Raw genomic sequence first — 144,179 nt, 5'->3', positions numbered from 1 at the left:
AGTCAACTCAGACTGGTCTGTGCTCTTGGTTATAACAGATGATATGATACATTGTATCAACATAAAGTCAACTCAGACTGGCCTGTGCTCTTGGTTATAACAGATGAAATGATACATTGTATCAACATAAAGTCAACTCAGACTGGCCTGTGCTCTTGGTTATAACAGATGATACATTGTATCAACATAAAGTCAACTCAGACTGGTCTGTGCTCTTGGTTATAACAGATGATTACATTGTATCAACATAAGTCAACTCAGACTGGTCTGTGCTCTTGGTTATAACAGATGATACATTGTATCAACATAAGTCAACTCAGACTGGTCTGTGCTCTTGGTTATAACAGATGAAATGATACATTGTATCAACATAAGTCAACTCAGACTGGTCTGTGCTCTTGGTTATAACAGATGAAATGATACATTGTATCAACAATGGAGCAGTGCAGGCAAAGTAAACAATGTACCAGAAGTAACAGAAGACTCATCAGGGTCTGCATCCCCGCTCGCCATCACGGCTGCATTATCATATAAAACAGAGAGGAATAGATGGGCATCAACTATTGCTATCATGATCATTCCTCTGGTGAATGACTGCCACAGTACTGTCATTCCTCTGGTGAAATGACTGCCACATTATGTCATTCCTCTGGTGAAATGACTGCCACATTACTGTCATTCCTCTGGTGAAATGACTGCCACATTACTGTCATTCCTCTGGTGAAATGACTGCCACAGTACTGTCATTCCTCTGGTGAAATGACTGCCACATTACTGTCATTCCTCTGGTGAAATGACTGCCACAGTACTGTCATTCCTCTGGTGAAATGACTGCCACATTACTGTCTTTATCATTTCCTCTGGTGAAATGACTGCCACATTACTGTCTTTATCATTCCTCTGGTGAAATGACTGCCACATTACTGTCTTTATCATTCCTCTGGTGAAATGACTGCCACATACTGTCATTCCTCTGGTGAAATGACTGCCACATTACTGTCATTCCTCTGGTGAAATGACTGCCACAGTACTGTCATTCCTCTGGTGAAATGACTGCCACAGTACTGTCATTCCTCTGGTGAAATGACTGCCACATTACTGTCATTCCTCTGGTGAAATGACTGCCACAGTACTGTCATTCCTCTGGTGAAATGACTGCCACAGTACTGTCATTCCTCTGGTGAAATGACTGCCACATTACTGTCATTCCTCTGGTGAAATGACTGCCACATTACTGTCATTCCTCTGGTGAAATGACTGCCACATACTGTCATCTACTGTCATTTATCCTCTGGTGAAATGACTGCCACATTACTGTCATTCCTCTGGTGAAATGACTGCCACATTACCGTCATTCCTCTGGTGAAATGACTGCCACATTACCGTCATTCCTCTGGTGAAATGACTGCCACATTACCGTCATTCCTCTGGTGAAATGACTGCCACATTACAGTCATTCCTCTGGTGAAATGACTGCCACATTACCGTCATTCCTCTGGTGAAATGACTACCACATTACTGTCTTTCTACCATTCCTCTGGTGAATGACTGCCACATTAGTATGTGTAGTTTTGTTAAACTTACGCAGGATGACCATGAAGCTCTCCTTGTCCAGAAGGACCCACAGTCCGAACCCCATGATGAGGGCGCCAAACAGCTGCAGAGAAGGGGGGGGGGTGAGAGAGAGAGAGAGACAGAGAGTCAATACACAATGGTAAATAAGACTAAACTCCTCTACATCAGTCCTGTTAGTAGTGATGTTCCTCTACATCAGTCCTGTTCCATTCTAGTTTCTCTACATCAGTCCTGTTCCATTCTAGTTCCTCTACATCAGTCCTGTTCCATTCTAGTTCCTCTACATCAGTCCTGTTCCATTCTAGTTTCTCTACATCAGTTCTGTTCCTTCTAGTTTCTCTACATCAGTTCTGTTCCATTCTAGTTTCTCTACATCAGTCCTGTTCCATTCTAGTTCCTCTACATCAGTCCTGTTCCATTCTAGTTTCTCTACATCAGTCCTGTTCATTCTAGTTCTCTACATCAGTCCTGTTCCATTCTAGTTTCTCTACATCAGTCCTGTTCCATTCTAGTTCTCTACATGTCTCTACATGTTAATAGTGAGATCACACCATACATTCACAGTGTAACTTAAAAGCCTTAAGCTCTGGATCACACTTAATTTACTCTGTTCAGAGATGGGAATGATGGATGGTAGAGAGAGGGGGGGGGGCTGTGGGAGCCAGGGACTGAGCGGATGAGTATCTCCGTGGTAACCAGGCCACAATCACTTAATCTGCTCTCTAATGAAGAAACCAGGAGAGAGGGGGCATGAGAGAGAGCGAGGGCATGAGAGAGAGCGAGGGCATGAGAGAGAGAGAGCGAGTGCATGAGAGAGAGCGAGCATGAGAGAGAGCGAGCATGAGAGAGAGCGAGCATGAGAGAGAGAGAGCATGAGAGAGAGAGAGCATGAGAGAGAGAGAGCATGAGAGAGAGAGAGCATGAGAGAGAGAGAGCATGAGAGAGAGAGAGCATGAGAGAGAGAGAGAGCATGAGAGAGAGAGAGCATGAGAGAGAGCTAAGGGCGAGCGAGAGTGAATGATGTCAGAGAATGAGAGAATGAATGATGTCAGAGAATGAGAGAGTGAAACAGAGGACAAAGGATGACAGAGTAGTTGGTGTGTGTTGATGAGTTCACATTCCCTCCCACCGACTCGACCTCAAACCGGTCCAACAGGGCAATAGAGCCGTGGCGGTCATGTCATATCGATCAGACGGTTATTGTCACGGTTTCATCCACTCAGAGGAGAGGCTGAGGTCCTGCACTGTATAGGCATGTGATCTGTGTCTGGGAAATAAGATACTTACGAAGAAGAGGACATTGAAGAGGAACAGGAAGTACTTGATTGCCTTCATGCAGCCTTTCCCCATTGTGATCGCTCTGTGAACAACAGAATACAAAATATTTAGTCATACTTTATTTGAAGAGTACTTAAGCATGAATATGATACGATCATGAAGATAAAAATCACAGGTCGGGTCAGACATCCCTGTGGTCGACTGAAGAGTTTAACACGATGCCATCAAAGTACAGAGGGGACATGATCCACATAGTGTGTGTGTGTGTGTCTGGATTTGCTGGTGTGAGAGGCCTACAGTATAAGTGGGTGACAGACGCCTGGAACCCCCTGACCTGCTGGCTAAGCTGCTGAGATGATAGAGACCTGGATCTATAGGAGACAGACGCCTGACCTGACCTGCTGGCTAAGCTGCTGAGATGATAGAGACCTGGATGTATAGGAGACAGATGCCTGAAACCCCCTGACCTGCTGGCTAAGCTGCTGAGATGATAGAGACCTGGATCTATAGGAGACAGATGCCTGACCTGACCTGCTGGCTAAGCTGCTGAGATGATAGGGACCTGGATCTATAGGAGACAGATGCCTGACCTGACCTGCTGGCTAAGCTGCTGAGATGATAGGGACCTGGATCTATAGGAGACAGATGCCTGACCTGACCTGCTGGCTAAGCTGCTGAGATGATAGAGACCTGGATCTCTAGGAGACAGATGCCTGACCTGACCTGCTGGCTAAGCTGCTGAGATGATAGAGACCTGGATCTATAGGAGACCGAAGCCTGACCTGACCTGCTGGCTAAGCTGCTGAGATGATAGGGACCTGGATCTATAGGAGACCGAAGCCTGACCTGACCTGCTGGCTAAGCTGCTGAGATGATAGGGACCTGGATCTATAGGAGACAGATGCCTGGAACCCCCTGACCTGCTGGCTAAGCTGCTGAGATGATAGAGACCTGGATCTATAGGAGACAGATGCCTGACCTGACAGCTAAGCTGCTGAGATGATAGAGACCTGGATCTATAGGATTACCGATAGACAACCATCCAGTGGTGGAAAAAGTACCCAAGTATCATACTTGAGTAAAAGATACCTTAATAGTAAATGTAAAAGTCACCCAGTAAAATACTACTTGAGTAAAAGTCTGAAAAGTATTTGGTTTTAAATATACTTAAGTATAAATCATTTCAAATTCCTCTACATTAAGCAAACCAGGCGGTATGTTGTTGTAGTAAAAACAGTAGGGATGTTCTCTGTTTAGTGAGTCCACCAGATCAGAGGCAGTAGGGATGTTCTCTGTTTAGTGAGTCCACCAGATCAGAGGCAGTAGGGATGTTCTCTGTTTAGTGAGTCCACCAGATCAGAGGCAGTAGGGATGTTCTCTGTTTAGTGAGTCCACCAGATCAGAGGCAGTAGGGATGACCAGGGATGTTCTCTGTTTAGTGAGTCCTCCAGATCAGAGGCAGTAGGGATGACCAGGGATGTTCTCTGTTTAGTGAGTCCACCAGATCAGAGGCAGTAGGGATGACCAGGGATGTTCTCTTGATAAGCACCATCAGACTGTACAACCAGCAACACAACCTGTATCAGACTGTACAACCAGCAACACAACCTCCATCAGACTGTGCAACCAGCAACACAACCTGTATCAGACTGTACAACCAGCAACACAACCTGTATCACACTGTGCAACCAGCAACACAACCTCCATCACACTGTACAACCAGCAACACAACCTGCATCACACTGTACAACCAGCAACACAACCTTCATCACACTGTACAACCAGCAACACAACCACCATCAGACTGTGCAACCAGCAACAGAACCTTCATCACACTGTACAACCAGCAACACAACACCATCAGACTGTGCAACCAGCAACACAACCTTCATCACACTGTACAACCAGCAACATAACCTGCATCACACTGTACAACCAGCAACACAACCTGCATCACACTGTACAACCAGCAACACAACCTGTATCACACTGTACAACCAGCAACACAACCTGCATCACACTGTACAACCAGCAACACAACCTCCATCACACTGTACAACCAGCAACAACTCCAACAACCAGCAACACAATCTCCATCGGACTGTACAGCCAGCAACACAACCTGTATCACACTGTACAACCAGCAACCAGCAACACAACCTCCATCACACTGTACAACCAGCAACACAACCTCCAGACTGTACAACCACCAACACAACCTGTATCACACTGTACAACCACCAACACAACCTGTATCACACTGTACAACCACCAACACAACCTGTATCACAACCACCATCAGACTGTACAACCAGCAACACACAACCTCCAGACTGTACAACCAGCAACCTCCAGACTGTACAAACCAGCAACACAACAACCTCCAGACTGTACAACCAGCAACACACAACCTCCAGACTGTACAACCAGCAACACACAACCTCCAGACTGTACAACCAGCAACACAATCTCCATCAGACTGTACAACCAGCAACACAATCTCAATCAGACTGTGCAACCAGCAACACACAACCTCCAGACTGTACAACCAGCAACACAGAGCAAAGTGAACAGCGAGCACAACAATCAATCTACCACAGCAACACAGCATGAAGCGGCGAACACTGGTCAAACATCGGACTTAAAACGGTCCCACAGCCATAAAACGGTGTACAACCAGCAACACAACCTCCAGACTGTACAACCACCAACACAACCTGTATCACACTGTACAACCACCAACACAACCTGTATCACACTGTACAACCACCAACACAACCTTCATCACACTGTACAACCACCAACACAACCTTCATCACACTGTACAACCACCAACACGACCTCCATCAGACTGTACAACCAGCAACACACAACCTCCAGACTGTACAACCTCCAGACTTGGGTTGTGCCGTGGCGGAGATCTTTGTGGGCTATACTCAGCCTTGTCTCAGGATGGTAAGTTGGTGGTTGAAGATATCCCTCTAGTGGTGTGGGGGCTGTGCTTTGGCAAAGTGGGTGGGGTTATATCCTTCCTGTTTGGCCCTGTCCGGGGGTGTCCTCGGATGGGGCCACAGTGTCTCCTGACCCCTCCTGTCTCAGCCTCCAGTATTTATGCTGCAGTAGTTTATGTGTCGGGGGGCTGGGGTCAGTTGTTATATCTGGAGTACTTCTCCTGTCCTATTCGGTGTCCTGTGTGAATCTAAGTGTGTGTTCTCTAATTCTCTCCTTCTCTCTTTCTTTCTCTCTCTCGGAGGACCTGAGCCCTAGGACCATGCCCCAGGACTACCTGACATGATGACTCCTTGCTGTCCCCAGTCCACCTGGCCATGCTGCTGTTCCAGTTTCAACTGACCTGAGCCCTAGGACCATGCCCCAGGACTACCTGACATGATGACTCCTTGCTGTCCCCAGTCTACCTGGCCATGCTGCTGCTCCAGTTTCAACTTCCACCTGACTGTGCTGCTGCTCTAGTTTCAACTGTTCTGCCTTATTATTATTCGACCATGCTGGTCATTTATGAACATTGAACATCTTGACCATGTTCTGTTATAATCTCCACCCGGCACAGCCAGAAGAGGACTGGCCACCCCACATAGCCTGGTTCCTCTCTAGGTTTCTTCCTAGGTATTGGCCTTTCTAGGGAGTTTTTCCTAGCCACCGTGCTTCTCCACCTGCATTGCTTGCTGTTTGGGGTTTTAGGCTGGGTTTCTGTACAGCACTTTGAGATATCAGCTGATGTACGAAGGGCTATATAAATAAATTTGATTTGATTTGTACAACCAGCAACACAACAACCTCCAGACTGTACAACCAGCAACACACAACCTCCAGACTGTACAACCAGCAACACAATCTCAATCAGACTGTGCAACCAGCAACACACAACCTCCAGACTGTACAACCAGCAACACAGAGCAAAGTGAACAGCGAGCACAACAATCAATCTACCACAGCAACACAGCATGAAGCGGCGAACACTGGTCAAACATCGGACTTAAAACGGTCCCACAGCCAAGAGGCCCGAACGTGAATATATATTGAAACAAGGCTGTTCCAGTATGTTAACTAGTCAACAGAAGACCAGTTTACTGCCATGTTAACGATGTGTTCAAAGAGCCCCTTCAGCCACAAGACAGGCCAGTCGTTGGTCTGTGAGGCAGACAGTTAAACCAGGCTAAACGGTCTCAACATACTGTTTAAAAACACAGGGACACACAGTGGAAAACATGACAGGGCTGTAATATAGAAGAAGTGGACACCAACTTGCACACCAAGGATGCATCCTAAATCCCACCCTATCCCCTATATAGTGCACTACTGTTGACCTTGGCCCTATATAGCGCACTACTGTTGACCAGGGCCCTATATAGTGCACTACTGTTGACCAGGGCCCTATATAGTGCTGGATTGGAGAACACATTGGGAGAGATGTTCAACCATTCCTCAAAACAGAATCTGTCCAGAACCTTGATCTCCTTCGTCTGAGTTTACGAACGTGTCCTTGTTCAATTCAAACCGCAGGTTTTCAAATGTGTCTCAAGGTCTGGAGACTGAGACGGCCATTGGAAAAATGTTGATTGTGTGGTTTCATTTCTATGTGGATTTTAAATGTGTTGCTTGGGGTTATTGTCTTGCTGGGAGATCCACTTGTGGCCAACTGTCATTCTCCTGGCAGAGGAAACCAGTTTTTTGGCAAAAATGTCCTGGTACTGGGTACAGTTCATGATGCTGTTGACCTTAACAACGGCCTCAGGACCAATGGAAGAAATATATCCCCAAAACATCAAAGATCCACCACTATATTTTTTACAGTAGGTTCGGGGTTCATTCTCATTTCGACAACCAAACCCACCATTTGGCCAAAGAGCTACATTTCCATCTCATTGGACTAAAGCACCAGTTCCAAATCCCGAGCCAATACCGTTTAGTAAACTCCAGGCGTTTACATTTGTTGGATGACAAGAAAATAGTGCTCTTATATTTAATTTTAGCAAAAATTATTTGCCTTCTTTAAGATGAAGAAATATGACCTAGTATCTTTTGTCATTCTGTTACCAAACCCAACCTGTACTGTTCTTTAAGAGTAAATGTGTTTCTGTAAAAAATGTTCAGTGGAAATAGTTAAAGTAGTCCTCGTGTAAATGTTGTTCGGTTCGTTCAACATTGCAATCAAATAAATAAATAAATAAATAAAATAAAAATGTAAGCTTATACTTCAATTCTGAGTCTAAGCATCATTCTGTTATCGTGGAATTACCCATCATCAATCACAGGTCTATATAAAAGGTAAAGAGCCCCCCGCGAAGACCAAAGACCTAAAACGAGCGAGGGTCCGGGCTATTGCCCCCCGACCACAATATTGGAAGCAAATTGTTACATTTTCTGAAAATTCTCTGTTAAAAACGCCACCGTTCGCCGCCACCCAGCAGGTGAGCGTGAACTCCTCCGTTGCTTGTGGTCATTTGTCTTTGCGGTGTGTCTCTTCTCTTAGCGGGAATGTCTCATATCCAGAAAGGAACAGTGACTAAGATCAAATGAAGTCTCCTAGACTCTAACCTCAAAGCTGCTGTTGATGACATCATGGCAGTGATTTATTTTTTTATCTGCTAAGTGCTGTAACATTATATAATAGAGACGCTCTATAAACACAGTAGAGGGGCTCTATAACACAGTAGAGGGGCTCTATAACACAGTAGAGGGGCTCTATAACACAGTAGAGGGGCTCTATAACACAGTAGAGGGGCTCTATAACACAGTAGAGCCTCTATATAACACAGTAGAGCCTCTATATAACACAGTAGAGGGGCTATATAACACAGTAGAGGGGCTATATAACACAGTAGAGGGGCTATATAACACAGTAGAGGGGCTATATAACACAGTAGAGCCTCTATATAACACAGTAGAGGGGCTATATAACACAGTAGAGAGGCTATATAACACAGTAGAGGGGCTATATAACACAGTAGAGAGGCTATATAACACAGTAGAGGCTCTATAACACAGTAGAGGCTCTATATAACACAGTAGAGGTGCTATATAACACAGTAGAGGCTCTATATAACACAGTAGAGGTGCTATATAACACAGTAGAGGCTCTATATAACACAGTAGAGGGGCTCTATAACACAGTAGAGGGGCTCTATAACACAGTAGAGGCTCTATATAACACAGTAGAGGCTCTATATAACACAGTAGAGAGGCTATATAACACAGTAGAGGGGCTATATAACACAGTAGAGGGGCTATATAACACAGTAGAGAGGCTATATAACACAGTAGAGCCTCTATATAACACAGTAGAGCCTCTATATAACACAGTAGAGCCTCTATATAACACAGTAGAGCCTCTATATAACACAGTAGAGCCTCTATATAACACAGTAGAGCCTCTATATAACACAGTAGAGCCTCTATATAACACAGTAGAGCCTCTATATAACACAGTAGAGCCTCTATATAACACAGTAGAGCCTCTATATAACACAGTAGAGCCTCTATATAACACAGTAGAGCCTCTATATAACACAGTAGAGCCTCTATATAACACAGTAGAGACTCTATAACACAGTAGAGGCTCTATAACACAGTAGAGGCTATATAATACAGTAGAGAGGCTATAATACAGTAGAGAGGCTATATAACAGTAGAGAGGCTATATAACACAGTAGAGAGGCTATATAATACAGTAGAGAGGCTATATAATACAGTAGAGAGGCTATATAATACAGTAGAGAGGCTATATAACACAGTAGAGAGGCTATATAATACAGTAGAGGCTATATAATACAGTAGAGAGGCTATATAACACAGTAGAGGGGCTATATAACACAGTAGAGGGGCTATATAACACAGTAGAGGGGCTATATAACAGTAGAGGCTATATACAGTAGAGGCTATATACAGTAGAGGCTATATACAGTAGAGAGGCTATAATACAGTAGAGAGGCTATAATACAGTAGAGGGGCTATAATACAGTAGAGGGGCTATATAACACAGTAGAGAGGCTATATAACACAGTAGAGAGGCTATATAACACAGTAGAGGCTATATACAGTAGAGGCTATATACAGTAGAGAGGCTATAATACAGTAGAGAGGCTATAATACAGTAGAGAGGCTATAATACAGTAGAGGGGCTATAACACAGTAGAGGCTCTATAACACAGTAGAGGGGCTATATAACACAGTAGAGGGGCTATATAACACAGTAGAGGCTATATAATACAGTAGAGAGGCTATAATACAGTAGAGAGGCTATAACACAGTAGAGAGGCTATATAACACAGTAGAGAGGCTATATAACACAGTAGAGGGGCTATATAACACAGTAGAGGGGCTATATAACACAGTAGAGGGGCTATATAACACAGTAGAGAGGCTATATAACACAGTAGAGAGGCTATAATACAGTAGAGAGGCTATAATACAGTAGAGAGGCTATAATACAGTAGAGGTGCTATATAACACAGTAGAGGTGCTATATAACACAGTAGAGGTGCTATATAACACAGTAGAGAGGCTATAATACAGTAGAGAGGCTATAATACAGTAGAGAGGCTATAATACAGTAGAGAGGCTATAATACAGTAGAGAGGCTATAATACAGTAGAGAGGCTATAATACAGTAGAGGTGCTATATAACACAGTTGAGGGGCTATATTTTTTTTATATATTTTTTTATTTTATTTCACCTTTATTTAACCAGGTAGGCTAGTTGAGAACACCTTTATTTAACCAGGTAGGCTAGTTGAGAACACCTTTATTTAACCAGGTAGGCTAGTTGAGAACACCTTTATTTAACCAGGTAGGCTAGTTGAGAACACCTTTATTTAACCAGGTAGGCTAGTTGAGAACAAGTTCTCATTTGCAACTGCGACCTGGCCAAGATAAAGCATAGCAGTGTGAGCATACAACAAAGAGTTACACATGGAGTAAACAATTAACAAGTCAATAACACAGTAGAAAACAAAGGGGGGGTCTATATACAATGTGTGCAAAAGGCATGAGGAGGTAGGCAAATAATTACAATTTTGCAGATTAACACTGGAGTGATAAAAGATCAGATGGTCATGTACAGGTAGAGATATTGGTGTGCAGAAGAGCAGAAAAGTAAATAAATAAAAACAGTATGGGGATGAGGTAGGTGAAAAGGGTGGGCTATTTACCAATAGACTATGTACAGCTGCAGCGATCGGTTAGCTGCTCAGATAGCTGATGTTTGAAGTTGGTGAGGGAGATGAAAGTCTCCAACTTCAGCGATTTTTGCAATTCGTTCCAGTCACAGGCAGCAGAGTACTGGAACGAAAGGCGGCCAAATGAGGTGTTGGCTTTAGGGATGATCAGTGAGATACACCTGCTGGAGCGCGTGCTACGGATGGGTGTTGCCATCGTGACCAGTGAGCTGAGATAAGGCGGAGCTTTACCTAGCATAGACTTGTAGATGACCTGGAGCCAGTGGGTCTGGCGACGAATATGTAGCGAGGGCCAGCCGACTAGAGCATACAAGTCGCAGTGGTGGGTGGTATAAGGTGCTTTAGTGACAAAACGGATGGCACTGTGATAAACTGCATCCAGTTTGCTGAGTAGAGTGTTGGAAGCCATTTTGTAGATGACATCGCCGAAGTCGAGGATCGGTAGGATAGTCAGTTTTACTAGGGTAAGCTTGGCGGCTTGAGTGAAGGAGGCTTTGTTGCGGAATAGAAAGCCGACTCTTGATTTGATTTTCGATTGGAGATGTTTGATATGAGTCTGGAAGGAGAGTTTGCAGTCTAGCCAGACACCTAGGTACTTATAGACGTCCACATATTCTAGGTCGGAACCATCCAGGGTGGTGATGCTAGTCGGGCATGCAGGTGCAGGCAGCGACCGGTTGAAAAGCATGCATTTGGTTTTACTAGCGTTTAAGAGCAGTTGGAGGCCACGGAAGGAGTGTTGTATGGCATTGAAGCTTGTTTGGAGGTTAGATAGCACAGTGTCCAAAGACGGGCCGAAAGTATATAGAATGGTGTCGTCTGCGTAGAGGTGGATCAGGGAATCGCCCGCAGCAAGAGCAACATCATTGATATACACAGAGAAAAGAGTCGGCCCGAGAATTGAACCCTGTGGCACCCCCATAGAGACTGCCAGAGGACTGGACAGCATGCCCTCCGATTTGACACACTGAACTCTGTCTGCAAAGTAATTGGTGAACCAGGCAAGGCAGTCATCCGAAAAACCGAGGCTACAGAGTCTGCCGATAAGAATATGGTGATTGACAGAGTCGAAAGCCTTGGCAAGGTCGATGAAGACGGCTGCACAGTACTGTCTTTTATCGATGGCGGTTATGATGTCGTTTAGTACCTTGAGTGTGGCTGAGGTGCACCCATGACCGGCTCGGAAACCAGATTGCACAGCGGAGAAGGTACGGTGGGATTCGAGATGGTCAGTGACCTGTTTGTTGACTTGGCTTTCGAAGACCTTAGATAGGCAGGGCAGGATGGATATAGGTCTGTAACAGTTTGGGTCCAGGGTGTCTCCACCTTTGAAGAGGGGGATGACTGCGGCAGCTTTCCAATCCTTGGGGATCTCAGACGAGATGAAAGAGAGGTTGAACAGGCTGGTAATAGGGGTTGCGACAATGGTGGCAGATAGTTTCAGAAATAGAGGGTCCAGATTGTCAAGCCCAGCTGATTTGTACGGGTCCAGGTTTTGCAGCTCTTTCAGAACATCTGCTATCTGGATTTGGGTAAAGGAGAACCTGGAGAGGCTTGGGCGAGGAGCTGCGGGGGGGGCGGAGCTGTTGGCCGAGGTTGAAGTAGCCAGGCGGAAGGCATGGCCAGCCGTTGAGAAATGCTTATTGAAGTTTTCGATAATCATGGATTTATCAGTGGTGACCGTGTTACCTAGCCTCAGTGCAGTGGGCAGCTGGGAGGAGGTGCTCTTGTTCTCCATGGACTTCACAGTGTCCCAGAACTTTTTGGAGTTGGAGCTACAGGATGCAAACTTCTGCCTGAAGAAGCTGGCCTTAGCTTTCCTGACTGACTGCGTGTATTGGTTCCGGACTTCCCTGAACAGTTGCATATCACGGGGACTATTCGATGCTATTGCAGTCCGCCACAGGATGTTTTTGTGCTGGTCGAGGGCAGTCAGGTCTGGGGTGAACCAAGGGCTGTATCTGTTCTTAGTTCTGCATTTTTTGAACGGAGCATGCTTATCTAAAATGGTGAGGAAGTTACTTTTAAAGAATGACCAGGCATCCTCAACTGACGGGATGAGGTCAATGTCCTTCCAGGATACCCGGGCCAGGTCGATTAGAAAGGCCTGCTCACAGAAGTGTTTTAGGGAGCGTTTGACAGTGATGAGGGGTGGTCGTTTGACTGCGGCTCCTTAGCGGATACAGGCAATGAGGCAGTGATCGCTGAGATCCTGGTTGAAGACAGCGGAGGTGTATTTGGAGGGCCAGTTGGTCAGGATGACGTCTATGAGGGTGCCCTTGTTTACAGAGTTAGGGTTGTACCTGGTGGGTTCCTTGATGATTTGTGTGAGATTGAGGGCATCTAGCTTAGATTGTAGGACTGGCGGGGTGTTAAGCATATCCCAGTTTAGGTCACCTAACAGAACAAACTCTGAAGCTAGATGGGGGGCGATCAATTCACAAATGGTGTCCAGGGCACAGCTGGGAGCTGAGGGGGGTCGGTAGCAGGCGGCAACCGTGAGAGACTTATTTCTGGAGAGAGTAATTTTCAAAATTAGTAGTTCGAACTGTTTGGGTATGGACCTGGAAAGTATGACATTACTTTGCAGGCTAACTCCTCCCCCTTTGGCAGTTCTATCTTGACGGAAGATGTTATAGTTGGGTATGGAAATCTCTAAATTTTTGGTGGCCTTCCTGAGCCAGGATTCAGACACAGCAAGGACATCAGGGTTAGCAGAGTGTGCTAAAGCAGTGAGTAAGACAAACTTAGGGAGGAGGCTTCTGATGTTGACATGCATGAAACCAAGGCTTTTTCGAACACAGAAGTCAACAAATGAGGGTGCCTGGGGACATGCAGGGCCTGGGTTTACCTCCACATCACCCGCGGAACAGAGAAGGAGTAGTATGAGGGTGCGGCTAAAGGCTATCAAAACTGGTCGCCTAGAGCGTTGGGGACAGAGAATAAGAGGAGCAGGTTTCTGGGCATGGTAGAATATATTCAGGGCATAATGCGCAGACAGGGGTATGGTGGGGTGCGGGTACAGCGGAGGTAAGCCCAGGCACTGGGTGATGATGAGAGAGGTTGTATCTCTGGACATGCTGGTAGTAATGGGTGAGGTCACCGCATGTGTGGGAGGTGGGACAAAGGAGTTATCAGGGGTATGAAGAGTGGAACTAGGGGCTCCATTGTGAACTAAAACAATGATAACTAACCTGAACAACAGTATACAAGGCATATTGACATTTGAGAGAGACATACAGCGAGGCATACAGTAATCACAGGTGTTGAATTGGGAAAGCTAGCTAAAACAGTAGGTGATACAACAGCTAATCAGCTAGCACAACAACAGCAGGTAAAATGGCGTAGACTAGGCAACGGGGCCAACAGATAAAACAAACAAGCAGAATGGAGTACCGTGATTTATGGACAGTCCAGCGTGCATCAGCTATGTAGCCAAGAGATCAGTGTCCAGGGGGCAGCGGTGGATGGGGAAGGGAAGCTGGACTGGCGAGTGTTATCCAGGTTAAAAAAGACGAACAATGACTAAATAGCTTGTAGCTAGTTAGCTGGTTAGCTTCTGGAGGTTCTTGAGTGTGTTCTAAAAATAAATAAAAAATAATAGCGATTCCGTATCACATTGGGTGAGGCAGGTTTCCGGAAGGTATAAACAAATTAAAAGTCAAAAGAGATAGAAAGTAAATATGGGTCCGGTGGGCGTTTGGGACGCGGCGATTCAGGCGGTTAGCAGGCCTGTGCTAACAAGCTAACAGTTTGTAGGCCCGGGCTAGACAAGGTAGCAGTTAGCGGACCGGAGCTGGACAAGCTAGCAGTTAGCAGGCCGAATTAGCAAGCAGGGAGAGAGCGAGGGCTAGAGAGTTAGCCTTTGGGGGACGTCGCGATGGGGTGAGTCTGTTTATTCCTCTTCATGCGGTGACATCGATAGACCGGTCGTGGGCCCGGGTATTGTAGCTCAGGAGTATGCTACGGTGGTAGCGCAGGCCGGGCTAGCTTCAAGCTAAGTGGGTGGAAACGCTAGCCAGGGGTAATCATCCGGGGTTGCGGTTTAGCTAGATAGCTAGTTGTGAAGATCCAGCGTATTTGGAAGCTTAGGTTTAGCAAAATGTTTTTAAAGGGATAGCTATGTAAAAAACGAAAAATAAACAAAATATAAACAAAATATACAGGGACACGACACGACAGGACGACTTACTGCTACGCCATCTTGGATCACGATTTTTGATAACACAGTAGAGAGGCTATATAACACAGTAGAGGGGCTATATAACACAGTAGAGAGGCTATATAATACAGTAGAGAGGCTATAATACAGTAGAGAGGCTATAATACAGTAGAGAGGCTATATAACACAGTAGAGAGGCTATATAACACAGTAGAGAGGCTATATAACACAGTAGAGGCTATATAACACAGTAGAGAGGCTATATAACACAGTAGAGAGGCTATATAACACAGTAGAGAGGCTATATAACACAGTAGAGAGGCTATATAACACAGTAGAGAGGCTATAATACAGTAGAGAGGCTATAATACAGTAGAGGTGCTATATAACACAGTAGAGGGGCTATATAACACAGTAGAGGGGCTATATAACACAGTAAGGGGCTATATAACACAGTAGAGGGGCTATATAACACAGTAGAGGGGCTATATAACACAGTAGAGGGGCTATATAACACAGTAGAGGGGCTATATAACACAGTAGAGGGGCTATATAACACAGTAGAGGGGCTATATAACACAGTAGAGGGGCTATATAACACAGTAGAGGGGCTATATAACACAGTAGAGGCTATATACAGTCTACTATCTAATACTAACAAGTGAGTGATTCAGACCATTATATTCGGATGAGATCAGGCCTCCGTCTCCAAGACGAAGTGAAAGCAGAGAGAATAAAGGGTCCTCTCTTTACAAAACGTTTCGTCTCCAACCTCATTGGTTAATAAAAAACACACTAGACACTTTCAGCGAGTTCAGTAGCATACAGACTTTACACAGCGTATCAAATCGATGTGTGTGTGTGTGTGTGTGTGTGTGTCAGACATCTGTCGTCATTCAAAGAGACCGTAAACACATTGCTACACACATCTTACAGAAGACCCATCAGTAGTTTAACACACTACCATAGCCGACCAATCACAGACCAGGGCCCGCATTCACAAAGGTTCTCGGAGTGCTGATCTAGGATGAGTTTCTGTCTTTTAGATCAGAATGAACAGGACCATATGGACAGGGGGACCTAGTCTAGGATCAGTTTGTCTTTTAGATCAGAATGAACAGGACCATATGGACAGGGGGACCTAGTCTAGGATCAGTTTGTCTTTTAGATCAGAATGAACAGGACAATATGGACAGGGGGACCTAGTCTAGGATCAGTTTGTCTTTTAGATCAGAATGAACAGGACCATATGGACACACACTCCTCCTCCTCTAACCCCTCCTCCTCCTCTCTCCTAACCCCTCCTCCTCCTCTCTCCTAACCCCTCCTCCTCCTCTCTCCTAACCCCTCCTCCTCCTCTCTCCTAACCCCTCCTCTCTCCTAACCCCTCCTCTCTCCTCACTCCTCCTCTCTCCTCACCCCTCCTCACCTCTCCTCTCTCCTCACCCCTCCTCACCCCTCCTCCTCTTGCCTAACCCCTCCTCCTCTCGCCTAACCCCTCCTCCTCCTCTCTCCTCACTCCTCCTCTCTCCTCACCCCTCCTCACCCCTCCTCTCTCCTCACCCCTCCTCTCTCCTCACCCCTCCTCACCCCTCCTCCTCTTGCCTAACCCCTCCTCCTCTCGCCTAACCCCTCCTCCTCTCGCCTAACCCCTCCTCCTCTCGCCTAACCCCTCCTCCTCTCGCCTAACCCCTCCTCCTCTCGCCTAACCCCTCCTCCTCTCTCCTAACCTACACTAACCCCTCTTCATCTCTTTCCTTCCACCTCATCATGTTTTCCCTTCTCCAAACCGTAAAGTATCCCAGGAGCCTCCAGAGCAGAGGGCTTTAGGATCATATGACAGCCTTTCCAAGTGGCACCCTATTCCCTATGTAGTGCCATACTTTTGACCCAGGCCCAAAGGGCACTACAGTATTTAGGGAATAGGGTGCCTTTTGGGACGCAAGCCTTTTCTTCTGCTTTCACTTCAGGGTGTCAACAAACAGGTCAGTTCAGTCTCTCTTTCTCTCTCTCTGAACTTGCTTTTTCCCCCAGTGGTTGTTCTGCTTCTCCTCCTCCTCCCCTGTTTCTATCTGTACCAGGCACTACTGAGAGAACACATTGGGGTTGGCTGATACAACACTCAGTAAAGTGAGATAAGAGTGTATGAGAGGGAGAGAGAGAGGGGGGGGAGAAGAGAGAGGGAGAGGAGGGAGGAGAGAAAGGGAGAAGGGGAGAGAAAAGAGAGGGAGAGGAGGGGGGAGAGAAAGAGAGAGAGGGAGAAGGGGAGGAGGGGAGAGAGTGAAAGCACTGGGTCAAGATCAGAGTTTGAAGTCAGAGTGAGAGCTTGTATGTCACTTTGCTTCCACTTTCTGTCTACATGTGTTTGCATCAGAGGCGGTTGGTGCCGTTTATGACGAGGGAGGATTCAACTCTTTTTTTATGAGCATTACAGCATATTGGATGACTGTCATTCGTACTCCAGTTCGTACATCGTACTCCAGTTCGTACTTCGTACTCCAGTTCGTACTTCGTACTCCAGTTCGTACTTCGTACTCCAGTTCGTACTTCGTACTCCAGTTCGTACTTCGTACTCCAGTTCGTACTTCGTACTCCAGTTCGTACTTCGTACTCCAGTTCGTACTTCGTACTCCAGTTCGTACTTCATTCACCCAGTTCAATATAACATTGACAGGGTTTAGGCTACTACATGATTCTCAAATTGCCCCTATACCCATCATGAGGTTGCTACAACCAGGCCTAAACCCTATACCCATCATGAGGTTGCTACAACCAGGCCTAAACCCTATACCCATCATGAGGTTGCTACAACCAGGCCTAAACCCTGTACCCATCATGAGGTAGCTACAACCAGGCCTAAACCCTGTACCCATCGTGAGGTAGCTACAACCAGTCCTAAACCCTATACCCATCGTGAGGTAGCTACAACCAGTCCTAAACCCTATACCCATCATGAGGTAGCTACAACCAGTCCTAAACCCTATACCCATCATGAGGTAGCTACAACCAGTCCTAAACCCTATACCCATCATGAGGTAGCTACAACCAGTCCTAAACCCTATACCCATCATGAGGTAGCTACAACCAGGCCTAAACCCTATACCCATCATGAGGTAGCTACAACCAGGCCTAAACCCTATACCCATCATGAGGTAGCTACAACCAGTCCTAAACCCTATACCCATCATGAGGTAGCTACAACCAGGCCTAAACCCTATACCCATCATGAGGTAGCTACAACCAGGCCTAAACCCTATACCCATCATGAGGTAGCTACAACCAGGCCTAAACCCTATACCCATCATGAGGTAGCTACAACCAGGCCTAAACCCTATACCCATCATGAGGTAGCTACAACCAGGCCTAAACCCTATACCCATCATGAGGTAGCTACAACCAGGCCTAAACCCTATACCCATCATGAGGTAGCTACAACCAGTCCTAAACCCTATACCCATCATGAGGTAGCTACAACCAGTCCTAAACCCTATACCCATCATGAGGTAGCTACAACCAGTCCTAAACCCTATACCCATCATGAGGTAGCTACAACCAGTCCTAAACCCTATACCCATCATGAGGTAGCTACAACCAGTCCTAAACCCTATACCCATCATGAGGTAGCTACAACCAGTCCTAAACCCTATACCCATCATGGAGGTAGCTACAACCAGTCTTAAACCCTATACCCATCATGAGGTAGCTACAACCAGGCCTAAACCCTATACCCATCATGAGGTAGCTACAACCAGTCCTAAACCCTATACCCATCATGAGGTAGCTACAACCAGACCTAAACCCTATACCCATCATGAGGTAGCTACAACCAGACCTAAACCCTATACCCATCATGAGGTAGCTACAACCAGGCCTAAACCCTATACCCATCATGAGGTAGCTACAACCAGTCCTAAACCCTACACCCATCATGAGGTAGCTACAACCAGTCCTAAACCCTATACCCATCATGAGGTAGCTACAACCAGGCCTAAACCCTATACCCATCATGAGGTAGCTACAGCCAGGCCTAAACCCTACTGATATGTATAATCAGGTGCAAGTCCTTACTCATTTTTTATATAAATTTGCCACTGCTCAACCAACAGCCTATCGATCCCAACAAATCGACTAAACGGGGTAAAATGGGCCTAGAATAAACTAAAAGGAAAAGTAAGGACATTCTAGACTAGATCTACACTGTTTCTAGACCTGGGATGGGACACTGATGGGGATGGGGGCCACAAGAAAATTAAAAACTCATCAGGCTGCTGTGGTTCGTGGGTCTGCAAACCCACATCCATTTTTTTTTGCATGATATTCCAAATGCCTGTAAATCGCAAGAATCTAGTTGTGTGTTTTTCATGTTTCTGAGCGTTTAGGTGCTTGTTCTCATGTTGTGTTTTTGGTCTCGTCTCCTTGGCTCCTATGTGTATCTTCCCATTTACACCAGAGATCTGGATATAAATGACGAGATGCTCATGTCTCAGCCCTAACAAATGGGAATTGTTGTCCCAAAGGCAGGCGACAAGCTTAGGTCCAAAACAAGCCCATAGAAATGCATTAGGTTGACTGTGGACAGATTTTGGAGGAAAACCTCTTGCTTCGCCTCTTCCTCTTTGATTTACACACACACCAAGCCCCCCCCCCCCCCACCACTCACACCAAGCCCCCCCGCCCCCCCCCATTCACACCAAGCCCCTCCCCCCCACTCACATGCTCGCTACACGTTTAGACTAATGCTCGCTACACGTTTAGACTAATGCTCGCTACACGTTTAGACTAATGCTCACTGCACGACCCCCGACTGAGTTCACCTCCGTGGGCCTACAGTTGCCCATCACTGATTTAGACAGTGTGTTTAAGGGAATAAGAATCTGCTTTTGTTTACAGTATGTGTGTGTGTCAATGCTGTCCGGTCCTCTGGCAGTCTCTATGGGGGTGCCACAGGGTTCAATCCTCGGGCCGACTCTTTTCTCTGTATATATCAATGATGTTGCTCTTGCTGCGGGCGATTCCCTGATCCACCTCTACGCAGACGACACCATTCTATATACTTCCGGCCCGTCCTTGGACACTGTGCCATCTAACCTCCAAACGAGCTTCAATGCCATACAACACTCCTTCCGTGGCCTCCAACTGCTCTTAAACGCTAGTAAAACCAAATGCATGCTTTTCAACCGTTCGCTGCCTGCACCCGCACGCCTGACCAGCATCACCACCCTGGATGGTTCCGACCTTGAATATGTGGACATCTAGAAGTACCTAGGTGTCTGGCTAGACTGTAAACTCTCCTTCCAGACTCATATCAAACATCTCCAATCGAAAATCAAATCAAGAGTCGGCTTTCTATTCCGCAACAAAGCCTCCTTCACTCACGCCGCCAAACTTACCCTAGTAAAACTGACTATCCTACCGATCCTCGACTTCGGCGATGTCATCTACAAAATTGCTTCCAACACTCTACTCAGCAAACTGGATGCAGTTTATCACAGTGCCATCCGTTTTGTCACTAAAGCACCTTATACAACCCACCACTGCGACTTGTATGCTCTAGTCGGCTGGCCCTCGCTACATATTCGTCGCCAGACCCACTAGCTCCAGGTCATCTACAAGTCCATGCTAGGTAAAGCTCCGCCTTATCTCAGTTCACTGGTCACGATGGCAACACCCATCCGTAGCAGGCGCTCCAGCAGGTGTATCTCACTGATCATCCCTAAACCCAACACCTCATTTGGCCGCCTTTCGTTCCAGTTCTCTGCTGCCTGTGACTGGAACGAATTGCAAAAATCGCTGAAGTTGGAGACTTATCTCCCTCACCAACTTCAAACATCAGCTATCGGAGCAGCTAACCGATCGCTGCAGCTGTACATAGTCTATCGGTAAATAGCCCACCCATTTTTACCTACCTCATCCCCATACTGTTTTTATTTATTTACTTTTCTGCTCTTTTGCACACCAATATCTCTACCTGTACATGTCCATCTGATCATTTATCACTCCAGTGTTATTAATCTGCAAAATTGTAATTATTCACCTACCTCCTCATGCCTTTTGCACACAATGTATATAGACTCTCCTTTTTTTCTACAGTGTTATTGACTTGTTAATTGTTTACTCCATGTGTAACTCTGTGTTGTCTGTTCACACTGCTATGCTTTATCTTGGCCAGGTCGCAGTTGTAAATGAGAACTTGTTCTCAACTAGCCTACCTGGTTAAATAAAGGTGTTCTCAACTAGCCCTACCTGGTTAAATAAAGGTGTTCTCAACTAGCCTACCTGGTTAAATAAAGGTGTTCTCAACTAGCCTACCTGGTTAAATAAAGCTGAAGAAAGAAAAAAAAGACACAATACTTCCATTACTGCTGTGCCAGTGGACTCTTCTTCAAAATGTTAGTCTCTCTCTCTCCCCTGGTAACATAGTAACTAAAACTAGGAGGAAGTAAAGGACATTCTATGAGATGTTAGTCTCTCCCCTGGTAACATAGTAACTAAAACTAGGAGGAAGTAAAGGACATTCTATGAGATGTTAGTCTCTCCCCTGGTAACATAGTAACTAAAACTAGGAGGAAGTAAAGGACATTCTATGAGATGTTAGTCTCTCTCCCCTGGTAACATAGTAACTAAAACTAGGAGGAAGTAAAGGACATTCTATGAGATGTTAGTCTCTCTCCCCTGGTAACATAGTAACTAAAACTAGGAGGAAGTAAAGGACATTCTATGAGATGTTAGTGTCTCTCCCCTGGTAACATAGTAACTAAAACTAGGAGGAAGTAAAGGACATTCTATGAGATGTTAGTCTCTCTCCCCTGGTAACATAGTAACTAAAACTAGGAGGAAGTAAAGGACATTCTATGAGATGTTAGTGTCTCTCCCCTGGTAACATAGTAACTAAAACTAGGAGGAAGTAAAGGACATTCTATGAGATGTTAGTCTCTCTCTCTCCCCTGGTAACATAGTAACTAAAACTAGGAGGAAGTAAAGGACATTCTATGAGATGTTAGTCTCTCCCCTGGTAACATAGTAACTAAAACTAGGAGGAAGTAAGGACATTCTATGAGATGTTAGTCTCTCTCTCCCCTGGTAACATAGTAACTAAAACTAGGAGGAAGTAAAGGACATTCTATGAGATGCTGTATCTGGAGTGCCTACAGAGAGATAATCAAAGAATGTGCTTCTGTTTGTTAAAAAGGTGAAATGTACAAAGATAAGACAACTTCTGACATTTGTTGTTCTGTCTGCAGGGTGACATTATCTCTGACACACACACACACACACACGATCCCATGCACAACTTAGACACAGACTCCTTTCACACCCCTGAGCTGGTTAGAGCCGTGCAGGACAAGACAATTTAGTCTAGGGGTTTCTTTGGGAAATACATGCCCTCTCTGGATTGGCTGTATACAGTCGAAGTCGGACGTTTACATACACTCTGTCTGGAGTCACTCTGTCTGTCTGGAGTCACTCTGTCTGTCTGGAGTCACTCTGTCTGTCTGGAGTCACTGTCTGTCTGGAGTCACTGTCTGTCTGGAGTCACTGTCTGTCTGGAGTCACTGTCTGTCTGGAGTCACTCTGTGATGTACCACCGTACATGTTTGGCCTACTTGTTAGATATGTGTGTATACAGTTGAAGTCGAAAGTTTACATACGCCTTAGCCAAATACATTTTAAACCCAGTTTTTCACAATTCCTGACATTTAATCCTAGTAAATATTCACTGTCTTAGATCAGTTATATTCACCACTTTATTTTAAGAATGTGAAATGTCAGAATAATAGTAGAGAGAATGAATTACTTCAGCATTTATTTATTTCATCACATTCCCAGTGGGTCATAAGTTTACATACACTCAATTAGTATTTGGTAGCATTGCCTTTAAATTGGGTCAAACGTTTCAGGTAGCCTTCTACAAGCTTTCCACAATAAGTTGGGTGAATTTTGACCCATTCCTCCTGACAGAGCTGGTGTAACTGAGTCAGGTTTGTAGGCCTCCTTGCTCGCACACGCTTTTTCAGTTCTGCCCACTAATTTTCTATGTGATTGAGGTCAGGGCTTTGTGATGGCCACTCCAAAACCTAGACTTTGTTGTCCTTAAGCCATTTTGCCACAATTTTGGAAGTATGCTTGGGGTCATCCATTTGGAAGACCCATTTGTGACCAAGCTTTAACTTCCTGACTTTCGCACGAAAATATGTTCATCTCTAGGAGACAGAATGCGTCTCCTTCCTGAGTGGTATGACGGCTGCGTGGTCCCAAGGTGTTTGTACAGATGAATGTTCTACCTTCAGGCATTTGAAAATTGCTCCCAAGAATGAACCAGACTTGTGGAGGTCTACAATTTTCTTTCTGAGGTCTTGGCTGATTTCTTTTGATTTTCCCATGATGTCAAGCAAAGAGGCACTGAGTTTGAAAGTTGGCCTTGAAATACATCCACAGGTACACCTCCAATTGACTCAAATTATGTCAATTAGCCTATCAGAAGCTTCTAAAGCCATGACATCATTTTCTGGAATTTTCCAAGCCGTTTAAAAACAGTCAACTTAGTGGATGTAAACTTCTGACCCACTAGAAATGTGATAGAGAATTATACGGTGAAATCATCTGTAAACAATTGTTGGACATATTACTTGTGTCATGCACAAAGTAGATGTCCTAACGAACTTGATAAAACTATAGTTTGTTAACAAGAAATGTGTGGAGTGGTTAAATGTGTAAGTGGATGAAATCTTCTGACTTCAACTGTATATAATGTTGTGTTTATTAGTAGCAAATAAGTAGGTAAAACAAATATGTTTAAATTTGACAAATCAGTGCTGTAGGGTTGTCACTCTTCCAGTATCTTGATACCAGGAAGTAAGAAACACTCCTAGTGTTGGACGAAAAACACTCCTAGTGTTGGACGAAAAACACTCCTAGTGTTGGACGAAAAACACTCCTAGTGTTGGACGAAAAACACTCCTAGTGTTGGACGAAAAACACTCCTAGTGTTGGACGAAAAACACTCCTAGTGTTGGAAGAAATCACAATATTTTACATAAAGTTGTTTTTAAAAAAAAGGACCTAAGTGTTTCATCTGCTTTATGTTTCTTTGGCCAAGGAAAGTCTGGTCCGCGGCAGTACGGTCACACTCTGGTCCGCGGCAGTACGGTCACACTCTGGTCCGCGGCAGTACGGTCACACTCTGGTCCGCGGCAGTACGGTCACACTCTGGTCCGCGGCAGTACGGTCACACTCTGGTCCGCGGCAGTACGGTCACACTCTGGTCCGCGGCAGTACGGTCACACTCTGGTCCGCGGCAGTACGGTCACACTCTGGTCCGCGGCAGTACGGTCACACTCTGGTCCGCGGCAGTACGGTCACACTCTGGTCCGCGGCAGTACGGTCACACTCTGGTCCGCGGCAGTACGGTCACACTCTGGTCCGCGGCAGTACGGTCACACTCTGGTCCGCGGCAGTAGGGTCACGCTCTGGTCCGGTAGTACGGTCATACAGGGATTGTGACAACCCTTCTTCTCTGTGTCCAGTCAAAGAGGATGAGTGTGGATGTGGTTAATACCAGTCTCATTAGTCACTCCCATCCTACAGGCTGTCATCACACATCATCCTAATGGCTTGATAATGAAGCTAGAATACAGGCTTCCCCTGTTAGAGGACAAATCACACACCGTTTTAATGGAGCGGTCGTCCACTTGAACGAGCCTGTTCTCCAAGCAGGGCAAGGTTAAGTTTCATCAGCGTTCAGCTGGTCTAGCCAGTCTCTGGTTAAGACTAAACACATGCGCAAAACACACACTAACTTTTCTCCAAACCCACACAACACGTCCCTTAACACCTGCCCTCCTTAACAAAACCCGTGAACTCACTGGCCCCCCTCTTCTACATCTCTCTCACACACACACACCATAGCCAACATCCTCTAGCAACCATCCTCTAGACAGAGAGACAGACAGGACAGGACAGGACAGGGCAGGGCCCCGCTTTGAGTTGGCCACCAAAACAAAGGCAGCTTTCAGCCACTCTGATCCCTGAACAAAAGGAGAAACTCAACACGGAGAGGAGAGGAGGAGAGAGGACCACTCCACTCCAGCCGTACATTCAAACTGCGTCCCAGATAACACCCTATTCCCTATGTAGCACGTTACTATGGACCGGGGCGCATAGGGCTCTGTTCAAAAGTAGTGCACTACATAGGGAATATGGCGTCAGTTGGGACACAGGCCTCTTCACTACAACAGCAGACCGATATGAAAGATGTCCCTTTCTCACCAGAACAATGGTTAGTTATGACCAAGTGATCGGAGGCTGTTTTTAAAGGGGTTTAACTATCCCTGCCTGGTTGAGGTATCTGGCCTGGGAGGAGTAGAGAAACAAGGGGGTTGAGGTAACTGGCCTGGGAGGAGTAGAGAAACAAGGGGGTTGAGGTAACTGGCCTGGGAGGAGTAGAAAAACAAGGGGGTTGAGGTAACTGGCCTGGGAGGAGTAGAGAAACAAGGGGGTCGAGGTAACGGAGCTGGGAGGACCAGAGAAATGAGGGGGTCGAGGTAACTGAGCTGGGAGGACCAGAGAAACAAGGGGGTCGAGGTAACTGAGCTGGGAGGACCAGAGAAACAAGGGGGTCGAGGTAACTGAGCTGGGAGGACCAGAGAAACGAGGGGGTTGAGGTAACTGGGCTGGGAGGACCAGAGAAACGAGGGGGTTGAGGTAACTGGGTTGGGAGGGTCGGAGAAACAAGGGGGGGGGGGGGGGGGGGGGGTGTAGGGTGAGGATCAGAAAGGGGGTGAGAGGGGGGGGGGGGGGGGGGTTAGAGGTGTCAACAGTGAGGGGTGCTGCCTGGACTTGTCAGCAGCGTGAGCCCCAACAGTCATGAGCATCCTGGCCATAGGGCTCTGGTTAAAAGTAGTGTACTATATAATGACACCCTGGCCATAGGGCTCTGGTTAAAAGTAGTGTACTATAAAGGGAATAGTGTGCTGTTTGGGTTGTACCCCTGGACTCCACTGATGGTAACTGAACCAGTTTGAACCTCCCAGATAACTTCATTAAAAGACTCCTTCTGTGACGTTCCCATGACAACCGACCGGGGGAAAAGAGGGGGGGGGGGGGGTAGGATGATGGGGAGGGGTGTTTGTCTGAATGAGGGAGGCTCCTGCTGAGAAAGAAGTCTCATGCTTGGCCCCCCCCTAAACACCAAAACCCCCCTCCTCTTCTCACATAGTCACCCCCCCAACTACCAGGAACATGTAAACAGAGGAGAAACACATGGTTCAGACTATAGAGTCTAGTAGTTACAGGGGTGCAATGTTCTCTACTGTGGCTGCAAGGATTAGGGACTATTTAGAGTTTTGGGGTCAACGTTTGAGGGCTCCTCGGTTGAATTTGAGGAGTTAATCTGATTCAATGATGTCCTTTTGAATAAAGAAGCAACCTTTTGGGTGGAACCACTACAGACATCGCCCCCACTGGTAGAGCAGCCGGTGATTGGTGGGCCCGCCCCACTGGTAGAGCAGCCGGTAATTGGTGGGCCCGCCCCCACTGGTAGAGCAGCCGGTGATTGGTGGGCCCGCCCCCACTGGTAGAGCAGCCTAGAAAGCAAGTAACCTCGGTCCCAGACTGGGAACCTAGAATACATGAACAACATCTCAGCAGATATTACAGGTTCTATGAACAAAGTCTGACACACGACCTACAGCGTCAGTGTGACACACACACACACACACACACACACACACACACACACACACGGAATGCAGGCAAACTGCAATTCCGTTCATAAGAAACTGTTTGAAATGATTTACTGTGTGAGAGTCTAAAACAACACTTAAACTGTCTGTACTCTGAGCTTTTCCATCAGAAAGGACCCATGAGCACCCAGAAGCCTTATACACAGAGGGCACGTGTCCCCCCCCCCCCCCCCCCCTTCCCTAAGATTTGTCCTCCATTCAGCTTCAACTGAAGCCAACTTCATAAAATTTCTATCAATCAAGTTAGAGTAGTTATCTTGTCTAAACTATCTTAGCTGGGATGCCTGCTGACAAGCTGGGTAGACTTCAGAGAAAAAGCAAGCGATAACTAAAATGTAGTGAATAACACACATTTCGTTCAGTCTTTCACCCAGATTTGAGCAGAGGTGCACAGAAACATATTTATCTTCTTTAAAATAAAAAACCACCAGACAGGAGGATATAGATTAGCTCAAGAGGTGTGCTTAGATATGCACAAAAATAGACATTCAAATCCATAAATTATGCATTTCTGTTCATTACAGATCAGGGACTAATTATGTCATTTTGTTTCCGTAATTCCTGTTAATGGGGGTAAATCCACTTCACGTACATTAGTCCAATAACACCCAAAATAATATATTGATATTTTCAAACTCAAGGCGCCAGGTCATAGCTGACAGACAGTTCTATCTTCAGACATCTTTCAATCTTAATTCAGAGCAGATATTTAAAAAAACAGAGTGTTTGAGAAAAGGTTTGAATCTTAATTCAGAGCAGATATTTAAATGAAACAGGGTGTTTGAGAAAAGGTTTGAATCTTAATTCAGAGCAGATATTTAAATGAAACAGGGTGTTTGAGAAAAGGTTTGAATCTTAATTCAGAGCAGATATTTTAAAAAACAGGGTGTTTGAGAAAAGGTTTGAATCTTAATTCAGAGCAGATATTTTAAAAAACAGGGTGTTTGAGAAAAGGTTTGAATCTTAATTCAGAGCAGATATTTAAAAAAAACAGGGTGTTTGAGAAAAGGTTTGAATCTTAATTCAGAGCAGATATTTAAAAAAAACAGGGTGTTTGAGAAAAGGTTTGAATCTTAATTCAGAGCAGATATTTAAACACAGGGTGTTTGAGAAAAGGTTTGAATCTTAATTCAGAGCAGATATTTAAAAAAACAGAGTGTTTGAGAAAAGGTTTGAATCTTAATTCAGAGCAGATATTTAAACACAGGGTGTTTGAGAAAAGGTTTGAATCTTAATTCAGAGCAGATATTTAAATGAAACAGGGTGTTTGAGAAAAGGTTTGAATCTTAATTCAGAGCAGATATTTAAACACAGGGTGTTTGAGAAAAGGTTTGAATCTTAATTCAGAGCAGATATTTTAAAACACAGGGTGTTTGAGAAAAGGTTTGAATCTTAATTCAGAGCAGATATTTAAACACAGGGTGTTTGAGAAAAGGTTTGAATCTTAATTCAGAGCAGATATTTAAATGAAACAGGGTGTTTGAGAAAAGGTTTCAATCTTAATTCAGAGCAGATATTTAAAAAAAACAGGGTGTTTGAGAAAAGGTTTGAATCTTAATTCAGAGCAGATATTTAAATGAAACAGGGTGTTTGAGAAAAGGTTTGAATCTTAATTCAGAGCAGATATTTAAAAAAAACAGGTAGTTTGAGAAAAGGTTTGAATCTTAATTCAGAGCAGATATTTAAAAAAACAGGGTGTTTGAGAAAAGGTTTGAATCTTAATTCAGAGCAGATATTTAAACACAGGGTGTTTGGGGGAACGTGATCATGAAACCCAGAGGGAGATTTGACTGTACTTCTGTTACCAAAGTCTACATCAGCACAGTTCTGCCACTAAGTTAGTTTTTGCTACATTTACCAGCGACAACTTGTTCAACGTAGTCCTTGTGCAGAGACTTGTGTATGGTTTCAGAAACTTTAAAATAAAGTGTGTGTTTGGCATAGATTTTAAAGTTAAAAAAAAGTCCAAGTGTAATTTGGTTAGCGTGGAATTGCCCACTCGTAGTACAACGATCCCATTCAACACACAAGGGGGGGGGGGGGGGGGGGTTGGGCCAGTAACATCTATGTTGGCCACATCTTTCCTTCCATCTCTAAAACACAGAGGGGGGGTTGGGCCAGTAACATGTATGTTGGCCACATCTTTCCTTCCATCTCTAAAACACAGAGGGGGGGGGGGGTTGGGCTAGTAACATCTATGTTGGCCACATCTTTCCTTCCATCTCTAAAACACAGAGGGGAAAAACCCCACAAAGTCCAGCAAGGCACCTCCACACTGGGGGGTAGGAGGGCAAGGCACATCCATACTGGAAGACTGGCCAACTGATGTCATCGGTGTACTCACCACCCACCCACTAATGTGATACCATTAGGGTGCCCACCAGTCCCACACATACACAGCTAGCTCTGCCCACCAGTCCCACACATACACAGCTAGATCTGCCCACCAGTCCCACACACACAGCTAGCTCTGCCCACCAGTCCCACACACACAGCTAGCTCTGCCCACCAGTCCCCCACACACAGCTAGCTCTGCCCACCAGTCATACAGCTAGCTCTGCCCACCAGTCCCACACACACAGCTAGCTCTGCCCACCAGTCCCACACACACAGCTAGCTCTGCCCACCAGTCCCACACACAGCTAGCTCTGCCCACCAGTCCCACACACACAGCTAGCTCTGCCCACCAGTCATACAGCTAGCTCTACCCACCAGTCCCATACAGCTAGCTCTGCCCACCAGTCCCACACACACAGCTAGCTCTGCCCACCAGTCCCACACACACAGCTAGCTCTACCCACCAGTCCCACACACAGCTAGCTCTGCCCACCAGTCCCACACACACAGCTAGCTCTGCCCACCAGTCATACAGCTAGCTCTACCCACCAGTCCCACAGCTAGCTCTGCCCACCAGTCCCACACACACAGCTAGCTCTGCCCACCAGTCCCACACACACAGCTAGCTCTGCCCACCAGTCACACAGCTAGCTCTGTCCACCAGTCACACAGCTCGCTCTGCCCACCAGTCCCATACAGCTAGCTCTGCCCACCAGTCCCATACAGCTAGCTCTGCCCACCAGTCCCATACAGCTAGCTCTGCCCACCAGTCCCATACAGCTAGCTCTGCCCACCAGTCCCATACAGCTAGCTCTGCCCACCAGTCCCATACAGCTAGCTCTGCCCACCAGACCCATACAGCTAGCTCTGCCCACCAGTCCCATACAGCTAGCTCTGCCCACCAGTCCCATACAGCTAGCTCTGCCCACCAGTCCCATACAGCTAGCTCTGCCCACCAGTCCCATACAGCTAGCTCTGCCCACCAGTCATACACAGCTAGCTCTGCCCACCAGTCATACACAGCTAGCTCTGCCCACCAGTCCCATACAGCTAGCTCTGCCCACCAGTCCCATACAGCTAGCTCTGCCCACCAGTCATACACAGCTAGCTCTGCCCACCAGTCCCATACAGCTAGCTCTGCCCACCAGTCCCATACAGCTAGCTCTGCCCACCAGTCCCATACAGCTAGCTCTGCCCACCAGTCATACACAGCTAGCTCTGCCCACCAGTCATACACAGCTAGCTCTGCCCACCAGTCCCATACAGCTAGCTCTGCCCACCAGTCCCATACAGCTAGCTCTGCCCACCAGTCATACACAGCTAGCTCTGCCCACCAGTCCCATACAGCTAGCTCTGCCCACCAGTCACACACAGCTAGCTCTGCCCACCAGTCACACACAGCTAGCTCTGCCCACCAGTCATACACAGCTAGCTCTGCCCACCAGTCCCATACAGCTAGCTCTGCCCACCAGTCACACACAGCTAGCTCTGCCCACCAGTCCCATACAGCTAGCTCTGCCCACCAGTCCCACACAGCTAGCTCTGCCCACCAGTCCCATACAGCTAGCTCTGCCCACCAGTCCCACACAGCTAGCTCTGCCCACCAGTCCCATACAGCTAGCTCTGCCCACCAGTCCCACACAGCTAGCTCTGCCCACCAGTCCCACACAGCTAGCTCTGCCCACCAGTCCCATACAGCTAGCTCTGCCCACCAGTCCCATACAGCTAGCTCTGCCCACCAGTCCCACACAGCTAGCTCTGCCCACCAGTCCCACACAGCTAGCTCTGCCCACCAGTCACACACAGCTAGCTCTGCCCACCAGTCCCATACAGCTAGCTCTGCCCACCAGTCACACACAGCTAGCTCTGCCCACCAGTCCCATACAGCTAGCTCTGCCCACCAGTCCCATACAGCTAGCTCTGCCCACCAGTCCCATACAGCTAGCTCTGCCCACCAGTCCCATACAGCTAGCTCTGCCCACCAGTCACACACAGCTAGCTCTGCCCAGCAGTCACACACAGCTAGCTCTGCCCACCAGTCACACACAGCTAGCTCTGCCCACCAGTCACACACAGCTAGCTCTGCCCACCAGTCCCACACAGCTAGCTCTGCCCACCAGTCCCATACAGCTAGCTCTGCCCACCAGTCACACACAGCTAGCTCTGCCCACCAGTCCCATACAGCTAGCTCTGCCCACCAGTCCCATACAGCTAGCTCTGCCCACCAGTCACACACAGCTAGCTCTGCCCACCAGTCATACACAGCTAGCTCTGCCCACCAGTCCCATACAGCTAGCTCTGCCCACCAGTCCCATACAGCTAGCTCTGCCCACCAGTCATACACAGCTAGCTCTGCCCACCAGTCACACACAGCTAGCTCTGCCCACCAGTCACACACAGCTAGCTCTGCCCACCAGTCATACACAGCTAGCTCTGCCCACCAGTCCCATACAGCTAGCTCTGCCCACCAGTCCCACACAGCTAGCTCTGCCCACCAGTCCCATACAGCTAGCTCTGCCCACCAGTCACACACAGCTAGCTCTGCCCACCAGTCCCATACAGCTAGCTCTGCCCACCAGTCCCACACAGCTAGCTCTGCCCACCAGTCCCATACAGCTAGCTCTGCCCACCAGTCCCACACAGCTAGCTCTGCCCACCAGTCCCATACAGCTAGCTCTGCCCACCAGTCCCACACAGCTAGCTCTGCCCACCAGTCCCATACAGCTAGCTCTGCCCACCAGTCCCATACAGCTAGCTCTGCCCACCAGTCCCATACAGCTAGCTCTGCCCACCAGTCATACACAGCTAGCTCTGCCCACCAGTCCCATACAGCTAGCTCTGCCCACCAGTCCCACACAGCTAGCTCTGCCCACCAGTCCCATACAGCTAGCTCTGCCCACCAGTCACACACAGCTAGCTCTGCCCACCAGTCCCATACAGCTAGCTCTGCCCACCAGTCACACACAGCTAGCTCTGCCCACCAGTCCCATACAGCTAGCTCTGCCCACCAGTCCCATACAGCTAGCTCTGCCCACCAGTCCCATACAGCTAGCTCTGCCCACCAGTCACACACAGCTAGCTCTGCCCACCAGTCCCACACAGCTAGCTCTGCCCACCAGTCCCACACAGCTAGCTCTGCCCACCAGTCCCATACAGCTAGCTCTGCCCACCAGTCCCATACAGCTAGCTCTGCCCACCAGTCCCATACAGCTAGCTCTGCCCACCAGTCATACACAGCTAGCTCTGCCCACCAGTCCCATACAGCTAGCTCTGCCCACCAGTCCCACACAGCTAGCTCTGCCCACCAGTCCCATACAGCTAGCTCTGCCCACCAGTCACACACAGCTAGCTCTGCCCACCAGTCCCATACAGCTAGCTCTGCCCACCAGTCACACACAGCTAGCTCTGCCCACCAGTCCCATACAGCTAGCTCTGCCCACCAGTCCCATACAGCTAGCTCTGCCCACCCGTCCCATACAGCTAGCTCTGCCCACCAGTCCCATACAGCTAGCTCTGCCCACCAGTCACACACAGCTAGCTCTGCCCACCAGTCACACACAGCTAGCTCTGCCCACCAGTCCCACACAGCTAGCTCTGCCCACCAGTCACACACAGCTAGCTCTGCCCACCAGTCCCATACAGCTAGCTCTGCCCACCAGTCATACACAGCTAGCTCTGCCCACCAGTCCCATACAGCTAGCTCTGCCCACCAGTCCCATACAGCTAGCTCTGCCCACCAGTCATACACAGCTAGCTCTGCCCACCAGTCACACACAGCTAGCTCTGCCCACCAGTCCCACACAGCTAGCTCTGCCCACCAGTCACACACAGCTAGCTCTGCCCACCAGTCCCATACAGCTAGCTCTGCCCACCAGTCACACACAGCTAGCTCTGCCCACCAGTCACACACAGCTAGCTCTGCCCACCAGTCACACACAGCTAGCTCTGCCCACCAGTCACACACAGCTAGCTCTGCCCACCAGTCACACACAGCTAGCTCTGCCCACCAGTCACACACAGCTAGCTCTGCCCACCAGTCCCATACAGCTAGCTCTGCCCACCAGTCCCATACAGCTAGCTCTGCCCACCAGTCCCATACAGCTAGCTCTGCCCATCAGTCCCATACAGCTAGCTCTGCCCACCAGTCACACACAGCTAGCTCTGCCCACCAGTCACACACAGCTAGCTCTGCCCAGCAGTCACACACAGCTAGCTCTGCCCACCAGTCCCATACAGCTAGCTCTGCCCACCAGTCCCATACAGCTAGCTCTGCCCACCAGTCCCATACAGCTAGCTCTGCCCAGCAGTCACATACAGCTAGCTCTGCCCAGCAGTCACACACAGCTAGCTCTGCCCAGCAGTCACACACAGCTAGCTCTGCCCACCAGTCCCATACAGCTAGCTCTGCCCACCAGTCCCATACAGCTAGCTCTGCCCACCAGTCATACACAGCTAGCTCTGCCCACCAGTCATACACAGCTAGCTCTGCCCACCAGTCACACACAGCTAGCTCTGCCCACCAGTCATACACAGCTAGCTCTGCCCACCAGTCACACACAGCTAGCTCTGCCCACCAGTCCCATACAGCTAGCTCTGCCCACCAGTCCCATACAGCTAGCTCTGCCACAGAGTTACATACAACAACTGTAATAAAACAAACATACACTATTGAGTTTAACCAACATCACATGTAAAATGACCCATGTCGACATTGTCCTGTATAACTGCATTTAAATACACAGAGGAGATATGAAACAAGACTGATAGTCTGTTATAGAGAGGAGATATGAAACAAGACTGATAGTCTGTTATAGAGAGGAGATATGAAACAAGACTGATAGTCTGTTATAGAGAGGAGGAGATATGAAACAAGACTGATAGTCTGTTATAGAGAGGAGATATGAAACAAGACTGATAGTCTGTTATGTTGATAGTTACATACAGTGCTACCAGTATGTAGGTTGAGTTTGCCGAGGTTGAGTTTGCCGTGTGTCTGTATCTGTGTGTGTTAGAACAGCTACTGTAAACACACACACACTAGTCTGATGCTGTCCTAAAGGTCTCCTCTGCTTCCCCTGACCTGCTACTAAGTTGAGTCCCAAATGGCAAACTATCCTGTATATAGCACCCTACAGGGCCTGGTCAACAGTAGTGTACTATGTAGGGAATAGGATGCCATATGGGACACAGATAAAACTCTCTCCAGCAGGAAGATGGTTTTGAACACACAGCCTCTGCTTTAGCCATCATTGGTCTGATAGAAACAAGTTCCTAAACGACCTCTGTTCTGGAGCCCGTGTTCAAAACAGGAGCGCTGATCTAGGATCAGGAGCCCTCTCTCTGTCCATGTAATATTATCCATTACAACGATAAGACAAAACAGATGTGAGATCAGCCTTGAGATAATATAATATACATGGCTCCCTGGCCAAAAACGGTGAATGCTGCGTGGAGAAGTACTTGGCAGTATGTTCCATGTGTCGGAAGTATCATCTACACTATAGAAGGTGTGGAGGTCAGTGGATGGAAGGACTCCACACTGTTCAACCCTCCGTTTTAGTTTGAACGTTTAGACACAATATCAAATACAACAGGAAGGAATGGAACTCATACCAACGTGGGAGACCATTCTAGACCCGCTAATGGAAGAAGAAAAACCAGAACAGATGCGTTAGTTTTTTTCTCATAACAATAATATAAACCCTTAGTCCGTCAGAGACGGAAAATGTTTCAGACGTCCATATTAAATTTTATATTTTTTTTATAACACCTCTCAAATATATAGAAATATATAGAAAACACTACAAGAAACGTTTCAATGTTTGAACAACAAAGTGTGTATATTTTTTATCATGATGCATCAACAATGATTCCGCATATAACTTCACTACAAATGTATCCACATCATCAGGAGAACAGACGTTATGGTTGGGAAGTTCCAATGCCTGGGATACGACTGGTCTCAATTACAGACGTTAGTGTTTGAGTCCTGGTGTTCAACCAACAGTTCCACACACGCACACGCCACATCAGCAGTAACTGATGAAAACACAGGACCATTGCTTTTACCTTTCCAACGTTTATATACCCCCCCGAATTCTGTTTAAATTCATCATTCTACATACACTCCCATTCCACTTTTTTTCTCTTCCAAAGGGCTCATCAAAATGTCAAGCGTGTCACCCCCAAAAATAATTGCGCTTCTATCCAAGGAAAAACGTAGGCTAACCATTTGCACAAAAAAAACTACAAATCATATTGTGTAATACCAATGCGCAAAGTTTGCCTGGTATAATTACTTACGGTTTGGCGTAAAGTTTGTAGGGGGGGGAATAAAAGTTGGTGCAACGGAGTGGTCGGTCTCCTTGTCCTGTTGTGTGTGAGCGAGCTGTCTGTTGGACTTTGGACTGGTAATAACAAAGCCAAGAGTGAACAACACGACGCGGAGCGGAGCGCGGACGGGACCGAGAAGAGATCTTAGCTCTAGTGCCGGGCGTTACGTAACCAGCTGTTAACTTTTAGAAAGGCTCAGCGTCAGCAACAAGCATGTTAGTGTAACGGCTCGGAACAGAGCGAGGGAATCCTCTGTAGTCTCCCACCATTTTAGCGAGCCTGCGCGCGATGCCCTTCTTTAACCCCTAAATCCCCGTGAAGCTCGAGCGTAATTATCATGTCTGTATAGAACAAACATCAGATGCATTGATTGGGTAGGCCTACAGACTGAAATTGTATTTCTTTCGTATACCATTGCACGTTGACCTACATTGAGGTATAATAAGTCAACGCGGATGATGTAGTGAAGAGAGATTTGACTTTATAGATGGGTTTTATTGCAGGTTGAAAGTAGGGTGATGCTGTCGGTAGGGGCTATACTGTCATGAAACCATTAAGCTGTGGCCCCAAAGCTGCAGCTACTAATAGCAACAATACCCCGTGGCGTAGAGTCTATTCCGACCATTCCGACCATCTCATTGGACAGATAAAGGCAGAGCCCCCATGATCGGCAGGTAGCCTAGGGCTGAGCTGACAAGGTACAAATCTGTCGTTCTGCCCCTGAACAAGGCAGTTAACCCACTGTTCCCCTGAACAAGGCAGTTAACCCACTGTTCCTGGGCCGTCATTGAACAAAATAAGTATTTGTTCTGAACTGACTTGCCCAGTTAAATAAAAACATATGGTTGGATATATCTCATTGGACAGATAAAGGCCGAACCCCCATGATGATCCACACATATGGTATCATCTCAGAAAGCATGGCCTTTTAACTCTCTCCAATATCCAGTCTGTTTGTGGTAACATTCCACTCCAAACATAGCATGCCAAGGAGTGTAATGACAGTGGAACAGACAGGTACCCAGGCTAGGGTTAATGGTTCTCTAAGGAGTGTAACAGTGGGTTAACTGCCTGTTCAGGGGCAGAATGACAGATTTGTACCTTGTCAGCTCTGGGATTTGAACTTGCAAACTTCCGGTTACTAGTCCAACACTCTAACCACTAGTCTACCTGCCGTCCCTCCACTCTAACCACTAGTCTACCTGCCGCCCCTCCACTCTAACCACTAGTCTACCTGCCACCCCTCCACTCTAACCACTAGGCTACCCTGCCGTCCCTCCACTCTAACCACTAGGCTACCCTGCCGCTTTCCCACGGTCCCACTTGGTTAACTAACGCAGACACAGACATCCTATCAAAAGACACCATTCTGTCGGTCCCCCCCCATGGAAATAGAATGATTCTATTGGTCATCATCATGATCATTGTAATTGTAAGGGCTGCACCATGCGCTAGGCAGTGACACATAGTAGCACTTAGTGACAACAGAGAGAAGCTACACAGGAGAGGCCACTGTACTCAGGCTTACATGCTACCATGCACCAGGCCAGGCGGCTAGCTGACACCATCCACTGTTGATTGACCTGCCTGGGTAGAGTAGTGAGGTCAGGCTCAGACCAGGGCCAGGCCAGGCAGCTAGCCAACACCCTCCACTATTGATTGACCTGCCTGGGGGGGGGGGGGGGGGGGCAGAGTAGTGATGTCAGGCAGGGCATTAAATAACACAATACAATCGTCCATTCACCTCCAACGTACACAGATGGTACATACAGTATGGCGCTATACTTGTGGTTCAATGGGCTGCTGTGTTCTATCACGGTAATGTAGGATTGTATGAAATGGTCCAGGACAGGGCTCTCTGGTCCCTACAATGGAGAACTGTGTCTGTTACATAGGCTCCTGTCTGTCTGTCTGTCTGTCTGTCTATCAATACACACTACTGAACAGGCCTCAGGTTCCTCTAGAGCAGAGTTGTTCATCAGCTGTGTGTCTTACCACCCTTTCAGAGAGCCTAACAGCCACGAGGGTATTTGTAACGAGTCCCTCATCTCATCAGTGACCTCTTCTCTCTCTCTCGCTCCTCTTCTCCCTCTCTCGCTCCTCTTCTCCCTTTCTCGCTCCTCTTCTCCCTCTCTCACTCCTCTTCTCCCTCTCTCGCTCCTCTTCTCCGTCTCTCACTTCTCCTCTCCCTCTCTCGCTCCTCTTCTCCCTCCCTCTCTCGCTCCTCTTCTCCCTTTCTCGCTCCTCTTCTCCCTCTCTCGCTCCTCTTCTCCCTCTCTCGCTCCTCTTCTCCCTCCCTCTCTCGCTCCTCTTCTCCCTCCCTCTCTCACTCCTCTTCTCCCTCTCTCGCTCCTCTTCTCCCTCCCTCTCTCGCTCCTCTTCTCTCTCTCTTGCTCCTCTTCTCCCTCTCTCGCTCCTCTTCTCCCTCTCTCGCTCCTCTTCTCCCTCCCTCTCTCGCTCCTCTTCTCCCTTTCTCGCTCCTCTTCTCCCTCTCTCGTTCCTCTTCTCTCTCTCTCGCTCCTCTTCTCCCTCTCTCGCTCCTCTTTTTCTAGTGCCACTGACCTAAGACGACGTCATACCAGAGCTCAGGGGTCCGTATACACAAAGAATCTCAGAGTAGGAGTGTTGATCTAGGATCTGTTCATATAAATGGTATTCATTATAATCTAAAAGGCAAAACTGATCTTAGATCAGCACTCTTTACTCAGAGATGCTTTGTGGATACGAGCCCTGGTGTCCCCCGGGTTCTGTAGATTCATGTACTTCTAAAGTAGTCTTGTTTCCCCATGAGCCACGTGTCTGAAGACAACACTTGGAGAGGAGAGGAGTGGAGGAGGGAGAGGAGAGGAGAGGAGAGGAGAGGAGAGGAGAGGAGAGGAGAGGAGAGGAGAGGAGAGGAGAGGAGAGGAGAGGAGAGGAGAGGAGAGGAGAGGAGAGGAGAGGAGAGGAGAGGAGAGGAGTGGAGAGGAGAGACTACTTCTAGGAGAGGAGAACATAGGAGCCTGATATGAGAGACTACTTCTAGGAGAGGAGAGGAGTGGAGGAGGGAGAGGAGAGCTTAGGAGCCTGGTATGAGAGACTACTTCTAGGAGAGGAGAACTTAGGAGCCTGGTATGAGAGACTACTTCTAGGAGGGGAGAACGTAGAAGCCTGGTATGAGAGACTACTTCTAGGAGAGGAGAGGAGAACTTAGGAGCCTGATATGAGAGACTACTTCTAGGAGAGGAGAACTTAGATGCCTGGTATGAGAGACTACTTCTAGGAGAGGAGAACTTAGAAGCCTGGTATGAGAGACTACTTCTAAGATAGGAGAGGAGAACTTAGAAGCCTGGTATGAGAGACTACTTCTAGGAGAGGAGAGGAGAACTTAGAAGCCTGGTATGAGAGACTACTTCTAGGTAGTGTCCCAAATTGCGCCCTATTCCCTATAGTGTATAGTTCACTACTTTTGACCAGAGCACTATGGGCCCTGGTCAACACTCGTGCATTAAATAGGGAATAGAATAGGGAATAGGTTCCCATTTGGATGACAAATTTAGTCATTCTTCCCCCATAATGACTTCTATGCCCTCTCTGTCTTGCTCATAGAAACAGAGTTCTACTAACATTCTAGAATTCCATGTGTTACTCATAGAAACAGAGTTCTACTAACATTCTAGAATCCATGTCTTACTCATAGAAACAGAGTTCTACTAACATTCTACAATTCCATGTGTTACTCCTCCTAGTGACAGTGACCTTCGATGGCATCGTACTGGCAGAGATCGTGGTGTATTCAATCCCACTACTCCGGATTCTCCACTTGCACACTTCCTGAGTGAAGAGAGAATCAGGACGCGGCCTTTCTCTCCCTGCTCTCCCACTAGGGAACTTCTGTTGAGACTTAATGAACAGAAACACGACCATACTACCACACAGTCTAGTGTTGTGAATACTTTGGGTGAAGAGAGAATCAGGACGCAGCCTTTCTCTCCCTGCTCTCCCACTAGGGAACTTCTGTTGAGACTTAATGAACAGAAACACGACCATACTACCACACAGTCTAGTGTTGTGATGCCGGGAATAAAAAAAAACATTGTTCTGGGGCCTCCCGAGTGGAGCAGCGGTCTAAGGCACTGCGCTAGAGGCGTCACTACAGACCCGAGTTCGATCCCAGGCTGTATCACAACCGGCCGGTATCGAGTGTCCCAATGGGCAGCACACAATTGGCCCAGCGTCGTCTGGGATAAGGGAAGGGTTTGGCCAAGGGGGGGAGCTTTACTTGGCTTATCGCCCTCTAGCATCTCCTAGTGGCGGGCCGGGCAACTGCAGGCTGACTTCGGTTGTCAGTTGAACAGTGTTTCCTCCGACACATTGGTGCGGCTGGTTTCCGGGTTAAGCGGGCAGGTGTTAAGAAGGTGATTTGGCGGGTCATGTTTCGGAGGACATATGACTTGACCTTCGCCTCCCGAGCTCGTCGGGGAGTTACAACAAGACAATATCATAATTGGGGAGAAAAAGGGAGGTGGTACAAATATATTTTTTTAAAGGTTCCTAATATAAGTACACTGTGACACACAATGACCTCTGAACTGGGGCAGAATGTGTGAAACAATGACCTCTGAACTGGGGCAGAATGTGTGAAACAATGACCTCTGAACTGGGGCAGAATGTGTGAAACAATGACCTCTGAACTGGGGCAGAATGTGTGAAACAATGACCTCTGAACTGGGGCAGAATGTGTGAAACAATGACCTCTGAACTGGGGCAGAATGTGTGTGATGTCATTTGAAGAACCTTGATGGAGACAAGATAACCCTTTCCTCTGACCTCTCATGATCCCGTTTCTATTGGTGACTGTAGGTCCAACAGCAGACACACACACACACACACACACACACACACTCTTAGTTTCATCAGGACACTTTACTTTGCGAGGAAAGAGGCCTTTCCTGTACTGGAAACACAGATAATAATTCATACAGATGAAGGAGTCATTACTGCATTACCCCTGGAGGGAGTCATTACTGCATTACCCCCGGAGGGAGTCATTACTGCATTACCCCTGGAGGGAGTCATTGCTGTATCACCCCTGGAGGGAGTCATTACTGTATTACCCCTGGAGGGAGTCATTACTGCATTACCCCTGGAGGGAGTCATTACTGTATTACCCCTGGAGGGAGTCATTACTGTATCACCCCTGGAGGGAGTCATTACTGTATTACCCCTGGAGGGAGTCATTACTGCATTACCCCCGGAGGGAGTCATTACTGCATTACCCCTGGAGGGAGTCATTACTGTATTACCCCTGGAGGGAGTCATTACTGTATCGCCCCTGGAGGGAGTCATTACTGCATTACCCCTGGAGGGAGTCATTACTGCATTACCCCTGGAGGGAGTCATTACTGCATTACCCCTGGAGGGAGTCATTACTGCATTACCCCTGGAGGGAGTCATTACTACATTACCCCTGGAGGGAGTCATTACTGCATTACCCCTGGGGGGAGTCATTACTGTATTACCCCTGGAGGGAGTCATTACTGTATCACACCTGGAGGGAGTCATTACTGCATTACCCCTGGAGGGAGTCATTACTGCATTACCCCTGGAGGGAGTCATTACTGTATTACCCCTGGAGGGAGTCATTACTGCATTACCCCTAGAGGGAGTCATTACTGTATTACCTCTGGGGGGAGGCATTACTGCATTACCCCTGGAGGGAGTCATTACTGCATTACCCCTGGAGGGAGTCATTACTGTATTACCCCTGGAGGGAGTCATTACTGCATTACCCCTAGAGGGAGTCATTACTGTATTACCCCTGGAGGGAGTCATTACTGCATTACCCCTAGAGGGAGTAATTACTGTATTACCCCTGGAGGGAGTCATTACTGTATTACCCCTGGAGGGAGTCATTACTGTATTACCCCTGGACTACTGCTGGAGGGAGTCATTACTGTATCACCCCTGGGGGGAGTCATTACTGTATTACCCCTGGACTGATGCTGGAGGGAGTCATTACTGTATTACCCCTGGAGGGAGTCATTACTGTATTACCCCTGGAGGGAGTCATTACTGTATTACCCCTGGAGGGAGTCATTACTGTATTATCCCTGGACTGCTGCTGGAGGGAGTCATTACTGTATCACCCCTGGAGGGAGTCATTACTGTATTACCCCTGGACTGATGCTGGAGGGAGTCATTACTCTATTACCCCTGGACTGCTGCTGGAGGGAGTCATTACTGTATTACCCCTGGACTGATGCTGGAGGGAGTCATTACTGTATTACCCCTGGACTGCTGCTGGAGGGAGTCATTACTGTATCACCCCTGGAGGGAGTCATTACTGTATTACCCCTGGACTGATGCTGGAGGGAGTCATTACTGTATTACCCCTGGAGGGAGTCATTACTGTATTACCCCTGGAGGGAGTCATTACTGTATAACCCCTGGAGGGAGTCATTACTCTATTACTCCAGTGTGTTGACCACACAGAGAAGGAGAGGTGAGAGAGAGAGACCCATCCAGACATTAACTCTAAACATAACAACATCACCCTCTGGAGGCGAACTACTGCACAACAGGGCTGTGTTCAGCAGGGCACAACGACGCGGAGTGTTCAGAAAGAAATAGATGACGTTTAAATCAACACAGGAATAACAGACAATAGGAATAACAGACAATAGGAATAACAGACAATAGGAATAACAGACAACAGGAATAACAGACAACAGGAATAACAGACAACAGGAATAACAGACAATAGGAATAACATACAACAGGAATAACAGACAATAGGAATAACATACAATAGGAATAACAGACAACAGGAATAACAGACAATAGGAATAACAGACAATAGGAATAACAGACAATAGGAATAACAGACAATAGGAATAACAGACAATAGGAATAACAGACAACAGGAATAACAGACAACAGGAATAACAGACAACAGGAATAACAGACAACAGGAATAACAGACAATAGGAATAACAGACAACAGGAATAACAGACAATAGGAATAGCTTGGAGATAAGAACTGTTGAGTCTTGAGAAGTTAGAGCATCTCCTGGGCATAAGGAGACCACACAAAGAAAAACATCCGCAGGGCAAGAAAATAGATTTATTTATCGTTGTTCTGTCTATACAAATACAGCACATATCTATATATGGCACAATGTACATTTAAAATAGACCCCACAGTAACACGTAATCACATTTCCTGAAGCATTGATGCCGTTCGTGGTCCCAAACGCACTGAAAGATAAAGACGTGTCTGGATGCAGAGACAGTAAACTTCCTCTATTCTAATAAGAGATATTCACATGGCTTGGTGTTCAGAGAAAGTTCAAATCAGACGTGATACCATACTACCCCCAAAAAACGACATCTCTGTAGAAGTGTCAAAACAACCTTTTTAATGTATTTATTTAGATACAGATCCAACGTGTGACACAAAGTGTCCTAAACCTTCTGTTTTCTGAAGAATGCTTCTAGTATGTTCTCTCTACCTCGATGCAGAAACAACGGCCCAGTTTCCACGACCCAAAAGCTGAAGAATTATTATTATTTTTTTAAATCTTTTTGATGCACTGCTGGAACATAAAATACCTGCTGAGTGGGAGGATTAAACTGAAACATTGTCCTGATTGATTCGTTTCCCTTGTGTCACATTATCCCAGACTGAAGAATTATCCTTCAGTCAGTCCAGCAAAAAAAACATAAACACATGGAAGAATGTTTGAGTCTCACAAAACAAAACCAGTGTTGTGGTCCTTTAATACAACATATATTAGAACAGAACAAAACCAGTGTTATTGTCCTTTAATACAACATATATTAGAACAGAACAAAACCAGTGTTATTGTCCTTTACTACAACATATATTAGAACAGAAAAAAACCAGTGTTATTGTCCTTTACTACAACATATATTACTACAGAACAAAACCAGTGTTATTGTCCTTTAATACAACATATATTAGAACAGAACAAAACCAGTGTTATTGTCCTTTACTACAACATATATTAGAACAAAACCAGTGTTATTGTCCTTTACTACAACATATATTAGAACAGAACAAAACCAGTGTTATTGTCCTTTACTACAACATATATTACTACAGAACAAAACCAGTGTTATTGTCCATTACTACAACATATATTACTACAGAACAAAACCAGTGTTATTGTCCTTTACTACAACATATATTAGAACAAAACCAGTGTTATTGTCCTTTAATACAACATATATTAGAACAGAACAAAACCAGTGTTATTGTCCTTTACTACAACATATATTACTACAGAACAAAACCAGTGTTATTGTACTTTACTACAACATATATTAGAACAGAACAAACCAGTGTTATTGTCCTTTAATACAACATATATTAGAACAGAACAAAACCAGTGTTATTGTCCTTTACTACAACATATATTACTACAGAACAAAACCAGTGTTATTGTCCTTTACTACAACATATATTAGAACAGAACAAAACCAGTGTTATTGTCCTTTGCTACAACATATATTAGAACAGAACCAGCGGTGTGGTCATCAGGGAACGCAACAGGAAAAAACTGACATGAGCGTTTCTTATTGAACAGGTAAGTACCTCACTGTTTCACTCTGGGTTTTTTTCTTCTGTTTTGCACCAATATGAACATGACCCAGAGCAACATGAAACTGAACATTAGACAACACTCTGAGCCAGGCCTACATGAACCAGGACATTAGACAACACTCTCTGACCCAGACCAACATGAAACAGGACATTAGACAACAGTAGTCGTTCTCTGACCCAGACCTACATGAACAGACAAAGCTGTGTGTCTTAAAATATATATCTTGTACTGCCAATTAAAGTATGTTCACTCTCTACACACAAGTTCTGCCCCCAACCCAGGGTTTTCCAAACAGGCTTATACAAGTTCTGCCCCCAACCCGGGGTTTTCCAAACAGGCTTATACAAGTTCTGCCCCCAACCCGGGGTTTTCCAAACAGGCTTATACAAGTTCTGCCCCCAACCCGGGGTTTTCCAAACAGGCTTATACAAGTTCTGCCCCCAACCCGGGGTTTTCCAAACAGGCTTATACAAGTTCTGCCCCCAACCCGGGGTTTTCCAAACAGGCTTATACAAGTTCTGCCCCCAACCCGGGGTTTTCCAAACAGGCTTATACAAGTTCTGCCCCCAACCCAGGGTTTTCCAAACAGGCTTATACAAGTTCTGCCCCCAACCCAGGGTTTTCCAAACAGGCTTATACAAGTTCTGCCCCCAACCCGGGGTTTTCCAAACAGGCTTATACAAGTTCTGCCCCCAACCCGGGGTTTTCCAAACAGGCTTATACAAGTTCTGCCCCCAACCCGGGGTTTTCCAAACAGGCTTATACAAGTTCTGCCCCCAACCCAGGGTTTTCCAAACAGGCTTATACAAGTTCTGCCCCCAACCCGGGGTTTTCCAAACAGGCTTATACAAGTTCTGCCCCCAACCCGGGGTTTTCCAAACAGGCTTTTACAAGTTCTGCCCCCAACCCGGGGTTTTCCAAACAGGCTTATACAAGTTCTGCCCCCAACCCGGGGTTTTCCAAACAGGCTTATACAAGTTCTGCCCCCAACCCAGGGTTTTCCAAACAGGCTTATACAAGTTCTGCCCCCAACCCAGGGTTTTCCAAACAGGCTTATACAAGTTCTGCCCCCAACCCAGGGTTTTCCAAACAGGCTTATACAAGTTCTGCCCCCAACCCGGGGTTTTCCAAACAGGCTTATACAAGTTCTGCCCCCAACCCAGGGTTTTCCAAACAGGCTTATACAAGTTCTGCCCCCAACCCGGGGTTTTCCAAACAGGCTTATACAAGTTCTGCCCCCAACCCAGGGTTTTCCAAACAGGCTTATACAAGTTCTGCCCCCAACCCAGGGTTTTCCAAACAGGCTTATACAAGTTCTGCCCCCAACCCAGGGTTTTCCAAACAGGCTTATACAAGTTCTGCCCCCAACCCGGGGTTTTCCAAACAGGCTTATACAAGTTCTGCCCCCAACCCGGGGTTTTCCAAACAGGCTTATACAAGTTCTGCCCCCAACCCAGGGTTTTCCAAACAGGCTTATACAAGTTCTGCCCCCAACCCGGGGTTTTCCAAACAGGCTTATACAAGTTCTGCCCCAACCCGGGGTTTTCCAAACAGGCTTATACAAGTTCTGCCCCCAACCCGGGGTTTTCCAAACAGGCTTATACAAGTTCTGCCCCCAACCCGGGGTTTTCCAAACAGGCTTATACAAGTTCTGCCCCCAACCCGGGGTTTTCCAAACAGGCTTATACAAGTTCTGCCCCCAACCCGGGGTTTTCCAAACAGGCTTATACAAGTTCTGCCCCCAACCCGGGGTTTTCCAAACAGGCTTTTACAAGTTCTGCCCCCAACCCAGGGTTTTCCAAACAGGCTTATACAAGTTCTGCCCCAACCCGGGGTTTTCCAAACAGGCTTATACAAGTTCTGCCCCAACCCGGGGTTTTCCAAACAGGCTTATACAAGTTCTGCCCCCAACCCGGGGTTTTCCAAACAGGCTTATACAAGTTCTGCCCCCAACCCGGGGTTTTCCAAACAGGCTTATACAAGTTCTGCCCCAACCCGGGGTTTTCCAAACAGGCTTATACAAGTTCTGCCCCCAACCCGGGGTTTTCCAAACAGGCTTATACAAGTTCTGCCCCCAACCCGGGGTTTTCCAAACAGGCTTATACAAGTTCTGCCCCCAACCCGGGGTTTTCCAAACAGGCTTATACAAGTTCTGCCCCCAACCCAGGGTTTTCCAAACAGGCTTATACAAGTTCTGCCCCCAACCCAGGGTTTTCCAAACAGGCTTATACAAGTTCTGCCCCCAACCCAGGGTTTTCCAAACAGGCTTATACAAGTTCTGCCCCCAACCCGGTGTTTTCCAAACAGGCTTATACAAGTTCTGCCCCCAACCCGGGGTTTTCCAAACAGGCTTATACAAGTTCTGCCCCCAACCCAGGGTTTTCCAAACAGGCTTATACAAGTTCTGCCCCCAACCCGGGGTTTTCCAAACAGGCTTATACAAGTTCTGCCCCCAACCCAGGGTTTTCCAAACAGGCTTATACAAGTTCTGCCCCCAACCCAGGGTTTTCCAAACAGGCTTATACAAGTTCTGCCCCCAACCCGGGGTTTTCCAAACAGGCTTATACAAGTTCTGCCCCCAACCCGGGGTTTTCCAAACAGGCTTATACAAGTTCTGCCCCCAACCCAGGGTTTTCCAAACAGGCTTATACAAGTTCTGCCCCCAACCCGGGGTTTTCCAAACAGGCTTATACAAGTTCTGCCCCCAACCCGGGGTTTTCCAAACAGGCTTATACAAGTTCTGCCCCCAACCCGGGGTTTTCCAAACAGGCTTATACAAGTTCTGCCCCCAACCCGGGGTTTTCCAAACAGGCTTATACAAGTTCTGCCCCCAACCCGGGGTTTTCCAAACAGGCTTATACAAGTTCTGCCCCCAACCCGGGGTTTTCCAAACAGGCTTATACAAGTTCTGCCCCCAACCCGGGGTTTTCCAAACAGGCTTATACAAGTTCTGCCCCCAACCCGGGGTTTTCCAAACAGGCTTATACAAGTTCTGCCCCCAACCCAGGGTTTTCCAAACAGGCTTATACAAGTTCTGCCCCCAACCCGGGGTTTTCCAAACAGGCTTATACAAGTTCTGCCCCCAACCCGGGGTTTTCCAAACAGGCTTATACAAGTTCTGCCCCCAACCCAGGGTTTTCCAAACAGGCTTATACAAGTTCTGCCCCCAACCCGGGGTTTTCCAAACAGGCTTATACAAGTTCTGCCCCCAACCCGGGGTTTTCCAAACAGGCTTATACAAGTTCTGCCCCCAACCCGGGGTTTTCCAAACAGGCTTATACAAGTTCTGCCCCCAACCCGGGGTTTTCCAAACAGGCTTATACAAGTTCTGCCCCCAACCCGGGGTTTTCCAAACAGGCTTATACAAGTTCTGCCCCCAACCCGGGGTTTTCCAAACAGGCTTATACAAGTTCTGCCCCCAACCCGGGGTTTTCCAAACAGGCTTTTACAAGTTCTGCCCCCAACCCAGGGTTTTCCAAACAGGCTTATACAAGTTCTGCCCCCAACCCGGGGTTTTCCAAACAGGCTTATACAAGTTCTGCCCCCAACCCGGGGTTTTCCAAACAGGCTTATACAAGTTCTGCCCCCAACCCGGGGTTTTCCAAACAGGCTTATACAAGTTCTGCCCCCAACCCAGGGTTTTCCAAACAGGCTTATACAAGTTCTGCCCCCAACCCGGGGTTTTCCAAACAGGCTTATACAAGTTCTGCCCCCAACCCGGGGTTTTCCAAACAGGCTTATACAAGTTCTGCCCCCAACCCGGGGTTTTCCAAACAGGCTTATACAAGTTCTGCCCCCAACCCGGGGTTTTCCAAACAGGCTTATACAAGTTCTGCCCCCAACCCAGGGTTTTCCAAACAGGCTTATACAAGTTCTGCCCCCAACCCAGGGTTTTCCAAACAGGCTTATACAAGTTCTGCCCCCAACCCAGGGTTTTCCAAACAGGCTTATACAAGTTCTGCCCCCAACCCGGTGTTTTCCAAACAGGCTTATACAAGTTCTGCCCCCAACCCGGGGTTTTCCAAACAGGCTTATACAAGTTCTGCCCCCAACCCAGGGTTTTCCAAACAGGCTTATACAAGTTCTGCCCCCAACCCGGGGTTTTCCAAACAGGCTTATACAAGTTCTGCCCCCAACCCAGGGTTTTCCAAACAGGCTTATACAAGTTCTGCCCCCAACCCAGGGTTTTCCAAACAGGCTTATACAAGTTCTGCCCCCAACCCGGGGTTTTCCAAACAGGCTTATACAAGTTCTGCCCCCAACCCGGGGTTTTCCAAACAGGCTTATACAAGTTCTGCCCCCAACCCAGGGTTTTCCAAACAGGCTTATACAAGTTCTGCCCCCAACCCGGGGTTTTCCAAACAGGCTTATACAAGTTCTGCCCCCAACCCGGGGTTTTCCAAACAGGCTTATACAAGTTCTGCCCCCAACCCGGGGTTTTCCAAACAGGCTTATACAAGTTCTGCCCCCCAACCCGGGGTTTTCCAAACAGGCTTATACAAGTTCTGCCCCCAACCCGGGGTTTTCCAAACAGGCTTATACAAGTTCTGCCCCCAACCCGGGGTTTTCCAAACAGGCTTATACAAGTTCTGCCCCCAACCCGGGGTTTTCCAAACAGGCTTATACAAGTTCTGCCCCCAACCCGGGGTTTTCCAAACAGGCTTATACAAGTTCTGCCCCCAACCCAGGGTTTTCCAAACAGGCTTATACAAGTTCTGCCCCCAACCCGGGGTTTTCCAAACAGGCTTATACAAGTTCTGCCCCCAACCCAGGGTTTTCCAACAGGCTTATACAAGTTCTGCCCCCAACCCAGGGTTTTCCAAACAGGCTTATACAAGTTCTGCCCCCAACCCAGGGTTTTCCAAACAGGCTTATACAAGTTCTGCCCCCAACCCAGGGTTTTCCAAACAGGCTTATACAAGTTCTGCCCCCAACCCGGGGTTTTCCAAACAGGCTATACAAGTTCTGCCCCCAACCCGGGGTTTCCAAAACAGGCTTATACAAGTTCTGCCCCCAACCCAGGGTTTTCCAAACAGGCTTATACAAGTTCTGCCCCCAACCCAGGGTTTTCCAAACAGGCTTATACAAGTTCTGCCCCCAACCCGGGGTTTTCCAAACAGGCTTATACAAGTTCTGCCCCCAACCCAGGGTTTTCCAAACAGGCTTATACAAGTTCTGCCCCCAACCCGGGGTTTTCCAAACAGGCTTATACAAGTTCTGCCCCCAACCCAGGGTTTTCCAAACAGGCTTATACAAGTTCTGCCCCCAACCCAGGGTTTTCCAAACAGGCTTATACAAGTTCTGCCCCCAACCCAGGGTTTTCCAAACAGGCTTATACAAGTTCTGCCCCCAACCCGGGGTTTCCAAACAGGCTTATACAAGTTCTGCCCCCAACCCGGGGTTTTCCAAACAGGCTTATACAAGTTCTGCCCCCAACCCAGGGTTTTCCAAACAGGCTTATACAAGTTCTGCCCCCAACCCGGGGTTTTCCAAACAGGCTTATACAAGTTCTGCCCCCAACCCGGGGTTTTCCAAACAGGCTTATACAAGTTCTGCCCCCAACCCGGGGTTTTCCAAACAGGCTTATACAAGTTCTGCCCCCAACCCGGGGTTTTCCAAACAGGCTTATACAAGTTCTGCCCCCAACCCGGGTTTTCCAAACAGGCTTATACAAGTTCTGCCCCCAACCCGGGGTTTTCCAAACAGGCTTATACAAGTTCTGCCCCCAACCCGGGGTTTTCCAAACAGGCTTATACAAGTTCTGCCCCCAACCCGGGGTTTTCCAAACAGGCTTATACAAGTTCTGCCCCCAACCCAGGGTTTTCCAAACAGGCTTATACAAGTTCTGCCCCCAACCCGGGGTTTTCCAAACAGGCTTATACAAGTTCTGCCCCCAACCCGGGGTTTTCCAAACAGGCTTATACAAGTTCTGCCCCCAACCCGGGTTTTCCAAACAGGCTTATACAAGTTCTGCCCCCAACCCGGGGTTTTCCAAACAGGCTTATACAAGTTCTGCCCCCAACCCGGGGTTTTCCAAACAGGCTTATACAAGTTCTGCCCCAACCGGGTTTTCCAAACAGGCTTATACAAGTTCTGCCCCCAACCCGGGTTTTCCAAACAGGCTTATACAAGTTCTGCCCCCAACCCGGGTTTTCCAAACAGGCTTATACAAGTTCTGCCCCCAACCAGGGTTTTCCAACAGGCTTATACAAGTTCTGCCCCCAACCCAGGGTTTTCCAAAACAGGCTTATACAAGTTCTGCCCCCAACCCGGTGTTTTCCAAACAGGCTTATACAAGTTCTGCCCCCAACCCGGGGTTTTCCAAAACAGGCTTATACAAGTTCTGCCCCCAACCCGGGTTTTCCAAACAGGCTTATACAAGTTCTGCCCCCAACCCGGGGTTTTCCAAACAGGCTTATACAAGTTCTGCCCCCCAACCCAGGGTTTCCAAACAGGCTTATACAAGTTCTGCCCCCAACCCAGGGGTTTATCCAAAACAGGCTTATACAAGTTCTGCCCCCAACCCGGGTTTTCCAAACAGGCTTATACAAGTTCTGCCCCCAACCCGGGGTTTTCCAAACAGGCTTATACAAGTTCTGCCCCAAGCCCAGGGTTTTCCAAACAGGCTTATACAAGTTCTGCCCCCAACCCGGGGTTTTCCAAACAGGCTTATACAAGTTCTGCCCCCAACCCGGGGTTTTCCAAACAGGCTTATACAAGTTCTGCCCCCAACCCGGGGTTTTCCAAACAGGCTTATACAAGTTCTGCCCCCAACCCGGGGTTTTCCAAACAGGCTTATACAAGTTCTGCCCCCAACCCGGGGTTTTCCAAACAGGCTTATACAAGTTCTGCCCCCAACCCGGGTTTTCCAAACAGGCTTATACAAGTTCTGCCCCCAACCCGGGGTTTTCCAAACAGGCTTATACAAGTTCTGCCCCCAACCCGGGGTTTTCCAAACAGGCTTATACAAGTTCTGCCCCCAACCCAGGGTTTTCCAAACAGGCTTATACAAGTTCTGCCCCCAACCCAGGGTTTTCCAAACAGGCTTATACAAGTTCTGCCCCCAACCCAGGGTTTTCCAAACAGGCTTATACAAGTTCTGCCCCCAACCCAGGGTTTTCCAAACAGGCTTATACAAGTTCTGCCCCCAACCCAGGGTTTTCCAAACAGGCTTATACAAGTTCTGCCCCCAACCCAGGGTTTTCCAAACAGGCTTATACAAGTTCTGCCCCCAACCCGGGGTTTTCCAAACAGGCTTATACAAGTTCTGCCCCCAACCCGGGGTTTTCCAAACAGGCTTATACAAGTTCTGCCCCCAACCCAGGGTTTTCCAAACAGGCTTATACAAGTTCTGCCCCCAACCCAGGGTTTTCCAAACAGGCTTATACAAGTTCTGCCCCCAACCCAGGGTTTTCCAAACAGGCTTATACAAGTTCTGCCCCCAACCCAGGGTTTTCCAAACAGGCTTATACAAGTTCTGCCCCCAACCCAGGGTTTTCCAAACAGGCTTATACAAGTTCTGCCCCCAACCCGGGGTTTTCCAAACAGGCTTATACAAGTTCTGCCCCCAACCCGGGGTTTTCCAAACAGGCTTATACAAGTTCTGCCCCCAACCCGGGGTTTTCCAAACTCGGTCCCCAGGTTTTTTTATTTTATTTTTTGCCCCGAGCACTACGCAGCTGACTCAAATGATCAACGCTTGTCCCAACCCATTAAAGTATGTTCACTGTCGACACACAAGTTCTGCCCCTAACCCGGGGTTCCCCAAACAGGCTTATACAAGTTCTACATGACTCATGGGACTTGGTATCTACAGAAGAGACCCACAGTCTGAAAACAACACTGTTCTCTGTCTGCAGGCACATGTTCAGTAACTAGCACATGTGTATTTACGTGTCTTGTAATAAGTGGCATATCGCAAAATACAAATCACATTATTTGGCAATCAGATTTAAAAAGATCCCTTTCCTAAACTAAATTAAACCAGAGCTTTATCTATGAACATAACAGATTTAAGTGGTTGGGGCTGTCTCAATGAAACTGGGATCAAAGTGTGCATGAAAAATGGCACCCTATTATCCCCTATATAGTGGTACTACTATAGACCAGAGCCCTATTCCCTATATAGTGGTACTACTATAGACCAGAGCCCTATTCCCTATATAGTGGTACTACTATAGACCAGGGCCCTATTCCCTATATAGTGGTACTACTATAGACCAGAGCCCTATTCCCTATATAGTGGTACTACTATAGACCAGAGCCCTAATCCCTATATAGTGGTACTACTATAGACCAGAGCCCTATTCCCTATATAGTGGTACTACTATAGACCAGAGCCCTATTCCCTATATAGTGGTACTACTATAGACCAGAGCCCTATTCCCTATATAGTGGTACTACTATAGACCAGAGCCCTATTCCCTATATAGTGGTACTACTATAGACCAGAGCCCTATTCCCTATATAGTGCACTACTTCTGAACAGAGTCCTATGTGGGGTAAGTCTAGGGGGCCATTTGGGCAGTGTATGTGTATGGTTCTGGGTCTAATCAGAACTGCTGTATCTATGGTTCTGGGTCTAATCAGAGATGCTAGATCTATGGTTCTGGGTCGAATCAGAACTGCTATATCTATGGTTCTGAGTCTAATCAGAGCTATATATATGGTTCTGGTTCTAATCAGAGCTATATCTATGGTTCTGGGTCTAATCAGAGCTATATCTATGGTTCTGGGTCTAATTAGAGCTATGTGTATGGTTCTGGGTCTAATCAGAACTGCTATATCTATGGTTCTGGGTCTAATCAGAACTATATCTATGGTTCTGGGTCTAATCAGAGCTATGTATATGGTTCTGGGTCTAATCAGAACTATATCTATGGTTCTGGGTCGAATCAGAACTATATCTATGGTTCTGGGTCGAATCAGAGCTATGTATATGGTTCTGGGTCTAATTAGAGCTATGTGTATGGTTCTGGGTCTAATCAGAACTATATCTATGGTTCTGGGTCGAATCAGAACTATATCTATGGTTCTGGGTCTAATCAGAACTATATCTATGGTTCTGGGTCGAATCAGAACTATATCTATGGTTCTGGGTCTAATCAGAACTATATCTATGGTTCTGGGTCGAATCAGAACTGCTATATCTATGGTTCTGGGTCGAATCAGAACTGCTGTATCTATGGATCTGGGTCGAATCAGAACTAGATCTATGGTTCTGGGTCTACTCAGAGCTATGTGTATGGTTCTGGGTCTAATCAGAGCTTTATCTATGGTTCTGGGTCGAATCAGAACTAGATCTATGGTTCTGGGTCTACTCAGAGCTATGTGTATGGTTCTGGGTCTAATCAGAGCTATATCTATGGTTCTGGATCTAATCAGAGCTTTATCTATGGTTCTGGGTCTAATCAGAGCTATGTATATGGTTCTGGGTCTAATCAGCACTATGTGTATGGTTCTGGGTCTTCTTGGTCCTGCGACCCAGGTGGTAGTAGTAGAGGAGTGTGATGATGAGGAAGAGGACTTCACTGAGGAGGAGGAGGATGGCAGAGTTCGACATCAGACCCAGCTCCACCAGGGTGATGCTGGTCACTGCAACGAGAGAGAGAGAGAGAGACGCCTTCACTATGGTGAATCACTAAAACAATACAGAAATACACTACGGAAAAAGAAGGAACAGCATGTCAGAAATCAGCTCAATGCAATTGAAGAATCCATAGACTCTAACCACTTCTGGGAAAATTGGAAAACACTAAACAAACAACAACACGAAGAATTATCTATCCAAAATGGAGATGTATGGGTAAACCACTTCTCCAATCTTTTTGGCTCTATAACAAAGAATAAAGAGCAAAAACATATACATGATCAAACACAGATCTTAGAATCAACTATTAAAGACTACCAGAACCCACTGGATTCCAGAACCCACTGGATTCCAGAACCCACTGGATTCTCCAATTACATTGAAAGAGTTACAGGACAAAATAAAAACCCTCTAACCCAAAAAGGCCTGTGGTGTTGATGGTATCCTCAATGAAATGATCAAATATACAGACAACAAATTCCAATTGGCTATACTAAAACTCTTTAACATCATACTTAGCTCTGGCATCTTCCCCAATATTTGGAACCAAGGACTGATCACCCCAATATACAAATTTGACCCCAATAACTACCGTGGAATATGTGTCAACAGTAACCTTGGGAAAATCCTCTGCATTATTATTAACAGCAGACTCGTACATTTCCTCAATGAAAACAATGTACTGAGCAAATGTCAAATTGGCTTTTTACCAAATTACCGTACAACAGACCATGTATTCACCCTGCACACCCTAATTGACAACCAAACAAACCAAAACAAAGGCAAAGTCTTCTCATGCTTTGTTGATTTCAAAAAATCCTTCGACTCAATCTGGCATGAGGGTCTGCTATACAAACTGATGGAAAGTGGTGTTGGGGGTAAAACATACGACATTATAAAATCCATGTACACAAACAACAAGTGTGCGGTTAAAATTGGCAAAAAACACACACATTTCTTCACACAGGGTCGTGGGGTTAGACAGGGATGCAGCTTAAGCCCCACCCTCTTCAACATATATATCAACGAATTGGCACAGGCACTAGAAAAGTCTGCAGCACCCGGCCTCCCCCTGCTAGAATCCGAAGTCAAATGTCTGCTGTTTGCTGATGATCTGGTGCTTCTGTCACCAACCAAGGAGGGCCTACAGCAGCACCTAGATCTTATGCACAGATTCTGTCAGACCTGGGCCCTGACAGTAAATCTCAGTAAGACCAAAATAATGGTGTTCCAAAAAAGGTCCAGTCACCAGGACCACAAATACAAATTCCATCTAGACACTGTTGCCCTAGAGCACACAAAAAACTATACATACCTTGGCCTAAACATCAGCACCACAGGTAACTTCCACAAAGCTGTGAACGATCTGAGAGACAAGGCAAGAAGGGCATTCTATGCCATCAAAAGAAACATAAATTTCAACATACCAATTAGGATTTGGCTAAAAATACTTGAATCAGTCATAGAGCCCATTGCCCTTTATGGTTGTGAGGTCTGGGGTCCGCTCACCAACCAAGACTTCACAAAATGGGACAAACACCAAATTGAGACTCTGCACGCAGAATTCTGCAAAAATATCCTCCGTGTACAACGTAGAACACCAAATAATGCATGCAGAGCAGAATTAGGCCGATACCCACTAATTATCAAAATCCAGAAAAGAGCTGTTAAATTCTACAACCACCTAAAAGGAAGCGATTCACAAACCTTCCATAACAAAGCCATCACCTACAGAGAGATGAACCTGGAGAAGAGTCCCCTAAGCAAGCTGGTCCTGGGGCTCTGTTCACAAACACAAACACACACTACAGAGCCCCAGGACAGCAGCACAATTAGACCCAACCAAATCATGAGAAAACAAAAAGATAACTACTTAACACATTGGAAAGAATTAACAAAAAAACAGAGCAAACTAGAATGCTATTTGGCCCTACACAGAGAGTACACAGCGGCAGAATACCTGACCACTGTGACTGACCCAAAATTAAGGAAAGCCTTGACTATGTACAGACTCAGTGAGCATAGCCTTGCTATTGAGAAAGGCCGCCGTAGGCAGACCTGGCTCTTAAGAGAAGACAGGCTATGTGCTCACTGCCCACAAAATGAGGTGGAAACTGAGCTGCACTTCCTAACCTCCTGCCCAATGTATGACCATATTAGAGAGACATATTTCCCTCAGATTACACAGATCAACAAAGAATTCGAAAACAAATCCAATTTTGAAAAACTCCCATATCTACTGGGTGAAATTCCACAGTGTGCATCACAGCAGCAAGATTTGTGACCTGTTGCCACGAGAAAAGAGCAACCAGTGAAGAACAAACACCATTGTAAATACAACCCATATTTATGCTTATTTATTTTATCTTGTGTCCTTTAGCCATTTGTACATTGTTTGAACACTGTATATATAATATGACATTTGTAATGTCTTTACTGTTTTGAAACTTCTGTATGTGTAATGTTTACTGTTAATTTTTGTTGTTTTTCACTTTATATATTCACTTTGTATGTTGTCTACCTCACTTGCTTTGGCAATGTTAACACATGTTTCCCATGCCAATAAAGCCCTTGAATTGAATTGAATTGAATTGAGAGAGAGGACACACCTTTTACAACTAGGGTTAATTAAGTACAGTGGGGCAAAAAAGTATTTAGTCAGCCACCAATTGTGCAAGTTCTCCCACTTAAAAAGATGAGAGAGGCCTGTAATTTTCATCATAGGTACACTTCAACTATGACAGACAAAATGAGAAAGAAAATCCATAAAATCACATTGTAGAATTTTTTAAAAATTTATTTGCAAATTATGGTGGATATATAGGGGACACGGTGACATCTGGGATGCAGCCTAAACAAATGTAATGTGCTATACTGATACAGAGGGGATATATAGGTGACACGGGGACATCTGGGATGTAGCCTATACAAATGTAATGTGTTATACTGATACAGAGGGGATATATAGGTGACATCTGGGATGTAGCCTATACAAATGTAATGTGTTATACTGATACAGAGGGGATATATAGGGGACACGGGGACATCTGGGATGTAGCCTATACAAATGTAATGTGTTATACTGACACAGAGGGGATATATAGGGGACATCTGGGATGTAGCCTATACAAATGTAATGTGTTATACTGATACAGAGGGGATATATAGGGGACACGGGGACATCTGGGATGTAGCCTATACAAATGTAATGTGTTATACTGATACAGAGGGGATATATAGGGGACATCTGGGATGTAGCCTATACAAATGTAATGTGTTATACTGATACAGAGGGGATATATAGGTGACATCTGGGATGTAGCCTATACAAATGTAATGTGTTATACTGATACAGAGCCAACAGAAAGTATTCAGACCGCTTGACTTTTTACACATGTTGGTGGGTTAAAGTTATTCTAAAATGGATTAAATCCCCCCCCACACATCAATCTACACACAGTACCACATAATGACATCACAATACCCCATAATGACATCACAATACCCCATAATGGCATCACAATACCCCATAATGACATCACAATACCCCATAATCAAATCAAAAATGTATTTATATAGCCCTTCGTACATCAGCTGATATCTCAAAGTGCTGTACAGAAACCCAGCCTGAAACCCCAAACAGCAAGCAATGCAGGTGGAGAAGCACGGTGGCTAGGAAAAACTCCCTAGAAAGGCCAAAACCTAGGAAGAAACCTAGAGAGGAACCAGGCTATGTGGGGTGGCCAGTCCTCTTCTGGCTGTGCCGGGTGGAGATTATAACAGAACATGGCCAAGATGTTCAAATGTTTATAAATGACCAGCATGGTCCAATAATAATAAGGCAGAACAGTTGAAACTGGAGCAGCAGCACGGTCAGGTGGACTGGGGACAGCAAGGAGTCATCATGTCAGGTAGTCCTGGGGCATGGTCCTAGGGCTCAGGTCCTACGATGATGACCAAGCAAACACAGGTTTTTAGAAATTGTTGCTAATTAATAATATATGTATACAGTGCCTTGCGAAAGTATTCGGCCCCCTTGAACTTTGCGACCTTTTGCCACATTTCAGGCTTCAAAAAAAGATATAAAACTGTATTTTTTTGTGAAGAATCAACAACAAGTGGGACACAATCATGAAGTGGAACAACATTTATTGGATATTTCAAACTTTTTTAACAAATCAAAAACTGAAAAATTGGGCGTGCAAAATAATTCAGCCCCCTTAAGTTAATACTTTGTAGCGCCACCTTTTGCTGCGATTACAGAGGTAAGTCGCTTGGGGTATGTCTCTATCAATTTTGCACATCAAGACTGAAATTTTTTCCCATTCCTCCTTGCAAAACAGCTCGAGCTCAGTGAGGTTGGATGGAGAGCATTTGTGAACAGCAGTTTTCAGTTCTTTCCACAGATTCTCGATTAGATTCAGGTCTGGACTTTGACTTTCTAACACCTGGATATGTTTATTTGTTTGAAGCCTGAAATGTGGCAAAAGGTCGCAAAGTTCAAGGGGTCCGAATACTTTCGCAAGGCACTGTATATATTTTAAACGGACATATCACATTTACATCAGTATTCAGACCTTTTACTCAGGACTTTGTTTAAGCACCTTTGGCAGCGATTACAGCCTTGAGTTTGAGTATGAATTTACAAGCTTGGCACACCTGTATTTGGGAGGTTTCTCCCATTCATCTCTGCAGATCCTCTCAACCTCTGTCAGGTTGGATGTGGAGCGTCTCTCCAGAGATGTTTGATCCGGTTCAAGTCTGGGCTCTGGCTGGGTCAGTCAAGGACATTCAGAGACTTTTCCTGAAGCCCCTCCTGCGTTGTCTTGGGTGGGTGCTTAGGGTCTTTGTCCTGTTGGGTGGTGAACCTTCGCCCCAGTCTGAGGTCCTGAGCCCTCTGGAGCAGGTTTTCATCAAGGATCTCTCTGTACTTTGCTCCGTTCATCCTTGCCTCAATCCTAACTAGTCTTCCAGTCCCTGCCGCTGAAAATCATCCCCACAGTATGATGCTGCCACCATCATGCTTCACTGTAGAGATGGTGCCAGGTTTCCTCTAGACGTGACGCTTGGCATTCAGGCCAAAGAGTTCAATCTTGGTTTCATCAGACCAGAGAATCTTTTTTCTCATGGTCAGAGTCTTTAGGTGCCTTTTGGCAAACTCCAAGCGGGCTGTCGTGTGCCTTTTACTGAGGAGTAGCTTCCGTCTGGCCACCCAACCATAAAAGCCTGATTGGTGGAGTGCTGGAGAAATAGTTGTCCTTCTGGAAGGTTCTCCCATCTCCACAGAGGAACTCTGTGGAGCTCTGTCAGAGTGACCATCAGGTTATTGGGCACCTCCCTGACCAAGGCCCTTCAACGATTGCTCAGTTTGTCCGGGCGGCCAGCTCTAGGAAGAGTCTTGGTGGTTCCAAACTTCTTCCATTTAAGAATGATGGAAGCCACTGTGTTCTTGGGGACCTTCAATGCTGCAGACATTTTTTGGTACCCTTCCCCAGATCAGTGCCTCGACACAATTCTGTCTCTGAGCTCTACGGACAATTCCTTCAACCTCAATGGCTTGGTTTTTTTCTCTGACATACACTGTCAACTGTGGGACCTTAAATAGACAGGTGTGTGCCTTTCCAAATCATTGAATTGACCACAGGTGGACTCCAAGTTGTAGAAACATCTCAAGGATGTTCAATGGAAACAGGATGCACCTGAGCTCAATTTGGAGTCTCATAGCAAAGAGTCTGAATACTAATGTAAAGAAGGTCTTTCAGTTTTGTATTTCAGTTGAATTTGTTATAAAATTTGCAAAAATGTTCTAAAAACCTGTTTACGCTTTGTCATTATGGGGTATTGTGATGTCATTATGGGGTATTGTGATGTCATTATGGGGTATTGTGATGTCATTATGGGGTATTGTGATGTCATTATGGGGTATTGTGATGTCATTATGGGGTATTGTGATGTCATTATGGGGTATTGTGATGTCATTATGGGGTATTGTGATGTCATTATGGGGTATTGTGATGTCATTATGGGGTATTGTGATGTCATTATGGGGTATTGTGCCGCCCCTCCACTCTAACCACTAGGCTACCCTGCCGCCCCTCCACTCTAACCACTAGGCTACCCTGCCGCCCCATTGTGTTTAGATTGGTAAGGATTTTTTTTTAATGAATCCATTTTTAGAATAAGGATTTAACGTAGCAAAATGTAGAAAAAGTCAAGGGGTCTGAATACCTTCTGAAGGCACTGTATATGTGATCATCTGGACCACTAGATGGAACTTCACTCTCAGTCAATTCAATTCAATTCAATTCAATTCAATGGGCTTTACTGTCATTGACCTTTTCTCGTGGCAACACCCTCATCCTGCAGTTCACTTCAGGGCTCATATATATCAAGCATCTCAGAGCGGGAGTACTGATCTAGAATCAGATCCCTCATTGTCTCTGATCTTACTCATAACACTCTAAAAGGTTAAACTGATCCTAGATCAGCAGTCCTACTTTGATACAGTACATACGGCTCCTGGTCCCCTCGTCCATGTAATGTTATTCATTACAATCTAAAAGGTTAAACTGATCCCAGATCAGTTGTCCTACTTTGATACAGTACATATACGGCCCCAGACTTCCCTTCAGTCGACACTGCAGGACTGAACAGAGATTGATTTTCCACTGATGTGTGAATGTCTCTTATTGAAGTATTAGAGGAGACGGGAGGATATAACATGGACTCGCCTGGACTCTCAGTCCCTCCCTAAATACACACTACTGTTACTGATCATAGCCACTACTGTTACTGATCATAGCCACTACTGTTACTGATCATAGCCACTACTGTTACTGATCATAGCCACTACTGTTACTGATCATAGCCACTACTGTTACTGATCATAGCCACTACTGTTACTGATCATAGCCACTACTGTTACTGATCATAGCCACTACTGTTACTGTAAACAACTGATCATAGCCACTACTATTACTGTAAACAACTGATCATAGACAATCCTGTTACTGATCATAGACACTACTATTACTGATCATAGACAATCCTGTAACCTACAGATCCAATCATAAACCAATAGGTGAAGCCCAGTGCATCCTTACTGCACAGTCGTTAGTTTGTGTTGTTAGTAAATGGATATTAGGATAGAACAACGGATCCCTCACCCAGGAACTGGACAGACAAGAGGCAGGCCTCTGTCAGCAGGGTCCACTGGATAATGGCCTTCTCTGCTGTGTACAGACCTTTCCACATGATCAATGAGACACCTGGTGGGAGAGAGAGAGAGGAGAGGGAGAGATGAGAGAGAGACAGAAACAGAGACAGAGAGAGAGAGAGAGAGGAGAGGGAGACAGAGAGAGAGGAGAGGGAGAGGGAGACAGAGACAGAGACAGAGACAGAGACACAGAGACAGAGACACAGAGACAGAGACACAGAGACAGGAGAGGAGAGGAGAGGAGAGGAGAGGAGAGGAGAGGAGAGGAGAGGAGAGGAGAGGAGAGGAGAGGAGAGGAGAGGAGAGGAGAGGAGAGGAGAGGAGAGGAGAGGAGAGGAGAGGAGAGGAGAGAGGAGAGGAGAGGAGACAGAGACAGAGACAGAGACAGAGACAGAGACAGAGACAGCGACAGAGACAGAGAGAGGAGAGGGAGAGAGGAGAGAGAGACAGAAACAGAAACAGAGAGAGAGAGAGAGAGAGAGGAGAGGGAGAGGGAGACAGAGAGAGAGAGAGAGAGAGAGAGAGAGAGAGAGAGAGATAGACAGAGAGAGAGGAGAGAGAGACAGAGAGAGAGAGATGAAAGAGAGAGATGAAAGAGAGGAGAGAGAGAGAGAGAGAGAGAGAGAGGAGAGAGAGACAGAGGAGAGAGAGACAGAGGAGAGATGAAAGAGAGGAGAGAGAAAGAGAGGAGAGAGAGAGAGGAGAGAGAAAGAGAGGAGAGAGAGACAGAGAGAGAGAGATGTTTAGCATTAGGGTGAGGACTACAGTTGTCTAGAGTGTAGCCAGCCTTCTAAAAACCCCGTTGTCTCGATCACTCCACTATTGGAAGTACTGTGAGAAGTCTGGGTTTCCGAGGTCAGGTCCACATCGGTTCACATCAGAACGGATCCAGACAACCAGATCTCTCAGCTACTAATTCCTTCCTTCCAGGAAGTGGCTGGATTTGAACACTGTACTAGAGTAGGGAGGACATCCTGTCCATCAGGAAGTAGTGAGCCCTTCTGATGACCCCAGCCCACACAGAGCCATGGATAGATACAGTATAATACTATATTTAAACTATATAGTACATCTGTGGCTCTGCTCCAACCAAGGCTGTTCCTGAACAGACAGTAGAGGAACTGTGGCTGTGTTCCAAAAGGCACCCTAATTCCCTATTAGTGCGCACTACTTTCAACCAGAGCTCTATGGAACCTGGACAAAAGCAGTGCACTATAAAACATGGAATAGGGTGCCATTTGGGACGAACCCTGTATCTTCACCCCTTGTTTCCTACAGCCTTCCGCTGTTAAGGGATTATCCTCCCTTCCTTCCTGTCTTTCTCAGTCGGGTTCTGCCTTCCATCCATCCCTCTCTCTCTCCCTCCATCAGAGGGGGACTGTACAGTCACGCCTTGCTGTACTCAAATGCACTCACTCATCATGTAATACTGTAAAACATGGCGGACTGAATACGAACGTCTTAATACCCTATGACAAAAACTATTAAAGCAGTCACGATTATTACCATCTTATTACGCTAGGTAAGCCCTCAGCTGGTCCTACCTGTTATTACGCTAGGTAAACCCTCAGCTGGTTCTGGTCCTACCTGTTATTACGCTAGGTAAGCCCTCAGTTGGTCCTACCTGTTATTACGCTAGGTAAGCCCTCTGCTGGTCCTACCTGTTATTACGCTAGGTAAGCCCTCTGCTGGTCCTACCTGTTATTACGCTAGGTAAGCCCTCTGCTGGTCCTACCTGTTATTACGCTAGGTAAGCCCTCTGCTGGTCCCACCTGTTATTCAGCTAGGTAAACCCTCAGCTGGTCCTACCTGTTATTACGCTAGGTAAACCCTCTGCTGGTCCTACCTGTTATTACGCTAGGTAAACCCTCTGCTGGTCCTACCTGTTATTACGCTAGGTAAGCCCTCTGCTGGTCCTACCTGTTATTACGCTAGGTAAGCCCTCTGCTGGTCCTACCTGTTATTACGCTAGGTAAGCCCTCTGCTGGTCCTACCTGTTATTACGCTAGGTAAGCCCTCTGCTGGTCCTACCTGTTATTACGCTAGGTAAACCCTCAGCTGGTCCTACCTGTTATTTAGCTAGGTAAGCCCTCAGCTGGTCCTACCTGTTATTACGCTAGGTAAGCCCTCTGCTGGTCCTACCTGTTATTACGCTAGGTAAGCCCTCTGCTGGTCCTACCTGTTATTACGCTAGGTAAGCCCTCTGCTGGTCCTACCTGTTATTACGCTAGGTAAGCCCTCAGCTGGTCCTACCTGTTATTACGCTAGGTAAGCCCTCAGCTGGTCCTACCTGTTATTACGCTAGGTAAGCCCTCAGCTGGTCCTACCTGTTATTACGCTAGGTAAGCCCTCTGCTGGTCCTACCTGTTATTACGCTAGGTAAGCCCTCAGCTGGTCCTACCTGTTATTACGCTAGGTAAGCCCTCAGCTGGTCCTACCTGTTATTTAGCTAGGTAAACCCTCTGCTGGTCCTACCTGTTATTTAGCTAGGTAAGCCCTCAGCTGGTTCTACCTGTTATTACGCTAGGTAAACCCTCTGCTGGTCCTACCTGTTATTTAGCTAGGTAAGCCCTCAGCTGGTCCTACCTGTTATTTAGCTAGGTAAGCCCTCAGCTGGTCCTACCTGTTATTTAGCTAGGTAAACCCTCAGCTGGTCCTACCTGTTATTACGCTAGGTAAGCCCTCAGCTGGTCCTACCTGTTATTACGCTAGGTAAGCCCTCAGCTGGTCCTACCTGTTATTACGCTAGGTAAACCCTCAGCTGGTCCTACCTGTTATTACGCTAGGTAAGCCCTCTGCTGGTCCCACCTGTTATTCAGCTAGGTAAACCCTCTGCTGGTCCCACCTGTTATTACGCTAGGTAAGCCCTCAGCTGGTCCTACCTGTTATTACGCTAGGTAAGCCCTCAGCTGGTCCTACCTGTTATTTAGCTAGGTAAGCCCTCAGCTGGTCCTACCTGTTATTACGCTAGGTAAGCCCTCAGCTGGTCCTACCTGTTATTTAGCTAGGTAAGCCCTCAGCTGGTCCTACCTGTTATTTAGCTAGGTAAGCCCTCAGCTGGTCCTACCTGTTATTTAGCTAGGTAAGCCCTCAGCTGGTCCTACCTGTTATTTAGCTAGGTAAACCCTCAGCTGGTCCTACCTGTTATTACGCTAGGTAAGCCCTCTGCTGGTCCTACCTGTTATTACGCTAGGTAAACCCTCAGCTGGTCCTACCTGTTATTACGCTAGGTAAGCCCTCTGCTGGTCCTACCTGTTATTACGCTAGGTAAGCCCTCAGCTGGTTCTGGTCCTACCTGTTATTTAGCTAGGTAAGCCCTCAGCTGGTCCTACCTGTTATTACGCTAGGTAAACCCTCAGCTGGTCCTACCTGTTATTACGCTAGGTAAGCCCTCTGCTGGTCCCACCTGTTATTCAGCTAGGTAAACCCTCTGCTGGTCCCACCTGTTATTACGCTAGGTAAGCCCTCAGCTGGTCCTACCTGTTATTACGCTAGGTAAGCCCTCAGCTGGTCCTACCTGTTATTTAGCTAGGTAAGCCCTCAGCTGGTCCTACCTGTTATTACGCTAGGTAAACCCTCTGCTGGTCCCACCTGTTATTACGCTAGGTAAGCCCTCAGCTGGTCCTACCTGTTATTTAGCTAGGTAAGCCCTCAGCTGGTCCCACCTGTTATTTAGCTAGGTAAGCCCTCAGCTGGTCCTACCTGTTATTTAGCTAGGTAAGCCCTCAGCTGGTCCTACCTGTTATTTAGCTAGGTAAGCCCTCAGCTGGTCCTACCTGTTATTTAGCTAGGTAAACCCTCTGCTGGTCCCACCTGTTATTACGCTAGGTAAGCCCTCAGCTGGTCCTACCTGTTATTTAGCTAGGTAAGCCCTCTGCTGGTCCTACCTGTTATTACGCTAGGTAAGCCCTCAGCTGGTCCTACCTGTTATTTAGCTAGGTAAGCCCTCTGCTGGTCCTACCTGTTATTACGCTAGGTAAGCCCTCAGCTGGTCCTACCTGTTATTTAGCTAGGTAAGCCCTAAACTGGTTCTGGTCCTACCTGTTATTTAGCTAGGTAAGCCCTCAGCTGGTCCCACCTGTTATTACGCTAGGTAAGCCCTCAGCTGGTCCTACCTGTTATTACGCTAGGTAAGCCCTCAGCTGGTCCTACCTGTTATTACGCTAGGTAAGCCATCAGCTGGTCCTACCTGTTATTTAGCTAGGTAAGCCCTCAGCTGGTCCTACCTGTTATTACGCTAGGTAAGCCCTCAGCTGGTTCTGGTCCTACCTGTTATATAGCTAGGTAAGCCCTCAGCTGGTCCTACCTGTTATTTAGCTAGGTAAACCCTCAGCTGGTCCTACCTGTTATTTAGCTAGGTAAGCCCTCAGCTGGTTCTGGTCCTACCTGTTATTTAGCTAGGTAAGCCCTCAGCTGGTTCTGGTCCTACCTGTTATTTAGCTAGGTAAGCCCTCAGCTGGTTCTGGTCCTACCTGTTATATAGCTAGGTAAGCCCTCAGCTGGTCCTACCTGTTATTTAGCTAGGTAAACCCTCAGCTGGTGCTACCTGTTATTTAGCTAGGTAAGCCCTCAGCTGGTCCTACCTGTTATTACGCTAGGTAAACCCTCTGCTGGTCCTACCTGTTATTACGCTAGGTAAGCCCTCTGCTGGTCCTACCTGTTATTACGCTAGGTAAGCCCTCTGCTGGTCCTACCTGTTATTACGCTAGGTAAGCCCTCAGCTGGTCCTACCTGTTATTACGCTAGGTAAGCCCTCAGCTGGTCCTACCTGTTATTACGCTAGGTAAGCCCTCAGCTGGTCCTACCTGTTATTACGCTAGGTAAGCCCTCTGCTGGTCCTACCTGTTATTACGCTAGGTAAGCCCTCAGCTGGTCCTACCTGTTATTACGCTAGGTAAGCCCTCAGCTGGTCCTACCTGTTATTTAGCTAGGTAAACCCTCTGCTGGTCCTACCTGTTATTTAGCTAGGTAAGCCCTCAGCTGGTTCTACCTGTTATTACGCTAGGTAAACCCTCAGCTGGTCCTACCTGTTATTACGCTAGGTAAGCCCTCTGCTGGTCCTACCTGTTATTACGCTAGGTAAGCCCTCAGCTGGTTCTGGTCCTACCTGTTATTACGCTAGGTAAGCCCTCAGCTGGTCCTACCTGTTATTACGCTAGGTAAGCCCTCAGCTGGTCCTACCTGTTATTACGCTAGGTAAACCCTCAGCTGGTCCTACCTGTTATTACGCTAGGTAAGCCCTCAGCTGGTCCTACCTGTTATTACGCTAGGTAAACCCTCTGCTGGTCCTACCTGTTATTTAGCTAGGTAAGCCCTCAGCTGGTCCTACCTGTTATTTAGCTAGGTAAGCCCTCAGCTGGTCCTACCTGTTATTTAGCTAGGTAAACCCTCAGCTGGTCCTACCTGTTATTACGCTAGGTAAGCCCTCAGCTGGTCCTACCTGTTATTACGCTAGGTAAGCCCTCAGCTGGTCCTACCTGTTATTTAGCTAGGTAAGCCCTCAGCTGGTCCTACCTGTTATTACGCTAGGTAAGCCCTCAGCTGGTCCTACCTATTATTTAGCTAGGTAAGCCCTCAGCTGGTCCTACCTGTTATTTAGCTAGGTAAGCCCTCAGCTGGTCCTACCTGTTATTTAGCTAGGTAAACCCTCAGCTGGTCCTACCTGTTATTACGCTAGGTAAGCCCTCTGCTGGTCCTACCTGTTATTACGCTAGGTAAACCCTCAGCTGGTCCTACCTGTTATTACGCTAGGTAAGCCCTCTGCTGGTCCTACCTGTTATTACGCTAGGTAAGCCCTCAGCTGGTTCTGGTCCTACCTGTTATTACGCTAGGTAAGCCCTCAGCTGGTCCTACCTGTTATTACGCTAGGTAAGCCCTCAGCTGGTCCTACCTGTTATTACGCTAGGTAAACCCTCAGCTGGTCCTACCTGTTATTACGCTAGGTAAGCCCTCTGCTGGTCCCACCTGTTATTCAGCTAGGTAAACCCTCTGCTGGTCCCACCTGTTATTACGCTAGGTAAGCCCTCAGCTGGTCCTACCTGTTATTACGCTAGGTAAGCCCTCAGCTGGTCCTACCTGTTATTTAGCTAGGTAAGCCCTCAGCTGGTCCTACCTGTTATTACGCTAGGTAAGCCCTAAGCTGGTCCTACCTGTTATTTAGCTAGGTAAGCCCTCAGCTGGTCCTACCTGTTATTTAGCTAGGTAAGCCCTCAGCTGGTCCTACCTGTTATTTAGCTAGGTAAGCCCTCAGCTGGTCCTACCTGTTATTTAGCTAGGTAAACCCTCAGCTGGTCCTACCTGTTATTACGCTAGGTAAGCCCTCTGCTGGTCCTACCTGTTATTACGCTAGGTAAACCCTCAGCTGGTCCTACCTGTTATTACGCTAGGTAAGCCCTCTGCTGGTCCTACCTGTTATTACGCTAGGTAAGCCCTCAGCTGGTTCTGGTCCTACCTGTTATTTAGCTAGGTAAGCCCTCAGCTGGTCCTACCTGTTATTACGCTAGGTAAGCCCTCAGCTGGTCCTACCTGTTATTACGCTAGGTAAACCCTCAGCTGGTCCTACCTGTTATTACGCTAGGTAAGCCCTCTGCTGGTCCCACCTGTTATTCAGCTAGGTAAACCCTCTGCTGGTCCCACCTGTTATTACGCTAGGTAAGCCCTCAGCTGGTCCTACCTGTTATTACGCTAGGTAAGCCCTCAGCTGGTCCTACCTGTTATTTAGCTAGGTAAGCCCTCAGCTGGTCCTACCTGTTATTACGCTAGGTAAACCCTCTGCTGGTCCCACCTGTTATTACGCTAGGTAAGCCCTCAGCTGGTCCTACCTGTTATTTAGCTAGGTAAGCCCTCAGCTGGTCCCACCTGTTATTTAGCTAGGTAAGCCCTCAGCTGGTCCTACCTGTTATTTAGCTAGGTAAGCCCTCAGCTGGTCCTACCTGTTATTTAGCTAGGTAAGCCCTCAGCTGGTCCTACCTGTTATTTAGCTAGGTAAACCCTCTGCTGGTCCCACCTGTTATTACGCTAGGTAAGCCCTCAGCTGGTCCTACCTGTTATTTAGCTAGGTAAGCCCTCTGCTGGTCCTACCTGTTATTACGCTAGGTAAGCCCTCAGCTGGTCCTACCTGTTATTTAGCTAGGTAAGCCCTCTGCTGGTCCTACCTGTTATTACGCTAGGTAAGCCCTCAGCTGGTCCTACCTGTTATTTAGCTAGGTAAGCCCTAAACTGGTTCTGGTCCTACCTGTTATTTAGCTAGGTAAGCCCTCAGCTGGTCCCACCTGTTATTACGCTAGGTAAGCCCTCAGCTGGTCCTACCTGTTATTACGCTAGGTAAGCCCTCAGCTGGTCCTACCTGTTATTACGCTAGGTAAGCCATCAGCTGGTCCTACCTGTTATTTAGCTAGGTAAGCCCTCAGCTGGTCCTACCTGTTATTACGCTAGGTAAGCCCTCAGCTGGTTCTGGTCCTACCTGTTATATAGCTAGGTAAGCCCTCAGCTGGTCCTACCTGTTATTTAGCTAGGTAAACCCTCAGCTGGTCCTACCTGTTATTTAGCTAGGTAAGCCCTCAGCTGGTTCTGGTCCTACCTGTTATTTAGCTAGGTAAGCCCTCAGCTGGTTCTGGTCCTACCTGTTATTTAGCTAGGTAAGCCCTCAGCTGGTTCTGGTCCTACCTGTTATATAGCTAGGTAAGCCCTCAGCTGGTCCTACCTGTTATTTAGCTAGGTAAACCCTCAGCTGGTCCTACCTGTTATTTAGCTAGGTAAGCCCTCAGCTGGTCCTACCTGTTATTACGCTAGGTAAACCCTCTGCTGGTCCTACCTGTTATTACGCTAGGTAAGCCCTCTGCTGGTCCTACCTGTTATTACGCTAGGTAAGCCCTCTGCTGGTCCTACCTGTTATTACGCTAGGTAAGCCCTCAGCTGGTCCTACCTGTTATTACGCTAGGTAAGCCCTCAGCTGGTCCTACCTGTTATTACGCTAGGTAAGCCCTCAGCTGGTCCTACCTGTTATTACGCTAGGTAAGCCCTCTGCTGGTCCTACCTGTTATTACGCTAGGTAAGCCCTCAGCTGGTCCTACCTGTTATTACGCTAGGTAAGCCCTCAGCTGGTCCTACCTGTTATTTAGCTAGGTAAACCCTCTGCTGGTCCTACCTGTTATTTAGCTAGGTAAGCCCTCAGCTGGTTCTACCTGTTATTACGCTAGGTAAACCCTCTGCTGGTCCTACCTGTTATTTAGCTAGGTAAGCCCTCAGCTGGTCCTACCTGTTATTTAGCTAGGTAAGCCCTCAGCTGGTCCTACCTGTTATTTAGCTAGGTAAACCCTCAGCTGGTCCTACCTGTTATTACGCTAGGTAAGCCCTCAGCTGGTCCTACCTGTTATTACGCTAGGTAAGCCCTCAGCTGGTCCTACCTGTTATTACGCTAGGTAAACCCTCAGCTGGTCCTACCTGTTATTACGCTAGGTAAGCCCTCTGCTGGTCCCACCTGTTATTCAGCTAGGTAAACCCTCTGCTGGTCCCACCTGTTATTACGCTAGGTAAGCCCTCAGCTGGTCCTACCTGTTATTACGCTAGGTAAGCCCTCAGCTGGTCCTACCTGTTATTTAGCTAGGTAAGCCCTCAGCTGGTCCTACCTGTTATTACGCTAGGTAAGCCCTCAGCTGGTCCTACCTATTATTTAGCTAGGTAAGCCCTCAGCTGGTCCTACCTGTTATTTAGCTAGGTAAGCCCTCAGCTGGTCCTACCTGTTATTTAGCTAGGTAAACCCTCAGCTGGTCCTACCTGTTATTACGCTAGGTAAGCCCTCTGCTGGTCCTACCTGTTATTACGCTAGGTAAACCCTCAGCTGGTCCTACCTGTTATTACGCTAGGTAAGCCCTCTGCTGGTCCTACCTGTTATTACGCTAGGTAAGCCCTCAGCTGGTTCTGGTCCTACCTGTTATTTAGCTAGGTAAGCCCTCAGCTGGTCCTACCTGTTATTACGCTAGGTAAGCCCTCAGCTGGTCCTACCTGTTATTACGCTAGGTAAACCCTCAGCTGGTCCTACCTGTTATTACGCTAGGTAAGCCCTCTGCTGGTCCCACCTGTTATTCAGCTAGGTAAACCCTCTGCTGGTCCCACCTGTTATTACGCTAGGTAAGCCCTCAGCTGGTCCTACCTGTTATTACGCTAGGTAAGCCCTCAGCTGGTCCTACCTGTTATTTAGCTAGGTAAGCCCTCAGCTGGTCCTACCTGTTATTACGCTAGGTAAACCCTCTGCTGGTCCCACCTGTTATTACGCTAGGTAAGCCCTCAGCTGGTCCTACCTGTTATTTAGCTAGGTAAGCCCTCAGCTGGTCCCACCTGTTATTTAGCTAGGTAAGCCCTCAGCTGGTCCTACCTGTTATTTAGCTAGGTAAGCCCTCAGCTGGTCCTACCTGTTATTTAGCTAGGTAAGCCCTCAGCTGGTCCTACCTGTTATTTAGCTAGGTAAACCCTCTGCTGGTCCCACCTGTTATTACGCTAGGTAAGCCCTCAGCTGGTCCTACCTGTTATTTAGCTAGGTAAGCCCTCTGCTGGTCCTACCTGTTATTACGCTAGGTAAGCCCTCAGCTGGTCCTACCTGTTATTTAGCTAGGTAAGCCCTCTGCTGGTCCTACCTGTTATTACGCTAGGTAAGCCCTCAGCTGGTCCTACCTGTTATTTAGCTAGGTAAGCCCTAAACTGGTTCTGGTCCTACCTGTTATTTAGCTAGGTAAGCCCTCAGCTGGTCCCACCTGTTATTACGCTAGGTAAGCCCTCAGCTGGTCCTACCTGTTATTACGCTAGGTAAGCCCTCAGCTGGTCCTACCTGTTATTACGCTAGGTAAGCCCTCAGCTGGTCCTACCTGTTATTTAGCTAGGTAAGCCCTCAGCTGGTCCTACCTGTTATTTAGCTAGGTAAGCCCTCTGCTGGTCCTACCTGTTATTACGCTAGGTAAGCCCTCAGCTGGTCCTACCTGTTATTTAGCTAGGTAAGCCCTCTGCTGGTCCTACCTGTTATTACGCTAGGTAAGCCCTCAGCTGGTCCTACCTGTTATTTAGCTAGGTAAGCCCTAAACTGGTTCTGGTCCTACCTGTTATTTAGCTAGGTAAGCCCTCAGCTGGTCCCACCTGTTATTACGCTAGGTAAGCCCTCAGCTGGTCCTACCTGTTATTACGCTAGGTAAGCCCTCAGCTGGTCCTACCTGTTATTACGCTAGGTAAGCCCTCAGCTGGTCCTACCTGTTATTTAGCTAGGTAAGCCCTCAGCTGGTCCTACCTGTTATTACGCTAGGTAAGCCCTCAGCTGGTTCTACCTGTTATTACGCTAGGTAAGCCCTCAGCTGGTCCTACCTGTTATTTAGCTAGGTAAGCCCTCAGCTGGTCCTACCTGTTATTACGCTAGGTAAGCCCTCAGCTGGTTCTGGTCCTACCTGTTATATAGCTAGGTAAGCCCTCAGCTGGTCCTACCTGTTATTTAGCTAGGTAAGCCCTCAGCTGGTTCTGGTCCTACCTGTTATATAGCTAGGTAAGCCCTCAGCTGGTCCTACCTGTTATTTAGCTAGGTAAGCCCTCAGCTGGTCCTACCTGTTATTTAGCTAGGTAAGCCCTCAGCTGGTCCTACCTGTTATTTAGCTAGGTAAACCCTCAGCTGGTCCTACCTGTTATTTAGCTAGGTAAGCCCTCAGCTGGTCCTACCTGTTATTCAGCTAGGTAAGCCCTCAGCTGGTCCTACCTGTTATTACGCTAGGTAAGCCCTCAGCTGGTCCTACCTGTTATTCAGCTAGGTAAGCCCTCAGCTGGTCCTACCTGTTATTCAGCTAGGTAAGCCCTCAGCTGGTCCTACCTGTTATTCAGCAAGGTAAGCCCTCAGCTGGTCCTACCTGTTATTTAGCTAGGTAAACCCTCAGCTGGTCTTACCTGTTATTTAGCTAGGTAAGCCCTCAGCTGGTTCTGGTCCTACCTGTTATTTAGCTAGGTAAACCCTCAGCTGGTCCTACCTGTTATTTAGCTAGGTAAGCCCTCAGCTGGTCCTACCTGTTATTTAGCTAGGTAAACCCTCAGCTGGTTCTGGTCCTACCTGTTATTTAGCTAGGTAAGCCCTCAGCTGGTCCTACCTGTTATTTAGCTAGGTAAACCCTCAGCTGGTCCTACCTGTTATTTAGCTAGGTAAGTCCTCAGCTGGTTCTGGTCCTACCTGTTATTTAGCTAGGTAAGCCCTCAGCTGGTTCTGGTCCTACCTGTTATTCAGCTAGGTAAGCCCTCACCTGGTCCTACCTGTTATTTAGCTAGGTAAGCCCTCAGCTGGTTCTGGTCCTACCTGTTATTCAGCTAGGTAAGCCCTCAGCTGGTCCTACCTGTTATTTAGCTAGGTAAACTCTCAGCAGGTCCTACCTGTTAATTAGCTAGGTAAGCCCTCAGCTGGTCCTACCTGTTATTTAGCTAGGTAAACCCTCAGCTGGTTCTGGTCCTACCTGTTATTTAGCTAGGTAAACTCTCAGCTGGTCCTACCTGTTATTTAGCTAGGTAAACTCTCAGCTGGTCCTACCTGTTATTTAGCTAGCTAAACCCTCAGCTGGTTCTGGTCCTACCTGTTATTCAGCAAGGTAAGCCCTCAGCTGGTCCTACCTGTTATTTAGCTAGCTAAACCCTCAGCTGGTTCTGGTCCTACCTGTTATTTAGCTAGGGAAGCCCTCCGCTGGTCCTACCTGTTATTTAGCTAGGGAAGCCCTCAGCTGGTCCTACCTGTTATTTAGCTAGCTAAACCCTCAGCTGGTTCTGGTCCTACCTGTTATTTAGCTAGGTAAACCCTCAGCTGGTCCTACCTGTTATTTAGCTAGGTAAACCCTCAGCTGGTCCTACCTGTTATTTAGCTAGGTAAACCCTCAGCTGGTCCTACCTGTTATTTAGCTAGGTAAGCCCTCAGCTGGCCCTACCTGTTATTTAGCTAGGTAAACCCTCAGCTGGTCCTACCTGTTATATAGCTAGGTAAGTCCTCAGCTGGTTCTGGTCCTACCTGTTATTTAGCTAGGTAAGCCCTCAGCTGGTCCTACCTGTTATTACGCTAGGTAAACCCTCAGCTGGTTCTGGTCCTACCTGTTATTTAGCTAGGTAAGCCCTCAGCTGGTCCTACCTGTTATTTAGCTAGGTAAACCCTCAGCTGGTTCTGGTCCTACCTGTTATTACGCTAGGTAAACCCTCAGCTGGTCCTACCTGTTATTTAGCTAGGTAAGCCCTCAGCTGGTTCTGGTCCTACCTGTTATTTAGCTAGGTAAGCCCTCAGCTGGTCCTACCTGTTATTTAGCTAGGTAAACCCTCAGCTGGTTCTGGTCCTACCTGTTATTTAGCTAGGTAAGCCCTCAGCTGGTCCTACCTGTTATTCAGCTAGGTAAACCCTCAGCTGGTCCTACCTGTTATTTAGCTAGGTAAGTCCTCAGCTGGTCCTACCTGTTATTTAGCTAGGTAAGCCCTCAGCTGGTCCTACCTGTTATTTAGCTAGGTAAACCCTCAGCTGGTCCTACCTGTTATTTAGCTAGGTAAGCCCTCAGCTGGTCCTACCTGTTATTACGCTAGGTAAACCCTTAGCTGGTTCTGGTCCTACCTGTTATTTAGCTAGGTAAGCCCTCAGCTGGTCCTACCTGTTATTTAGCTAGGGAAGCCCTCAGCTGGTCCTACCTGTTATTTAGCTAGGTAAGCCCTCAGCTGGTCCTACCTGTTATTTAGCTGGTTCTGGTCCTACCTGTTATTTAGCTGGTTCTGGTCCTACCTGTTCCATCTAAAAGGAGACACAAAGTGAGATTCCATGAAATAATGTATTCTCATTGTGATCTGGAAATGAACATGTTTGATGTATAATTGAATAAGGTTTATATAGCAGGCGGTCTTTTCAACCCAGTTAAATAGATGCGTTTCTTTACCGGCTGGAAAACCCCCTCTAGACATCTGAATGCTGTCCTCTCATCATACCTGGTGCCTCTTTCTGGACCAACAAGTCTCTCAACACGAACTACAGGATCCAGAATGCATTGCTTCATGTCCTCACTTTAACACTGTTCATCAACAACAAGTGTTCTCTACCCTAGAGGAGTTAGTCAGGAACTCGACAGGACCATTAAATATTAAGAAGTACAGATGTTAAATCATTAATAGCTGGTGAGACGGAGCGGTTTCCTTGGCAGAGAAGTCACAGTAGACAGCCCTTACTACCCTTACTGAGTAGTGCTCCTCCTCCCTAGAGTCTGACACTGCCAGAGTAGACAGCCCTTACTGAGTAGTGCTCCTCCTCCCTAGAGTCTGATACTGTCAGAGTAGACAGCCCTTACTGAGTAGTGCTCCTCCTCCCTAGAGTCCGATACTGTCACAGTAGACAGCCCTTACTGAGTAGTGCTCCTCCTCCCTAGAGTCTGATACTGTCACAGTAGACAGCCCTTACTACCCTTACTGAGTAGTGCTCCTCCTCCCTAGAGTCTGATACTGTCACAGTAGACAGCCCTCACTGAGTAGTGCTCCTCCTCCCTGGAGTCTGATACTGTCACAGTAGACAGCCCTTACGGAGTAGTGCTCCTCCTCCCTAGAGTCTGATACTGTCACAGTAGACAGCCCTTACTACCCTTACTGAGTAGTGCTCCTCCTCCCTAGAGTCTGATACTGTCACAGTAGACAGCCCTTACTACCCTTACTGAGTAGTGCTCCTCCTCCCTAGAGTCTGATACTGTCACAGTAGACAGCCTTTACTGAGTAGTGCTCCTCCTCCCTGGAGTCTGATATTGTCACAGTAGACAGCCCTTACTGAGTAGTGCTCCTCCTCCCTAGAGTCTGATACTGTCACAGTAGACAGCACTTACTGAGTAGTGCTCCTCCTCCCTAGAGTCTGATACTGTCACAGTAGACAGCCCTTACTGAGTAGTGCTCCTCATCCCTAGAGTCTGATACTGTCACAGTAGACAGCCCTTACTGAGTAGTGCTCCTCCTCCCTAGAGTCTGATACTGTCACAGTAGACAGCCCTTACTGAGTAGTGCTCCTCCTCCCTAGAGTTTGATACTGTCACAGTAGACAGCCCTTACTGAGTAGTGCTCCTCCATAGAGTCTGATGGAGATCCTGGTGGTCCTGAGCTCAAACACAAACTCATAGAGCTGACTGGGGAACACTAGAGCCTGTAGAGACAGACAGGGAGGAAGAGAGAGAGAGAGAAAGAGAGAGGGGAGAGAGAGGGAGAGAGAGAGGGGAAAGAGAGGTGGGAGAGAGAGGGAGAGAGAGAGAGAGCGCAAGAGTGGGATAGAGAGATTTGATTTGAGAGAGAGAGAGAGAGGGTAAAGAGAGGTGCGAGAGAGGGAGAGAGGGTAAAGAGAGGTGCGAGAGAGAGGGAGAGAGAGGGGAAAGAGAGGTGGGAGAGAGAGGGAAAATAGATGGGAGAGAGAGGGAGGAGAGAGAGGGAGAGAGAGAGCGCAATAGTGGGAGAGAGAGAGATTTGATTTGAGAGAGGGAGAGAGAGAGAGAGGGGAGCGAGGGGGAGAGAGGGGTGGGAGAGAGAGGAAGAGAGAGAGCGCAGGAGAGCGGGAGAGAGGGAGGAGAGAGAGGTGGGAGAGAAGAAGAGAGCGCAGGAGAGCAGGAGAGAGAGAGGGAGGAGAGAGAGAGAGCGGGAGAGAGAGAGGGGGGAGAGAGAGAGGGAGGAGAGAGAGGAAGAGAGAGACAGAGAGAGAGAGGGGAGCGAGGGGGAGAGAGGGGTGGGAGAGAGAGGAAGAGAGAGAGCGCAGGAGAGCGGGAGAGAGAGAGCGCAGGAGAGCGGGAGAGAGAGAGGGAGGAGAGAGAGAGAGAGCGGGAGAGAGAGAGGGGGGAGAGAGAGAGGGGAGCGAGGGGGAGAGAGGGGTGGGAGAGAGGAAGAGAGAGCGCAGGAGAGCGGGGGAGAGAGAGGTGGGAGAGAGAGAGAGGGAGGAGAGAGAGGTGGGAGAGAGAAGAAGAGAGAGAGCGCAGGAGAGCGGGAGAGAGAGGGAGGAGAGAGAGAGGTGGGAGAGAGAGAGAGGTGGGAGAGAGAGGGGTGGGAGAGAGAGGAAGAGAGAGAGCGCGGGAGAGAGAGAGAGAGAGAGGGAGGAGAGAGAGAGGGGGGAGAGAGAAGAAGAGCTCAGTGTTACAGATGCAGTAAAATAATAACAACATGGTATAATAAGGCTTTTGATAGACCCAGAGACACCTGACAACCCATCCAGCAGTAGTGTCTTCTGTCCTGGTTCTGGGTTCACCGGGGTTACAGGCTTTTCCCCCCAACCAGGTAACAACACTCCTGATTCAACTCATCAACAAGCCCTTGATGAGTCAAATCAGATGATGTTGTTGTTAGTGTGGGGCTGGAGAACAAGCCTGCACACCCTGTCCATTCCCAAGGACCAAGATGGAACCATGCTATCAAAGGAATTGGACTGGGAGATTTCTATACAGTACAGCAGAGTCCAGTTGACTAGTGTACACTACTAAGGCTATGGTTTAGTCCAGTTGACTAGTGTACACTACTTACTATTAAGGCTATGGTTTAGTCCAGTACTTACTATTAAGGCTATGGTTTAGTCCAGTACTTACTATTAAGGCTATGGTTTAGTCCAGTACTTACTATTAAGGCTATGGTTTAGTCCAGTACTTACTATTAAGGCTATGGTTTAGTCCAGTACTTACTATTAAGGCTATGGTTTAGTCCAGTACTTACTATTAAGGCTATGGTTTAGTCCAGTACTTACTATTAAGGCTATGGTTTAGTCCAGTACTTACTATTAAGGCTATGGTTTAGTCCAGTACTTACTATTAAGGCAATGGTTTAGTCCAGTACTTACTATTAAGGCTATGGTTTAGTCCAGTACTTACTATTAAGGCTATGGTTTAGTCCAGTACTTACTATTAAGGCTATGGTTTAGTCCAGTACTTACTATTAAGGCTATGGTTTAGTCCAGTACTTACTATTAAGGCTATGGTTTAGTCCAGTACTTACTATTAAGGCTATGGTTTAGTCCAGTACTTACTATTAAGGCTATGGTTTAGTCCAGTACTTACTATTAAGGCTATGGTTTAGTCCAGTACTTACTATTAAGGCTATGGTTTAGTCCAGTACTTACTATTAAGGCTATGGTTTAGTCCAGTACTTACTATTAAGGCTATGGTTTAGTCCAGTACTTACTATTAAGGCTATGGTTTAGTCCAGTACTTACTATTAAGGCTATGGTTGTGAACAGAACAGCAGACATGAGAATCCATATCCTAGAAGAAAAAAAACACAGAAGAAAGACATAAATAAATTGTATTGATCATAAACACAGGAGAGGAATAAACACAGATATTGATCATCAGAAACACACTAGACAGAGCTCAGAGAACAATGGGAATCCGTTGGGCCATTCAGGACGCAGACAGAGAGAGAGACTGATCCAGCTGCCTGTACTTCATCCTGTATTCTCCCACAGTACAACGATCATATCAAATAGGCAACAGGAAGTAACTACTGAATATTCTGTCTGTTGATGGTTCTATAAGGATTCTATATTCTGTCTGATGGTTCTATAAGCATTGTATATTCTGTCTGTTGATGGTTCTATAAGGATTCTATATTCTGTCTGATGGTTCTATAGGGATCCTATATTCTGTCTGATGGTTCTATAAGCATTGTATATTCTGTCTGTTGATGGTTCAATAAGGATTCTATATTCTGTCTGTTGATGGTTCTATAAGGATTCTATATTCTGTCTGATGGTTCAATAAGGATTCTATATTCTGTCTGATGGTTCTATAGGGATCCTATATTCTGTCTGATGGTTCTATAAGCATTGTATATTCTGTCTGTTGATGGTTCAATAAGGATTCTATATTCTGTCTGTTGATGGTTCTATAAGGATTCTATATTCTGTCTGATGGTTCAATAAGGATTCTATATTCTGTCTGATGGTTCTATAGGGATCCTATATTCTGTCTGATGGTTCTATAAGGATTCTATATTCTGTCTGATGGTTCTATAGGGATCCTATATTCTGTCTGATGGTTCTATAAGCATTGTATATTCTGTCTGTTGATGGTTCTATAAGGATTCTATATTCTGTTGATGGTTCTATAAGGATCCTATATTCTGTTGATGCTTCTATAAGGATCCTATATTCTGTGATGGTTTTTTAAGGATCATATATTCTGTTGATGGTTTTATAAGGATCATATATTCTGTTGATGGTTCTGTAAGGATCCTATATTCTGTTGATGGTTTTATAAGGATCCTATATTCTGTTGATGGTTCTATAAGGATCCTATATTCTGTTGATGGTTTTAGAAGGATCCTATATTCTGTTGATGGTTCTATAAGGATCCTATATTCTGTTGATGGTTCTATAAGGATACTATATTCTGTCTGATGGTTCTATAGGGATCCTATATTCTGATGATGGTTCTAATAAAGATCCTATATTCTGTTGATGGTTCTATAAGGATCCTATATTCTGTTGATGGTTCTATAAGGATCCTATATTCTGTCTGATGGTTCTATAAGGATCATATATTCTGTTGATGGTTCTATAAGGATACTATATTCTGTCTGATGGTTCTATAGGGATCCTATATTCTGATGATGGTTCTAATAAAGATCCTATATTCTGTTGATGGTTCTATAAGGATCCTATATTCTGTTGATGGTTCTATAAGGATTCTATATTCTGTTGATGGTTCTATAAGGATCCTATATTCTGTTGATGGTTCTATAAGGATCCTATATTCTGTTGATGGTTCTATAAGGATCCTATATTCTGTTGATGGTTCTATAAAGATTATATATTCTGTTGATGGTTCTATAAGGATCCTATATTCTGTTGATGGTTCTATAAGCATTCTATATTCTGTCTGTTGATGGTTCTATAAGGATCCTATATTCTTTTGATGGTTCTATAAGGATCCTATATTCTGTTGATGGTTCTATAAGGATCCTATATTCTGTTGATGGTTCTATAAGGATCCTATATTCTGTTGATGGTTCTATAAGGATCCTATATTCTGTTGATGGTTCTATAAGGATCCTATATTCTGTTGATGGTTCTATAAGGATCCTATATTCTGTTGATGGTTCTATAAGGATCCTATATTCTGTCTGATGGTTCTATAAGGATCCTATATTCTGTTGATGGTTCTATAAGGATACTATATTCTGTCTGATGGTTCTAATAAAGATCCTATATTCTGTCTGATGGTTCTATAAGGATCCTATATTCTGTCTGATGGTTCTATAAGGATCCTATATTCTGTCTGATGGTTCTATAAGGATCCTATATTCTGTTGATGGTTCTATAAGGATCCTATATTCTGTCTGATGGTTCTATAAGGATCCTATATTCTGTTGATGGCTCTATAAGGATCCTATATTCTGTTGATGGCTCTATAAGGATCCTATATTCTGTCTGATGGTTCTATAAGGATCCTATATTCTGTTGATGGTTCTATAAGGATACTATATTCTGTCTGATGGTTCTAATAAAGATCCTATATTCTGTCTGATGGTTCTATTAGGATCCTATATTCTGTCTGATGGTTCTATAAGGATCCTACATTCTGTTGATGGTTCTATAAGGATCCTATATTCTGTTGATGGTTCTATAAGGATCCTATATTCTGTTGATGGTTCTATAAGGATACTATATTCTGTCTGATGGTTCTATAAGGATCCTATATTCTGTCTGATGGTTCTATAAGGATCCTATATTCTGTTGATGGTTCTATAAGGATACTATATTCTGTCTGATGGTTCTAATAAAGATCCTATATTCTGTTGATGGTTCTATAAGGATCCTATATTCTGTTGATGGTTCTATAAGGATTCTATATTCTGTTGATGGTTCTATAAGGATCCTATTCTCTTCACACTACAACAACCATATGAAAGGGCCTACTGGTAGAGAATGTAAGCCTACCAAATGGCACACCTATCCCCTTATTAAGTACACTACTTTTGAACAGGGTTCTTGTCAACAAAAAGAAAGTAGTGCACTATATAGGGAATAGGGTGCGATTTGGGACACAGATGGTGAGAAGGAACTAAATGAGAGAGTAAATCTAATGTCTGCAACCTGTCTGTATAATGAATCTTCTGTAAAGATCACAACACCTTTTTATGTCTGGCAGCTGAGAGCAGTAAACACTGGCGGCATCCCAAATGGAATCCTATACCCTACATAGTCCCTTTGGGTCCAGGTCTGAAGTAGTGCACTATATATGGAATAGGGTGGCATTGGGCCTGGAGTCAGTGGACATTCATTTTCTTTTCATGTCCTGCTTCTCCATCACTCACGCTTTGATGTGTACACTTTCCATTACCTTAGTAGGGGGGGTGTACGGCCGGCGAGACATTTAAAAAAATGTATTAAATATGATTATATTTGAGTTAAGATTTTTGGCCTAAAATGACTCATTCCATGATATACAAACATCCTCCAATAGATGGCGCTGTAGCCTGGTAACGTGCGCTGTATTTCAGCCTACAGTCAGATTCAGAATGCACTCAGTCATCGTGGCCACTTCATTGCTTGACTTTTGATGTGAAAAATAAGTGCTGCGAAAATTGGACTCTGAATGTTGTTTATTTAAAGAAAAATGGACAGCAACATTTTAAAAATCTTTTTATTTTATTTTTACTAATATTGGACATAAGGCGCGCGTCTTTGGAGGGAGCTGAAAGTCCGTATTTCCCAGCGACAGCCCCGAAACCTGATGGATCTGGAGAAGGTTTGTATGGAGGAGGGGGCCAAAATCCCTGCTGCAGTGTACACGTCTGATATGCCAAGAAAGTGTTGCCGTTTTTAAAGAATATAATCTCAAATCGTCATTTTTCAAGCAAGCATGCTAACTACGCTAGCTATCTGTCCTCTCAGGAACTAGCCAGGAAATAGCCAAAACTAGCCACAAACGTAAAGGCCCAACAAAATCCCGTTACTTAAACGGTGCTCTCCTCCAGCCTCCGTAACTAAGGCAACCTACGTAGCGGCACATACAAATATAGTATAGCAAACCTTTTACTGAAGGGGAGTTTGTGGTGGAGACTGCTGGTATAATTTTGTCCTGAGAGAAAAAGCCAATTGGAGAAAATTAAGTTTATCACGCAGAACCATCACCAGGCGCGCGTGGCAGTGATAAGGGAGGAGCTCATCTCCGAGTTGAAGAAAGAAAGAAAGGAAAGCAGATGGCTTTGATGAGATATGTATGAGAGTAGTGACATCAGAGACACCGCTCCGCTTAAAAACTTCTTCGAGATAGGGGACGCTCTTGTAATTTTTGGATAAAAACGTTCCCGTTTTAAACAAGATATTTTGTCACGAAAAGATGCTCGACTATCCATATAATTGACAGCTTTGGAAAGAAAAAACTCTGACGTTTCCAAAACTGCAAAGATATTATCTGTGAGTGCCCCAGAACTAATGCTACAGGCGAAACCAAGATGAAATTTCATACAGGAAATGGTCCAGATTCTGAATGCCCTGTGTTCCAATGTCTCCTTATATGGCTGTGAATGCGCCAGGAATGAGCCTGCACTTTCTGTCGTTTCCCCAAGGTGTCTGCAGCATTGTGACATATTTGTAGGCATATCATTGGAAGATTGACCATAAGAGACTACATTTACCAGGTGTCCGCCCGGTGTCCTCCGTCGAAATTATTGCGTAATCTCTAGGTCCATGCGCGTTCCGTGTTCTTCAGAGGAGAAACCAAACTGCCACGAATGATTTATCATTGATAGATATGTGAAAAACTGCCGTGGTGAAAACTGACAAATGTCACAACAGATGGATCACCAAATCTAACCGGTAAAAACATTGGGCTACTAAAAAGATTATAAAAGACAAAGTAAAAGAAGAAATATTGATATTTCTTCACTGTATTACAGTGGGGAGAACAAGTATTTGATACACTGCCGATTTTGCAGGTTTTCCTACTTACAAAGCATGTAGAGGTCTGTAATTTCTATCATAGGTACACTTCAACTGTGAGAGACGGAATCTAAAACTAAAATCCAGAAAATCACATTGTATGATTTTTAAGTAATTAATTTGCATTTTATTGCATGACATAAGTATTTGGTACAGAAATCTTAGTTTGTAATTACAGAGATCATACTTTTCCTGTAGTTCTTGACCAGGTTTGCACACACTGCAGCAGGGATTTTGACCCCTTCCTCCATACAAACCTTCTCCAGATCCATCAGGTTTCGGGGCTGTCGCTGGGCAATATGGACTTTCAGCTCCCTCCAAAGATGTTCAATTGGGTTCAGGTCTGGAGACTGGCTGGGCCACTCCAGGACCTTAAGATGCTTATTTTCCACCATAATTTGCAAATAAATTCATTACAAATCCTACAATGTGATTTTCTGGATTTTTTTCCCTAATTTTGTCTGTCATAGTTGAAGTGTACCTATGATGAAAATTACAGGCCTCTCATCTTTTTAAGTGGGAGAACTTGCACAATTAGTGGCTGACTAAATACTTTTTTGCCCCACTGTATGTAGTATGTGGCCCTTCAATTGGTTTCAAAAAGTCAATGTGGCCCTTGAGCCAAAAGGTTTGCCCACCCTGCCTTAGACTAAACCACTATACCACTTCATTACCTTAGACTAAACCACTATACCACTTCATTACCTTAGACTATACCACTTCAATACCTTAGACTATACCACTATACCACTTCAATACCTTAGACTATACCACTATACCACTTCATTACCTTAGACTATACCACTATACCACTTCAATACCTTAGACTATACCACTATATTACCTTAGACTATACCACTATACCACTTCATTACCTTAGACTATACCACTATACCACTATATTACCTTAGACTATACCACTATACCACTTCAATACCTTAGACTATATCACTATACCACTTCATTACCTTAGACTATACCACTATATTACCTTAGACTATACCACTATACCACTTCATTACCTTAGACTATACCACTATACCACTTGATTACCTTAGACTATACCACTATACCACTATATTACCTTAGACTATACCACTATACCACTTCATTACCTTAGACTATACCACTATACCACTATATTACCTTAGACTATACCACTATACCACTTCATTACCTTAGACTAAACCCCTATACAACTTCATTACCTTAGACTATACCACTGTGATAAAACACACTTCATTACCTTAGACTATAACACTATGATCAATACACTTCAGGGGGGCTGATCCTAGATCAGGAATCTTACTCTGAGATGTTTGTTATATACAATCTCCGGTCTTACCTGAGGCCTAATCACTACAGTAGATCAGGAATCTTACTCTGAGATGTTTGATACATACAATCTCTGTTCTGACCTGAGGACCAATGACTACAGTAGATCAGGAATCTTACTCTGAGATGTTTGTTATATACAATCTCCGGTCTTACCTGAGGCCTATTGGCTCTCGTACGCCAAACCTCATCTGATTTCCGAGCATCTGACTGATCTGTAAGATGAATAGAGAACACAATACATCTTGATTTAATAAACCATTTAACCATTCCACAAAACAAAGGGACTCATAAGCCCAACGTCAAGCACTTGGTGACAACCGTATCAGTTGAAAGTGCTATAGAAATATACACTGATAGATGGACTTGCCTTTAACACAGCAACAAACAGTAATCCTACTGTTATCTCTTCACTATTCAACATCCCTTTCAGCTCACGTCAACAGGGTGGAACCCCAGCTAGTAAGGGTCAGGGTTCAGCTGGAGAGACAGAGACAGTAACAGAGACAGTAACAGAGACAGTAACAGAGACAGTAACAGAGACAGTAACAGAGACAGAGTAACAGAGACAGTAACAGAGACAGTAACAGAGACAGTAACAGACACAGTAACAGACACAGTAACAGACACAGTAACAGAGACAGTAACAGAGACAGTAACAGACACAGTAACAGAGACAGTAACAGAGACAGTAACAGAGACAGTAACAGAGACAGAGTAACAGAGACAGTAACAGAGACAGTAACAGAGACAGTAACAGAGACAGAGTAACAGAGACAGTAACAGAGACAGTGTAACAGACACAGTAACAGAGACAGAGTAACAGAGACAGTAACAGAGACAGAGTAACAGAGACAGTAACAGAGACAGTGTAACAGAGACAGTAACAGAGACAGTGTAACAGAGACAGTAACAGAGACAGTGTAACAGAGACAGTAACAGAGACAGTAACAGAGACAGAGTAACAGAGACAGTAACAGAGACAGTGTAACAGACACAGTAACAGAGACAGTAACAGAGACAGTGTAACAGAGACAGTAACAGAGACAGTAACAGAGACAGTAACAGAGACAGTAACAGAGACAGAGTAACAGAGACAGTAACACAGACAGTAACACAGACAGTAACAGAGACAGTAACAGAGACAGAGTAACACAAACACAGACAGAGTAACAGGCAGAGTAACACAGGCAGGGTAACAGAGAAACACAGGCAGGGTAACACAGGCAGGGTAACAGAGTAACACAGGCAGAGTAACAGAGTAACACAGGCAGAGTAACAGAGTAACACAGGCAGGGAAACAGAGAAACACAGGCAGGGTAACACATGCAGGGTAACAGAGTAACACAGGCAGAGTAACAGAGTAACACAGGCAGAGTAACAGAGAAACACAGGCAGGGTAACAGAGAAACACAGGCAGGGTAACAGAGAAACACAGGCAGGGTAACAGAGAAACACAGGCAGGGTAACAGAGACAGAGTAACAGACAGAGTAACACAGACAGAGTAACAGAGAAACACAGGCAGAGTAACAGAGTAACACAGGCAGGGTAACAGAGAAACACAGGCAGGATAACAGAGAAACACAGGCAGGGTAACAGAGAAACACAGGCAGGGTAACAGAGAAACACAGGCAGGGTAACAGAGAAACACAGGCAGGGTAACACAGGCAGGGTAACAGAGTAACACAGGCAGAGTAACAGAGAGAGTAACACAGACAGAGTAACAGAGTAACACAGGCAGAGTAACAGAGAAACACAGGCAGGGTAACAGAGAAACACAGGCAGGGTAACACAGGCAGGGTAACAGAGTAACACAGGCAGAGTAACACAGGCAGAGTAACAGAGAAACACAGGCAGGGTAACAGAGAAACACAGGTAGGGTAACAGAGACAGAGTAACAGACAGAGGAACACAGGCAGAGTAACACAGACAGAGTAACAGGCAGAGTAACACAGACAGAGTAACACAGACAGAGTAACAGAGAAACACAGGCAGAGTAACAGAGTAACACAGGCAGGGTAACAGAGAAACACAGGCAGGATAACAGAGAAACACAGGCAGGGTAACAGAGAAACACAGGCAGGGTAACAGAGAAACACAGGCAGGGTAACACAGGCAGGGTAACAGAGTAACACAGGCAGAGTAACAGAGAGAGTAACACAGACAGAGTAACAGAGTAACACAGGCAGAGTAACAGAGAAACACAGGCAGGGTAACAGAGAAACACAGGCAGGGTAACACAGGCAGGGTAACAGAGTAACACAGGCAGAGTAACACAGGCAGAGTAACAGAGAGAGTAACAGAGAAACACAGACAGAGTAACAGAGAGAGTAACAGAGAGAGTAACAGAGAAACACAGAGTAACACAGACAGAGTAACACAGACAAAGAAACAGAGTAACAGAGAAACACAGACAGAGAAACAGAGAAACACAGACAGACAGAGAAACAGGCAGAGTAACAAGAGTAACAGAGAAACAGACACAGACAGAGAAACAGGCAGAGTAACAAAGAAACACAGGCAGAGTAACACAGACAGTAAGAGAGACAGTAACAGAGTATTGGAACCAGGGACTGTAGTGATGCCTCTTGCACTGAGATGAGGTGCAGTGCCCTAGAAAGCTACCCCACTGGGGAGCCCAGGGTTCCCTCCATCCCTGATACAATCTAATATACCTGGTACAGGTCCCCTCCACCCCTGATACGATCTAATAGACCTGGTACAGGTCCCCTCCAACCATGATACAATCTAATATACCTGATACCTCAACAAGGGAGATAGGGTTCCTTTTCAGACGTAGCCCATTCCCTAGATAGTGCACCATGATACAGGTCCCCTCCAACCCTGGTACAGGTCCCCTCCAACCCTGGTACAGGTCCCCTCCAACCCTGGTACAATCTAATATACCTGATACAGGTCCCCTCCAACCATGATACAGGTCCCCTCCAACCCTGGTACAGGTCCCCTCCAACCCTGATACAATCTAATAGACCTGATACAGGTCCCCTCCAACCCTGATACAATCTAATATACCTGATACAGGTCCCCTCCAACCATGGTACAGGTCCCCTCCAACCCTGGTACAATCTAATAGACCTGGTACAGGTCCCCTCCAACCATGATACAATCTAATAGACCTGATACAGGTCCCCTCCACCCCTGATAAAATCTAATAGACCTGGTACAGGTCCCCTCCACCCCTGATACAGGTCCCCTCCACCCCTGATACAGGTCCCCTCCACCCCTGATACAGGTCCCCTCCAACCCTGATACAGGCCCCCTCCAACCCTGGTACAATCTAATAGACCTGATACAGGTCCCCTCCAACCCTGGTACAATCTAATAGACCTGATACAGGTCCCCTCCACCTCTGGTACAATCTAATAGACCTGGTACAGGTCCCCCCCACCCCTGGTACAATCTAATAGACCTGATACAGGTCCCCTCCAACCCTGATACAATCTAATAGACCTGATACAGGTCCCCTCCAACCCTGATACAATCTAATAGACCTGATACAGGTCCCCTCCACCCCTGGTACAATCTAATACACCTGATACAGGTCCCCTCCACCTCTGATACAGGTCCCCTCCATCCCTGATACAATCTAATAGACCTGGTACAGGTCCCCTCCACCCATGATACAATCTAATAGACCTGGTACAGGTACTGGTCTGCTCTACTAATAGACCTGGTACAGGAACTGGTCTGCTCTACTAATAGACCTGGTACAGGAACTGGTCTGCTCTACTAATATACCTGGTACAGGAACTGGTCTGCTCTACTAATAGACCTGGTACAGGTACTGGTCTGCTCTACTAATATACCTGGTACAGGAACTGGTCTGCTCTACTAATATACCTGGTACAGGAACTGGTCTGCTCTACTAATAGACCTGGTACAGGTACTGGTCTGCTCTACTAATATACCTGGTACAGGTACTGGTCTGCTCTACTAATAGACCTGGTACAGGTACTGGTCTGCTCTACTAATAGACCTGGTACAGGTACTGGTCTGCTCTACTAATAGACCTGGTACAGGTACTGGTCTGCTCTACTAATAGACCTGGTACAGGTACTGGTCTGCTCTACTAATAGACCTGGTACAGGTACTGGTCTGCTCTACTAATAGACCTGGTACAGGTACTGGTCTGCTCTACTAATAGACCTGGTACAGGTACTGGTCTGCTCTACTAATACACCTGGTACAGGTACTGGTCTGCTCTACTAATATACCTGGTACAGGTACTGGTCTGCTCTACTAATATACCTGGTACAGGTACTGGTTCTGCTCTACCCTTTAAAAGGGCCCATCTGCAGATGAAACAATAACAGTGTACTGTTTTGGTAAGAAGCTGAGGGACGGGGCTGGAGAAATGTACCTCCTCTCAAATTCGTAGACCGAGCTGTGGATGCAGGGACTAACCTGATCGTTTTAACCATGTTTAGAGTCTATACAGTGTTTGTTTACATTAACTCTGTCTACCAACATTGGAGTAAAACAAGCTTGTATTTTGGGTTGAACTTTGGGCTGATGAGGCACATATAAAAGTGATGTTCTTTTAAGAATCAATGGGTACATGTCATTCACAATGGGTACATGTCATTCACAATGGGTACATGTCATTCACAATGGGTACATGTCATTCACAATGGGTACATGTCATTCACAATGGGTACATGGCATTCACAATGGGTACATGTCATTCACAATGGGTACGTGTCATTCACAATGGGTACATGTCATTCACAATGGGTACATGTCATTCACAATGGGTACATGTCATTCACAATGGGTACATGTCATTCACAATGGGTACATGTCATTCACAATGGGTACATGTCATTCACAATGGGTACATGTCATTCACAATGGGTACATGTCATTCACAATGGGTACATGTCATTCACAATGGGTACATGTCATTCACAATGGGTACATGTCATTCACAATGGGTACATGTCATTCACAATGGGTACGTGTCATTCACAATGGGTACATGTCATTCACAATGGGTACATGTCATTCACAATGGGTACATGTATCATGTCATTCACAATGGGTACATGTCATTCACAATGGGTACATGTCATTCACAATGGGTACATGTCATTCACAATGGGTACATGTCATTCACAATGGGTACATGTCATTCACAATGGGTACATGTCATTCACAATGGGTACATGTCATTCACAATGGGTACATGTCATTCACAATGGGTACATGTCATTCACAATGGGTACATGTCATTCACAATGGGTACATGTCATTCACAATGGGTACATGTCATTCACAATGGGTACATGTCATTCACAATGGGTACATGTCATTCACAATGGGTACATGTCATTCACAATGGGTACATGTCATTCACAATGGGTACATGTCATTCACAATGGGTACATGTCATTCACAATGGGTACATGTCATTCACAATGGGTACATGTCATTCACAATGGGTACATGTCATTCACAATGGGTACATGTCATTCACAATGGGTACATGTCATTCACAATGGGTACATGTCATTCACAATGGGTACATGTCATTCACAATGGGTACATCACAATGGGTACATGTCATTCACAATGGGTAACATGTCATTCACAATGGGTACATGTCATTCACAATGGGTACATGTCATTCACAATGGGTACATGTCATTCACAATGGGTACATGTCATTCACAATGGGTACATGTCATTCACAATGGGTACATGTCATTCACAATGGGTACATGTCATTCACAATGGGTACATGTCATTCACAATGGGTACATGTCATTCACAATGGGTACATGTCATTCACAATGGGTACATGTCATTCACAATGGGTACATGTCATTCACAATGGGTACATGTCATTCACAATGGGTACATGTCATTCACAATGGGTACATGTCATTCACAATGCGGTACATGTCATTCACAATGGGTACATGTCATTCACAATGGGTACATGTCATTCACAATGGGTACATGTCATTCACAATGGGTACATGTCATTCACATGGGTACATGTCATCACAATGGTGTCATTCACAATGGGCACATGTCATTCACAATGGGCACATGTCATTCACAATGGGCACATGTCATTCACAATGGGCACATGTCATTCACAATGGGCACATGTCATTCACAATGGGCACATGTCATTCACAATGGGTACATGTCATTCACAATGGGTACATGTCATTCACAATGGGTACATGTCATTCACAATGGGTACATGTCATTCACAATGGGTACATGTCATTCACAATGGGTACATGGCATTCACAATGGGCACATGTCATTCACAATGGGCACATGTCATTCACAATGGGTACATGTCATTCACAATGGGTACATGTCATTCACAATGGGTACATGTCATTCACAATGGGTACATGTCATTCACAATGGGTACATGTCATTCACAATGGGTACATGTAATTCACAATGGGTACATGTCATTCACAATGGGTACATGTAATTCACAATGGGTACATGTCATTCACAATGGGTACATGTCATTCACAATGGGTACATGTCATTAATGTATAAGTTCACAATGGATGTAGCAACACTATTGAAAGTCAGGTCCAAAACCCCCAGCATGCATCTCTATCTGACTAGGATAAATCACTTCTTTAGTCAATCTTCTCCTCCCGTTTCCTCCATAATGTTTATTTCCAGATTTGGTGCCTGATATAACAGGGATATCAGAGTATTTCTCAAGAGCCACGTGAGGAGATTCAGACACAGTAGACGGAGGGATCCAGGATTGACGTGATATCCTCACAATAGGTTGTGAGGCTGAGAGAGAAAATAGTGAACAGGAAGTGGCACAAACAGTAAAAAAAAATATATAAAACTCAGAGCTGTTTAGCTTTGTGGACATGTTCACACACCCGTTAAGATATTTATTTACAATGAGGTTTGCAGCAGAGTATAATAACAGATTTGTTTTATTTAATGTAAACGTTTATTTAACGAGGCAAGTCAGTTAAAGAACAAATTATTATGTAGAATGACGGCCTACACCCGGCCAAACACTGGACGACGCTGGGACAATTGTGTGCAGACCCTATGGGACTCTCAATCTCGGCCCGGTTGTGATACAGCCTTGGGACTTGGAAGGGTGAGAAAATGAAATAGTGTGTGTTGAAAAGGGCCCCATCTCTCACAAAATAGAAGGAAACACAAGAGGTTTTGGCCTGAAATAAGAGCCAAGAACATCTCCAGCTCTCAGACCGAGAGAAGAACTACAGCATGTCAAAAAACATGTGATTCCTTCTGTCAATGTAACCAATTCCCCAAAGTCAAATACATGTATTGTAGGCCTATCTGGGTGACTAAATATATTCCAGGCCTATCTGGGTGACTAAATATATTGTAGGTCTATCTGGGTGACAATGTATTGTAGACATATCTGGGTGACTGAATATATTCCAGGCCTATCTGGGTGACTGAATACATTATTGTAGGTCTATCTGGGTGACTGAATGTATTGTAGGCCTATGTGGGTGACTGAATACATTATTGTAGGTCTATCTGGGTGACTGAATACATTATTGTAGGTCTATCTGGGTGACTGAATGTATTGTAGGTCTATCTGGGTGACTGAATACATTATTGTAGGTCTATCTGGGTGACTAAATATATTCCAGGCCTATCTGGGTGACTGAATATATTCCAGGCCTATCTGGGTGACTAAATATATTCCAGGCCTATCTGGGTGACTAAATATATTCCAGGCCTATCTGGGTGACTGAATATATTGTAGGCCTATCTGGGTGACTGAATGTATTGTAGGCCTATCTGGGTGACCGAATGTATTGTAGGCCTATCTGGGTGACAGAATGTACTGTAGGCCTATCTGGGTGACTGAATACATTATTGTAGGTCTATCTGGGTGACTGAATGTATTGTAGGTCTATCTGGGTGACTGAATACATTATTGTAGGTCTATCTGGGTGACTAAATATATTCCAGGCCTATCTGGGTGACTGAATATATTCCAGGCCTATCTGGGTGACTAAATATATTCCAGGCCTATCTGGGTGACTGAATATATTGTAGGCCTATCTGGGTGACTGAATATATTCCAGGCCTATCTGGGTGACTAAATATATTCCAGGCCTATCTGGGTGACTGAATATATTGTAGGCCTATCTGGGTGACTAAATATATCATTGTAGGCCTATCTGGGTGACTAAATATATCATTGTAGGCCTATCTGGGTGACTAAATATATTCCAGGCCTATCTGGGTGACTGAATATATTATTGTAGGCCTATCTGGGTGACTGAATATATTGTAGGCCTATCTGGGTGACTAAATATATTATTGTAGGCCTATCTGGGTGACTAAATATATCATTGTAGGCCTATCTGGGTGACTAAATATATCATTGTAGACCTATCTGGGTGACTGAATGTACTGTAGACCTATCTGGGTGACTGAATGTATTGTAGGCCTTTCTGGGTGACTGAATATATTGTAGGCCTATCTGGGGGACTGAATGTACTGTAGACCTGTCTGGGGGACTGAATGTACTGTAGACCTGTCTGGGGGACTGAATGTACTGTAGGCCTATCTGGGGGACTGAATATATTGTAGACCTATCTGGGGGACTGAATATATTGTAGGCCTATCTGGGTGACTGAATGTATTGTAGGCCTATCTGGGTGACTGAATGTATTGTAGAGGCCTATCTGGGTGACTGAATGTATTGTAGAGGCCTATCTGGGTGACTGAATGTATTGTAGGCCTATCTGGGTGACTGAATGTATTGTAGGCCTATCTGGGTGACTGATGGATTCTGACAAGTGAAACAGACTGTCTGGAAAACAACATCACATCTTCAGCCCGTATGATTGAGAGCAGAGAGTTGACTGTGACAGGCAACATGGTTGCCTTGGCTACCTGGGTCTTTAACACTCAGGGTTCTATGTTCCTCTGGAGCGAAGGAGGCACACGTGGTCAAGCGCACGTTAGTTTGCAATTTCATTGTGTAAAAAAACTGCCGCACTTGCATTTTCCAGCCTTTACCTCAGGTTGGGAAATCCATCTGTCTAATATCAGCTTCTGCTGAGGTGGGACAGGTACAAATATGAGATATCTCCTAAAGATATATATATATATATAGACACCAGTCTTAACATCAACAGTGAAGAGACGACTCTGGGATGGCTGGCCTTCTAGGCAGAGTTCCTCTGTCCAGTCTCAACATCAATAGTGAAGAGGCGACTCTGGGATGTTGGCCTTCTAGGCAGAGTTACTCTGTCCAGTCTCAACGTCAACAGTGAAGAGGCGACTCCGGGATGCTGGTCTTCTAGGCAGAGTTCCTCTGTCCAGTCTCAACGTCAACAGTGAAGAGGCGACTCCGGGATGCTGGCCTTCTAGGCAGAGTTCCTCTGTCCAGTGTCTGTGTTATTTTGCCCATCATAATATTTTATTTTACTTGGTCAGTCTGAGATATGGCTTTTTCTTTGCAACTCTGCCTAGAAGGCCAGCATCCCGGAGTCGCCTCTTCACTGTTGACGTTGAGACTGGACAGAGGAACTCTGCCTAGAAGGCCAGCATCCCGGAGTCGCCTCTTCACTGTTGACGTTGAGACTGGACAGAGGAACTCTGCCTAGAAGACCAGCATCCCGGAGTCGCCTCTTCACTGTTGACGTTGAGACTGGACAGAGTAACTCTGCCTAGAAGGCCAACATCCCAGAGTCGCCTCTTCACTATTGATGTTGAGACTGGACAGAGGAACTCTGCCTAGAAGGCCAGCATCCCGGAGTCGCCTCTTCACTATTGATGTTGAGACTGGACAGAGGAACTCTGCCTAGAAGGCCAGCATCCCGGAGTCGCCTCTTCACTATTGATGTTGAGACTGGACAGAGGAACTCTGCCTAGAAGGCCAGCATCCCGGAGTCGCCTCTTCACTATTGATGTTGAGACTGGACAGAGGAACTCTGCCTAGAAGGCCAACATCCCAGAGTCGCCTCTTCACTGTTGATGTTGAGACTGGACAGAGGAACTCTGCCTAGAAGGCCAGCATCCCGGAGTCGCCTCTTCACTGTTGATGTTGAGACTGGACAGAGGAACTCTGCCTAGAAGGCCAGCATCCCGGAGTCGCCTCTTCACTGTTGATGTTGAGACTGGACAGAGGAACTCTGCCTAGAAGGCCAGCATCCCGGAGTCGCCTCTTCACTGTTGACGTTGAGACTGGTGTTTTGCGGGTATTATTTAACGAAGCTGCCAGTTGCGGCCTTTACAAGTGGATTCAGCACCAGTTCGGCCCTGGGAAGCTTTCATCATCACATGGTAGGAAGACATGTTTGTACTGTCAACAACATAATCCATAGGAGAGAGAGACAGGGAGAGGGAGCGAGAAACACAGAGACAGGGAGCGAGAAACACAGAGACAGGGAGAGGGAGCGAGAAACACAGAGACAGGGAGAGGGAGCGAGAAACACAGAGACAGGGAGAGGGAGCGAGAAACACAGAGACAGGGAGAGGGAGCGAGAAACACAGAGAAAGATGGAGAGAGAGAAACAAAGAGAGATGGAGATAAACAGAGAGATAAACAGAGAGAGAGATGGAGAGAGAGAAACAGAGAAAACAGAGAGAGAGAAACACAGAGAGAGATGAGAGAAAGAGAGAAAACAGAGAGAGATGGAGAGAAAGAGAGAAACACAGAGAGATGGAGAGAAAGAGAGAAACACAGAGAGAGATGGAGAGAGAGAGAAACACAGAGAGAGATGGAGAGAAAGAGAAACACAGAGAGAGATGGAGATAAAGAGAGAAACAGAGAGATGGAGAGAAACAGAGAGAGATGGAGAGAAAGAGAGAAACACAGAGAGAGATGGAGAGAAAGAGAGAAACACAGAAAACAGAGAGAAACAGAGAGAGATGGAGAGAAAAAACAGAGAGAGATGGAGAGAAACAGAGAGAGAGAAACACAGAAAACAGAGAGAGAAACAGAGGGAGATGGAGCGAAAGAGAGAAAACAGAGAGAGAGATGGAGAGAAAGAGAGAAAACAGAGAGAGAAACAGAGGGAGAGAGATGGAGAGAGAGCGAGAGAGAGAGAGATGGAGAGAAACAGAGAGAGAGAAACACCGAGAGCGAGAGAGAGAAACAGAGAGAGCGAGAGAGAGTGTATGTACGTGCAGCGATAGAGGTGAGGTGACATGGAGTCAGGTGTTTGATGCCTGATCAAAGGCCATCTCTGTCCACTGAGAGCCATCTGCTGTGTCTGCTGTTGACACTATGAACATGTGTCCATGCTATCAAATTCACTTTCAAAGGCTCTCTACAAGCAAGGTCCCTGGATTGAATTCCATACCAAGTCTACCATGTCTGCTATGACTCTAACATGCAGACCACACCGCTCGCGTCACAAAATAAATGGACACGTTATTCAAATCACTGCACCCACACTGCTCGCGAGCGTCTGCGTGGCTAGGCACTAAAATAGTAATAGGTTCTATTTGTGACGCTCAACGCGCTGCAAGTCCGGCCTCTCCCATCTCCTCATTGGTTTTTAGGAGCATATATCCACGTGGGTGATTGAAAGATGAACTGAGGTCCACACTCCGGGTCGGTTGTAGTAATGCAACGTAAAGTTGGTTGCCAACCGCCATATAAAGTCCAAAGAAGAAAAAGAAGCCTGAAGGAAGGAGGAGAGATGACGAGAAACTCATTCAGTTGACCGTTTTATCTGTGGATTAATTGTTGGAGTAGAGGACCTTGTGCATTTCAGGTACATTAACAACCCAATGTTTATTTCCCAGGGTAAATTAGCTAGCAACAGAAAGCGAAATTGCCACAAATGTTAACAGCTTTTTTTTGACCTGTCCCCAAATTAATAATTGGTTCAGAGTTTATTTTGATATTTCAACCTGTGTGTCCTGATCGCTTCTGGTGTGGATGAACAAAATCAACTCGCGTGCGGATTGGTCAGCATGTAAGGAGGCAGGTAGCCTAGCGGTTAGTGCGTTGCGCCAGTAACTGAAAAGTCGCTGGTTTGAATACCCACGCCGCCAAAATCTGTCGACGTGCCCTTGAGCAAGGCACTTAACCCTTATTTGCGCCACGGGTGCCGTGCTACCATGGCTGACCCTGTGAAACAAAATTTCACTGCACCTATCGGGTTCATGAGACAACAAAACACGTTTTGTTTTTCTATTGACACTCTCAGTAAGTGTTTTTTTTAAAGAAAATAAAATGTATAGCCTTCAGAAAGTATTCAGACCCCTTGACTTATTTCACATTTTGTTGTGTTACCGCCTGAATTCAAAATATAATACTTTCTAAAATATGTTATATTATTATATTTGTTATACTAATCTACACACAGAAGACCCTGTAATAACAAAATCAACACGTTTTTTATACATCTTTTGCACATTTATTTTAGAAGCACCTTTGGCAGCGATTAAAGCTGTGAGCCTTTTAGTCTCCTGGGTTGTGTAACATTTGCCCATCATTCTTTTTTATTTTATTCCTCAAGCCAAATGTCAAATTGGTTGTTGATCATCGCTAGACAACCATTTTCAGATCTTATTGTAGATTTTCAAGTAGATTTAAGTGAAAACTGTAACTTGGTCACTCAGGAAACATTCACTGTCTTCTTGGTAAGCAACTCTTTTTTTTTTATCCTGAAAAACTCCCCAGTCCTTAACAAAAAGCATGCCCATAACATGATGCAGCCACCACTTCGCTTGAAAATATGGAGAGTGGTACTCAGTAATGTGTTATATTGGATTTGCCCCAAACATTACACTTTTTATTCAGAACAAAAAGTTAATTTCTTTGACACATTTTTTTGCAGTATTACTTTAGTGCCAGGATGCATGTTTTGGAATATTTTTATTATGTGCAGGCTTCCTTCTTTTCACTCAATTAGGTTATTATTGTGGAGTAACTACAATGTTGTTGATCCATCCTCAGTTTACTCCTATCACAGCCATTAAACTCTGTAACTGTTTTAAAGTCACCATTGGCTTCATGTTGAAATACCTGAGCAGTTTCCTTCCTCTCCGGCAACTGAGTTAAGAAGGAAGTGTGAATTGGGTGTATTGATACACCATCTAGTGTTATTAATAACTTCACCATGCTCAAAGGGATATTCAATGTTTGTTTTTTTTACGAGCCATTGGAAAACCTCCCTGGTCTTTGTGGTTGAAACAGTGTTTGAAATGCTCGACAGAGAGACCAGATAACTGCATGTGTGGGGTACAGAGATGAGGAAGTCATGTTAAAAACACTATTATCACATAGAGTCCATGCAACTTATTGTGTGACTTGTTAAACACATTTTTACGCCTGAAGTTATTTAGGCATTTCAGCTTTTCATTTTTTTCATTAATTCGTAAATGTTAAACATAATTACACTTTTACATTCTGGGGTATTGTGTGTTGGCCAGTGACCCCCCCCCAAAAAATCTACATTTGATCCATTTTAAATTCAGGCTGTAACACAACAAAATGTAGGGAAAGAAAATGGTGTGTGAATACTTTCTGAAGGCCCTGTAGAATCTGCATACTACTGACCTTCGACCTGTGTATCTCTCCGTCATCGTCCTCTCCTCCGACGCCCAGTATCTTCCTGGTCTTCAGCCGGCTCACCAGATCTGTCTGGCTGTGTTTCTTCATCAGAGGGGGCTGGGGTTTGCTGCTCATGGCTGATAGGGGGGGCGGTTACGACCTATGAAAAAGATGGAGAACATGAGTCGTGTTCATAAGGCCACGCCGTAGCAAAAAATACAGTTTCTTAAGTGTTTCTTATTGGTTAAAGTTCAGATAGTTCACTCCTGAAAACCACAACATACACATGGAATACAAAATCAATGCAATCTAAAGTAGTGCACTGTATAGGGAATAGGGTACTATTTGGGTATTAGACTTATGTCCCTCTGAGGGGTGATGCTACGGTTCTGAGATATGTTATGACGGTTCTGAGACATGTTACGGTCCTGAGGTATGACGTTACGGTCCTGAGATATGACGTTACGGTCCTGAGGTATGACGTTACGGCTCTGAGATGTACTGTTATGTTTCTGTACAGATAGTAGAATGCCTGGGGTGAGGAGGATAAGGACACCAGGCCGACATGAGCTCTTTATCTCCCTGATGTAGAGCAGAGCGGGCCCAGTATAGGCCGAGGCCAGGCATTTCTCTTGAGGGAAATGAGGTACAGTACTAGAGGTCGACCGATTAATCGGGTTGGCCGATTTGTTGTTTGTTTTGTTTTTATTATTATAAAACAAATCTTTATACCTTTATTTAACTGGGCAAGTCAGTTAAGAACACATTCTTATTTTCAATGACGGCCTAGGAACAGTGGGTTAACTGCCTTGTTCAGGTGCAGAACGACAGATTTTTACCTTGTCAGCTCGGGGATTCATTTTTGCAACCTTCCGGTTACTAGTCCAACGCTCTAACCACCTGCCTTACACTGCACTCCACGAGGAGCCTGCATGGCAGGCTGACTACCTGTTACGCGAGGGCAGCAAGAAGCCAAGGTAAGTTGCTAGCTAGCATTAAACTTATCCTATAAAAAACAATCAATCTTAACATAATCACTAGTTAACTACACATGGTTGATGATATTACTAGTTTATCTAGCGTGTCCTGCGTTGCATATAATCGATGCGGTGCCTGATAATTTCTCATCGAATCACAGCCTACTTCGCCAAACGGGTGTTGATTTAGCACTGTCGTTGCACCAAACCTAACCAAAAACATCTATGCCTCTTTATAAAATCAGTGCAAGTTCTGGCCTGGTCGGAAAGATATCAGTTTGTCTCTGTGAATGGTTTGTCCTCTGACAAATCAACTGTACATTTCGGTGTTCCTCAAGGTTCTGTTTTAGGATCACTATTGTTTTCACTATATATTTTATCTCTTGGGGAAGTCATTCGAAAACATAATGTTAAATTTCACTGCTATGCGGATGACACAAAGCTGTACATTTCAATGAAACATGGTGAAGCCCCAAAATTGCCCTCGCTAGAAGCCTGTGTTTCAGACATAAGGAAGTGGATGGCTGCAAACGGTCTACTTTTAAACTCGGACAAAACAGAGATGCTTGTTCTAGGTCCCAAGAAACAAAGAGATCTTCTGTTGAATCTGACAATTAATCTTAATGGTTGTACAGTCGTCTCAAATAAAACTGAAGGACTTCGGCGTTACTCTGGACCCTGATCTCTCTTTTGACGAACATATCAAGACTGTTTCAAGGACAGCTTTCTTCCATCTACGTAACATTGCAAAAATCTGAAACTTTCTGTCTAAAAATGATGGAGAAAAATGTATCCATGCTTTTGTTACTTCTAGGTTAGACTACTGCAATGCTCTACTTTCCGGCTACCTGGATAAAGCATTAAACAAACTTCCGTTAGTGCTAAATACGGCTGCTAGAATCCTGACTAGAACCAAAATATTTGATCATATTACTCCAGTGCTAGCCTCTCTACACTGGCTTCCTGTCAAGGCAAGGGCTGATTTCAAGGTTTTACTGCTAACCTACAAAGCATTACATGGGCTTGCTCCTACCTATCTCTCTGATTTGGTCCTGCCGTACATACCTACACGTACGCTACGGTCACAAGACGCAGGCCTCCTAATTGTCCCTAGAATTTCTAAGCAAACAGCTGGAGGCAGGGCTTTCTCCTTTTGAGCTCAATTTTTATGGAATGGTCTGCCTACCCATGTGACAGACGCAAACTCGGTCTCAACCTTTAATTCTTTACTGAAGACTCATCTCTTCAGTGGGTCATATGATTGAGTGTAGTCTGGCCCATGAGTGTGAAGGTGAACGGAAAGGCTCTGGAGTAACGAACCGCCCTTGCTGTCTCTGCCTGGCCGGTTCCCCTCTTTCCACTGGGATTCTCTGCCTCTAACCCTATTACAGGGGCTGGGTCACTGGCTTACTGGTGCCCTTTCATGCCGTCCCTAGGAGGGGTGCGGCACTTGAGTGGGTTGAGTCACTGATGTGATCTTCCTGTCTGGGTTGGCACCCCCCTTGGGTTGTGCCGTGGTGGAGATCTTTGTGGGCTATACTCGGCCTTGTCTCAGGATGGTAAGTTGGTGGTTGAAGATATCCCTCTAGTGGTGTGGGGGCTGTGCTTTGGCAAAGTGGGTGGGGTTATATCCTTCCTGTTTGGCCCTGTCTGGGGGTATCATTGGATGGGGCCACAGTGTCTCCTGACCCCTCCTGTCTCAGCCTCCAGTATTTATGCTGCAGTAGTTTGTGTCAGGGGGCTAGGGTCATTTTGTTATATCTGGAGTACTTCTCCTGTCTTATCCGGTGTCCTGTGTGAATTCTAATTCTCTCTTTCTTTCTCTCTCTCAGAGGACCTGAGCCCTAGGACCATGCCTCAGGACTACCTGGCATGATGACTCCTTGTTGTCCCCAGGCTATGGAATCCTGACATGCTACCTGTCCCAGACCTATTATTTGACCATGCTGGTAATTTATGAACATTTGAACATCTTGGCCATGTTCTGTTATAATCTCCACCCGGCACAGCCAGAAGAGGACTGGCCACCCCACATAGCCTGGTTCCTCTCTAGGTTTCTTCCTAGGTTTTGGCCTTTCTAGGGAGTTTTTCCTAGCCACCGTGCTTCTACACCTGCATTGCTTACTGTTTGGGGTTTTATGCTGGGTTTCTGTACAGCACTTTGAGATATCAAGCTGATGTACGAAGGGCTTTATAAATATATTTGATTTGAGTACACAAGTATATATTTTTAAACCAGCATATTTAGTTAATAGTGCCTGCTAACATGAATTTCTTATAACTAGGGAAATTGTGTCACTTCTCTTGCGTTCCGTGCAAGCAGTCAGGGTATATGCAGCAGAGTCAGGGTATATGCAGCAGAGTCAGGGTATATGCAGAAGAGTCAGGGTATATGCAGAAGAGTCAGGGTATATGCAGCAGAGTCAGGGTATATGCAGCAGAGTCAGGGTATATGCAGCAGAGTCAGGGTATATGCAGCAGAGTCAGGGTATATGCAGCAGAGTCAGGGTATATGCAGCAGAGTCAGGGTATATGCAGCAGACTCAGGGTATATGCAGCAGACTCAGGGTATATGCAGCAGACTCAGGGTATATGCAGCAGACTCAGGGTATATGCAGCAGACTCAGGGTATATGCAGCAGACTCAGGGTATATGCAGCAGACTCAGGGTATATGCAGCAGACTCAGGGTATATGCAGCAGAGTCAGGGTATATGCAGCAGAGTCAGGGTATATGCAGCAGAGTCAGGGTATATGCAGCAGAGTCAGGGTATATGTAGCAGAGTCAGGGTATATGTATATGCAGCAGAGTCAGGGTATATGCAGCAGAGTCAGGGTATATGCAGCAGAGTCAGGGTATATGCAGCAGAGTCAGGGTATATGCAGCAGAGTCAGGGTATATGCAGCAGAGTCAGGGTATATGCAGCAGAGTCAGGGTATATGCAGCAGAGTCAGGGTATATGCAGCAGAGTCAGGGTATATGCAGCAGAGTCAGGGTATATGCAGCAGACTCAGGGTATATGCAGCAGACTCAGGGTATATGCAGCAGACTCAGGGTATATGCAGCAGAGTCAGGGTATATGCAGCAGAGTCAGGGTATATGTATATGCAGCAGAGTCAGGGTATATGCAGCAGAGTCAGGGTATATGTATATGCAGCAGAGTCAGGGTATATGTAGCAGAGTCAGGGTATATGTAGCAGAGTCAGGGTATATGTAGCAGAGTCAGGGTATATGTAGCAGAGTCAGGGTATATGTAGCAGAGTCAGGGTATATGTAGCAGAGTCAGGGTATATGCAGCAGAGTCAGGGTATATGCAGCAGAGTCAGGGTATATGCAGCAGAGTCAGGGTATATGTAGCAGAGTCAGGGTATATGCAGCAGAGTCAGGGTATATGTATATGCAGCAGAGTCAGGGTATATGTAGCAGAGTCAGGGTATATGTAGCAGAGTCAGGGTATATGTAGCAGAGTCAGGGTATATGCAGCAGAGTCAGGGTATATGTATATGTAGCAGAGTCAGGGTATATGCAGCAGAGTCAGGGTATATGTAGCAGAGTCCGGGTATATGCAGCAGAGTCAGGGTATATGCAGCAGAGTCAGGGTATATGTATATGCAGCAGAGTCAGGGTATATGTATATGCAGCAGAGTCAGGGTATATGCAGCAGAGTCAGGGTATATGTAGCAGAGTCAGGGTATATGCAGCAGAGTCAGGGTATACGCAGCAGAGTCAGGGTATATGCAGCAGAGTCAGGGTATACGCAGCAGAGTCAGGGTATACGCAGCAGAGTCAGGGTATACGCAGCAGAGTCAGGGTATATGCAGCAGAGTCAGGGTATATGCAGCAGAGTCAGGGTATATGCAGCAGAGTCAGGGTATATGCAGCAGAGTCAGGGTATATGCAGCAGAGTCAGGGTATATGCAGCAGAGTCAGGGTATATGCAGCAGAGTCAGGGTATATGCAACAGAGTCAGGGTATATGCAGCAGAGTCAGGGTATATGCAGCAGAGTCAGGGTATATGCAGCAGAGTCAGGGTATATGCAGCAGACTCAGGGTATATGCAGCAGAGTCAGGGTATATGCAGCAGAGTCAGGGTATATGCAGCAGAGTCAGGGTATATGTAGCAGAGTCAGGGTATATGTATATGCAGCAGAGTCAGGGTATCTGCAGCAGAGTCAGGGTATATGCAGCAGAGTCAGGGTATATGTAGCAGAGTCAGGGTATATGCAGCAGAGTCAGGGTATATGCAGCAGAGTCAGGTATATGCAGCAGAGTCAGGGTATATGCAGCAGAGTCAGGGTATATGCAGCAGAGTCAGGGTATATGCAGCAGAGTCAGGGTATATGCAGCAGAGTCAGGGTATATGCAGCAGACTCAGGGTATATGCAGCAGAGTCAGGGTATATGCAGCAGAGTCAGGGTATATGTAGCAGAGTCAGAGTATATGTAGCAGAGTCAGGGTATATGTAGCAAAGTCAGGGTATATGTAGCAGAGTCAGGGTATATGTATATGCAGCAGAGTCAGGGTATATGCAGCAGAGTCAGGGTATATGTATATGCAGCAGAGTCAGGGTATATGTAGCAGAGTCAGGGTATATGTAGCAGAGTCAGGGTATATGTAGCAGAGTCAGGGTATATGTAGCAGAGTCAGGGTATATGTAGCAGAGTCAGGGTATATGCAGCAGAGTCAGGGTATATGTATATGTAGCAGAGTCAGGGTATATGTATATGTAGCAGAGTCAGGGTATATGCAGCAGAGTCAGGGTATATGTATATGCAGCAGAGTCAGGGTATATGTAGCAGAGTCAGGGTATATGTAACAGAGTCAGGGTATATGCAGCAGAGTCAGGGTATATGTATATGTAGCAGAGTCAGGGTATATGCAGCAGAGTCAGGGTATATGCAGCAGAGTCAGGGTATATGTATATGCAGCAGAGTCAGGGTATATGTATATGCAGCAGAGTCAGGGTATATGTAGCAGAGTCAGGGTATATGTAGCAGAGTCAGGGTATATGCAGCAGAGTCAGGGTATATGTATATGCAGCAGAGTCAGGGTATATGCAGCAGAGTCAGGGTATATGTAGCAGAGTCAGGGTATATGTAGCAGAGTCAGGGTATATGTAGCAGAGTCAGGGTATATGTAGCAGATTCAGGGTATATGTAGCAGAGTCAGGGTATATTGCAGCAGAGTCAGGGTATATGCAGCAGAGTCAGGGTATATGCAGCAGAGTCAGGGTATATGTAGCAGGTCAGGGTATATGCAGCAGAGTCAGGGTATATGCAGCAGAGTCAGGGTATATGCAGCAGAGTCAGGGTATATGCAGCAGAGTCAGGGTATATGTAGCAGAGTCAGGGTATATGTAGCAGAGTCAGGGTATATGTAACAGAGTCAGGGTATATGTAGCAGAGTCAGGGTATATGCAGCAGAGTCAGGGTATATGCAGCAGAGTCAGGGTATATGTATATGCAGCAGAGTCAGGGTATATGCAGCAGAGTCAGGGTATACGCAGGCAGAGTCAGGGTATACGCAGCAGAGTCAGGGGTATATGCAGCAGAGTCAGGGTATACGCAGCAGAGTCAGGGTATACGCAGCAGAGTCAGGGTACATGCAGCAGAGTCAGGGTATATGCAGCAGAGTCAGGGTATATGCAGCAGAGTCAGGGTATATGTAGCAGAGTCAGGGTATATGTAGCAGAGTCAGGGTATTATGTAGCAGAGTCAGGGTATATGTAGCAGAGTCAGGGTATATGTATATGCAGCAGAGTCAGGGTATATGTATATGCAGCAGAGTCAGGGTATATTGTATATGCAGCAGAGTCAGGGTATATGTATATGCAGCAGAGTCAGGGTATATGCAGCAGAGTCAGGGTATATGCAGCAGAGTCAGGGTATATGTAGCAGAGTCAGGGTATATGCAGCAGAGTCAGGGTATATGCAGCAGAGTCAGGGTATATGCAGCAGAGTCAGGGTATATGCAGCAGTCAGGGTATATGCAGCAGAGTCAGGGTATATGCAGCAGAGTCAGGGTATATGCAGCAGAGTCAGGGTATATGTAGCAGAGTCAGGGTATATGTAGCAGAGTCAGGGTATATGTAGCAGAGTCAGAGTATATGCTTTTGCATTATTAAACCAAATTGAACATGTTTCATTATTTATGAGGCTAAATTGATTTTATTGATGTATTATATGAAGGTAAAAGATAGGTGTTCATTCAGTATTGTTGTAATTGTCATTATTACAAAGAAAAAAATAAAAATCGGCCCATTAATCGGTATCGGCTTTTTGGGTCCGCCATTAACCGGTATCGGCTTTTTTGGGTCCGCCAATAATCGGTATCGGCTTTTTTGGGTCCGCCATTAATCGGTATCGGCTTTTTTGGGCCCGCCATTAATCGGTATCGGCTTTTTTGGGGTCCGCCAATAATCGGTATCGGCGTTGAAAAATCATAATCGGCCGACCTCTATTCAGTACTACCATGGATTTATGTGCAGAGAGAAATGGATCAATCTGGAGTGTTTGTCTGCGTAATCCCAAATAGAACCCAACCCAACTCCACATAAGGCTGTGTGTGTGTGTGTCAGTGCCTTCTGTAAAACAGAGCCAGAGAGAGGAGTTGTTTCACGCTTCAGTCTGATCTGTGTCCCTGTCCGTCTCTCTCTCTCTCTCTCTCTCTCTCTCTCTCTCTCTCTCTCTCTCTCTCTCTCTCTCTCTCTCTCTCTCTCTCTCTCTCTCTCTCTCTCTCTCTCTCTCTCTCTCTCTTCTCTCTCTCTCTCTCTCTCTCTCTCTCTCTCTCTCTCTCTCTCCTCTCTCTCTCTCTCTTCTCTCTCTCTCTCTCTCTCTCTCTCTCTCTCTCTCTCTCTCTCTCTCTCTCTCCTCTCTCTTCTCTCTCCTCTCTCGTCTCTCTCTCTCTCTCTCTCTTCTCTCTCTCTCTCTCTCTTCTCTCTCTCTCTCTCTCTCTCCTTCTCCTCTCTCTCTCTCTCTCTCTCTCTCTCTCTCTCTCTCTCTCTCTCTCGTCTCTCATATATAATATTAATATATACAAAGCTAGTAGCGCCTGTTTTCACTCCTAGAATAACAGAGGAACCAGCTGGAGACATCGATGTGGCATAGACTCCCTGGAAAGCAATAACACATGTTTACATCAGGAAAACAGGTTAGCAGCATAACTACCATGGAGTTATTAGGGAAAACAAAGCTCATATTCTAAAAGTAAATGTTTACATTTTGTTATTTATTTATTTAACTAGGTAAAGTCAGTTAAGAAACAATTCTTATTTTCAATTGACGGCCTAGGAACAGTGGGTTAACTGTCTGTTCAGGGGCAGAACGACAGATTTGTTACCTAGTCAGCTACGGGGGTTTGAACTTGCAACTTTTCGGTTACTAGTCCAACGCTTAACCACTAGGCTACCCTGCGCCCTCCACTCTAAACACTAGGTACCCTGCCTAGGACAACAGGTAGTTTTTATGGAAAGCAAAGCTCGTATTTTTACTAAAGTAAAAGTTCTCATTTCACAGTTCCCACTCTCATTTGGAGACTGGGATGTTTATGAGAGTGGGCCTGAGGTAAATGTCAGTTATTACGATGGGGAAGTCTTTTGGAGACTGGGGGATGTTTATGAGAGTGGCCTGAGGTAAATGGATTGTAAACCAACCTTGAACTGCTTCTCAACGAGACGAAGGAAGGAAACTACTTCCATTTCTAGGGACAGTTTTCTTTTCTTTCTTAGAAACCATTTCTTTTCCCCCATTCAGCCATCTACACCTTTTCATAAGCAGTGCTTTGGTTTTNTCTCTCTCTCTCTCTCTCTCTCTCTCTCTCTCTCTCTCTCTCTCTCTCTCTCTCTCTCTCTCTCTCTCTCTCTCTCTCTCTCTCTCTCTCTCTCTCTCTCTCTCTCTCTCTCTATATATATATATTATATATTATACAAAGCTAGTAGCAGCCTGTTTCCACTCCTAGAATAACAGAGGAACTACAGCTGGAGACATCGCATGTGGCATCAGACTCCCCCTGGAAAGCCAATAACACCATGTTTACATCAGGACAACAGGTAGCAGCATAACTACCATGGAGTTATTAGGGAAAACAAAGCTCATATTTACTAAAGTAAATGTTTACATTTTGTTATTTATTTATTTAACTAGGTAAAGTCAGTTAAGAACAAATTCTTATTTTCAATGACGGCCTAGGAACAGTGGGGTTAACTGTCTGTTCAGGGGCAGAACGACAGATTTGTTACCTAGTCAGCTACGGGGGTTTGAACTTGCAACTTTTCGGTTACTAGTCCAACGCTCTAACCACTAGGCTACCCTGCCGCCCCTCCACTCTAACCACTAGGCTACCCTGCCTAGGACAACAGGTAGTTTTTATGGAAAGCAAAGCTCGTATTTACTAAAGTAAAGTTCTCATTTCACAGTTCCCACTCTCATTTGGAGACTGGGGGATGTTTATGAGAGTGGGCCTGAGGTAAATGTTCAGTACTATTACCGATGGGGAAAGTCTTTTTGGAGACTGGGGGATGTTTATGAGAGTGGGCCTGAGGTAAATGGATTGTAAACCAACCTTGAACTGCTTCTCAACGAGACGAAGGAAGGAAACTACTTCCATTTCTAGGGACAGTTTCTTTTCTTCTTAGAAACCATTTCTTTTCCCCCCATTCAGCCATCTACACCTTTTCATAAAGCAGTGCTTTGGTTTTTCTTTTTAAGGGTTTCAAGTGCATGGAGTTGCTTGAATGGTTATGGAAACTATTGTAATTCAAAATGTAATTAGATTGTACCGTGAATGATGAGAGGAGTGTTTCTTCTGCCCTAGTTGTTGAAATGTAGGAGACGTTTCTAGATTACTCAGAGTAAACCTGCCCTTTAGGCTCTGTGTCTTTTCAACCCTGAACACATACGAGAACAAGCCTCTGGCCATGCTCCAAATACTGGTTCCCCTGCCTGGTTTCATTTAGAACACACACACACACACACACACACACACACACACACACACACACAGAGGGGGCCCATGCAATATGCATGTCCCTGAATCCACCCAGATCAACGCTGACCTTTCAGCTGAGCGGAAACAGTAGTTGCCATGGTGTCGAGGACAGTATGTGTGTGTGGCTTGGGATTGGGAACAGAGAATTTGACACGTTAAAGATTAGGCCTAAAAAAAAATACCTATGTTTTTCTCTTCTTAGTATAATTTACCATAGCTGTTGTTTTAGTATTCGTTTTTCATACAGGAAGACATTGTTATGGTCCTGATGTTTTCCAGAAGTTCATCTGACCGACTTCAGTCAGACTTCCTGGGTCGGCAGCCGTGTTTTAAACAGCAGCAGGAGGTTAATGATCAGATTACTGCCAACCTGTTTACTCCGGGTCAAGGTGCCAATGGCACTGGGACTGCCCGTTACCAAGCAACCACAACCAAGGAAAAAAGGGAATGCAGCACTCGTTCCTATTCTCCCTGTCCCCCCCAGTACCCTCTATCCTCCCTGTCCCCCCCAGTACCCTCTATCCTCCCTGTCCCCCCCGTACCCTCTATCCTCCCTGTCCCCCGTACCCTCTATCCTCCCTGTCCCCCGTACCCTCTATCCTCCCTGTCCCCCGTACCCTCTATCCTCCCTGTCCCCCGTACCCTCTATCCTCCCTGTCCCCCGTACCCTCTATCCTCCCTGTCCCCCGTACCCTCTATCCTCCCTGTCTCCCGTACCCTCTATCCTCCCTGTCCCCCGTACCCTCTTCCTCCCTGTCCCCCGTACCCTCTTTCCTCCCTGTCCCCCCCCCGTACCCTCTATCCTCCCTGTCCCCCCCGTACCCTCCTTCCTCCCTGTCCCCCCCCCCCGTACCCTCTATCCTCCCTGTCCCCCATACCCTCTATCCTCCCTGACCCCCCCGTACCCTCTTCCCCCCCCGTACCCTCTTTCCTCCCTGTCCCCCCCGCGTACCCTCTATCCTCCCTGTCCCCCCCCCCGTACCCTCCTTCCTCCCTGTCCCCCCCCGTACCCTCTATCCTCCCTGTCCCCCGTACCCTCTATCCTCCCTGACCCCCCCGTACCCTCTTCCCCCCCCCGTACCCTCTTTCCTCCCTGTCCCCCCCCCCCGTACCCTCTATCCTCCCTGTCCCCCCCCCCTCCCCTCTTTGCTGTAGTAACTACTAACACTGGGGTCTTTAGTGAAAGGATTGATCCATCAGGGAAATGGCTGTTAGTCCATGGATCATTACACCTAAAGAGGATCCATGTGGACTCTCAGAATGGGACAATACATTGACCCAATGGCTGTGAGGGAGTCCCATATGGCGCCCTATTCCTTATATAGCGCACTACTTTTGACCAGGGCCTAATAGGACTCAGGTCAGAAGTAGTGCACTATATAGGGGCCCAGTTGGGACGTACAATGTACACAGACTGTAAACAGACTGCCATTAGTTGGTTCAGCAGTGTGACGTATAGCCACTACCACCCAGCCATACTGTATGGAAAATAGAAGGCTGCAATAGCTTGTATCCCAAATAGCACCATATCACCTATAAAACTAAACTGCCTTGATCCAATGCAGTGCACTATAAAGAGAAAAGGGTGCTATTTGGAACACAGCCACTGGTTTAGAACACAAGCCTCTGGTTTAGAACACAAGCCTCTGGTTTAGAACACAAGCCTCTGGTTTAGAACACAAGCCTCTGGTTTAGAACACAAGCCTCTGGTTTAGAACACAAGCCTCTGGTTTAGAACACAAGCCTCTGGTTTAGAACACAAGCCTCTGGTTTAGAACACAAGCCTCTGGTTTAGAACACAAGCCTCTGGTTTAGAACACAAGCCTCTGGTTTAGTACACAAGCCTCTGGTTTAGTACACAAGCCTCTGGTTTAGTACACAAGCCTCTGGTTTAGTACACAAGCCTCTGGTTTAGTACACAAGCCTCTGGTTTAGTACACAAGCCTCTGGTTTAGTACACAAGCCTCTGGTTTAGTACACAGCCTCTGGTTTAGTACACAAACCTCTGGTTTAGTACACAAAGCTCTGGTTTAGTACACAAAGCTCTGGTTTAGTACACAAAGCTCTGGTTTAGTACACAAGCCTCTGGTTAGTACACAAGCCTCTGGTTTAGTACACAAGCCTCTGGTTTAGTACACAAGCCTCTGGTTTAGTACACAAGCCACTGGTTTAGTACACCAGCCACTGGTTTAGTACACAGGCCAATGGTTTAGTACACAGGCCAATGGTTTAGTACACAGGCCACTGGTTTAGTACACTGGCCACTGGTTTAGTACACTGGCCACTGGTTTAGTACACAAGCCACTGGTTTAGTACACAAGCCACTGGTAATAATGCCCATCTAAACGCATGTTAGAGTGTTGAGCCGTCCAACGCACCTTGGCCTCCCGAGTGGCGCAGCGGCCTAAGGCACTGCATCTCAGTGCAAGAGGCGTCACTACAGTCCCTGGTTCGAATCCAGGCTGTATCACATCCGGCCACGATTGGGAGTCCCATAAGGCGGCGCACAATTGGCCCAGTGTCATCCGGGTTATGGTTTGGCCGGTGTAGGCCGTCATTGTAAATAAGAATTTGTTTTACTTTGTTGCCGCGTTAAAGAAAGATTCAAATACATTTTTAAATATTGAGAAAGTCCTAATTATTATCGTTGAACCACAATGTATTTCAATCTATCTAAAGCTAGAATCAGAATGACAATCATAGACATGTAGTCCACACACATTGTGCCTGGGTGTGTGTGCCTGTGCGTGTGTGTGCCTGGGTGTGTGTGTGTGTGTGTGTGTGTGTGCCTGTGCTTGTGTGTGCCTGGGTGTGTGTGTGTGTGTGTGTGTGCCTGTGCGTGTGTGTGACAGGGTGTGTGTGTGTGTGTGCCTGTGCGTGTGTGTGCGTGTGTGTGTGTGTGTGTGTGTCTGTGTGTGTGTGTGTGTGTGTGTCTGTGTGTGTGTGCCTGTGCGTGTGTGTGCCTGGGTGTGTGTGTGTGCCTGGGTGTGTGTGTGCCTGGGTGTGTGTGCCTGGGTGTGTGTGTGTGTGTGTGTGTGTGCCTGTGCGTGTGTGTGCCTGGGTGTGTGTGTGTGTGTGTGTGTGTGTGCCTGGGTGTGTGTGTGTGTGTGTGTGTGTGTGTCTCTACCTGGGATGTGAATTAGGCTCAGAGGGAAGGTAATGCATGTTGGTTGGAGATGAATCACATTGATGCTTCTGTTAATGTTCTTCTCCTTGTTTAGAATCACCATCAAACACTACATGAACAAACATCCAAGGTGTTCCATGGGGGTTGAGGTCAGGGCTTTGTGTAGGCCAGTCAAGTTCTTGTGTGGCCTACCACTTTACGGCTGAGCTGTTGTTGCTCCTAGATGTTTCCACTTCACAATAACAGCACCTCCAGTTGCCTGGGGGCAGCTCCAACAGGGCAGATATTTGATGAACTGACTTGTTGGAAAGGTGGCATCCTATGACGGTGCCACGTTAAAAGTCACTGAGCTCTTCAGTAAGGCCCATTCTACTGCCCATGTTTGTCTATGGAGATTGCATGGCTGTGTGCTTGATTTTATACACCTGTCAGCAAATGGATGTTGCTGAAATAGTCAAATCCACTAATTTGAAGGGGTGTCCACATACTTTTGTATATATACTGTATGTAAAACTTGTTGAGCTATATTGCCTGTCTTTGCAATGTGTTTATTTTTGTTTCTGCTCATTAGCAAATTTAGTTAGCAGCCTCCATTGAAATGCTATATTACTAATGCTAATGTTGTTAGCATTCTGGTAATAGACGCCCAATTGTCGTTGTGTTTTTATTTTCGGGTATGAGAGCAGGAACATCTGGATACCACCCCACACACCCACACCTGATAATGAACACTAGCTGCAGGTTGGAAGGCAGAGAGGAAGGGAGGTAGGGAGAGAAGGGAAGGAGGCAGAGAGGGAGGGGAAGGAGGTAGGGAGGGGAGGGAGGAAGGGAGGGGAAGGAGGTAGGAAGGGGAGGAAGGCAGAGAGGAAGGGAGGTAGGGAGAGAAGGGAAGGAGGCAGAGAGGAAGGGAGGTAGGGAGAGAAGGGAAGGAGGCAGAGAGGGAGGGGAAGGAGGTAGGGAGGGGAGGGAGGGAGGGGAAGGAGGTAGGAAGGGGAGGGAGGCAGAGAGGAAGGGAGGTAGGGAGAGAAGGGAAGGAGGCAGAGAGGGAGGGTAGGGAGGCAGAGAGGGAGGGGAAGGAGGTAGGGAGGGGAGGGAGGCAGAAAGGGAGGGGTAGGAGGCAGAAAGGGAGCCAGAGAGGGAGGGAGGGGAGGCAGAGAGGAAGGGAGGTAGGGAGAGAAGGGAAGGAGGCAGAGAGGGAGGGGAAGGAGGTAGGGAGGGGAGGGAGGCAGAGAGGGAGCCAGAGAGGGAGGGAGGGGAGGCAGAGAGGGGAGGGGGAGTGAGGAAGAGGAGGGAAAGAGGGACTGAAGAGGCATGCAAGTGAATCTCCTCTTGAAACAGAGTGAAATCTGGGACCAATGACGTCTCATAAACGTATGACTGACTGAAGAGGCATCTTTCTGGGTGAAGTGAACATGTCATTGTAGCAGAATCAAACCCACGACCCTGGCCTTGATGCCTTTATCCATTCAGTCCATTCAGTCCACGTGACCCCAGGCAGAATCAAACCCACGACCCTGGCCTTGACGCCTTTATCCATTCAGTCCATTTAGTCCACGTGACCCCAGACGGAATCACGACCCTGACCTGGCTAACGCCTCGCGCTTACCAACAAAGCTACACAGGAGCACCACTGAATCCAGGGATTGACTACAGTGAGTGTGATAGAAGAGTTGCCACACAGTTCCACACTTCGGCCTAATGGGTTTGGCATATGAATATTTGGTCCATTAATAGGGTCCATTAACAATGCATTTTCACTGTGAATTTATTTTTTTAACAAAACTAATGCATTTTCACTCTGAATGTCTTGCTTATAAAGTCTCCTGCCCCTCTACCTAACTTAAATCAATCGGTTTTTAGATGGAGAGGCTAGCCAGGGCTCCAGATATACCACTTTGTATCACATCTCAGAATGTAATTTTTCATCTCAGTAGGTCTCCTGTATGCTGCATGACGATGTCGCCACTCCTATTTGCCATAGCTTCTTCAATCTATGCCTACTAGAAAGTGTGTGCCCTCAGGCCTGGAGGGAAGCTAAAGTTATTCCCCTACCTAAGAAGGAAGGGAAGGAGGCAGAGAGGGAGGGGAAGGAGGTAGGAAGGGGAGGGAGGGAGGAGAAGGAGGTAGGAAGGGGAGGGAGGCAGAGAGGAAGGGAGGTAGGGAGAGAAGGGAAGGAGGCAGAGAGGGAGGGTAGGGAGGCAGAGAGGGAGGGGAAGGATGTAGGGAGGGGAGGGAGGCAGAAAGGGAGGGGTAGGAGGCAGAAAGGGAGCCAGAGAGGGAGGGAGGGGAGGCAGAGAGGAAGGGAGGTAGGGAGAGAAGGGAAGGAGGCAGAGAGGGAGGGGAAGGAGGTAGGGAGGGGAGGGAGGCAGAGAGGGAGCCAGAGAGGGAGGGAGGGGAGGCAGAGAGGGGAGGGGGAGTGAGGAAGAGGAGGGAAAGAGGGACTGAAGAGGCATGCAAGTGAATCTCCTCTTGAAACAGAGTGAAATCTGGGACCAATGACGTCTCATAAACGTATGACTGACTGAAGAGGCATCTTTCTGGGTGAAGTGAACATGTCATTGTAGCAGAATCAAACCCACGACCCTGGCCTTGATGCCTTTATCCATTCAGTCCATTCAGTCCACGTGACCCCAGGCAGAATCAAACCCACGACCCTGGACTTGACGCCTTTATCCATTCAGTCCATTTAGTCCACGTGACCCCAGACGGAATCACGACCCTGACCTGGCTAACGCCTCGCGCTTACCAACAAAGCTACACAGGAGCACCACTGAATCCAGGGATTGACTACAGTGAGTGTGATAGAAGAGTTGCCACACAGTTCCACACTTCGGCCTAATGGGTTTGGCATATGAATATTTGGTCCATTAATAGGGTCCATTAACAATGCATTTTCACTGTGAATTAATTTTTTTAACAAAACTAATGCATTTTCACTCTGAATGTCTTGCTTATAAAGTCTCCTGCCCCTCTACCTAACTTAAATCAATCGGTTTTTAGATGGAGAGGCTAGCCAGGGCTCCAGATATACCACTTTGTATCACATCTCAGAATGTAATTTTTCATCTCAGTAGGTCTCCTGTATGCTGCATGACGATGTCGCCACTCCTATTTGCCATAGCTTCTTCAATCTATGCCTACTAGAAAGTGTGTGCCCTCAGGCCTGGAGGGAAGCTAAAGTTATTCCCCTACCTAAGAATAGTAAAGTCCTTTTACTGGCTCAAACAGCCAACAAATCAGCCAGTTACCAACCCTTAGTAAACATTAGGAAAAAAACATGGTGCTTGACCAAATACAATGCTATTTTACTGTAAACAAATTGACAACAGACTTTTAGCATGCTTAAAGGGAAGGACATTCAACAAGCACAGCACATACACAAATCACTGATTGGCTGAGAGAAATTGATGAAAAGAAGATTGTGGGGGCTGTCTTGTTAGACATTTTAGTGTGGCTTATGGCATTATCGATCATAGTCTTCTGATGGAAAAACGTAAGTGTCACGGCTTTACACCCCCTGCTATATTGTGGATAAAGAGTTACCGGTCTAACAGAACGCAGAGGGTGTTCTTTAATGGAAGCCTCTCCAACATAATCCAGTTAGAATCAGGAATTCCCCAGGGCAGCTGTCTAGGCCCCTTAGTTTTAAAAATCTTTACTAATGACATTCCACTGGCCTTACATAAAGCCAGTGTGTCTATGCATGCAAACCTATTCTCTGTCTCACACCAGTGGACAGGGTTAATCCACACACAGTATCAGCACTTTTTCTCTCTCACTAACACCGTCACACTTCACTCTCCTCAGAGAGCCTTCAAAACCGGTCAGAATAACAGGTCTGCCAAGCACCACCATCCTGGCAGACACCTTGTGATTCACCCGACAACATTACCAACACCTCAGAGAAATAGAGAGACAGAGAGGGAGAAGGAGACAGAGAGAGGGAGACAGAGACAGAGAGAGGGAGACAGAGACAGAGAGAGGGAGACAGAGACAGAGAGGATGTAAAAGAGAGAGAAATGAAAACAGAGAAATAAAGAGAGACATGGAGAGATAAAGAGAGCGAGACAGAGAGAGGAGAGAAAGACCAAGATCAAGAGAGAGAGAGACAGAAAGTGAAAGAGAGCAACGGAGAGAGATGCCACACAGCACTACACAGTCACTAAATGACTCTCAATAGGTTTGTCAAGTGGCAGAACTAGCAAATCAAATCAAAATCAAATCAAATTTATTTATATAGCCCTTCGTACATCAGCTGATATCTCAAAGTGCTGTACAGAAACCCAGCCTAAAACCCCAAACAGCAAGCAATGCAGGTGTAGAAGCACTTGAATTGATAAGTCCTACTGTCTGTGAATGATAAAACCTTTGTAAAGGGCAGTGACGACACAACGACTCCAATTCTAACCCACATTCACACTGATAGGTCGGTAGTCATGTACACAGAGTGGACAAAATATTAGGAACACCTGCTCTTTCCATGACATAGACTGACCAGGTGAAGCTATGATCCCTTATTGATGTCTCTTGTTAAATCCACTTCAATCAGTGTAGATGAAGGGGAGGAGACAGGTTGAAGAAGGATTTTTAAACCTTGAGACAATTGAGACATGGATTGTGTATGTGTTTCATTCAGAGGGTGAAGGGACAAGACAACATATTGAGGTGCCTTTGAACAGTGTACAGTAGTAGGTGTCAGGAACACTGGTTTGTGTCAAGAACTGCAACGCTGCTGGGTTTTTCACACTCAACAGTTTCCCTGTGTGTATTGAGAATGGTCCACCAACCAAAGGACATCCAGCCAACTTGACACAACTGTGGGAAGCATTGGAGTCAACATGGGCCAGCATCCCTGTGGAACGCTTTCCACACTTTGTAGAGTCCCTGTGGAAGGCTTTCAACACCTTGTAGAGTCCATACCCCGACAAAGTGAGGCTGTTCTGAGGGCTAAAGGGAGGAAGGTGTTCCTAATGTTTTGTACGCTCAGTGTTGATGTCCACACTATGAGGTTGGAATAATATTGTGAATTGTAAAAATGATGATAATGCCCTTTTAGTTTAAGTGCTGTTTGAGTCTGGGATGGAGTTCTGGTCGGCCCGGTAACATCCTCTTTAACCATGATGAGACCAGGCTGATGGAGTTCTGGTCGGCCCGGTAACATCCTCTTTAACCATGATGAGACCAGGCTGATGGAGTTCTGGTCGGCCCGGTAACATCCTCTTTAACCATGATGAGACCAGGCTGATGGAGTTCTGGTCGGCCCGGTAACATCCTCTTTAACCATGATGAGACCAGGCTGATGGAGTTCTGGTCGGCCCACAAAATGAGGTGGAAACTGAGCTGCACTTCCTAACCTCCTGCCAAAATTCAAAAACAAACCCAATTTTGCTAAACTCCCATATCTATTGAGTGAAATATCACAGTGTGACATCACAGCAGCAAGATGTGTGACCTGTTGCCACAAGAAAAGGGCAACCAGTGAAGAACAAACACCATTGTAAATAACTATTTGTACATTGTTACAACACTGTATATATACATATAATATGACATTTGAAATGTCTTTGTTTTGAAACTTTTGTGAGGTTAATGTTTATTGTTAATATTTGATAGATAATAAACAAAAGTGAAATAAGCTATTTCACTTGCTTTGGCAATGTTAACATATGTTTCCCATGACAATAAAGCCCCTTGAATTGAAAATGAGAGAGAGAGAAAGACAGAGACAGAGAGACGAGACAGAGAAAGTGACAAGGCAGAGAGACAGAGACAGAGAGACAGAGGGAGAGAGAAGAGGCAGAGGGAGAGAGATGAGGTAGAGAGAAGAGACAGAGACGAGGTAGAGAGACAGAGGGAGAGAGAAGAGGCAGAGGGAGAGAGATGAGGTAGAGAGAAGAGACAGAGACGAGGTAGAGAGACAGAGGGAGAGAGACGAGGTAGAGAGAAGAGACAGAGGGAGAGAGACAGAGACAGAGAGACAGAGACAGAGAGACAGAGGTAGAGAGAAGAGGCAGAGGGAGAGAGATGAGGTAGAGAGAAGAGACAGAGACGAGGTAGAGAGACAGAGGGAGAGAGACGAGGTAGAGAGACAGAGGGAGAGAGACGAGGTAGAGAGACAGAGGGAGAGAGACGAGGTAGAGAGACAGAGGGAGAGAGATGAGGTAGAGAGAAGAGACAGAGACGAGGTAGAGAGAAGAGACAGAGACGAGGTAGAGAGACAGAGGGAGAGAGACGAGGTAGAGAGACAGAGGGAGAGAGATGAGGTAGAGAGAAGAGACAGAGACGAGGTAGAGAGACGAGGTAGAGAGACAGAGGGAGAGAGACAGAGGTAGAGAGACAAGGTAGAGAGACAGAGGGAGAGAGATGAGGTAGAGAGACAGAGGGAGAGAGACGAGGTAGAGAGACAGAGGGAGAGAGACGAGGTAGAGAGACAGAGGGAGAGAGACGAGGTAGAGAGACGAGGTAGAGAGACGAGGTAGAGAGACGAGGGAGAGAGACGAGGTAGAGAGACGAGGTAGAGAGACGAGGTAGAGAGACGAGGTAGAGAGACGAGGTAGAGAGACAGAGGGAGAGAGACGAGGTAGAGAGACAGAGGGAGAGAGACAGAGGGAGAGAGACGAGGTAGAGAGACGAGGTAGAGAGACGAGGTAGAGAGACAGAGGGAGAGAGACGAGGTAGAGAGAAGAGACAGAGACGAGGTAGAGAGACAGAGGGAGAGAGACAGAGGGAGAGAGACGAGGTAGAGAGAAGTTCTAGAATCACATTATATATTATCTACCTCACTTGCTTTGGCAATGTTAACACATGTTTCCCATGCCAATAAAGCCCTTGAATTGAATTTAAATTGAGAAGAGGCAGAGGAAGAGAGACGAGGTAGAGAGACAGAGAGACGAGGTAGAGAGACAGAGACAGAGAGACGAGGTAGAGAGAGAGGTAGAGAGAGAGACAGAGACAGAGGGAGAGAGACGAGGTAGAGAGACAGAGACAGAGAGACGAGGTAGAGAGAGAGGTAGAGAGAGAGACTGAGACAGAGGGAGAGAGACGAGGTAGAGAGAGGGACAGAGAGACAGAAACAGGGAGAGACAGAAACAGGGAGAGACAGAGACAGAGAGAGACAGAGAGACAGAGACAGAGAGAGGGAGAAACAGAGAGCTAGGCTTTGTTTCCTGATCAAAGCTAATCAACAACAGAAGATTATATGTCCTGCCAGTTTTAACGTATTTACTTCCTGGTCTTTGATGTTTTGACGGTGTTACTGTAGTTCTAACACATTCATCTATTCAAGCTTCCACGACATGGTTCCTCAGAGAGCTCAGAGAGAAGCACTCAGGACGAGATGAGTAGGCAGACAGGACGTGTGAATCAATCAGTGAAATCAATCAGTGAGAAGCTCTCTCCTCTCTCTCTTTCCTTCTCCCTCGTCTCCTGTCTCTCTGTCCTTCTACCTTCCTCCCTGTCTTTCTCCTCTCCCCCCATCCCATCTCTCTCCTCTCTCCCTTTCCTTCTCCCTCGTCTCCTGTCTCTCTGTCCTTCTACCTTCCTCCCTGTCTTTCTCCTCTCCCCCCATCCCATCTCTCTCCTCCCCCCCATCCCATCTCTCTCCTCTCTCCCTTTCCTTCTCCCTCGTCTCCTGTCTCTCTGTCCTTCTACCTTCCTCCCTGTCTTTCTCCTCTCCCCCCCATCCCATCTCTCTCCTCTCTCCCTTTCCTTCTCCCTCGTCTCCTGTCTCTCTGTCCTTCTACCTTCCTCCCTGTCTTTCTCCTCTCCCCCCATCCCATCTCTCTCCTCTCTCCCTTTCCTTCTCCCTCGTCTCCTGTCTCTCTGTCCTTCTACCTTCCTCCCTGTCTTTCTCCTCTCCCCCCCATCCCATCTCTCTCCTCCCCCCCATCCCATCTCTCTCCTCCCCCCCCATCCCATCTCTCTCCTCCCCCCCATCCCATCTCTCTCCTCTCTCCCTTTCCTTCTCCCTCGTCTCCTGTCTCTCTGTCCTTCTACCTTCCTCCCTGTCTTTCTCCTCTCCCCCCATCCCATCTCTCTCCTCTCCCTCTTTCCTTCTCCCTCGTCTCCTGTCTCTCTGTCCTTCTACCTTCCTCCCTGTCTTTCTCCCCCCCCCCATCCCATCTCTCTCACTCTCTCAATTCAAGGGGTTTTATTCACATGGGAAACATACGTTAACATTTGCAAAGCAAGTGAGGTAGATAATATACAAAAGTGAAATAAACAATAAAAATTAACAGTAAACATTACACATACAGACGTTTCAAAAGAATAAAGACATGACAGACGTCATATTACGTCTATATACAGTGTTGTCTCTCCCTTTCTCCCTGTCCTGAATGACGTGGCAACTTCAGCCTGCCAGACACGTGGCTAGTTGGCTCTATCAGACACATAATGAGTGGCATTGTGAGAAGCACAAAGCCAAACACATTACTAGCTGTGTCAGAACCAGATGAATAGAACTGGCTCAGTTGGCACCAGAATACTGCTGCTATGGAGATTAAATACAACCCAAGTCTGAGTCAGGATCATTTTTTAATAAACTTTTAAATGAATGATGTCTAGCCTAATAGATTCTTCAAGAATATGACTTCCAAATTCTTCATGAGCAAAAAGTGTATTTCACCACCAGAACCCATTATAATCTTAGTTCAACTGTATTTGATTACCAGAACCCATTATAATCTTAGTTCAACTGTATTTCACAACCAGAACCCATTATAATCTTAGTTCAACTGTATTTGACTACCAGAACCCATTATAATCTTAGTTCAACTGTATTTCACAACCAGAACCCATTATAATCTTAGTTCAACTGTATTTGTCCACCAGAATCCATTATAATCTTAGTTCAACTATATTCTACCACCAGAACCCATTATAATCTTAGTTCAACTGTATTCTACCACCAGAACCCATTATAATCTTAGTTCAACTGTATTCTACCACCAGAACCCATTATAATCTTAGTTCAACTGTATTCTACCACCAGAACCCATTATAATCTTACTAAACTAACGCTGTATAGCCTCCTAACATGGTGAACCGTATCATCTTGATATCATGGCTGGTCAGTCCTTGCATCCATAGTTCTGTCCTTACCTTTCTCCAGGACCATCCCCTCAGCTGTTTACCAAAAAAGAGGGTACCGGGTCGGAACTTTACTGTTGCTTGAATCCGTGATGGGCCCCTTTCAAGCCCGGTGCCGCTCGCTAGTGTAATTAGGGCCTTATTTTAGGCCCTTTGGCAGCCATGAAAAAGCACTTTGTCTGTGAGAGGTGGAGAGATCAGCAGAGCAGAGGTCTGCATCGAAAACGGCACACTACTATAGACCAGTGCCCTATTCCCTATATAGTGGTACTACTACAGACCAGAGCCCTATTCCCTATATAGTGGTACTACTATAGACCAGAGCCCTATTCCCTATATAGTGGTACTACTATAGACCAGAGCCCTATTCCCTATATAGTGGTACTACTATAGACCAGAGCCCTATTCCCTATATAGTGCACTACTTTAGACCAGAGCCCTATTCCCTATATAGTGGTACTACTATAGACCAGAGCCCTATTCCCTATATAGTGGTACTACTATAGACCAGATTCCCTATATAGTGGTACTACTATAGACCAGGGCCCTATTCCCTATATAGACCATTGCCCTACTCCCTATATAGTGGTACTACTATAGACCAGTGCCCTATTCCCTATATAGTGGTACTACTATAGACCAGAGCCCTATTCCCTATATAGTGTACTACTATAGACCAGTGCCCTATTCCCTATATAGTGGTACTACTATAGACCAGGGCCCTATTCCCTATATAGTGTACTACTATAGACCAGAGCCCTATTCCCTATATAGTGGTACTACTATAGACCAGAGCCCTATTCCCTATATAGTGGTACTACTATAGACCAGGGCCCTATTCCCTATATAGACCAGTGCCCTATTCCCTATATAGTGGTACTACTATAGACCAGGGCCCTATTCCATATATAGTGGTACTACTATAGACTAGTGCCCTATTCCCTATATAGTGTACTACTATAGACTAGTGCCCTATTCCCTATATAGTGGTACTACTATAGACCAGAGACCTATTCCATATATAGTGGTACTACTATAGACCAGAGCCCTATTCCCTATATAGTGGTACTACTATAGACCAAAGCCCTATATAGTGGTACTACTATAGACCAGAGCCCTATTTAGTGGTACTACTATAGACCAGAGCCCTATATAGTGGTACTACTATAGACCAGAGCCCTATATAGTGGTACTACTATAGACCAGAGCCCTATTCCCTATATAGTGGTACTACTATAGACCAGAGCCCTATTCCCTATATAGTGGTACTACTATAGACCAGAGCCCTATTCCTTATATAGTGTACTACTATAGACCAGTGCCCTATTCCCTATATAGTGGTACTACTATAGACCAGATTCCCTATATAGTGGTACTACTATAGACCAGGGCCCTATTCCCTATATAGACCAGTGCCCTATTCCCTATATAGTGGTACTACTATAGACCAGGGCCCTATTCCCTATATAGTGTACTACTATAGACCAGTGCCCTATTCCCTATATAGTGGTACTACTATAGACCAGAGCCCTATATAGTGGTACTACTATAGACCAGAGCCCTATATAGTGGTACTACTACAGACCAGAGCCCTATATAGTGGTACTACTATAGACCAGAGCCCTATTCCCTATATAGTGGTACTACTATAGACCAGAGCCCTATTCCCTATATAGTGGTACTACTATAGACCAGAGCCCTATTCCCTATATAGTGGTACTACTATAGACCAGAGCCCTATTCCCTATATAGTGGTACTACTATAGACCAGAGCCCTATTCCCTATATAGTGTACTACTATAGACCAGAGCCCTATTCCCTATATAGTGGTACTACTATAGACCAGAGCCCTATTCCCTATATAGTGGTACTACTATAGACCAGAGCCCTATTCCCTATATAGTGCTCTAGTTTTGACCAGGACCCTATTCCCTATATAGTGGTACTACTATAGACCAGAGCCCTATTTCCTATATAGTGCACTACTTTTGACCAGGAATGCTAATCGTATCGGTTTCTACCTCAGGAAAGGATGTCGGACCAATCTGAGATGGTGGGTGAGGAAGCGATCTTCCTCGTGGTCTTCCTCGTGAGGTGGAATGACCCAACTACCTTCCTGTCAGCATGATGATGGAGGAGATGGTCATTATATACACACACACACACCATCACAATCACACACCATCACAATCACACACCATCACAATCACAAACCATCACAAACCATCACAATGACACACACAATCACAAACCATCACAATGACACACACAATCACACACCATCACAATCACATCACACACACACACACACACTACATTGGCACTCCCACAGAAAACCCAAACACATTCACACACACCGACACAGCACAAACACACACACTCTTCATTTGTTATTATCTATCCTGATGTCTAGTCACATTACCCTGCCTTCATGTACATATCTACCTCAAATACCTCATTATTATCTATCCTGATGTCTAGTCACATTACCCTGCCTTCATGTACATATCTACCTCTAATACCTTATTATTATCTATCCTGATGTCTAGTCACTTTACCCTGCCTTCATGTACATATCTACCTCAAATACCTTATTATTATCTATCCTGATGTCTAGTCACATTACCCTGCCTTCATGTACATATCTACCTCTAATACCTTATTATTATCTATCCTGATGTCTAGTCACTTTACCCTGCCTTCATGTACATATCTACCTCTAATACCTCATTAACTATGCTGCTGCTCCAGTTTCAACTGTTCTGCCTTATTATTATTCGACAATGCTGGTCATTTATGAACATTTGAACATCTTGGCCATGTTCTGTTATAATCTCCACCCGGCACAGCCAGAAGAGGACTGGCCACCCCTCATAGCCTGGTTCCTCTCTAGGTTTCTTCCTAGGTTTTGGCCTTTCTAGGGAGTTTTTCCTAGCCACTGTGCTTCTACACCTGCATTGCTTGCTGTTTGGACAACAGAGAGAGAAAGATAAAGCCCTGAACAGAGAGGGTGAGCAACAGAGAGAGAGATAAAGCCCTGAACAGAGAGGGTGAGCAACAGAGAGAGAGATAAAGCCCTGAACAGAGAGGGTGAGCAACAGAGAGAGTGAACAGCAGAGAGAGAGATAAAGCCCTGAACAGAGAGGGTGAACAACAGAGAGAGAGAGAGAGAGATAAAGCCCTGAACAGAGGGTGAGCAACAGAGAGAGAGAGAGATAAAGCCCTGAACAGAGGGGGGATAGTGTAGTATGACTTCACTCCCAGTCACAGTCAGTCTCACAAAGGGACATTGATTTGAGATGTAACCAATGAAAGGACTCAGCTCAGCATGGTCCAACAGTAGCCTACACTGTGACAATCTCAGAAGGTGCAACTGTTTGGTTATGTCCCAAATGGAACAGTATTCCCTATATAGTGCACTACTATAGACCAGAGAGGCAAAACTCCCTTCACTACCAGGCTAAAAGGAGAGGCAAAACTCCCTTCACTACCAGGCTAAAAGGAGAGGCAAAACTCCCTTCACTACCAGGCTAAAAGGAGAGGCAAAACTCCCTTCACTAACAGGCTAAAAGGAGAGGTAAAACTCCCTACCTGACTAAAAGGAGAGGCAAAACTCCCTTCACTACCAGGCTAAAAGGAGAGGTAAAACTCCCTACCCGACTAAAAGGAGAGGCAAAACTCCCTTCACTACCAGGCTAAAAGGAGAGGTAAAACTCCCTACCCGACTAAAAGGAGAGGCAAAACTCCCTTCACTACCAGGCTAAAAGGAGAGGCAAAACTCCCTACCAGGCTAAAAGGAGAGGCAAAACTCCCTTCACTACCAGGCTAAAAGGAGAGGCAAAACTCCCTTCACTACCAGGCTAAAAGGAGAGGCAAAACTCCCTTCACTACCAGGCTAAAAGGAGAGGCAAAACTCCCTTCACTACCAGGCTAAAAGGAGAGGCAAAACTCCCTTCACTACCAGGCTAAAAGGAGAGGCAAAACTCCCTTCACTACCAGGCTAAAAGGAGAGGCAAAACTCCCTTCACTACCAGGCTAAAAGGAGAGGCAAAACTCCCTTCACTACCAGGCTAAAAGGAGAGGCAAAACTCCCTTCACTACCAGGCTAAAAGGAGAGGCAAAACTCCCTTCACTAACAGGCTAAAAGGAGAGGTAAAACTCCCTACCTGACTAAAAGGAGAGGCAAAACTCCCTTCACTACCAGGCTAAAAGGAGAGGTAAAACTCCCTACCCGACTAAAAGGAGAGGCAAAACTCCCTTCACTACCAGGCTAAAAGGAGAGGCAAAACTCCCTACCTGACTAAAAGGAGAGGCAAAACTCCCTTCACTACCAGGCTAAAAGGAGAGGCAAAACTCCCTTCACTACCAGGCTAAAAGGAGAGGCAAAACTCCCTTCACTACCAGGCTAAAAGGAGAGGCAAAACTCCCTTCACTACCAGGCTAAAAGGAGAGGCAAAACTCCCTTCACTACCAGGCTAAAAGGAGAGGCAAAACTCCCTTCACTACCAGGCTAAAAGGAGAGGCAAAACTCCCTTCACTACCAGGCTAAAAGGAGAGGCAAAACTCCCTTCACTACCAGGCTAAAAGGAGAGGCAAAACTCCCTTCACTACCAGGCTAAAAGGAGAGGTAAAACTCCCTACCCGACTAAAAGGAGAGGCAAAACTCCCTTCACTACCAGGCTAAAAGGAGAGGTAAAACTCCCTACCCGACTAAAAGGAGAGGCAAAACTCCCTTCACTACCAGGCTAAAAGGAGAGGTAAAACTCCCTACCCGACTAAAAGGAGAGGCAAAACTCCCTTCACTACCAGGCTAAAAGGAGAGGCAAAACTCCCTTCACTACCAGGCTAAAAGGAGAGGCAAAACTCCCTTCACTCCCAGGCTAAAAGGAGAGTCAAAACTCCCTTCACTACCAGGCTAAAAGGAGAGGCCAAACTCCCTACCCGACTAAAAGGAGAGGCCAAACTCCCTACCCGACTAAAAGGAGAGGCCAAACTCCCTACCCGACTAAAAGGAGGTAAAACTCACTACCCGACTAAAAGGAGAGGTAAAACTCACTACCCGACTAAAAGGAGGCAAAACTCCCTTCACTACCAGGCTAAAAGGAGAGACAAAACTCCCTTCACTACCAGGCTAAAAGGAGAGACAAAACTCCCTTCACTACCAGGCTAAAAGGAGAGGCAAAACTCCCTTCACTACCAGGCTAAAAGGAGAGGCAAAACTCCCTTCACTACCAGGCTAAAAGGAGAGGCAAAACTCCCTTCACTACCAGGCTAAAAGGAGAGGCAAAACTCCCTTCACTAACAGGCTAAAAGGAGAGGTAAAACTCCCTACCTGACTAAAAGGAGAGGCAAAACTCCCTTCACTACCAGGCTAAAAGGAGAGGTAAAACTCCCTACCCGACTAAAAGGAGAGGCAAAACTCCCTTCACTACCAGGCTAAAAGGAGAGGCAAAACTCCCTACCTGACTAAAAGGAGAGGCAAAAGTCCCTTCACTACCAGGCTAAAAGGAGAGGCAAAAGTCCCTTCACTACCAGGCTAAAAGGAGAGGCAAAACTCCCTTCACTACCAGGCTAAAAGGAGAGGCAAAACTCCCTTCACTACCAGGCTAAAAGGAGAGGCAAAACTCCCTTCACTACCAGGCTAAAAGGAGAGGCAAAACTCCCTTCACTACCAGGCTAAAAGGAGAGGCAAAACTCCCTTCACTACCAGGCTAAAAGGAGAGGCAAAACTCCCTTCACTAACAGGCTAAAAGGAGAGGCAAAACTCCCTACCTGACTAAAAGGAGAGGCAAAACTCCCTTCACTACCAGGCTAAAAGGAGAGGTAAAACTCCCTACCCGACTAAAAGGAGAGGCAAAACTCCCTTCACTACCAGGCTAAAAGGAGAGGCAAAACTCCCTACCTGACTAAAAGGAGAGGCAAAACTCCCTTCACTACCAGGCTAAAAGGAGAGGCAAAACTCCCTTCACTACCAGGCTAAAAGGAGAGGCAAAACTCCCTTCACTACCAGGCTAAAAGGAGAGGCAAAACTCCCTTCACTACCAGGCTAAAAGGAGAGGCAAAACTCCCTTCACTACCAGGCTAAAAGGAGAGGCAAAACTCCCTTCACTACCAGGCTAAAAGGAGAGGCAAAACTCCCTTCACTACCAGGCTAAAAGGAGAGGCAAAACTCCCTTCACTACCAGGCTAAAAGGAGAGGCAAAACTCCCTTCACTACCAGGCTAAAAGGAGAGGTAAAACTCCCTACCCGACTAAAAGGAGAGGCAAAACTCCCTTCACTACCAGGCTAAAAGGAGAGGTAAAACTCCCTACCCGACTAAAAGGAGAGGCAAAACTCCCTTCACTACCAGGCTAAAAGGAGAGGTAAAACTCCCTACCCGACTAAAAGGAGAGGCAAAACTCCCTTCACTACCAGGCTAAAAGGAGAGGCAAAACTCCCTTCACTACCAGGCTAAAAGGAGAGGCAAAACTCCCTTCACTCCCAGGCTAAAAGGAGAGTCAAAACTCCCTTCACTACCAGGCTAAAAGGAGAGGCCAAACTCCCTACCCGACTAAAAGGAGAGGCCAAACTCCCTACCCGACTAAAAGGAGAGGCCAAACTCCCTACCCGACTAAAAGGAGGTAAAACTCACTACCCGACTAAAAGGAGAGGTAAAACTCACTACCCGACTAAAAGGAGGCAAAACTCCCTTCACTACCAGGCTAAAAGGAGAGACAAAACTCCCTTCACTACCAGGCTAAAAGGAGAGACAAAACTCCCTTCACTACCAGGCTAAAAGGAGAGGCAAAACTCCCTTCACTACCAGGCTAAAAGGAGAGGCAAAACTCCCTTCACTACCAGGCTAAAAGGAGAGGCAAAACTCCCTTCACTACCAGGCTAAAAGGAGAGGCAAAACTCCCTTCACTAACAGGCTAAAAGGAGAGGTAAAACTCCCTACCTGACTAAAAGGAGAGGCAAAACTCCCTTCACTACCAGGCTAAAAGGAGAGGTAAAACTCCCTACCCGACTAAAAGGAGAGGCAAAACTCCCTTCACTACCAGGCTAAAAGGAGAGGCAAAACTCCCTACCTGACTAAAAGGAGAGGCAAAAGTCCCTTCACTACCAGGCTAAAAGGAGAGGCAAAAGTCCCTTCACTACCAGGCTAAAAGGAGAGGCAAAACTCCCTTCACTACCAGGCTAAAAGGAGAGGCAAAACTCCCTTCACTACCAGGCTAAAAGGAGAGGCAAAACTCCCTTCACTACCAGGCTAAAAGGAGAGGCAAAACTCCCTTCACTACCAGGCTAAAAGGAGAGGCAAAACTCCCTTCACTACCAGGCTAAAAGGAGAGGCAAAACTCCCTTCACTAACAGGCTAAAAGGAGAGGCAAAACTCCCTACCTGACTAAAAGGAGAGGCAAAACTCCCTTCACTACCAGGCTAAAAGGAGAGGTAAACTCCCTACCCGACTAAAAGGAGAGGCAAAACTCCCTTCACTACCAGGCTAAAAGGAGAGGCAAAACTCCCTACCTGACTAAAAGGAGAGGCAAAACTCCCTTCACTACCAGGCTAAAAGGAGAGGCAAAACTCCCTTCACTACCAGGCTAAAAGGAGAGGCAAAACTCCCTTCACTACCAGGCTAAAAGGAGAGGCAAAACTCCCTTCACTACCAGGCTAAAAGGAGAGGCAAAACTCCCTTCACTACCAGGCTAAAAGGAGAGGCAAAACTCCCTTCACTACCAGGCTAAAAGGAGAGGCAAAACTCCCTTCACTACCAGGCTAAAAGGAGAGGCAAAACTCCCTTCACTACCAGGCTAAAGGAGAGGCAAAACTCCCTTCACTACCAGGCTAAAAGGAGAGGTAAAACTCCCTACCCGACTAAAAGGAGAGGCAAAACTCCCTTCACTACCAGGCTAAAAGGAGAGGTAAAACTCCCTACCCGACTAAAAGGAGAGGCAAAACTCCCTTCACTACCAGGCTAAAAGGAGAGGTAAAACTCCCTACCCGACTAAAAGGAGAGGCAAAACTCCCTTCACTACCAGGCTAAAAGGAGAGGCAAAACTCCCTTCACTACCAGGCTAAAAGGAGAGGCAAAACTCCCTTCACTCCCAGGCTAAAAGGAGAGTCAAAACTCCCTTCACTACCAGGCTAAAAGGAGAGGCCAAACTCCCTACCCGACTAAAAGGAGAGGCCAAACTCCCTACCCGACTAAAAGGAGGTAAAACTCACTACCCGACTAAAAGGAGAGGTAAAACTCACTACCCGACTAAAAGGAGGTAAAACTCACTACCCGACTAAAAGGAGAGGCCAAACTCACTACCCGACTAAAAGGAGAGGTAAAACTCACTACCCGACTAAAAGGAGAGGTAAAACTCACTACCCGACTAAAAGGAGAGGTAAAACTCACTACCCGACTAAAAGGAGAGGTAAAACTCACTACCCGACTAAAAGGGGGTAAAACTCACTACCCGACTAAAAGGAGGTAAAACTCACTACCCGACTAAAAGGAGGTAAAACTCACCACCCGACTAAAAGGAGGTAAAACTCACCACCCGACTAAAAGGAGAGGCCAAACTCACTACCCGACTAAAAGGAGAGGCCAAACTCACTACCCGACTAAAAGGAGAGGCCAAACTCCCTACCTGACTAAAAGGAGGTAAAACTCACTACCTGACTAAAAGGAGAGGTAAAACTCCCTACCCGACTAAAAGGAGAGGTAAAACTCACCACCTGACTAAAAGGAGGTAAAACTCACCACCTGACTAAAAGGAGAGGTAAAACTCACTACCCGACTAAAAGGAGGTAAAACTCACTACCCGACTAAAAGGAGGTAAAACTCACTACCCGACTAAAAGGAGGTAAAACTCACTACCCGACTAAAAGGAGGTAAAACTCACTACCCGACTAAAAGGAGGTAAAACTCACTACCCGACTAAAAGGAGGTAAAACTCACTACCCGACTAAAAGGAGGTAAAACTCACTACCTGACTAAAAGGAGAGGCCAAACTCACTACCCGACTAAAAGGAGAGGTAAAACTCACTACCCGACTAAAAGGAGAGGCCAAACTCACTACCCGACTAAAAGGAGAGGCCAAACTCACTACCCGACTAAAAGGAGAGGCCAAACTCACTACCCGGCTAAAAGGAGAGGCCAAACTCCCTACCTGACTAAAAGGTGGTAAAACTCAATACCCGACTAAAAGGAGAGGCCAAACTCACTACCCGACTAAAGGAGAGGCCAAACTCACTACCCGACTAAAAGGAGAGGCCAAACTCCCTACCTGACTAAAAGGAGGTAAAACTCACTACCCGACTAAAAGGAGAGGCCAAACTCACTACCCGACTAAAAGGAGAGGCCAAACTCACTACCCGACTAAAAGGAGAGGCCAAACTCCCTACCTGACTAAAAGGAGGTAAAACTCACTACCCGACTAAAAGGAGAGGCCAAACTCCCTACCCGACTAAAAGGAGAGGTAAAACTCACCACCTGACTAAAAGGAGGTAAAACTCACCACCTGACTAAAAGGAGGTAAAACTCACCACCTGACTAAAAGGAGGTAAAACTCACCACCTGACTAAAAGGAGGTAAAACTCACCACCTGACTAAAAGGAGGTAAAACTCACCACCTGACTAAAAGGAGGTAAAACTCACTACCCGACTAAAAGGAGGTAAAACTCACTACCCGACTAAAAGGAGGTAAAACTCACCACCTGACTAAAAGGAGGTAACTCACCACCTGACTAAAAGGAGGTAAAACTCACCACCTGACTAAAAGGAATGCACGGATTACGGTACATACTTCTGCGTGCGAAATCCTCATCAAACATGAACAGCAAACATTTTGAACATATAAGCAATGGTTCATTGGATCAGTCTAAAACGTTTCACATACACTGCCGCCATCTAGTGGCCAAAGTCTAAATTGCGCCTGGGCTGGAATAATAACATTATGGCCTTTCTCTTGTATTTCAAAGATGATGGTAAAAAACAAATGTCTTTGGCCAATTTCTTTGTATTTTCTTTTACCAGATCTATTATGTTTTATTCTACTAAATTAATTTAACATTTCCACAAACTTCAAAGTGTTTCCTTTCAAATGGTACCAAGAATATGCATATCCTTGCTTCAGGTCCTGAGGTACAGTCAGTTAGATTTGGGTATGTCATCTCAGGCGAAAATTGAAGAAAATAAAGGGGGGCGGATGCTTGGTTAATGTACATGACATTATGTGATTATTTTTTTATTTTTTTTAACCTTTATTTAACCAGGCAAGTCAGTTAAGAACACATTCTTATTTTCAATGACGGCCTGGGAACAGTGGGTTAACTGCCTGTTCAGGGGCAGAACGACAGATTTGTACCTTGTCAGCTCGGGGGTTTGAACTCGCAACCTTCCGGTTACTAGTCCAACGCTCTAACCACTAGGCTACACTGTATAGTGTTAATGTATAGGCAGCTATCCAACATCATTGGATGTGGATGAGAGGAGGACGAGAAGGGGGAAGGGGATGACAAGGAGGACATACCACATTATTAACCCGGAGATATCCGCCTCCTGGCTGTTGTAAAACACGTGGGAATGAGAACAATTCAGGCTGCGTAGTCTGATGTAGTAAAGAGTAGACGCTTCTCCATAGTAAGAATTAGCCATACAATTACAAGACAACAGCAAACAAGTGTATTGCATCCTACACACGCGGGAAAACAGTCAAATGCGGATGAAAAGCTAAATAACATGTTGAAATCAATGAAAATCAACAAAGATGTTTTCTCTGTAATATTTAGGAGGATTTGATATATATTTACGAGTTGTTCAATGCGTAAACGCAATCATTTAGTCCATGTCGCCCAGTCTGTATGAAAGTTAAGTCATGTGTGTAAAAACACAACATTGTTTACATAAATCGTCAGTCCACTTCACTTCGTGTCTATAAATGAAACCTTGTAACGTTTCATAAAATAACATACTCACAATAACACCACGAACACTTATTCTATTTTTTTTTAAAGTAGTAATCGTAGTTGTTTTTCGAGCGCCTTACCTTGTAGACAAGGAACTTTCCTTCCAATAGTTTACAGATCCAAGGCAGTATGTCTCTCGCAGAGCGCCACGCTGACTACAGTCCAAACAGAACCCAACACATTTACCGTAAAGGTATGACAACCGGATTGCGCGGCGCAAAGGTATGTACCGTAATCCGTGGACTACACAACGCCAAGGAATAATTATTGATTGACAGGTTGAATTAATGCCATATTTCATGAATCCATGTCGTCCATTTGAGTTTTTAATCTGAATATATACAGTTATAATACAGAAGTAATAGTACAGGTATATGCAATATAGAGCTTACTTTACATAAAAATATATTGACAACCTTGCTATGACATATCTAGTATTATAGCTAGTTTTTTTCAGTTCGCTGCAGCTAGCCACGGGAAAGAGCTGCAGCTAGCCACGGGAAAGAGCTGCAGCTAGCCACGGGAAAGAGATGCAACAAACACTCAAACTGGGCCGTTTTATCTCAATCTCTTCATTCAAAGACTCAATCATGGACACTTACTGACAGTTGTGGCTGCATTGTGTCTGCCTTTGTGCTGTGGTCTGTGCCCAATAATGCTGTGTTGTCATATGTTGCTGCCTTGCTATGTTGTTGTCTTGGGTCTCTCTTTATGTAATGTTGTCTCTCTTGTCCTGATGTGTGTTTTTTATCCCAGCCCCGGTCCCGCAGGAGGCCTTTTACCTTTTTGGTGGGCCGTAATTGTAAATAATAATTTGTTCTCAACTGACTTGCCTTGTTAAATAAAGATTAAATAAATCAAATAGCTTGTGGGGGAAAATTGATGTTGAGAAAGGGTAATGAAGGGAAGGTAGAAATGTATACATACACATATACATCCACACACACATACATACATCCATCCATCCATCCCACAGATACAATATAGATATAGACAATATAGACAAGATACAATATAGATAATAGGTCAAATATACTATATAGATATAGACAATATAGACAATATAGACAATAGATATAATATACGATATACACTACCAGTAAAACGTTTTTAAACACCTACCACATTGTAAGATAATAGTGAAGACATCAAAACTATGAAATAACACATATGGAATCATGTAGTCACCAAAAAAAAAAGTGTTAAACAAATATATATATTTTATATTCTTCAAAGTAGCCACCCTTTGCCTTGATGACAACTTTGCACACTCTCAGCATTCTCTCAACATTCTCTCAACCAGCTTCACCTGGAATGCTTTTCCAACAGTCTGGAAGGAGTTCCCACATATGCTGAGAACTTGTTGGCTGCTTTTTCAACTCATTCCAAACCATCTCAATTGGGTCGAGGTCGGGGGATTGTGGAGGCCAGATCATCTGATGCAGCACTCCATCACTCTCCTTCTTGGTCAAATAGCCCTTACATAGCCTGGGAGGTGTGTAAGGGCACTAAAACAAATGATAGTCCCACCAAGCCCAAACCAGATGGGATGGCGTATCGCTGCAGAATGCTGTGGTAGCCATGCTGGTTAAGTGTGCCTTGAATTCTGTAGACTGTCTCATCGTCGCTGGTGATTAGGCCTACCACCGTCATGCCGTCAGCAAACTTGATGATGTTGTTGGAGTCGTCGTGGGTACACAGGGAGTACAGGAGGGGACTAAGCACATACCCCTGTCAGCGATGCCTACCCTCCCCACCCGGGGCCAGCCTAGCAGGAAGTCTAGCATCGAGTTGCAGAGGGAGGTGTCCAGCCCCAGGGTCTCAAGCTTGGTGATGAGCTTGGAGGGGACTATGGTGTTGAACACACTGTAGTTAATGAACAGCATTCTCACATAGGTATTTTCCTCTCATCTAGGTGGGTGAGGGCAGTGTGGAGTTGCAACTGAGATTGCGTAGTCAATGGATCTGATGGGGCGGTATGCAAATCGGAGTGGGTCTGGGATGATGGAGTTGATGTGTGCCATAGCCAGCCTTCCAAAGCACTTCCTGATTACAGATTGTGAGTGCTGCTGTAGTCGTTGTGGCAGGAAGCCCTTAAAGAGCTCTTGGGAACAGGAACGAGGGTGGTCAGCTTGAAGACATGGGGATTAACAGACTGGGACAAGGACAGGTTGAAAAAATGACCATGAATATGCCTGCCAGCTGTTTTCTTCACGTGCTCTGAAAATGCGCCATGGGATACCGTCCGGCCTTGTGAGTGTTGACCTGATTAAAGCCTTACGGCCCCGCGGCCTTGTGAGTGTTGACCTGATTAAGCCTTACGACACGTTGGCCTCGGAGAGTGAGATCACCCAGTCCCCTGGCTCGGGCCGGGGGCCCTCATGCACGGTTCTGTGTTTTTTGTCAAAGTGTGCATAAAATTAGTCTGGTAGAGAGGCCTTTTGGTAGATGACGGCTGGGTCTTCCTTTGAATTCCGTAATGGACGCTAGTCCCTGCCACATGGGTCGGGCATCAGAGCCTGTGTAATAGGATTGCACCCTTGTTCCTATACGGTCCTTTTGCTTGTTTGATGGCTCTGCGGAGGACGTAGAGACACTTTTTTTTTTCTGATCTCCTGGTCTGGACAGATGGTTTTGATCTCCTGGTCTGGACAGATGGTTCTCCTGGTCTGGACGGATGGTTCTGATATCCTGGTCTGGACGGATGGTTCTGATATCCTGGTCTGGACAGATGGTTCTGATATCCTGGTCTGGACAGATGGTTCTGATATCCTGGTCTGGACAGATGGTTCTGATATCCTGGTCTGGACAGATGGTTCTGATATCCTGGTCTGGACAGATGGTTCTGATATCCTGGTCTGGACAGATGGTTCTGATATCCTGGTCTGGACAGATGGTTCTGATATCCTGGTCTGGACAGATGGTTCTGATATCCTGGTCTGGACAGATGGTTCTGATATCCTGGTCTGGACAGATGGTTCTGATATCCTGGTCTGGACAGATGGTTTCTGATATCCTGGTCTGGACAGATGGTTCTGATATCCTGGTCTGGACAGATGGTTCTGATATCCTGGTCTGGACAGATGGTTCTGATATCCTGGTCTGGACAGATGGTTCTGATATCCTGGTCTGGACAGATGGTTCTGATATCCTGGTCTGGACAGATGGTTCTGATATCCTGGTCTGGACAGATGGTTCTGATATCCTGGTCTGGACAGATGGTTCTGATATCCTGGTCTGGACAGATGGTTCTGATATCCTGGTCTGATATCCTGGTCTGGACAGATGGTTCTGATATCCTGGTCTGGATGGATGGTTCTGATATCCTGGTCTGGACGGATGGTTCTGATATCCCGTGGATGAGTTCTGACAAGCAGAGACTCGTGTCTGGTTTTTTTATTGTGTGTGTGTGTGTCTTCTAGGAGATGTACTGTGATGTGAGTAGCCCCTCTTAATTGCATTGATTGTTCATCTGTGTCCCAAATGGCACCCTATTCCCTATATAGTGGTACTACTATAGACCAGAGCCCTATTTCCTACATAGTGGTACTACTATAGACCAGAGTCCTACTCCCTACATAGTGGTACTACTATAGACCAGAGCCCTATTCCCTATATAGTGGTACTACTATAGACCAGAGCCCTATTCCCTACATAGTGGTACTACTATAGACCAGAGTCCTATTCCCTACATAGTGGTACTACTATAGACCAGAGTCCTATTCCCTATATAGTGGTACTACTATAGACCAGAGCCCTATTCCCTATATAGGTCTGATATCCTGGTCTGATATCCTGGTCCTGGGCGGATGTTCTGATATCCTGGGTCTGGGGCGGATGGTTCTGATATCCTGGTCTGGGCGATGGTTCTGATATCCTGGTCTGGACAGATGGTTCTGATCTCCTGGTCTGGACAGATGGTTTGATCTCCTGGTCTGGACAGATGGTTCTCCTGGTCTGGACGGATGGTTCTGATCCTGGTCTGGACGGATGGTTCTGATATCCTGGTCTGGACAGATGGTTCTGATATCCTGGTCTGGACAGATGGTTCTGATATCCTGGTCTGGACAGATGGTTCTGATATCCTGGTCTGGACAGATGGTTCTGATATCCTGGTCTGGACAGATGGTTCTGATATCCTGGTCTGGACAGATGGTTCTGATATCCTGGTCTGGACAGATGGTTCTGATATCCTGGTCTGGACAGATGGTTCTGATATCCTGGTCTGGACAGATGGTTCTGATATCCTGGTCTGGACAGATGGTTCTGATATCCTGGTCTGGACAGATGGTTTCTGATATCCTGGTCTGGACAGATGGTTCTGATATCCTGGTCTGGACAGATGGTTCTGATATCCTGGTCTGGACAGATGGTTCTGATATCCTGGTCTGGACAGATGGTTTCTGATATCCTGGTCTGGACAGATGGTTCTGATATCCTGGTCTGGACAGATGGTTCTGATATCCTGGTCTGGACAGATGGTTCTGATATCCTGGTCTGGACAGATGGTCACAGTCTGATATCCTGGTCTGGCAGATGGTTCTGATATCCTGGTCTGATATCCTGGTCTGGACAGATGGTTCTGATATCCTGGTCTGGATGATGGTTTCTGATATCCTGGTCTGGACGGATGGTTCTGATATCCTGGTCTGGACAGATGGTTCTGATATCCTGGTCTGGATGGATGGTTCTGATATCCTGGTCTGGACAGATGGTTCTATATCCTGGTCTGGACAGATGGTTCTGATATCTGTCTGGACAGATGGTTCTGATATCCTGGTCTGGACAGATGGTTCTGATATCCTGGTCTGGACAGATGGTTCTGATATCCTGGTCTGATATCCTGGTCTGGACAGATGGTTCTGATATCCTAGTCTGGACAGATGGTTCTGATATCCTGGTCTGGACAGATGGGTCTGATATCCTGGTCTGGACAGATGGTTCTGATATCCTGGTCTGGATGGATGGTTCTGATATCCTGGTCTGGACGGATGGTTCTGATATCCTGGTCTGGACGGATGGTTCTGATATCCTGGTCTGGATGGATGGTTCTGATATCCTGGTCTGGATGGATGGTTCTGATATCCTGGTCTGGACGGATGGTTCTGATATCCTGGTCTGGACAGATGGTTCTGATATCCTGGTCTGGACAGATGGTTCTGATATCCTGGTCTGGACAGATGGTTCTGATATCCTGGTCTGGACAGATGGTTCTGATATCCTGGTCTGGATGGATGGTTCTGATATCCTGGTCTGGATGGATGGTTCTGATATCCTGGTCTGGACGGATGGTTCTGATCTGAACAGCCAGTAGAATGCTGAGCTTTATGACCAAAGCCATTCTACTCAGAGATGTCTGGCTGACGGTAACATACACGTCTCTCTCTCTCTCTCTGCTTCTGTTTAAGATAAAACACAAACAAGCCAGTGGATCTTATATGAATGCTTCCTGTGACCTTTCCACCTTGAAAATGCAGTTTACCATCTCTTTTCATCCGTTTTCCTCTGAGATGGCGACAAATAGATGCTTTTTTTTTTTGTACTTTGTGGTCTGATGATTCTGAATCTACTGCTGGGCAAAGGCCATTTATTTGATTCAGTGTTCATCTGTTTTATTTACATCTTACAAAGAAACATCTGCCGACAGTTTCACCCCAACCATTATTTTTACAGGTTACTCTACTGGGAGGCAAGAGATGGGGGGAGGAAGGGTTAAGAGATGGAGGGAGGCAGGGTTAAGAGATGGAGGGAGGGTGAGTTAAGAGATGGAGGGAGGCAGGGTTTAAGAGATGGAGGGAGGGTGGGTTAAGAGATGGAGGGAGGGTGGGTTAAGAGATGGAGGGAGGGTGGGTTAAGAGATGGAGGGAGGAAGGGTTAAGAGATGGAGGGAGGCAGGGTTAAGAGATGGAGGGAGGGTGAGTTAAGAGATGGAGGGGTGGGTGGGTTAAGAGATGGAGGGAGGGTGGGTGGGTTAAGAGATGGGGGAGGAAGGGTTTAAGAGATGGAGGGAGGCAGGGTAAGAGATGGAGGGAGGGTGAGTTAAGAGATGGAGGGAGGGTGGGTTAAGAGATGGAGGGAGGGTGGGTTAAGAGATGGAGGGAGGGTGGGTTAAGAGATGGAGGGAGGGTGGGTTAAGAGATGGAGGGAGGGTGGGTTAAGAGATGGAGGGAGGGTGGGTTAAGAGATGGAGGGAGGGTGGGTTAAGAGATGGAGGGAGGCAGGGTTAAGAGATGGAGGGAGGCAGGGTTAAGAGATGGAGGGAGGCCAGGGTTTAAGAGATGGAGGGAGGGTGAGTTAAGAGATGGAGGGAGGGTGGGTGGGTTAAGAGATGGAGGGAGGCAGGGTTAAGAGACTGGAGGGAGGCAGGGTTTGTTAAGAGATGGAGGGAGGGTGAGTTAAGAGATGGAGGGAGGGTGGGTTAAGAGATGGAGGGAGGGTGGGGTTAAGAGATGGAGGGAGGCAGGGTTAAGAGATGGAGGGAGGGTGAGTTAAGAGATGGAGGGAGGGTGGGTTAAGAGATGGAGGGAGGGTGGGTTAAGAGATGGAGGGAGGGTGGGTTAAGAGATGGAGGGAGGGTGGGTTAAGAGATGGAGGGAGGGTGGGTTAAGAGATGGAGGGAGGGTGGGTTAAGAGATGGAGGGAGGCAGGGTTTAAGAGATGGAGGGAGGCAGGGTTAAGAGATGGAGGGAGGGTGAGTTAAGAGATGGAGGGAGGGTGAGTTAAGAGATGGAGGGAGGGTGGGTGGGTTAAGAGATGGAGGGAGGCAGGGTTAAGAGATGGAGGGAGGCAGGGTTAAGAGATGGAGGGAGGGTGAGTTAAGAGATGGAGGGAGGGTGGGTTAAGAGATGGAGGAGGGTGGGTTAAGAGATGGAGGGAGGGTGGGTTAAGAGATGGAGGGAGGCATGGGTTAAGAGATGGAGGGAGGGTGGTTAAGAGATGGAGGGAGGGTGAGTTAAGAGATGGAGGGAGGGTGGGTTAAGAGATGGAGGGAGGGAGGGTGGGTTAAGAGATGGAGGGAGGGAGGGTGGGTTAAGAGATGGAGGGAGGGAGGGTGGTTAAGAGATGGAGGGAGGGAGGGTGGTTTGGGTTAGAGATGGAAGGGAGGGAGGGTGGTAGATTAAGAGATGGAGGGAGGGAGGGTGGGTTAAGAGATGGAGGGAGGGAGGGTGGGTTAAGAGATGGAGGGAGGGAGGGTGGGTTTAAGAGATGGAGGGAGGGAGGGTGGGTTAAGAGATGGAGGGAGGGAGGGTGGGTTAAGAGATGGAGGGAGGGAGGGTGGGTTAAGAGATGGAGGGAGGGAGGGTGGGTTAAGAGATGGAGGGAGGGAGGGGGGTTAAGAGATGGAGGGAGGGGGGTGGGTTAAGAGATGGAGGGAGGGTGGGTTAAAGCTGGAGGAGGGTGGGTTAAGAGATGGAGGAGGCAGGGTTTTAAGAGACGGAGGGAGGGTGAGTTAAGAGATGGAGGGAGGGTTAAGAGACGGAGGGAGGGTGAGTTAAGAGCCGGGAGGGAGGGTTAAGAGACGGAGGGAGGGTGGGTTGGCTTTAAGAGACGGAGGGAGGGAAGGGTTAAGAGACGGAGGGAGGGAGGGTTAAGAGACGGAGGGAGGGTGAGTTACGAGATGGAGGGAGGGTTAAGAGACGGAGGGAGGGTGGGTTTAAGAGACGGAGGGAAGGGTGGGTTTTAGAAGAGACGGAGGGAGGCAGGGTTAAGAGACGGAGGAGGCTCAGGGTAAGAGACGGAGGGAGGCAGGGTTAAGAGACGGAGGGTAGGCAGGGTAAGAGACGGAGGGAGGGTGGGTAAGAGACGGAGGGAGGGTGGGTTAAGAGACGGAGGGAGGGGGTAAGACGAGGGAGGGTGTGGGTTAAGAGACGGAGGGAGGCCAGGGTTTAAGAGACGGAGGGAGGCAGGGTTAAGAGACGGAGGGAGGCAGGGTTAAGAGACGGAGGGAGGCAGGGTTAAGAGACGGAGGGAGGGTGGGTTAAGAGACGGAGGGAGGGTGGGTTAAGAGACGGAGGGAGGGTGAGTTAAGAGACGGAGGGAGGGTGGGTTAAGAGACGGAGGGAGGGTGGGGTTAAGAGACGGAGGGAGGGTGGGTTAAGAGACGGAGGGAGGGTTGAGTTAAGAGACGGAGGGAGGGTGGGTTAAGAGACGGAGGGAGGGTTGGGTAAGAGACGGAGGGAGGGTGGGTTTAAGAGACGGAGGGAGGGTGGGTTAAGAGACGGAGGGAGGGTGGGTTTAAGAGACGGGGAGGGTGGGTTGGTTAAGAGACGGAGGGAGGGTGGGTTAAGAGACGGAGGGAGGGTGGTGGTTAAGAGACGGAGGGCAGGGTGAGTTAAGAGACGGAGGGAGGGTGGGTTGTTAAGAGACGGAGGGAGGGTGGGTTAAGAGACGGAGGGGAGGGTGGGTTAAGAGACGGAGGGAGGGTGGGTTAAGAGACGGAGGGGAGGGTGGGTTAAGAGATGGAGGGAGGGTGGGTTAAGAGATGGAGGGAGGGTTGGGTTAAGAGATGGAGGGAGGCAGGGTTAAGAGATGGAGGGAGGGTGAGTTAAGAGGATGGAGGTGAGGGTGGGTTAAGAGATGGAGGGAGGGTGGGTTAAGAGATGGAGGGAGGGTGGGTGGTTAAGAGATGGAGGGAGGGTGGGTTAAGAGATGGAGGGAAGGTGGGTTAAGAGATGGAGGGAGGGAGGGTTAAGAGATGGAGGGAGGGTGAGTTAAGAGATGGAGGAGGGTTAAGAGACGACTGGAGGAGTGGGTTTGGGTTAAGAGACAGGGAGGGTGGGTTGAGAGACAGGGAGGAAGGGCTAAGTACATGTGTCTGTCTCTAGGAGAGAGGCTAAGTACATGTGTCTGTCTATAGGAGAGAGGGCTACGTACAGTGTCTGTCTCTAGGAGAGAGGGCTAAGTACATGTGGTCTGTCTCTAGGAGAGAGGGCTAAGTACATGTGTCTGTCTCTAGGAGAGAGGGCTAAGTACATGTGTGCTGTCTCTAGGAGAGAGGGCTAAGTAATGTGTCTGTCTATAGGAGAGAGGGCTAAGTAATGTGTCTGTCTCTAGGAGAGAGGGGCTAAGTACATGTGTCCTGTCTCTAGGAGGAGAGGGCTAAGTACATGTGTCTGTCTGTCTCTAAGAGAGAGGGCTAAGTACATGTGTCTGTCTGTCTCTAAGAGAGAGGGCTAAGTACATGTGTCTGTCTGTCTCTAAGAGAGAGGGCTAAGTACATGTGTCTGTCTGTCTCTAAGAGAGAGGGCTAAGTACATGTGTCTGTCTGTCTCTAGGAGAGAGGGCTAAGTACATGTGTCTGTCTCTAGGAGAGAGGGCTAAGTACATGTGTCTGTCTCTAAGAGAGAGGGCTAAGTACATGTGTCTGTCTCTAAGAGAGAGGGCTAAGTACATGTGGTGTCTCTAGGAGAGAGGGCTAAGTACATGTGTGTCTCTAGGAGAGAGGGCTAAGTACATGTGTCTGTCTCTAGGAGAGAGGGCTAAGTACATGTGTCTGTCTCTAGGAGAGATGGCTAAGTACATGTGTCTGTCTGTCTCTAAGAGAGAGGGCTAAGTACATGTGTCTGTCTCTAGGAGAGAGGGCTAAGTACATGTGTCTGTCTCTAGGAGAGAGGGCTAAGTACATGTGTCTGTCTCTAGGAGAGAGGGCTAAGTACATGTGTCTGTCTCTAGGAGAGAGGGCTAAGTACATGTGTCTGTCTCTAGGAGAGAGGGCTAAGTACATGTGTCTGTCTCTAGGAGAGAGGGCTAAGTACATGTGTCTGTCTCTAAGAGAGAGGGCTAAGTACATGTGTCTGTCTCTAAGAGAGAGGGCTAAGTACATGTGTCTGTCTCTAAGAGAGAGGGCTAAGTACATGTGTGTGTCTCTAGGAGAGAGGGCTAAGTACATGTGTCTGTCTCTAGGAGAGAGGGCTAAGTACATGTGTGTCTCTAGGAGAGAGGGCTAAGTACATGTGTCTGTCTCTAGGAGAGAGGGCTAAGTACATGTGTCTGTCTCTAGGAGAGAGGGCTAAGTACATGTGTCTGTCTCTAGGAGAGAGGGCTAAGTACATGTGTCTGTCTCTAGGAGAGAGGGCTAAGTACATGTGTCTGTCTCTAAGAGAGAGGGCTAAGTACATGTGTCTGTCTCTAAGAGAGAGGGCTAAGTACATGTGTGTGTCTCTAGGAGAGAGGGCTAAGTACATGTGTCTGTCTCTAGGAGAGAGGGCTAAGTACATGTGTGTCTCTAGGAGAGAGGGCTAAGTACATGTGTCTGTCTCTAGGAGAGAGGGCTAAGTACATGTGTCTGTCTCTAGGAGAGAGGGCTAAGTACATGTGTCTGTCTCTAGGAGAGAGGGCTACGTGCCTTTCAAGGCCTTGTAACTGTAGTTTTACTCTAAACCATGTTAAAAAAATACCAAATATTACTTTTTGGAATGTCCCATGTCATTTTCCTGACTTCTAGGAAGATTTTAACCCAGTTAACCCCAAACTTCCCCAACTTTCCACCATCATCTCCATCTCCCCGTGCAGCCCGAACAGAGGGTCTGGAGGCCGAACAGAGGTCCTGGAGGCCTAACAGAGGGCCTGGAGGCCTAACAGAGGGTCTAGAGGCCTAACAGAGGGCCTGGACGCCTAACAGAGGGCCTGGACGCCTAACAGAGGGCCTGGATGCCTAACAGAGGGGCTGGAGGCCTAACAGAGGGGCTGGAGGCCTAACAGAGGGTCTGGAGGCCGAACAGAGGGCCTGGACGCCTAACAGAGGGTCTAGAGGCCTAACAGAGGGTCTAGAGGCCTAACAGAGGGCCTGGAGGCCGAACAGAGGGCCTGGAGGCCGAACAGAGGGCCTGGAGGCCTAAAAGAGGGCCTGGAGGCCTAACAGAGGGTATAGAGGCCTAACAGAGGGTATAGAGGCCTAACAGAGAGTCTGGAGGCCTAACAGAGAGTCTGGAGGCCTAACAGAGAGTCTGGAGGCCTAACAGAGGGTCTGGAGGCCTAACAGAGGGTCTGGAGGCCTAACAGAGGGTCTAGAGGCCTAACAGGGTCTAGAGGCCTAACAAGGTCTAGAGGCCTACTAGGTCAACTAAGTTCAATCAGTAGGTCAACTAAGGGCAATCAGTAGGTCAACTAAGGTCAATCAGTAGGTCAACTAATGTCAATCAGTAGGTCAACTAAGGGCAATCAGTAGGTCAACTAAGGGCAATCAGTAGCTCAACTAATGTCAATCAGTAGGTCAACTAAGGGCAGTAGGTCAATTAAGGTCAATCAGTAGGTCAACTAAGGTCAATCAGTAGCTCAACCAAGTTCAATCAGTAGGTCAACTAAGGTCAATCAGTAGGTCAACTAAGGTCAATCAGTAGGTCAACTAAGGTCAATCAGTAGGTCAACTAATGTCAATCAGTAGGTCAACTAAGGGCAATCAGTAGGTCAACTAAGGGCAATCAGTAGGTCAACTAAGGTCAATCAGTAGGTCAATTAAGGTCAATCAGTAGGTCAATTAAGGTCAATCAGTAGGTCAACTAAGGTCAATCAGTAGGTCAACTAAGGTCAATCAGTAGGTCAACTAAGGTCATCTAAGTTCCATCATAAGTGAAAACATACATCAGATTATTCAAAAGTCTTGAAGCTGAAATCCCCCCCCCCCCCTTCTGTTACACAGGTTCATTATAGGAGGATGTAACCTGTGTGTTAAAGACAAGAGACGGCTCCCTCCACTGGGTAAGGTTGTCCTTTCCTCCTGAATCCTCACCATTCTGGAATTAAACCTCCCTCTTTCTTTGGACTGACAAGTCCATTGTATTTCAGCTGTCTGTCACAGCCTGATCATTATAAATACAGGATCAACATGGCAGACTGATTGACAGGTCCAGTTGTTTGGCAGTTTCAGATTAAGATGTTCTCTGTTCCGGGAACATTTTAGTCATTTAGTATAATGTTCTTATCCAGAGTGACTCACAGTCATTGTATTGACCTAAGCTAGGCTATCACATATCACAGTCATTGTATTAAACTAAGCTAGGCTAGGCTACCACCGTCATTGTATTAAACTAAGCTAGGCTACCACAGTCATTGTATTAAACTAAGCTAGGCTACCACAGTCATTGTATTAAACTAAGCTAGGCTACCACAGTCAGCGTATTGAACTAAGCTAGGCTAGGCTACCACATATCACAGTGAGTTTAATAAACTAAGCTAGGCTACCACAGTCATTGTATTAAACTAAGCTAGGCTACCGCATATCACAGTCAGTGTACTAAGCTAGGCTATCACATATCACAGTCATTGTATTAAACTAAGCTAGGCTAGGCTACCGCATATCACAGTCAGTGTATTGAACTAAGCTAGGCTAGGCTACCGCATATCACAGTCATTGTATTGAACTAAGCTAGGCTAGGCTACCGCATATCACAGTCAGTGTATTGAACTAAGCTAGGCTAGGCTATCACATATCACAGTCAGTGTATTGAACTAAGCTAGGCTAGGCTATCACATATCACAGTCATTGTATTGAACTAAGCTAGGCTATCACATATCACAGTCATTGTATTGAACTAAGCTATGCTAGGCTACCACATATCACAGTGAGTTTAATAAACTAAGCTAGGCTAGGCTACCACATATCACAGTCAGTGTATTGAACTAAGCTAGGCTAGGCTACCACATATCACAGTGAGTTTATTAAACTAAGCTAGGCTAGGCTACCACATATCACAGTCAGTGTACGAAGCTAGGCTACCGCATATCACAGTCAGTGTATTGAACTAAGCTAGGCTAGGCTACCGCATATCACAGTCAGTGTATTGAACTAAGCTAGGCTAGGCTACCGCATATCACAGTCAGTGTATTGAACTAAGCTAGGCTAGGCTACCACATATCAGAGTCAGTTGTATTGAACTAAGCTATGCTAGGCTACCACATATCACAGTCAGTGTATTGAACTAAGCTAGGCTAGGCTACCACAGTCATTGTATTAAACTAAGCTAGGCTACCACAGTCATTGTATTAAACTAAGCTATGCTAGGCTACCACATATCACAGTCAGTGTATTGAACTAAGCTAGGCTACCACATATCACAGTCAGTGTATTGAACTAAGCTACCACATATCACAGTCAGTGTATTGAACTAAGCTAGGCTAGACTACCACAGTCAGTGTATTGAACTAAGCTAGGCTAGACTACCACAGTCAGTGTATTGAACTAAGCTAGGCTAGGCTACCACAGTCAGTGTATTGAACTAAGCTAGGCTAGGCTACCACAGTCAGTGTATTGAACTAAGCTAGGCTACCACAGTCAGCCTATTGAACTAAGCTAGGCTACCAGTCAGCCTATTGAACTAAGCTAGGCTACCACAGTCATTGTATTAAACTAAGCTAGGCTACCACAGTCATTGTATTAAACTAAGCTAGGCTACCACAATCATTGTATTAAACTAAGCTATGCTAGGCTACCACATATCACAGTCAGTGTATTGAACTAAGCTAGGCTACCACATATCACAGTCAGTGTATTGAATTAAGCTACCACATATCACAGTCAGTGTATTGAACTAAGCTAGGCTAGACTACCACAGTCAGTGTATTGAACTAAGCTAGGCTACCACAGTCAGTGTATTGAACTAAGCTAGGCTACCACAGTCAGCCTATTGAACTAAGCTAGGCTACCACAGTCAGCGTATTGAACTAAGCTAGGCTACCACAGTCATTGTATTAAACTAAGCTAGGCTAGGCTACCACAGTCATTGTATTAAACTAAGCTAGGCTACCACAGTCATTGTATTAAACTAAGCTAGGCTACCACATATCAGTAATTATATTAAACTAAGCTAGGTAACCACATATCACAGTCATTGTATTAAACTAAGCTAGGCTAGGCTACCACAGTCAGTGTATTGAACTAAGCTAGGCTACCACATATCACAGTCATTGTATTAAACTAAGCTAGGCTACCACAGTCAGTGTATTGAACTAAGCTAGGCTACCACAGTCAGCGTATTGAACTAAGCTAGGCTAGGCTACCACATATCAGTCATTGTATTAAACTAAGCTAGGCTACCACAGTCATTGTAATAAACTAAGCTAGGCTAGGCTACCACAGTCATTGTATTAAACTAAGCTAGGCTACCACAGTCATTGTATTAAACTAAGCTAGGCTACCACAGTCATTGTATTAAACTAAGCTAGGCTACCACAGTCATTGTATTAAACTAAACTAGGCTAGGCTACCACAGTCAGTGTATTAAACTAAGCTAGGCTAC

General features: G+C 46.3%; 1 protein-coding gene and 1 long non-coding RNA gene across 4 annotated transcripts; both read right to left on the bottom strand.

Annotated features, from left to right (window-relative positions):
* Positions 1-1,577: 1,577 nt before the first annotated feature.
* Positions 1,578-35,828, bottom strand: LOC116361728 (uncharacterized). The gene is made up of 3 exons (XR_004207643.1): positions 35,592-35,828; positions 2,863-2,935; positions 1,578-1,657 (listed from the first exon to the last, which is right to left on the bottom strand). It is a non-coding gene; the product is annotated as an uncharacterized LOC116361728 (long non-coding RNA).
* Positions 35,829-53,641: 17,813 nt separating this feature from the next.
* LOC116361729 (tumor protein p53-inducible protein 11-like) lies at positions 53,642-130,136 on the bottom strand. Of its 3 annotated transcripts, XM_031816048.1 has the most exons (9): positions 130,026-130,124; positions 121,028-121,122; positions 96,835-96,988; positions 83,447-83,505; positions 77,222-77,270; positions 75,094-75,184; positions 73,796-73,804; positions 60,986-61,087; positions 53,642-53,824 (listed from the first exon to the last, which is right to left on the bottom strand). In XM_031816048.1, exons 3-9 carry the CDS (start codon positions 96,961-96,963, stop codon positions 53,667-53,669), a joined length of 597 nt encoding a protein of 198 aa, XP_031671908.1. In that variant the 5' UTR covers positions 96,964-96,988; positions 121,028-121,122; positions 130,026-130,124; the 3' UTR covers positions 53,642-53,666. The 3 variants fall into 3 exon arrangements, with proteins under 3 accessions (XP_031671908.1, XP_031671907.1, XP_031671909.1); XM_031816047.1 differs by lacking the exon at positions 121,028-121,122 and having other exon boundaries at positions 130,026-130,136; XM_031816049.1 differs by lacking the exons at positions 73,796-73,804; positions 121,028-121,122 and having other exon boundaries at positions 130,026-130,136.
* Positions 130,137-144,179: the final 14,043 nt, after the last annotated feature.

Source organism: Oncorhynchus kisutch, unplaced genomic scaffold, assembly GCF_002021735.2.
Source record: "Oncorhynchus kisutch isolate 150728-3 unplaced genomic scaffold, Okis_V2 scaffold735, whole genome shotgun sequence".
NCBI lineage: Eukaryota > Metazoa > Chordata > Actinopteri > Salmoniformes > Salmonidae > Oncorhynchus > Oncorhynchus kisutch.
Note: the sequence above shows the minus strand (reverse complement) of the source record. Positions and strands in the feature narration are given on the sequence as shown.

Bases quoted from the DNA above. Each gene is read 5' to 3' on its own strand.
- LOC116361729 (XM_031816047.1), bottom strand. From the start codon at position 96,963: ATGAGCAGCAAACCCCAGCCCCCTCTGATGAAGAAACACAGCCAGACA. The intron at 75,185-77,221 runs GTAAGTACTGGA...CTGTCTCTACAG, and splicing joins TCACAACCATAGCCTTAATA to GCTCTAGTGTTCCCCAGTCA. The intron at 53,825-60,985 runs GTGAGGGATCCG...CTCTCGTTGCAG, and splicing joins CTTGTCTGTCCAGTTCCTGG to TGACCAGCATCACCCTGGTG.